Source organism: Rhyacophila brunnea, unplaced genomic scaffold, assembly GCF_057557595.1.
Source record: "Rhyacophila brunnea isolate RB1 unplaced genomic scaffold, BYU_Rbru_1.0 scaffold_15, whole genome shotgun sequence".
NCBI lineage: Eukaryota > Metazoa > Arthropoda > Insecta > Trichoptera > Rhyacophilidae > Rhyacophila > Rhyacophila brunnea.
Window position 1 is genome coordinate 24,228,023 of NW_028232806.1, and position 144,179 is coordinate 24,372,201.

Consider the following 144,179-nt stretch of genomic DNA (forward strand, 5'->3'; position numbering starts at 1 on the left):
AACTTCAACCTGGCTTGCCTGTTTATCAAGCCAACCGGATTCCGGCGTCTTGGAATGCCGCTAAATACAATCTACAGAGTGTATACGACGAAGCTACGGGATGCTAGTTTGACCTGGAACAAAGCAAGAAGACTGGCGAGCGACAGGGATTCTTGGAGGCGCCGCGTGGTGTCCATATGCTCCAGTTAAGGGGCGTATATGGCGAAATAAGAAAGAATAAGAATTTTATACTAAATAAAACACATAATGGCCGAACGGCTAACGTATCGACTTATAATGTTGTGGATCACAGGTTCGAATCCTGGGTCTCGCAAATACACAAAGATATTGTTTTTCATTGTGTGTTTGGAGTCAGAGTATGGACTTAATAGGTTGAGCAAATGCCTATCATACATCTCTCGTAAAAACAAAATTAAAAAAATTAACTGCCGAACAATCACCGTAAAGAGATTTTCACGTTCGCAATATAATATATACGTATATACTTTTTTTCGGTTACCCTTTCTTAGATCCCTCCAACGGCACTCTCTGCCACTGTTGTACAATTGATTAAACTGGGTCACCTTAGGGCTTAGGCTTACATGAATGGGGACATAGGATGGACGAGGCTACTTCAAATAAATTAATGAATTTATAAAAAAAATCTCAAATCATGAATATAAAACGTTATCGATATATTGGCGCGGGCCATTATTCGTTATTAAAAAAATCATACCTGAAATATTTCTCGCAAATGTTCAATTATTATTAGCGAGGGGGGTGATCATAATTGAAGTGATTTGTCATTCGAGGTGAGAGTGGGTGCGATTCGATCAGTTATCATTCAAAATGATTGCCAATATCAAACAAAATGTCTTCGTTAAAATTGACATCGACGCGAAAAAAAATAGGTAAAATGCTGCTGCCGTGATAAGTGGCCTAATATATTGCGATCGTAAATCAAACGAAATTTGACTTCAGTCGTCTAAAATAATAATAATGCAAAGAAATGAATTTCATTATTGCCAGTTTCTGCGTCTACTGCCTAGTTTTAATTTCGAATAATTCATCTCGACAGGATGGAATGTTTCGCGCTATTTTAAGAATCATTGCGAGCTGTTAAAAAAATCTTAGATCAACGACAAAAGATATAAGTTTACAAAAATATATTTTCTATTTTATACAAATAAAGTAGATCGCATTCACAACATTTTTTTCTATTAAATGACATAAGATTGTTTTTCTCTGACTGTAATATTGCCGTGCTAAGTAAAAAGACACGTGTCTGTTTAGAGATAGTGTCAAAGAATCCAAGGATTTTACATAAAATGAAGTTTAAATCTCGTACAAGTTCATTAAAACCAAAAACACTGTCCTTTTACTTAGCTGGGCAGAATAATAATCAATGGAAAATTCTCACACGTTTTGTTCTGACTTGGCCACCCGAAGAGCATTTTTTTTATTAAAGAAATTTCTTTCTCCTTGGTTGCTTTGGATCTTAGTGACATATTGCGCATCGAGGCTATAGCGTCTTTATCTTCTTCGTCTGTATAAATAACATTTGAAGTAAATATCGTCTCCATGTGTGACAAAAGGTGAAGGTTCGAAGCATTATTAATCTTGGCAGGAGCATTGTGTCTATGTGTATTTTCAGTTCGTGATTTTTTGCAGTAGCGAGCTGGGGCCTTATGTTGTAACTTGCGAGTTGAAGTCGCCTAGTCGACATGACGTCATATGACATCATTGTGACGTAGTACCGGAGTGATAATAGCCTTCGAGAAATTAACGCTACTCAAATACTGGCGTTATTCATTATCCCCATACACAAATAGGTGTTTCAGCATAATAATATCTATGGTGAGCCATGTGCTTGGGCAGTTTGCCTCGATGCGTGTATTGAGGTTACGTCACAATTACGTCATGTCGTCGGGTGACTTCATGTCACAAGTTATAACACAAGGCCCGTGGCGTTCTTAAATCTTTAGCTTTAGACCATATCTGTATTTTTCTCATTATCTCGAGCTGTAATGTGTCTGTCTAGTGTGTATTCTGGAATGTCTGAGATTAGTTACGTGCTAAATGTATCTATTGCCTAGGTGCCTGCCTAAAATTTACCTTCACTTTTCATACAAGTCTTTCAATAAAAAACAGTTAAGAAAGACCCTCTTCCAATTAATATTGTCCTTATGGGTCCAACATACAAAAAAAATATTAAAACCATTATTGATAACATCAAATAGCCCAGTTCTTACGGTGTATACCCCGTTTTCTATTATCTCCAAGTAAAACTCTTACTTGAACTCTGAAACCAAGTCTGGTTCTGATGTATATTCTAAAGCGACCTAGTTTAACTCTTAGGACGTTCAAACATTTTTTTTACCTCTACTACTAACCCTGGAAAGGCTCCCTCGCCGTCAGTCTATTGCCAGCCACAACCACTGTAGGAGGACCCAGGAAGATAATATATACTTATTTCATTCTGAGGTCCTTGGATAGAAGAGTTCATGAAAATTAGATATACATTCATCCACCATGTGTTTTTTACGTTGCTGAGTGGGACAAGCGAGAAGCTTATCTGCGAAAGAGGGTGATTACAATACTGATTCACAAACGCCGCGCAGGAAGATTATATTTAATACAAAAGAGGGAACATACCTACATAAAAACGACTTTTTTAAGTTATATAAGAATGATGCTACATAAAACAAAGAAGCAAAATATAAGTAATATAACTTATAAATTGACGTAATAACAATAGCAAAAGGTCTTTTAAAGAAGCTTTAAACAATATAATAAGGGTGTCAAGTTTTGGACAAGTATATCGTGTGTATTTATTGGTTAGAGAAAAGTATTTTTTTTTAATTAGATTACAAAATTTTAAAAATCTCCGCGTCACACTCATCCGTATTAATACTGTTTCCGTTATAAGACGACCCTACGAGGAGGCGTCGGTGGCATCGGTGGCGTCGGTAGCATCGAAGCGTCTCCTCGTCCCATAAAATATTTTTACGACGCCCGTACTTACACCGAGTTTAGTAGCTATAAACGGCCTCTCCCTGCGCTCACCTTCCACCAATAAACGAGTTGCATCAAGCGAAGGGATTTTTGATATCGGCTATAAAATGAGTAATTTTATCACCGTTACATTTGCAAACAAACGAAAAATGGCCACTTACAATATGTATTGTCAGAGTAGTGGTAGCATTGTTGACAAAATTTCCTTCTACATATAACCACTAGGCACGCAGACAAGTTGTGACCCTTAAACCTCCTTCCATAGAAACGAAAAAAAAATTATTTAGATGAAAGGAACATTACCTTTTATTCTTCGTCAAGACCTCATAACTAAGGATCATGAAACAGCTTTTTTAACGAATTGGCCTCACTTTTCTCGTCATTCTATGGTACATGCAAGATGCCGCAGATAACACAAACGGACAACACCATTTTAATAGTAACGCAGTCTTATGAACGCGACAGGACGCAGTAACTCGTAGTTGAACACTCGTAGTTATAAGACTCAAAGTGTGGAGTGTAAGTTCATATCACTTTGGTTATTCTGTAACCTAAGTAAACAGTTGAATCAAATGATTATTCACCATTAAATGGACAAAAGTATAAAAGACATCAACTTTATTCAATTCAACTTACAAGTTAATCAACTTTATTAAAATGTGGTTCCCACTTATTTATTGACTTCCAACTGTCATTTAATGACAAAATTTGCCACACAAAAATGCAGTATTAGATAGTTTTTTTTTTCTGTTTCTCCGTCTGACTCCAGACAACAGAACAGATTAATAAAATAGAAATACAAAAGCCAGTTGCCGTAGACCAAGATTTAATGATAATTTTTGTTTATGACTTAATGCAGGACAAGCCATTAAATCCAAGGCATACATAGCTCCCCGAAAGTCTCAAATATTACCAGTAATCATTTCCTGTTGTGTTGACGTGACAAACTGGCGTAAATATTGAAATACTTGTCCATATTCAAGAATCCTACTTTTTACAACCACACCCAGATTATAGAGCTAATTAAAATAACAAGTCATATTTTGTAAAATTGTAAGATTAACGATTTTAGAAAAGTAAGAGTCCGTTTATGCGTCGGACTATAGCGTCGTGGGTCCCAGGTTCGAATCCTAGGTCTGGCAAGTTCACATTGTTTTTCAATTTGTGTATGGACCTAATAGGTTGAGCTGAGTGGCTGACATCCATTTACAAACCTCCATGCTATGGAGGCCCATATGATCTTATTAGGATCGGACATGGTCGAAAAAAATATATTTATCAACGCCCAGTGACGCCTATTATGGCCGCGCGGCTTAAACGCCGGCCTAAAACGTCGTGGGCGGATCCCATGTTCGAATCCTGAGTCGGGGAAGTAAGTATGTACACATATTATTTTTCAATTATGGACCTAATAGGTTGAGCAAACAAATTCTGTAAATATAAAACCTCCACTCCGTGGAGGCCCATATGATTTAATTAGGATCGGACATGGTAAAAAAATTATCAACTACTTGCCTAATCATTTTTTTTAATTACAATTTATTCATACACTTTTTATCAAATTACATTATGCCGGGAATTCAACATTTTTAATACCGGGATTTCGAATTTCATAAATATACAGCACGTTCCCAAGATCCTCTTCCAATCTTTAGTGATCAGTAAAATATCGGGTACCAAAGAGATTAATAAAAGGTGTGTTTCATAGTATTTTCCTTTAGGTTTTATTCTGCAAGTATACGTTATTCATTTTGAAAAAATACAATTTTTTTTAGAAGGGATGTATTTTTTTTTTATTATTTTTTAAACGATTTCTGCGTACAATGTTTTCACATTTTGTTACATGTTTCACCGTGTAGATAATATGGTAAAAAATTCAAAATGGATATATCATAAATATGCATATGTAACATTTGTATTACAAGTTTATGGAAGTCTAGATTCGCTTAACTCGATTCATGTTTCCATTGCTCAATCTGAATGTTGGAAAAGCAGTGGCGTCGCGGCGTGTGTATGAAAAGGGGGCGTCGGTGTCGGCCAGGGGCGGCGCAGGAAGCGGGCGCGAGCAGAAGGACGTCGCCTTGTGAATGGGTGTCATTAGTTGGGTCGTCTACCCGATTTCCTTTTACCCCTTCCACTGCAAAATTTTCGCGTATTCAAACGCACACTTGTATGTTGTGATTTTATCCGTAAATCATTTCTTATCCCTACATTTTTTTTCGAACCTACACTTAATAGGAAATCGAAAATACCCTTAAAGTGACTACAACTTTTCTTCTTCTGCTCATCATTTACTTTATTTAATAAAATCCTCACTATTTAATGTCAATAATATAATTATTATTTTAAAATCATATTTCAATAATACGTTACCTTTGAAATTTAGTGCTGGACCCAAACACTTAGAATTTATCGAACAGAGCATAAGAAGGCCACACGGCAAAAACAGGCTCATCGCATTTTTTCATTTTTGAGATTTAAATGCCAATTTGTTCAACAGAGGAAATATTCAAGAGTGGTATCATTAAAACTACCAAAATCGATTAATCCATTGCTTAATAAATGAAGTTATAAGAAAGTGTAAGTCAAGGTAAAAATCAGCTCATTGTGTATGAAACTGCACAAAAACGTAGGATATGTTTAATTGCTCTGTTTCACGTTTATTATATTTCAGTGATAAATCAATATATAAATTCTTTTACTTAAGGGGGGACATGCTCGTCGAAGGTCAAAATTGAGTTTTTATTGTATATTCAAACCATGATCCTGGACACTCCTTAAACGTTGTAGATGATCTATTTATATAATTTTGAAGCCTTATTATCCTTTATAGTTATTTTAAACATTTGATGACTGCATGAAGTATTTTTGTTACATAAAATAGTATTCTTTTAAACCTCTCGCTCTAATGTTTTAGAATATAGTCATATTTCGGTACATAACTGTGCAGTGGTGTTAAGATTTTTTACATTTATTAATTTTTAAACGCATTTATAAAACCATTAGCATAATTTATTACGAGATAATTTTTGTAAATTATTCACGATAAAAAATTATATTGATAATCTCTGTGATCCCAAATTTGACAAGAATTAGGCATTTTATTATTCAAAAAATCGGCAAGATTAACACATTTCAAGACAATTCTAAAGATATTTATTATAAGCTATGTCTTTGACCATTCAAGTGTGATAAACATCTTATGAATAATGATTGCTTTATAATAATTATTGACCTAAGAATAAGGTAGTGTTTTTTTGAAATAAGCCATTTCTTTTGTCATTCCCTAGTGGTTAAGCTACAACATACGGCCGTAGTCATAAATTGACAAACTATAATTGAAGTAGGGAGTAAAATGATATTGACGCGCGTGTTTGAACATGTACCGTTTAAAAAAAAATAAAAAAAAATTCGGTTAGGTACATGTTCAAACACGCGCGTTAACATAATTTTACTCCCTACTTTAATTATAGTTTGTCATTTTATGGCTACGGCCGTATGTTGTAGCTTAACCACTAGGGAATGACAAAAGAAATGGCGTATTTCAAAAAAACACTACCTTATTCTTAGGTCAATAATTATTATAAAGCAATCATTATTCATAAGATTTTTATCACACTTGAATGGTCAAAGATATAGCTTATAATAAGTATCTTTAGATTTATCTTCAAATGTGTTAATCTTGCCGATTTTTTGAATAATAAAATGCCTAATTCTTGTCAAATTTGGGATCACAGAGATTATCAAAATATTTTTTTATCGTGAATAATTTACAAAAATTATCTCGTAATAAATTATACTTATGGTTTTATAAATGCGTTTAAAAATTAATAAATGTAAAAAATCTTAACACCACTGCACAGTTCTGTACCGAAATATGACTATATTCTAAAACATTAGAGCGAGAGGTTTAAAAGAATACTATTTTATGTAACAAAAATACTTCATACAGTCATCAAATGTTTAAAATAACTATAAAGGATAATAAGGCTTCAAAATTATATAAATAGATCATCTACAACGTTTAAGGAGTGTCCAGGATCATGGTTTGAATATACAATAAAAACTCAATTTTGACCTTCGACGAGCATGTCCCCCCTTATGATTTGATTTTTCTTTTTGCTCTACTATACAAAATTTATTAATATAATATGCTATCGAGTGTATTGTTATTAATAAGATAGGGTTTTTACTAATTAGGTTTTTACTGACACTTCAACTATTCATAATTTGTTTATTGTATTTTTTGTAACCTTTGACTTGATAGGTAGGTAATGGAGTTTTTACCTATTTTATTGTATTGATTTATTATATAAGCTAGAGTAAAGAGAGTTCGTTGCCAGTATGTGTTTACCTTTGATGATTTTACACGGCGCCTGAAGATGCCGAAAGGCGAAACCCGGGTCGCAAAAAACGACTTAAATAGAATAGTACAGAGCTTGAATCCATTAGAATTTAAATTCAAATTCCATCAAGTACCTTCAGTCGATAGTATTAATATTATTATTATAATTTTGTCGATGAGTCTGTTTTTTCCATGTACCCATAATAAACCAATCAGTCATACAGATGTTCAATATAAACAAAACATACATCGAAAATACCCCTAAAATGCATCCTGCATTTATTTTTGGATATTTCTTATTGACAGTGAGAATGGATAGAATTTATTTTCGATTGGACATTCTACGTCTTTTTCAACAGGAAGCGCGACTCTGAACATTTTTAATAACTCATCTAAGAGTAATTTATACCATTATTCTTTTGACCACTATACCCATATCGATCATTTATTTTACACCCCTTTTGCATCAATTTACTGAACACATTGCCAATTTCGAACTGATACCATCACGTCACTAATAACGTAATGCCGGTCAGGTTTAGTATTTTCCGCTTAACAGAGCATTGTCAATACTGATATGAAAAATACATTCTCATAACTATTACTACACAGGCCTTAAAATGGACCGGAACGTACCGGAGCGCCGTTCTGGTTCATAAAATCCCCAAAATTAACGCTCCGTCTCATGGAAAAAATAATTTGAACGTCTGAGCTAGATAGGCCATATAACAAAAAATCTAACACACTCATTTACATAAAATACATATAAAATTGGATAACTATGTTGAAATTTTCGTAAAATTATCAAGCGCCTCGGTTCGTAAAATTTTCCATTTCGATGCGCTGTTACAACCAACAACTATTTATTAAATACATGAAAACTAATTTAATACAATAAGGTAACAAAACTTTCTTTAAATTTCACAGTATGTTAAATTATATTATGTTTTATTTGAAATAATACAATGTATTTTTAAATTTTCAGTTGGCAACATTAAAATAATAGATAATTATTTACAAAAGAAAAACCAAATAAAGAATGATTTCAATGCAACCGAATGTATATATTTTGAAAATGTAACGTTTATTACATTCAAGGTTAAATGATGTATAGCCTTATATTGAGAAAAAAATAAAACTTTGTGACTGCGGAAAAATTTTGACGTGTATTTGAAGATGTAATGTATAACAAGATAACATTAAACCATATAGATAACATACTGTACATAATTCAGCATATGTGCAAAAAAAACGAATGGGAAAAAAATACAAAATTTGTTTAATAAAATGTGGCAAATTTTTTTCAAAGGCTTTTTTCAGCGAACATAAAACACACGTGGTAATCTTTTGTCAAAAAAAAAATATTGATAAATGTTTCTCTTTTCTTGGAATTGGAAGTACATCTAAAAGTCAGTGTCGACATTGAAAATGATTTGAGGATTCCTCGCACGTATGAAACCTGGGAGTATAATAGTATGCCATAGTGGTGGCAAACTTTTTTTACAGATCCTTTGAAAACCGAGCGTATTTCTTTTTTTCTTTTCATTTAGTGCCCACCAGGTACAGGGATGCCCTGAATAAATAAATCCTCTTCGACGTTCATGAATTCTAATTGCAAGAAATCACTCTCTACTGAAACTGTCAAAATGAAAGACAATTTGGGAAAACGGTTTCTACATAATATTACATTCGTACTATCATCAAATTATGTAAACTCATTCTCAGTGATTACTTTCTAGTTAATAATAAATATTCTCTCCCACCAATAAAACTATTCTAAATTTAAAAAGAATACCTGTGAAATTATAAAATGTAGTATTATAAACGATGATGTGGTGTCCGGCAAAGAGACACGATCTCACTCAAAATTTTAACTGCTACTCTGCAAGATAAATCTATTCCAATGGCTGGATTAGTTTTTGCCTCATTAAACATCAATCAGACACAAACGACCTCTAGCTTAAATTTAAATAATTAAAATCGCAAAGTAATATCTACAAAAAAAATTTTGGAAAAAATTAAGTATGTCCCTATACCAATGTCGAAGGATGACTTTTGGAAAGAGGTAGGCTGTGGAGATCAGAGAAAAATAACACACTTGTCAGATATATTTACGGGAAGTAAGAAGATAATACGATATTACTATTGATGATTATCAAAAAAAAATATTTTTAAAAACAATTTATATTTACGTGATTGAATGCCATAGATTTTTTTAGATTATCTAATTATTAATTATTTTGGACAAAGTCGACAAAAAAAAGACAAAAAAAATGTGTTTGGAGTCAGAGAATGGACCTATTAGGTAAAGCAAATGGTTGACCTGACATCCGTTTCTTGTAAAAAAATCTTTTAATACAAACCTCCACTATGTAAAGGCCCATTATGATCTACTTAGGATCGGACATGATTTTAAACAAAATCTTCTTACCCCACCATCCCCTGACGAATGTGTTCTTTTCTTTATCACGTGCTACCCGTATCAGATCGGTGAAGCTGCACTCGTACCAATAAGAGAGGTAAGGGGGGACATGCTCAGCGTACGTCAAAATGGAGCTTTTATTCTATTTTCAAAGCATGATCCTGGACATTCCTTAAACGTTGTAGATAATCTATTTACATAATTTTGAAGCCTTATTATCCTTTATATTTATTTTAAACATTTGATGACTCCATAAAGTATTTTTATTACATAAAATAGTATTCTTTTAAACCTCTCGCTCTAATGTTTTAGAATATAGTCATATTTCAGTACGTCCATGTGAAGTGGTGTTCAACATGTACCTAACCGAAACTTTTTTTTTTAAAACGGTACATGTTCAAACACGCGCGTTACTATGATCTTACTCCCTACTTATTAGGCCTAAAATGCCTAATTCTTGTTAAATTTGGGTTCACAGAGATTATCAATATAATTTTTTATTGTAAATATTTCACTATAATAATGTCCACATAAATTTTACTAATAGTTTTGTAAATGCTTTTAAAAATTAATAAATATAAAAAATCCTAACACCACTTCACATGGACGTACTGAAATATGACTATATTCTAAAAAATTAGAGCGAGAGTTCTAAAAGAATACTATTTTATGTATTAATAATACTTTATGCAGTCATCAAATGTTTAAAATAAATATAAAGGATAATAAGGCTTCAAAATTATGTAAATAGATTATCTACAACGTTGAAGGAATGTCCAGGATCATGCTTTGAAAATAGCATAAAAGCTCCATTTTGACGTACGCTGAGCATTTGGGCCGTTAAGTCACAAAATACGGCGTCTTCCTTTGCTACGTTTATCATTGATCGTTCTTTTAGTGATATCTTGAGGAATTCTGATGAATTTGTCCTCTTAATTTGTTATCACGCAGTTCGGTTCTTAAGACCCGATCGGTCTAATGAATTGTGAGGATGCGTCTATACAGCCACATCTCGAAAGATTCAACTCTCCGCCCATGTAATAAATAATATATCTAAAAAATATCTTAGTTACCACATAATTGCAGATACTTAACTTATTTCCAACTTAAGTATATTTGAATGATACATTCATGTGTAAGTAACTAACCAAACTTACCTAACATCTATCCACCTAAATTTGTTAATAAATTAATTGTATTAGTCAATAAACTCACCTTTTAATATCATTTTGCAAAATAACACTTCTCGTGCCAATTTAAAAGTGTTGGCATTACTAAAACCTGTCCTAGCCCAAAATGTAATACGAACATCGTAAAAAGTTTTTATGTTCAACCTCATATAAGATTGTTTTTCTCATATGAAAAGCTTGCTTCTAAGAGCTTACATTTAATTTAGAGGTTAAATGCTCGGGGAAACGTTTCCCGGGGGAATATTATTTTAATTAAAAAAATATATAGGTACATTAGATATCAAACGAAGTTCTCGAATTTTTTCCATTAGACGCTTACATGATTCAATTATTTAAACTACACGTTTACTTTTACGTTTTAAGAATGGATATGACTACTATACTGTAAAAAAACTTCTGAGATTTTTATAAACAGTTTCTTTTTTCAGTATTTTACACCTTTCACATATTTTTTTAAATTATCACTGCAGACAATTATTTAGCTTCTTTAATGTACTTTAAAAATAAGCAAAAATAGCAACACTTCCCGTACACCATATTTATATTATATCATATTTTGAAAAATAATGGTATACTCACTAATTTGCCATAATATAGGAAAGACTTTTATATTAATTCGCATAGATTTGATGCATGTACAATTTTAGATAGTTCATATAAGGCAATTGAGGCTTTTCATGTTTGGCGTATTGGTATTAGAAGGAATACATCAAATAATATTGTATACAGTTATAATGCAGGTGAGCATAGTGCCTGTCTACATGCATGGATTTACTGGCAGCAATAGTGCGTATTTTAAATAATCGTGACAATAACTGTTTACACATAAAAGTGCAGACTGTCTCTCCAATCTCATTCTTCAACAGTAAGCAAGACGCGATGTTGTCATTTTATAGTACTAATTGAAAGGTAGTGAAAATCGGTTAACCTCAAAATGAGTATAGTTCATTTTTTTCAGCAGTTTCGTTCTACTGCGCAGGCACAGATCGAAAAAATCCCTACTGTCGCATGAAAATTCAGAAGCTTCCAAACTTTTTTGGTTCATACATGCAAGCTTGCAACTGCAGGATAATACATATTTACCGATACATTTTCTTGTTATGGCCACGATAATACTTACTGTCAACAGTAAATCCATGCACGTGTAAATTGCGTCTTCATAAGAGTAGCGGAATAAATCAAACCTTCTTCTTTTGCCATATCCGCCCCTTAACTGGAGCATATGGACACCACGCAGTGCCTCCAAGAATCCCTGTCGCTTGCCAGTCTTCTTGCTTTGTTCCAGGTCAAACCAGCATCCCGTAGCTCCGCCGTATACAGTAGATTGTATTTAGCGGCCTTCCAGGACGCCGGAATCCGGTCGGCTTGAAGAACAGGCAAGCCAGGTTGAAGTTCTTTTCTGGCATCCGCAGCACGTGGCCGAGCCAGGTCCAACGTCGCCTCTTCACTTTCAGCGTGATGAGGGGCTGCTTGGTGCGTTCTCTGATCTCCTCGTTGCTCCTAAAGTCATACCACCGCACACCCAGTATTCGTCGCAAACATCTGTTTTCGAAGCTCAGTATACGGTTGCTCTGAGCCTTCGTAAGGTGCCATGATTCGCTACCGTAAAGCAGCACCGTCAGAATACAAGCGTCGAATAGGCGGCATTTGGTTTTGACCAAGTACAATCGCGAGTCCCAGACATTCCGCATCGAGTTGAATGTTGCTCCAGCCATTCCTATTCGGATAGCGAGCTCTTTCTGCAAAATGCCATCTCCCGTGATGTGTACCCCCAAGTACTTGAAGCTGTCGACGCTCTAGATGTTTTATCCGTCGCTAATCAGAGGGAAATTTGGATCAGGACAGGTGCTATTACATAAGACGTTGGTTTTCTTCGCGTTGATTTTCAAACTAACGCGAGAGGAGTTGTTATGCAACCTGTCGATTGTCTCTTGAATGCCCTCGATTGAGTTGTCGAATAGGACAGCGTCATCGGCATATTCCAGGTCGCATAGCTTCACCGTGGGGGTAACAGGTATGCCTCGGTCAGGTGGTATTGACTTCCGTAGCAAAGGTAGTCGGGTGGTATTTAGTCAAACCACATTGACTAAATTACACGTTTCCAGTCTACTAGTTTAGTTTAGTGATTCACAAACCGTGACCTTTAATACTATTTGCAACAATGTTATAAAAGGCCACAACCGACATATCCGAAAAAATTTTATTATATCGCAGTGGTATTAAAAACTGTAAACCACGATGCCCTAAGGCCCCGCTTCCAATACGCAGAGGCGCCTCATAAACTAATATAATACTAAATAGCTTTATAAAGGCACACTAATAGTGGTTCATAATCGTCTTCTTATCGTGCCATTTCTCTAACGGGGGTTGGTCATCATCAGGCGGATCTTTCCTGTATAATCTGCTATCAAAAACAGTTTGGTGTCATCTACTCCCATTGATCTTTGGAAGTAATCGGGTGATGGTGTGATGAAGAGATGAGTAAAGAACTGAAGTATTATTAACGTAAAGTATGATAATTAAGTAACGATTGCGTGTTTATTTAGCGGATTGACAGGTACAGTTTACATGGATACAGGAGCGATACAATATATTAATAATAATGAGATATTTATTCCGATGCGCGGTAATACAGAGTGACAGTTATACAATACAAATGAAAAGCGGAGTGAGATATTCGGCCTTTGACGTGACGATATGGAGTGACATTTTAATTCAATCTCGATAAACTATTTATTTACGATTTATGATTGAATACTGCTGACACTGAGTATCTCACTAATTTCCGTCAAACAAATGGGGTATTTATTGACGGCCTGAGAAATGCATAATAATCATAATTTTAATTATTTGATGTAAAAAAATTATTTGTAACTCATAACTAGATTCGTGTGATAGACAATCTTATTGTTTGCCGTCGACGTTTTTCACTAAGTAACTATTAACCGATACCGCTTACGGCTTGTGAAAAAAATTATATAAAAATAATTAAATGATATTAATTTGAGAAGAATTCTATATCACGGATTTTTGCTATCACAGCTTGTTCAGATCTGTCGTTGAATGAAAAGTTGTGAATGCTGTATTTTGTCCTTTCGTAATGTGGCCGAAGTATTATAGTTTTTTGGTTTTGATTCTATGGAGAATGTAGTTTATAATACTAATTATAAACAATTATAAAGCATATATCAAACTCAGTACAAGACTTTTGTGCTAAAACTTTTCTCACAAGTATGATTTTGAAACCTTTCTAATTTGTTTAATCAATAACACTTTGGAGCGAAAATGGTAATTTGGCTTTTTTTTAGTTAATCTATGCATGTTACGCTTACTTAGAAAAAGTGAAGATATGTATTTTAAGTATATAGATTTATATGTACCTATACATATAAGGACTTCAGTGTATTTTCTTATTTAGGTACCTAATATCATTAATAATATATACGTTTAGATAATTATTATGATAGATCACTAAACTTGTCTAATGTAAACGTGGTTTTCTTTCTTATTTGATTACAATCCTTGCAAAAAATTACCAATCCATTTTTGAAAATTTCCCTTGATCATTAATTTGTATGAAGCTTGAAAAACACGAAGCTTATCATAATATGTTATCGATAGGTATGTGTGTGTGTATTTTATAGGCAAACGGTATGAGTGTCAGTCGTTACATTTCCAATAAATACAGAGACCTGTTAAGAGATTGGCCTGGGACATGGAAACCGCCGCACCTGTGCTTTGCACACCTTATCAGGGTCTTCAACGGAAAACTTTTCAATGTGAATACGTTTTTGATATTCTAATCATTTTTTGCGCTCACTTGTCATACATTTACCGCTAAACGGTTTATAGTAAGCAGTGGCGCGTTTACTGACGCAGAGACTCGCTGGCTGATTTTGAGGCCTCCCCTACGATAAAAAATGAATAATCTTATTTTAATTTTTCAAATAAATACACGCATTATAACGATTTGTGATTATTACTTTCTTATTAATCACTTATTTTTATATAATTTAACAATTGTATGACTGTTTTGAGGCCACTTTTTCAAATTTTCTTAGGAATCAGATGCATTATTTGTGTCATAAAAAAACACAGCTGATTGAGAGGATACATGAATGAAACAAAAAAAAACATTCTATCAGGAAATCTTTCTTTTTGATAACAAACATCTGATGAATAAAATAAATGTTATGTTTATAATAATATTAAGTTTTTCTTTTATATATAACATTTGTTTTTTATCCATTCTTTAGAGGTTATATTAATATATACCATCGTAAATAAAATATCAAACATTCCCATAGAAAAATCAAAGAAATGAAAGCGATAATCGTCAAGTTTTTAATACCGTACATAGCTACGAGTATTTTATTTTTTGATACACATGATGTACAAACTTAAATTATTTTCAATAAGAATTTACGGTTGCGACCACCTGTACTAATTCGTTTTGCGCGTGCATTTGCAATTGCAATATTACAATTACAAAAATATGATTTTAAAAGTATAAACCGGCATTAAAAAACTAAGAAACCGTATTATATCGTGCATATTACGGTAGCGATTTTCCGATTATTTCGCAACTATTGGATTGCATTAAGCATTTATTTTGAACCGGTTATATTTTTATGAAGTCTGTCAAAAAAATAATTGCTTGAAGTTTCTCTACACAGGGTCTACGTTTATTCTACGCAAGGTTTACGTATGCTCTACGCAGGGTCTACCTTTACTATACGCAGTGTCTACGTTTCCTCTACGCAGTGTCTACGTTTCCTCTACGCAAGGTCTACGTATACTCTACGCAGGGTCTACGTATACCATATGCAATGTCTACGTATACTCTTCGCAGGGTCTGCGTTTACTCTAGGCAAGGTTTACGTATACTCTACGCAGGGTTTACGTTTACTCTACGCAAGGTCTACGTATGCTCTACGCAGGGTCTACATTTACTCTACGCAATGTTTACGTATGCTCTACGCATTGTCTACATTTACTCTACGCAAGGTCTACGTATACTCTACGCAGTGTCTACTTTTACTCTACGCAAGGTCTACATATACTCTACGCTTGGTCTACGTTTACTCTACACAAGGTCTACGTATACTCTACGCAGTGTCTACGTTTACTCTACGCAGATTGTAAGTAGACTCTACACAAGAGTGACAAACTTTTACCAATATTTACTATTGCTATTTACTTAATGTTGTATAAATTCACTAGTCCAGCGCGTGCGTGATACCTGTACTCATGTAGGGCTGTGAGATATGTCATCTTAACAAGCCTCAACTTTTTAGCTTTGAGAGTTGATGTGTCCGCCAAATCTTAATGGTACACTAGTATGACCGTACTATAAACAAGCGAGTTTACAAAACAACTCATAAAGTTGTATGCACCAATATAGTGGAAAGGGTCCCATTATGAGCATACGTATGACGTAGACCTTTTGGAATTTAGTTACTGTTTTCAGGCTTTATAATATGTATTAACAGTATATGTTTAAACGTAAAGCTTAATAAGACTCAACTTAGTAGCTTAATAATAATAAAAAAGGCAGGCAGAATTTAGTTAACTGTTCTTTCTTACAGAAAACTCTTCTTTAATTCTGATACATACTCCTATATAAATTTTTAATGATAGAGTTTATCAATATGAATCGTTTGACTACTAACTTGCTATAATAACACGGAGTAATTATTGGGCAACTGACGATAGTCGTGTCTTCAATAATGTTTTCGTAACGTAACTCCACACCATTGTTGCTAACGCGTTATCTTGAAATTATTGTGGTTTTAAATATCTTCCAGTTTTCTAAATAAAAATAATATACGTACTACAAAAGAAATAAAGAAAGTAGTTCTTTGTTAAAAACTACTTTAATATTTCGATGAAAGCATTTCTTCACAATTTTGATGTCTTATATACTGTCTTTTTATACCTAGAATTAATGTTATATATATTAATGAAAACGGTGGAAACCCTAGCCTGGGCGTAAGTGTCAGGTGCAAACTGTTTCTTCCATCGGTAGATACCACACTTGATCCACTCGCGTTTGTTTTATCGCAGGCGTACCTAAGATATATATCACACATTATTATATATACGTAATGTGATACTATAGAATACTTTGTAACGCGATGTGATAATGGTATATTGGTATATGTGTATACGTTTTTATTTTTTATTTTTTCTGAAAAATTCTCGTTTGCCTTTTTATGACCTATCAAAAAATGTGCCTAAAATATTGTCTCTCCATCTCAATATTACCACATGTAGCGTACACCTATATATGTATTATATTATTTGAAAGTATGGAGTTTCATATAAAAATGGAAAATTTAATTTTTCGTTGAAGGAAAAAAGCTACTTGTAAGTAGGTATATTCATACTTACTTCTCTTACCGCTTTTATTTTGGTATTTGTGCTTATACATACATTTTTTTGCATTACGCCCAAAGAAATACAAATAGTATTAATACTTTCGACCGAAGGTACTTGATGGAATTTGAATTTAAATTCTAATGGATTCAAGCTCTGTACTATTCCATTTAAGTCGTTTTTTGCGACCCGGGTTTCGCCTTTCGGCATCTTCAGGCGTCGTGTACACTCACCAAAGGCAAACACACACTGACAACGAACACCCTTAACTCTACCTTATATAGTAAAACAATACAATAAAGTAGGTAAAAACTCCATTACCTACCTATTTAGTCAGAAATTACAACAAAAAGTACAATAAACAAATTATGAATAGCCGAAGTGTCAGTAAAAAACCCAATTAGTAAAAACCCTATCTTATTAATAACAATACACTGGACAGCATATTATTATAATAAATCGTCAAACCTAATAATAGGTCAAAATTCTTTATAACAATAAAAAATACTACACTCAAGAGGTGTAAATCGTCAATTCTAAGAAAAATAATTAATCGAGTTAACTAATGAGATGTCTATAATAATACTACTTACAAGGTACCTACTTTTATTTTTATAACATTATTTTTTAACAAAAACAAAATTATACATATAAACTCGCTTAATATAGTATAATATATAACTCACCTAATATAATATATATATATATATATATATATTATACAATTATGCATACCTAAATCCTCATCCCTAGACTCTCATACTTAGTTAACTCGATTAATTATTTTTCTTAGAATTGACGATTTACACCTCTTGAGTGTAGTATTTTTTATTGTTATAAAGAATTTTGACCTATTATTAGGTTTGACGATTTATTATAATAATATGCTGTCCAGTGTATTGTTATTAATAAGATAGGGTTTTTACTAATTGGGTTTTTTACTGACACTTCAGCTATTCATAATTTGTTTATTGTACTTTTTGTTGTAATTTCTGACTAAATAGGTAGGTAATGGAGTTTTTACCTACTTTATTGTATTGTTTTACTATATAAGGTAGAGTTAAGGGTGTTCGTTGTCAGTGTGTGTTTGCCTTTGGTGAGTGTACACGACGCCTGAAGATGCCGAAAGGCGAAACCCGGGTCGCAAAAAACGACTTAAATGGAATATTACAGAGCTTGAATCCATTAGAATTTAAATACAAATAGATTTGGTTATTGACTCTCTATTTCGACTTCTATAAGGGTTATAATCCTAGTATCTTGCTCAATTTGTAAATCCCTAAATCTTGAGTCTGAATAAAGTGGTATTTTTGATACCGAATCACGTGATTTTCCACCTAAAATATGTGCGAACACATAATGAGGAATTGAAAATAGTAGGAAGTTTTTGGAGGGAAATTTGTCAATCAATGAATCAATTTCGAATGTTTATAATAATGACATTTCTGTAAAAACCAGAAATATATTTAACTTTTAAGCTCACAAAGTATTGACAAGACCTCAAAAACAGTTTGAAAAAATATTTTTAAAAAAATATGGTGCCACGTAGGACAAAATTAACTACTAGCCACCTTAATGAAACGTTTCTCAAATGTCGTTAATATTGGTGATATTTGGATTTCAAAGTACCTATATCAGATATACCAGTATCAGAATCTCTTTAAAAAATATATTCTCAAAGTACTTGCACAAAAAATATAATTAATAATAATGAAAATCAAAATGTAGTATGAGAAAATTATAGTTAACTTTCGTATAGTCGGTTGTTTTAATAAAATATTGTTCTGAACTTAAAATAATATTGTATAATACTTGTAATGTTTTATTCTATATCGTCAAAATATTTTTGTATGTGATGTAAACGACAGCTTACAGTCTGCTCTAACAAATTCTCGTTGATAGTTAATCTTGAAATATAAGTATACATTTTTTAGGATTGCAGTGTCAGACTATATATCTATATATTATAATATATTAAACTGTCCTACTAAATCATAAAAATGAACAAGTCACCAACTGTGAATTTTATTCCATTTCTTTTTAGAAAAAATCATAATATTACTGCAACTGCCTTTTTTTTGACCATGTCCGCTCCTCATTGGATCATATGGGCCTCCACAAAGTAGAGGATTGTATTAACAGATTTTGTTTTTTACGAGAAATGGATGTCAGCCACTTGCTCAACCCATTAGGTCCATACCCTGACTCACACATAAATTGAAAAACAATATGTGTACTTGCCAGATCCAGGATTCGAACCTGGGACCCATGGTGCATTGGACTATAATGCTTAAGCCGCGCGGCCACCGTGGCCTTTTGACTTTATTACTAAAATAATAGGCAAATTTTCATATATTTCATTAAATGTGAACTTACACTTAATCAATGATCGGACTCACTATGTTGTTGTCCTATAATATAACATTCCTGAGATTTTTTTTTTATATATAAAATTAACTCTGAATCTTTATTTACATATTACTAGTTGAGCTCCGACTTCAGCCACCGACCCTGAAACTCCAGACCAACTATTTGGTGTACGCGCATTTATACAATTTTTAAGTTCCATTATCTCGAAAAGCAGATCGACAACACCTATATTTTTACACATGTATTTGGAAACCGTTCATCTGAAATCACATAAAATATTAGTCAAGGTGAATAGCAGATGTTTCGAGCACTTATCATTACAAATTTTAATAGAATATAATAGTGTTCCACATTCAATTTATTAGTTACGAGTATACGTGAAATCTGTCAAAATTGAATGTAAACACATCACACAAAAACCTGAAACAAAATCCTACAATACACAACAATCTAGTTTTTTTCTAATAGGTATGTACGAATTATTTAATATTTAAGAATGTTAAATTATTCATATTGAAAATACATATATTTGAAATACTTAAAGTATGAGTCATATGTAGACCGATAGCTTAAAAGACAGAGCAATAACCGAACAGTAAAACGGCGTGACGTTCAACTCCAACTTGGTCACTTGGATTTTTTTCTAGGATTTCTTGAGGTACGTTTATTTCAAAATTATGTGTAGGTATCCAATTTTAGTTCGAGTACACCCTTAGTGAAAGCACTGTTGTACTACGAAGATGGTTGAAACAAATAATTACGTCATGATAAAAAGAACTTTTTATATAAAACGTGTTTAAATTTTCTGTTGAACCATATAAACTTGACTTGACTAGCTTAAACAATCAAAAAAAATTGTACTTGACATGTCATATTGATTTCCATAGTAACGCATGTATATATTAATAATTTAGTTGCTAAGACCCCAGACCCCTAGCAACCAATAATGGTGTCGAAATAACTTGTCATACAAAACAGAATTAACTGCAAATGAATTGAATTCTACTTAAAGATGGCTAAAAGTATTAAAAAAATGCATTGGCATCGTGTTCTGATATATTCTAAAAGTTTCAAATGTCTAGCTAGTCGGGAAGTTAGTTAAAAATCGATTACAAGATTTGTACCAGACAAAGAACTACCGGAAAAATAAGAATACGAGCTAAGAAAAACGTTGTAAAATAGAAGCAGGCTCGCATATAAATATCTCGATAACTGCATTCAAATGGTAGTGACAAAATAATAACAAAAATGTGGAGAAAACTAAATACCACTCACTCTTCTTAGTATTTTTAATTTTTATTTGAAGATTTTATATTGTAATTTTATTTAATTGCTTAATAAACTAAAAATACATAGTTCTTATACTTATTGTGTTTGGGGACCACTGCTCTAAAATTAGAATGTTCTAACTCTGAAACTTTCTGTCAGTGTGTACAGTAAAGTTATACTAAAGTCTTTTTTGTCGTTACTTGCTATAGCTAAAATTAAAATCTTATATTTATAATTTACGCAGGTAAGTATCCCGTAACACTGTCAGGTATTTCATTTTACTGAAAGCTTTATTATTCTAGGAAATTTTGCCTCATCACGATTTCAATTAGATAGGCAGGTATATCTAAATTAATCTCAACACAGCTATCTCGCTTCTTCATCATGATATTTCACTTTATTTGTACTAGCAAAATAAAATTCCATTAAAAATACTATTTTTTTCGTTTTATGTGTATTAGTGTATCATTTCCTAATTTTTAATAAGGAAAGTTTCTTTAACCGCGATAGAGTAAATTCACACAAAGAAAAGTAATGTTATACAAAATTTCGTCATGAAATATCAAATGGAATTTAACAAATACTATTATGTAGTATACAGAATAAAAACATTTTATAAAAGTTATTGATTTTTTTTATGTTTATGACTAGAAAAATAAAAAATTGTAGTTTTATAACTGGCAATACACACATACTAATATAGACACATCTAAGAATAGTTTATACTTATGTATCTATGTGTTATCAATATTGATTGCTACCAAAGATGTTGAAAATAACCTACGTCTATAATAATATAATAATATCTCCCTACAGCAGCAAATGTGATTGGTGTAATAATTTCTACTTGGTAATGAAAAATAAAATTGGTACTTATAGCGAAAATTTCGAGTTTGGTTTTAAAATTACACAATATTCATTGATTTAATTTAATAAAACACAAACTTTTTTAGTACTTTATTTTTTAAAAGTGGAATAAGTACTAAAAATGTGTTTTATTCAATTATAAGTTGTAGTTAAAATGAGTGACAGTACCTATTGGTGACCTTTTTTTAAATCTTGGATAAAATGTAAAAATATGTAAAATATATAAAAATATGTTGTTTCAAATGTCCGATTCAAATCTGATTAGTAATAAGACAAGTAATTTACTCATTATTGCGAGTACGAGTATTTAAATAAAGACATTTGTGTCGCTACATTTCAAAATCAACCAAGTCCACCTTTAGGTATTTTTGATTTTTTTGTGAATTGCTGAAGAACTACTGCTTTCTAACATTTCTGCATTATCGAAATGTGAAATTTATTAATTTTAAATAATCTATACTCGAAATAATATAAATTTTCACTCTTGTGACTGTGTATTTGAGAAAACAAAAACCTATTTTCTCCTATTCATCTATTATGGACTTGTAAGGTACATTTAAGGTAAAATTTTTACCAAACTGTACCAATACCTCAGTTAAAAAGTTGCTTTGCTTTTTCTAAATGTGTATGGTGTGAATCACATTCTATGCTCTTGTGTCTAGGCCCTAGATCAAAAAGCTTGTGATATTTGGTTTATAGTGCGCTGACAGATGTGTCCTTTTGCAGATATTAAAAAATGCAGATGAACCTTTTTGACGTCTAAAAGTAACTACCGATTTCAAATTTAGAATTTGTGTGTTTTTATTACGTATTAGTCCTGTCTTGTTCCCTTTTACACATAGTGTTTTTCTGAATAAATAACAATAAATATTGTTCTCGTTTTTTATTTCGATTTTCTCAATAATAACGATAACTAACAACGTGTATGATGTGTTTCATGGAAAATGATTCTGTGGGAATGAACATGAACGTGTTCTCATTAGTAAGTTAGTATAAGTATGTCTGCTTGTGAAGATAAGAAAGATTTTCCATGAAAATCTTTTATGTCCGCTTAGTTATATTAACTGTTTTTTTTAGTAGGGTCAGCATTTAATATCTGCACGTTCATTAAAAATAGCAACCACGTTTATTGGGCGATGAAACGAATATAAGTCCTGTTTATTACATCACTAACTTTGCTGTTACATGAGTTGCAAGGATGTTATTTTCTATTATTGCAATATTTTTTATGTTTACTTTATTAAAAGTAATTCTTCTTCTTCTTATATTTCGTGGTGATACAACAGACGCACACAGACAGCCGAACCATAGAGCGGTCGCGTACTTCCTCTTCAATTAATTAGTCTCGCAACATCAGCTGCTTTTTGATTCGTCGGTCTTCAATTTTATCAAATACTAATTAATGCGATATAATATATTACGCTATTTGCGACTTTGGCCTGTTAAGATATTTTAAGTCCCGCATACTATCTCGCCGAACTAAAAGCACTCTTTACAAGACACTTGTAGACACCTACGCATAGAAAACTTGGACATTAACTCTGCGAAATGAACGAGCCCTGAACATTTTTGAAAGAAACATTCTCCATCGTATATATGGACCGATCAGGGATGGCACCAATTGGAGAAGAAGATGTAATGCCAATGACTGCCGTATTCTGGGGGTACCGAATTGGAAAGCGGCCACACTGAATAGGGACAGATGGAGGGAGCTGTTGGAGGAGGCCAAGATCCACACCGGGTTGTCGCCCCTCTGATGATTTTATTAAGCTATTCTAATATTAATAAAATATAAGTCGATTTCTTTTATCGTGTTAACTGTCAATTCATGGTGGAAATGCATTGTATTATTTATTTTAATAAATACAATTTCATCGTACTAATTTCAACTGGGCCCGTTCCGCCCGCCTCAGAGGGACATCTTCAACTAGTAAAAAATATACAACATAAAAACATATTTGACATGTTAATCAATTTAAAAAGAGATAAAAACATTCACAAATAAAACGTGATCTGATTAGCTAGTTAAATGTATCTGTTTTATTTGTAAATGTTTTGCAACATAGCTGATTACAAATGAATGAATTTTTAAATTGTGTGATTTTAAGTTTAAAGGATTCTATAGTAATATTATGATTTACAAAGATATTATTTTCTAATATCAAAATGTAATCTTTAAGTGCATACTAAAATAGTACCCGCAACATAGCTAGTCACTTCGTGAACACGAACATCATTGTCGCTTTCCTTCCACGGATTGTTCGATATAACATTATTTATGGACCCAAAAATAGTGTATATATTATTTGAAAACACCTATAGTAATTTATTTTTCATAGATGCACTCATCATGAAAAAACGATAGATAACTCGTTTCAGCAAGTGACATGTTATAAAAATTTGACTGTAATCAGCGCTCTAAATGGAAAAATTTACGAACCGGAGCGGTCGACAGTTTTCTGAAGATATTCACATAGTTATCAAATTGTATGTGTTTTTTTATAAAAATAAGTGTATTAGATTTTTTATTATATGGTCTATCTAGCTCATTCGGTCAAATTATTTTTTCTACAAGACGGAGCGATAATTTTACCGATTTCACGGACAGGAACGGCGCTCCGGTGCGTTCCGGTCCATTTCGAACCCTGACTGTAATATAAAATATATCCGCGTTGTTGCAACTAGTGTTTACAATTTTCGGGCCCGACTTTATTGATTAACAATGTTGTATGTTGTATTTCCAAATTTCGAGATTGGCTTTTATAGACTTTTTTAACAATAAATCGTCGAAATTATAAGCCAAGAGAGACTAACGTATAGTTAATGTATGCCCCTTGTTCTGCCGCCGATTACATTACCGCGCCCTGTTTCCAAGTTCGATACTATAAATATATCGCATCCACAAATAATTTTCATATGCGAGCAGGGTTACCAGATGAAAAAATACGAACAGAGGACAGGTGACTTGAAACAAAGAGCATTAAGGTAAATTTATCTTTTGTTATGTATATTTGACTCATTTACTGTATATAAATAAATATATTTGAAACTGAATTTATACAGCTATTATGAAATGAAAAATAATTAACGAAATCATTTTGCGTACAGTGACTTTTGATTTTATGGATTCTGTTTGGAAAATACATATTGTTAACCTTCTATTTTCTACATAAATTATCTATTTTAGATTTAGGAACTATTTAATTAGATCTGGCGATCAACTGGTTGGTATGATGTATTGTGGAGTGGCAGTTCTGCAATATTTTAAGCATTTGCGTACAATTTATGCATATATTTTATGTCATAAAGAAAGTCACAAGCAATGTACCTATCATTTACAGAACCTTTCAAAGCGGTATAAGTAAATGCATAATTTATAGAATTTTATCTAATATTTCTGGGGGTGCTCGGCGTCTACAGTATTTATGAACCGCACACCACTGATATATTATAACGTTTATACCTACTAAACAAAATTATACCACATGCGACTTTTTTTCCAGTGCATGGCAACAAATTTATAATAAAATTGTAAGAAAATATCAGAATGAATATAATTATAATATAAGATATTTTGAAGTCAAAAATAATGACATTTTCTCCCGTTGAGTACCATTTCCGTATATGTGAGGCATGTAAGCAATCTTGACCAGTAAATCTCATACTATAGATCAGTGGTTTCCAAACTTTACGTTACTACGCCTCCCTTTTAAAACAATCTAATCTTGGCGCCTACCCCCCCCCCCCCCATTTATTTCAATAAATACATTTTTACACAAAGTGCTTTTTTCTACTAAATGGTCTCGATATATAGGTTTCATTGCATCTAATACAGAAAATTCCGTTTCGCATAAATATGATGTTACGGATGGTAGCAGTAACTACTTGCATTGCTTTTCTTGACTAGTATTATATTGTTATTCTTCAGTTTGATTCAACCAAAATTGAACAAAGGTTTTGTGTCCATATAGCCATTTTTTATTAGTCAGGAAATACACTACAAATAATTATAAAATAAAATTCTACGTGTGAATTATCATCTAGCACACACACCACACAATCAAATCAAAATAACACAGACACATTATTATAGAATGTTAATATTCTGCATCCGAAGACTTTTTTTACTAATAGCACGAATTTGTGGTGTGTATTTATCTCACTTAACTGGTCGACCCGCAATACCGCGCCCCCAAGCTGGAGCGCTGTCAGCCCCCTCTTGTGGGGCCGTGGGGGGCATGCACAATAGTATAGAAATGAGGTATAACAAAATTAGTCTCCATATCTTCGTACAGGTTTGCAAACAACCTAACATTTATAGGACTGTTTTTTATGTAGTTCATAACTAGCTGCCGTTTTATAAACTATGCAATTGCAAACTGCAAACCTGTGGCTATATTATAGTGTTAAACTTTTCGCGCCTCCCTGGGGAGGCGCATATCAGTTTGGAAATCGCTGCTATAGATACCTCAAATGTTTCTTACGTTGTTACCATTTCGATGCATGAACTTTTGATAATTATAAACTTTCCGTGGGCCTTCGGCATAAATGATAATTAAAAATGTCGCCGTTGAAATAGATTGAATTGTGAACCCGGCAAGCGAGATATTGTCATCAGCGCCATCCGCCCGTCAGCGTCAACGTCAAACAGCTGACGAACAGCAAGGAAAAATCCCGGCCCTGCACGAAAACCTCCACCTCGCGAATCTTATTTCTGCGGCGGCAATTAATCACCCCGCGACAAAAGCGCCCTTCGCGATTGCGTTCGCATGCTCTCGTCGACAAAATACTCGGTGCTCCTTCGCTGCGTTTCGATAGCAATATTGTTAGTGGTGTCTTTTTAATTTTGCAACAACCCGTACGTTATTTCATTTTACACATAAATTTGTCACCTCACAGATGTTGATTTTTCTATGGGTATGGAGCTTAAATTTAAGCAAAATAATTACAAGATAAAAAGAACTTGTTATATACAACGTTTTTAATTTTTCTGTTGAATCATATAAACTTGGTTCGACTTTAAACGATCAAAAAAATTTGGACTTGATAGAAATAGTGAATAATGAAAATAAATGTCATTTCATATTGATTTCCATAGAAACGCACGTATATAGTATTTAATAATTTAGTTGCTAGGACCCCTAGCAACTAATAATGTTATCGAAATAACTTTTCATACAAAACAGAATTAACTAAAAATGAAATTAATTCTACTTAAAGATGGCTAAAAGTATTAAAAAATGCATTGGCATCGTGTTCTGATATATTCTAAAAGTTTCAAATGTCTAGCTAGTCGGGAAGTTAGTTAAAAATCGATTGCAATATTTGTACCGGACAAACAACCACCGGACAAATAAGAATACGACCTAAGAAAAGCGTTTTAAAATGACATGTCTGCTGAATAAGTGACGTCGCATTGCAAGTTCATTAGAAAAAGCCCAGTCTACATTCAAGTTTTTTTCATAACTACGCTAGCGGTTAGAATTAGATGAACGCATCGCAGTGCATGCGTAACAAACTTATCTAAAGAACGGTCAAAAATGGAACTACGGACTATTATATGGACGCCATTTTGAATACATTATTCAAATGTCAGATTCTGTCCAGTTCCGAATCTTGATTGGGTAGTTTTCGACTGTGGCTCACCCATCCATTCTTTAGATAAGTTTGTAGATGTGTAAATTATAGACTTACAAACTTATCTGAAGAATCTTATGGGTGAGCCACTGTCGGAAACTACCCAATCAAGACTCGTAACTGGACAAAATCTGACATTCGTAGGACATTTTTAAAATGGCGCCCTATGGTAGTTCGTAGTTCCATTTTTGGCCATTCTACAGATAAGTTTGTAGGTCTGTACACATTGCCTTCCTCAAACTGGTTTCAAAATGGCTGATTTCGCCTCACCGATGGACTCCTTTTCAACATCACGTCAGTGTTGCCAACCGAATTATTCCGGGAAAAATGTATATTTTTCTTTAATTATACACCAAATAATAAAAAATACTATAATTTTAATGGATTCAAAACAAGAAATGTTCTGTGTACTATTCAATACTATGATTTTTTTTCATTTTTGTATTAAAATCGGCATTATTAAAATATCACAACATTGATTCCTGTGAAAATTTAAAAGCTATTTTAACGTACGTGAGTAAGTTGACGTGGTGCGTTACACACTTTTAACCTAAATAAAGTTTGTGCAAAACTACTCGGTGAATTGAAAGTTGAAGAGAAGTGGAAGATGAAGCGATCAAATATAGAAACATATAAAAAAGAACTTCACATTAAAATTTGTCTATTACTATGACATTCCACTATAATTTCATTTTCATTTTTTTTATAATATTGATTTATTTATGTATTTTATTATTTTTTGTATACAGGTAGATAGCTGTCTGAGTTATTATATTATAGGCCACTTTAATGTAAGTTTCAGATTATGTTTTGTCTAATATTGTATAGATTTTATATTTAATTTTTGAGAAATATTTAGATACCTATCTTTTAAAGAATTTGATATATGTTAATAATTGTATGACTGTTTGAACTGTTTTGAGGACCTTATTTAAATTTTCTAATAAATTGATTACATTATCTGTATCGACTAATATTTCCCCTGATCTTTTTCGATATTTCAATTTTCCGCATTGCAAACATTCGCAAAACGATTTAACAACGGGTTCGCGCGTACCAACTGGATGACACCACTGAATATTTTACCGGAGCAAGCATTACATCATAAGGTTTACAAAACAATAAGCAACCTACCTGCTTGTTTTTTTTTCATTGATTTTTCAACATCATTCTAAACCTGGCCTAAAGGACCAATCAATGTGGAATTATATATATACCTACCTACTTTACTTTCTTCTTGTTCTTTTGGTTATGCTCTTATCGGGGTTAGACATCATCATCATTACTCAGTGGAGGCCCGAGGTACTGACTTGTTTCGAGCCCCCTCATGGTTAAAAATAAAATAAAAACCATAAATTCCGACTACCAATTTACGTAGTAAAAAAAAATCTTTTTCTAGAATCACCTCCTTCTTATACTCGTAACTAAAAAATAACTATTATTGAACACTGTCATAAATATGTTATTGGCTCTTTTGATGTTAGTTGCAGAAATTTTGTTGTAGATAAGTACATAATACCTATACTCATTTACTGAGAAATAAATACTTACGACCTTTTTGAGATAATGGTTTAATTTAATATTTTTGACTGGTTGTTTTGGTTCAATTCTTCGTCCGAATCGACTGCATCATCTGCGTCAAATAAAATCACCGTCAATCCAATTGCTCTGAAGTTATTCATCTCTTCTTCTATCGGTTTATCTATCTATCTATTTTATAATGCTTTAATTATAAATGGCTTTCTGATTGGTGAATTTGCCTTTACATTGGATTCGTATTATGTTACCATTTGTCAATATCTCAAAAGCTTCAAGTTTATGAAATACTTACATTAATACTATCGATTGAAAGTTATACATGGAATTTGAATTTAAATTCTAGGTAATTGATTTTTTACTAGTCCATTTTAATTATTCTGAGGGATCTAGGTTTCAGCTTTCCGAAATATTCGACTGACTGAGAGTTACTTACTATCTACAAAATATACATTTTCTTCCACTTTCTACAATAAAGTAATCTACACAATTTGCTCCACTAATGAGATATAGAAAAAACAAACCTTGTCTAACCAAAATAATTGAGAATACTGATACTATTGAATTTTAATAATATCTAGGACCTAGGTAGTTTAATTTTCTTGATTAGAGCGAGAGGTTTAAAAGAATACTATTTTATGTAACAAAAATACTTTATGTAGTCATCAAATGTTTAAAATAAATATAAAGGATAATAAGGCTTCAAAATTATATAAATAAATTATCTACAACGTTTAAGGAGTGTCCAAGATCATGGTTTAAAAATACAATAAAAACTCAATTTTGACCTACGACGAGCATGTGGGCCGTTAATAGCGGGCCATTCAGCTACTGCGATTATGATGATGACACACAAAACTTTCCATTTGCTGAAAAGCCACAAGCCAGCGACTATTTTGACAGAACGTAGATCGTTTTTTTTACCGGGAGGTTGCTACTGCGCAGACGCAGTATGCCCACACGCCGGCGTGTAGCGTGTAAAGTTGACCGGCTTTCAACTTTTCTCGGTAGAGTGTTTACAATCTGCTTGTTAGCTTGTTCGATGATTACACTGGGCGACTTTACAGGCAGATTGTAAATTCGCCAACAAACAGCTCGTAAAGTAGCTTAATGTAATTGATGCATTACTGGGCAAGCTTTGCATGAAAAAATGTGCTCTATGCTTTGCATTTCACCGCACTCGCTGGTTTGGCCCTACCATGGTTTTCAGTCTGTTTAGGGCTTTCCATGTACAGTACCCGAGACTAGCGCCGGGTGGGAGATGCACTGCTGGCTTTACCCAATCTTCGATACCATCAGAGGCTAGGTTCGCCTCTCATGTGGATAGTCTATCTTCTTCTGGTGGGACGGACCGATATCATATTATGTTTTTGGCACATGCTCCACTAGAGATCAAATAGTGAAGAAAAATTCTTTTATTTGAATACATTAAATATTATTTTTTTATTACCAGAAAAATGAGGATAATATTTTAGTCTCAAATTAGATAAACAGGGATGATTATCATAAATTATGTTGGTACAATTTTTTTCTTACAATGTGATAAGTAAAAAAAGTTTTAAGTATTATCCTATTAAATAGAATAATGTTATTATAAAACGAGGCTCTGTTTTTCTAAGTTACATAAGCAAACATGTCTCGCAGTTACGGCGAAGAAATATTATATTATTATTATTTAAGTAGTAGTGGAAATATTTATTTAACAAAGTACCGACCCATGTAGCGAGAAACTTTTCGTATTTCCGTGTCGGCCTGTGAAAACATCGCAAAAGATATTTTCCCATCTTAAAGGATTATCGGAACATTATTTGTTCCACAAAACAAGAAAAATATCATAATTACGTATTGGTTGACATAAAAGTAGCCTTGCAGGAGGAATCTTTCCGTTAGACTTTTAGAAATTATAAAGAGTTATTGGTACTGTTCGGTTATGAAGAATACAACGGAAAACACATTTTTAAAATACCCGATATACTGGATTATTTGTTAGGTTAACCAAACCAAACCTAACCTAACTTAACCTAACCTAAACTTATCCAAATTAACAAATAATCCAGTATATCGGGTATTTTAAAAATGTGTTTTCCGCTGTATTCCTCATAATCGAACAGTACCGAGCTATTTCAGAAAATAGCATTTAATTAATTTTGAATTTTCTAGGCGTGAACTTTATGAATGAATCATAATTCAAACGTTTTATCTGTCTCACTGTCTGATACATCATGGAGAATGTACTTATAATATCGAGGCTAGTTTTTGATATGTTTGTATTATGATTTTTACAATGAGTTAGTTGTAATTTGTTACAATAAGTACTATGTTGTAACAGCACCTTTCTTGACTGTGCTAACTTTTAGAACGAAATAGACAGTTTTGACTATTTAGACGGCTAACTTATTGTAACAATTATAATACTTACCTCAATACAAACATTTATGATAAGCTACCCTCGATAACCGTCAATATCGCCCTATAAATAGCAGTATTGTGTATAGAATGGATATGCAGGAACCTTAATTTACCGGAAAAAAATATTTGTTAAAATGCCAACCGGATAGAAACGCGGGCGCAATTTTTTTTAAAGGAAAACCGCTCGGTCGGTCTCTAGACGAGGTAAATTTTGAGATGAACAACTAAAAATAGGGTAAGTAATATTTTTTCTTCACTATTACACATTATTATTTTTTTTAGCACGTAAGCATACAAAAATTCAGCATCGCTGCTATAGTCTCTATTTTTTAATACCTATTTAGTCAACTAACAAACTATTAAAAGACGAAAATTTAATAATAATAATTACAAGATAAAAAGAACTTTTTATATACAACGTTTTTAAATTTTCTGTTGAATCATATAAACTTGACTTGACTAGCTTAAGCGATCAAAAAAAATGTATTTGATAGAAATAATACTGAAATGTCATTTTGACACTCATATTGATTTTCCATAGTAACGCACGTATATATTAATAATTTCCAAGCAACTAATAATAGTGGATTGAATTACGGATTTCTTCCGAAATAACTTTTCATACAAAACAGAATTAACTGAAAATGAATTTAATTATACTTAAAGATGGCTAAAAGTATTAAAAGAATGCATTGGCATCGTGTTCTGATATATTCTAAAAGTTTCTAATGTCTAGCTAGTCGGGAAGTTAATTAAAAATCGATTGCAAGATTTGTACCAGACAAACAACCACCGGATATAAGAATACGACCTAATAAAAACGTTGTAAAAAATAAAAGTGTTTACCGCATTAATTATTTTATTTATCAGTCGCATAGGTGTTCAATTTTCTCATCATACGGTCGTAAAAAAATCATTACATAAACCCGTTTTCCTGTAAGTTGTATAACCACACAAGACATGGGTCTAGAGGGTACACTAAAAAGAAGATGAAGAAGAATAAACTACTGAGACTTTCGTTCTAACTATTTTGTTATTATTCATACGCCTTCATAATAACAAAAATTGTCTGCGACGCGAAATAAAAGTGAAAGGACTGTGTTAGTATTCCTCCCATTCGTTCCTTTTGTCCTAAACAAACAAACGGATAAAAGGATTCTCTGCTAACGAGAAGTATTTTTTGCCTTGACGTCAATCAACAAATCATGCGTGCCATTTTTTTATTTCTTCTTCTCTTTGATTGACTTAAGAAAAATAGTCTTGGAATAACACCGCAAGACTTGAAAGTCGCCACTTACGGATCAGCGAGTATAATTTCAACCCAATTGAAAACCGCGAATCAAACTCACGTCGTGTAAACTAAACTGGTCTACACACAATTGAGCCACCTAGAGTCATAACTCACATTATGCTATTTTGTCATTTTTTAGTTAAACTGATTGAGGCATTAATTTATATAAAGAAAAATAGTTGGCTATCAAAAGTCATAATAAACCGTATGAAAATCGTTGAGAAAGTTGACTGTTGGTGCCATAACTCAATGAATAATGAGAGTTCTATCATTAAGGCCTTTTCAACCAATCAGGGAGCTCTATTTCTCATTGTGTGTTGTGTGTGTGTGCAGCACAGAACATATAATAAATAGAATTCTAATATGCTATATTCAATACGCCGCATGTTGATGCAGTGTTTTGAATGTGTGGGTGTCCTACGAAAATGAAGCACGCATCATGCACGTGCAATAGTGTGTGTAATACACTAACATTAAATGAGCGTAAATGCATAAACCAAGAGCAGTTTTCAGTATTCGACGTAAAACGTATTCTTGACACGTGTGTAAGTTTAACCCGGATTCTTCCTTACTCGAGTCGGTTACTTGCTATCGCCTTACCCATTATGTATTTCAGTTCCCATTATTTCTGAGTTCCATGGTGTGCAGCCTTAGAAGTATTATATATTTTATAAATATAATGTAAATCGACTCACTCACTTTTAATATTCAAGGGAGTTCAATACTTGTCTTCTAATTACAAAAAACAGTGATTTGATGTTTTTTTGCGTTTATCTTAAAACTCGATTTTTGGAATATGTGAGTTATGACTCTAGGCAACTCAATTATTTGATCACCGCGTACCAATTGTGTAAAGCTACCCCTACACGACCAATATTACTGTCAGTTCCAGCACTTAATTTTTCGAAAATATTAACATAATATTATGTTTCTAATTTTATATATAATTTATAAAAATAACTGTGTTATATTTTTTGTTGCATGGCTTACCTAGCTCAGATGATTTTAATTTTTCCACAAAACTGAGAGATAATCTCGGGGATTTTATGAACCGGAACTGCGCTCCGGTGCGCTCCGTTCCATTTCAAGGCCTGGTCAGTTCCATAAAGTATTGACAGTGGATTGATCGAGTGATGAAATTAAAAGACGAATAAGACTAGACAGAAAAAATGGGATGTCCCCACCAAAGGCGGGCACGCATAGGTATATATATTTTTTCCCAAATATCAAAAAATGGCGAATGGAGATAACCGCATTGGCACCGGATCATTACACCAGTGAATTCTTGACTTCTTTGACAGGTTCTATGAGCTTGATCTCGTTACCCGTTCTACATATTGTGGCAGAGAAATGCAGAATGCAAACTACATCCTTTGTGAATGTCCCAAAATGTATACAGAAAAGGAAGAGCTGCCCAAAAGGCCAATTCTTGAATGAAGCAGTATTGTCGGTTGCACAACCTAAGCGCAAACCTAATACAACGAAGTATATTAAATGTCAACCGGTGGTGTCGGGTACAGTATGCAATTTAGTATACACGCTTTGCCGGTAGAGGCGCTAGTAACTATCCGTTTGACTTTGACATATTATTAAACGTCAAAAATTTGTACGTAGTGAGCAGGCTGTTATTCTATTTTTTCTATTACCGCTGAAAGTATTATTTTGAGTTTAAATTCTCACTTAAATATTTATTGTGATTTTGTAATACAGAAACACACATGTTTGTTTGCAAAATACAACGGAAATTCCGTGTTGTAATATTGTTATATTGTAGACGTAACTAGCCTGTTTAAAGATTAATTGGCTACGTACTTCAACAATGAATGATTTAATCATGCAACGTTAACAGTAAGTACTGATTAAATATGAAGTCATTACCAAAATGGATAAAAATGTTATTTAATTTCTATGACATTCACAAACGATCCGTTTTGGCATGTTTACTTTCTATCTTACTCTAACGCATGGACATGAGGTATAAGCATGCTGAATGCTTTCTCACTCGCACGTATTGATGTCGTTCGAAGCTCTACACACTCAATATCTCCTATAAAACTAAAAATTTTACATGCTTCAGTTAAGCGGTGTTTTTTAATTGCTTTGTTCGTGAATTGCCCTTCAAACCGGTTCGGCCAACTGTTGGATTCATCGGGCCGTCCGACCTGGTCGCTACAAAGGCCAATTTTGCTCACTTAGAAAATTTGCGGGGTCATACTACTGCCAACGTAAAAATCTCTTTACTTTTTTGCAGATTGTTTGGGTAACTGCTCCTTCGCATCTATTCTAAATACAAGACTACTTTCAGCCGCTAAAACAGCTATATAGGGTAGGAAAGTATCAAAATATTAGCACTTATTGTAACAATTACAATACGTTAGTTGTAATTGTTACAATAAGTGTTTGCTATGTTTATGCTTGTGCTTGCTATGTTTTAACCGCACCTCTCTTGGCTATGATAAATGTCGAAGCGAGATTGTCAGTTTTGACAGTTTAAACGGCTAACTTAGTGTAATTGTTACAATAAGTGTTAATATTTCGATACTTTCCTACCCTATTTAGCTGCCGTAGCGGGCCGAAAGCAGTCTTGTGTATTATAGAATAGATGCGCTGAGACAATATTCCCAGTCATAAAAAATAATTTTCATATCCAAACGTATGGTATCGTGACACACCCGATTAAGACCGGCTGTGGTTTGGTAGGGCCATTCACTTCATTAATGAACGTTAGATTAATAATTAGTTTTTAAAACATGTAGGTACCTATAATGTTTATATTATTTACTAAAAATATGTTAAGAGCATACTTCAGTGAAACGGCAAATAATTTTCAACTACAGGTCCGACGAAATTTCGGACTGGCTGCCAATCGGAGAACGAAAGTTGAGCTGTGAACACGTCAATTTGTTTTGTGATGGCGTCGGGGGAATTAATTCTTAAATCGTGTAAAGATGACTAAAAACCGTTACCCATTTACTTGAAAAAGAAAACATGTCAATGAATATATTATTATTATTACTAATAGAACAATAAACATAACATAAAATGGACGCATGTTGAATTTTTATGACAAATTATGTTTTGCTCTGCACGCGTCGTTTACTCAATCTTCGCGTCGCGTAGTCACGATCGTTTTAGACCGTGCCCCCGCTGAAGTATAGCCTTAACACTGATATTTCTGAAATATAAAATAATATATATCAGTCGATACTGATCGTGTAAATGCGACCAAACGTGAATGCCATTTTCATGAATACTTTCCGGATTTAGCGAAACATTGTTAATAATATTGACCGTGTACGGTCTGCTGTGGGGCAGGACTTCCCGGTGTCGACGATGTCTATATTAGAATCACTTATAACTTTAAAACAATGACTACATCAGTTTATAAACAAAGGAGTATTCTGATGATAAATATTAAGTTGGAATCGTTACGCATTTTATGCGCGTAACTTATTTAGATCTCAACAAATCCGGACATTTATATTGTACTCTGTAAACAATTCATACATTCAACAAACATATTTTCTTTCGCTAATTTCGCCCAGATCTGCACTCGCCGACAAACGTAGATCCTATGTTCATGAACTATTCAGCTCACTTCGCTATTGAATGACTGAAACTTTTTTTCAAAGAACGTGCTCCAGACTTTCAAAAGTTAAACTTGTTTTCTTCACGCTCGCCTAGTATATTAAATTTTCAAATAGATTAAATCTCGATGAGCAGTGACTTAAAGGTGTTTTGTTTGATTCGAAAAGTCAAGTCTCAAAGGAGTATGATACCTACGCGGTGAGATTTATTCGAGTCTATTAAAATGCATTTCGTTTAGATTGTTCTATAGTCAAAATATGTACTTACCTATTTATTATCAGTTTCAATTACCTCCTTCATATTTATGTGCGCCGGATACATAATATATACTCACACAGATGATGAAAATTAAAACTAAATTAATTCATGGTAGGGGTCCGTCCACATTATATGACGTCACATGATTTTGAAAACAGATTTTTTTTAAATATTTATCCCTGTCGACGATATACATAATATTGTTTACTTTGTCACGTCACATTTTCTTTGCCCCCCCCCTATATTGTGAAGTCATATACGGACGGCCCCTAATTACATAATAAAATTTACGTTTTATGTGTTACAGCAAAAAATACTAAATACTTTATCGACAAAACAATTCGGTCGGTAGTTCACAGTGACGTCCCGTGTGGGTAGACAGAACATGCGACGCATAGGGGCGGCACGTTATAAAAGGCGGCGAATGAAGGAACCAATACGAATATTACAAATTTAGAGAGTAATGGTGGTTTTCCATGAAGTCGCTGCATTAGAAATTATCAACGTCTTAATTTACAAATGATCGAAGCATAAAAGATCCTGACAACACAACTTTACTATCATTGTAATGTAAAAACCATTGTAATAGCTGTTTATCGCACAGGCAACATTTTACAAGTACCTAAAACCACCCCTTTTTGAGAGTATGTTACTTAGAAATTATCAAATTCTCAGTAGTGATGGTGTGTATGTCTTTTATAGGTGTAATTTCTAAAAAACGTATTATAAAATATTATATATTATTAGTACTTACCTACACAAACTTATTTTATAGTTTCAACGAAAATACTTTTTTTTTACAAATTATACCTACAAAGTTATAAGACATTTTTAATAACGCTACTGCCCAAATGAGGTCCCTAAACAAAATGCCATCCCAATTTTTATACAGCTTTTTACCATCCTTTCATGACTCCTATAATATCTAAGAAATGTGTTGTCTGGGTACATTACCTACTAACAAAATATATATCACTAAAACATTCAAAATTTAATTTTTAAAAGATAGATATAAATTAGGCACTTACCCAAATCACCAGAGTCTGAGGTTTTATTTGGTTGATATTCCTGACACATTTGGTTTGTACCATTTAGCAATACAACAGATTTATTATTTTCACACCATTTTTATATGCTATTGTTGTACAACATGTAAACAAAATAAGTTTCCTTATCATTTTATTCGATATACCTACACCTAATTTGAATCATAAATGCACTATTAATTAATAGTCTCAATACTCAACCATTAAAATAAAAACTATGTCTTCACATAAAGCTTCTTCTTCTTCGATGGCGCTACAGCTCAAGTCGAGCCCTGGTCTCCTCCACCGCCGTCCTCCAGCCGGAACGGTCTTCCGCACGTCTTTTCCAGTTCCTGATATTTAGCAGCATCACATAAATAACACGTTGTAATAGCAGAGCTATCCACAAATCACATAAAACACAATTATTATGGTGCCTATTTAATTTAGATTTTAGACGTATTTATTTAAGACATAACAAATCTAAATTCAAGACGTGCACAACATGAAATTTACATTATAACAAATATTACCCTCACAAGAAAGAAGAAGAGTATATATAAAATAATAATGATAATAAAAAAATTAAAATAAAAACAGGTAGGTATTCAATTTTATACAGAAAAAAAAATCGAATACAAAATACATAGCACGTCACCGAAAATGTTTACGTCTTTGGGGAGCGCATTGACTAGTCTTACACTTAACTTACTAATGGTGCCTGATCGGCTTGACAAGAGGAAACGGTTCCGACCCAGAATAAATCATGGCTGCGACCACAATTCAAATTCATTTGGACACTAGAATTGAAAACCATCCCTCGCGATAACAGGCAAAAGTGTTTCAAGAGCAGAAGAGACCTAGGAGAAGAGAGTGAAAAGTGTAAGCATGCCTTGTAGAAAGGCAGTCGAAAAATAATCATTTGACGAATTATCGAAAAGAAAAAGGTTGTCTCAAAATAAAGACATCGAAGAAACTTCTTCTGGACGCGTTCTAAAATAAGCTTATAGAATCAGATATAGGTACTCAACCAGTGAGCTGAATTTTTTAATGGAAAAATATTTTCGGTATTACTAAGTTTAGGTAGCTATTCGATAAACTAAATAATTCTCCCCGATTGTACGCTCTTCGATTAACTGCCGCCCCTACGCGACGCTCAATCTGCCTACCCCCACGGGACGTCACTAACTGCCGTATTTATTTCTTAGCCCTTCATAATAATAATATGTTGGTTTAGTTTCTTCTCTAATTGTTAATATTATGTAATTGTTTTTTATGTATTACTTAGGTAGGCACTTTACCCACACACACTATAAATAATATTAGGTACCTGTAGTAGGGTAAATTATGGTGGACTTCATTCCTTATTTTCCCACCTACCTCGAATCCGTATTTATTATTGTTGCAAGACCAAGGTGACCAGCAGTTACGGGTCATGAGTAAACCGTGATTGCAAGATACATTCAGTTACATCTAGACAGCGGACAAGCCTAGGCTTGTTAAAGCTAAGCCGTCGCTAACTGGCACTTGTGAATTGTTTGTAGACCGCTATGCATGTAGGGTGTTTCGTCCATCAAGTACCCTTTCGACGTTATAAGCAGTTACGCCAAGACAACGGGCGCGTGTAGGCTTGTTACAGCAATTGTTAACCACAGAGTGACTCAGACAAAACGCATCTGTTGACCTTTGTTGCGCTAAATCTGATACAGTTTGAGCAAACGCCGTGTCTATCATCCCTCCTGAACTTGTCATCATCATTCATCATCGAAAACATAGTGAAACTGTGAGTGACATTCCGAACCGTCAGTTTACCAGTGCGTGAACACCGAACCAGCTCCAGCGCCAGCCCTCTCAACACAAAAGGTCAATGCCTGGCATCCTGTTAACCCTTCCTACCCCACCCCACCTAGATCCATAATCCACATCCACAATCATCTTTAAATTACAGACCACTGCAAAAAGCGCAACCAACCTGTTAGTGGCAAAAACTCTTTACTAAGTGACTATTCAGCGCTTACCTTAAGCTGCAATTTCGATAAGATCCTACAAGCCGAGGAAAATAGTGTTGCCTTCGCCAATTTCTGGAGTGACACATTGTAGCTATTGAAGAACCAACACGACAAAGATTGACATAATAATATTTGATAGGATACTTCAATGTATTTGGTTGATTGTTTTTGTCACTATGAATTTGTTATAATAACGCTTGCTGTATTGAATATTCTTTAGTTGAAAATGTCACTCTTAGGCGGAAGAAACCTGTCCATATATTAAATAGAAGTTGAATAAGTACATTAAAAAAAATGTGCGTTTTATTAAATTAAATTAATATTACAATGCATTTACACCATGAATTTATAGTTAACACAATAAATGAGCTGTAAATCTGATGGTTATAAGTCAGAAGATAAGGTGGATGTGCATGACTTACCATTTAAACTGCCTTAGATTTTGGAGAGCCATTGTGCCGCATGAGATCTGTCGCAAGGGTTGGCATTTTTTCTTCAATTGGATGCTTTAACGTTAACCCATTGATTCCCAATGGTAGATACAACTTGAAACCTTTTTACTAATATTCTAAAGGTAAGCATGAAACCTGTATTTAAGTAATGAAAAACTGAACCTGATTAGGCTTAGATAGCGCACCATATTTATTAAATTATTTATTAAAATATCTGTATGAAGGAACAAATGTGTTCCTGAGTTTCAAAACCCCCTATAACACTTTTTTGAAATAATTAAGATATATATATCGTTGGATTCGTTATTAAAATCTCTACATGAAAATTTTATCGCCTCTTTCAAAAGCCGCTACGATTTACTGTCATTTATGAAACAAAATCAATGTGTCAAAACCCCCTATAACACTTTTTTGAAATAATTAAGATATATATATCGTTGGATTCGTTATTAAAATCTCTACATGAAAATTTTATCGCCTCTTTCAAAAGCCGCTACGATTTACTGTAATTTATGAAACAAAATCAATGTGTCTATCAAATTCCGCTATAACACTACTGAAACATTCAAAAACCTTTTAGTTCAAAAAGTTTTTGTTGATTTTTCAACATAATGAAAAAGTGTTATAGCGGGTTTTGAAACTCAGCGATACAAATATTGTGGGATTGAGTTGTATTCAAAACTGTTGTAATATATAGTAGGTACCTACTAATTGTTGTTTACTAATCTTACTGGCAGTGACATACCGTACTAATAGGCAGGTCATGCGTTGCATATGGCAAGACATTCTAAGAGACCAGCAAATACGAATAATAGATACAACTTTTAATGACGTTGAGATTAAAAAATTTTGCCTGCTAATATCCTGTAACTTGGCATTAACTAACCTGTAACAGTATGGCTGAGCGGCTTATTATGTCATGGATCCCAGGTTCAAATCCTGATTCTGGTAAATACACATATTGTTTTTATGAGTCAGAGTATGGACCTAATAGATTGAGCAAGTGGCTAACATCCGTTTCTCGTAAAAAGAAAATACTGTTAATACAAACCTCCACTCTGTAGAGGCCCATGGATCCTATTATGACCAGACATGGTCAAAAAAAAAATATCCTGTAAATGTTTGTCTTCTTCTTCTTCTTCGTCTTCGGCCATATTCGCCCCTTAGTTGGAGCATATGGACACCACGAGGCGCCTCTAAGAATCCCTGTCGCTCGCCCGTCTAATATTTTGCATCGTTCCAGGTCAAACCAGCATCCCATAGCTCCACCGTATACAATCTATAGATAGTATTTAGTGGCCTTCCATGACGCTGGAATCCAGTTGGCTTGAAGAACAGGCAAGCCAGGTTGAAATTCTCTACTGGTATCCGCAGCACGTGGCCGAGCCAGGTCCAACGTCGCCTCTTCACTCTCAGCGTGATGAGAGGCAAATGTTTGTAGAAGTTTTAATCATAATTTCAAAAATTTTCTATGCATATATCTATTTAAGATAGCAACACAGAAATTGCAGTAGGTAATGAATTTTGAGTATACGTCTTATGGTTGACTCTCTGCTTAGGTGTGACACTGCCTACCGCTTAAAATGATTTATTACTCTAATGTGTGTCATCGAAGTACAGGTAGGGTGGCAAACAAAAGAGGTTCGGAATCACTGCAACCACCTACAATCAATAGTTTTATCTAACATAATCATATAATTTGGTATAATGTTGTCACCTCCGAAAGGGGGGGGGGTGATGGATGAGAACTCTGGACCCCCCTGATGATGTAATGTCAAGGTGATATTACGGTGGTATCGTCTGCTTCTTCTTTCGGGGACATGTTTGTGTTGATTGACAACGCGGAAGTACAGGCGAAAACAGGGCGTTTATTGTTCGGAATATAAATACAGTAAAGTACAGCGTACAAAATATTTAAAAAAAAAAAAAAAAAAATTTTAAATGGCGGTGACGCCGGCGAGCGCGGCGCCACAGCCGACGTCACGCTCGAGAGTCCGAAAACCGAATAGGGATGAATAATCCCTTTTTGGAGAGCAGGTCAACTCTAGGCAAGAATAAAATAAAACAAATTCTGTCACTCAAAAATGACAAAAACACTCTGCATATTATGTACCTGGCTTATTTCTGAGAATTTCGCTCACAACAGAAATAGTCAGTCAGACCTTTTTTAGGTACCTGCTTTGAAAGGGACTGCATTTCTTTGCTAGGTAGGTACATATTTTGAAATATTTGAACTAGGTACAAATACATATTTTTTCAAAGTAATCTCAAATCAGATATTCTAGGTGCTAGGTACATTGTATGGCTGGGAACTTTGCTTTCAATATTTATGTAGGTAAGTGTACGAATTTAATACCTATTGGTCAAAATTGGATGAAGGCTAATGTAGGTAATAATATTAAAAAATGATATTAATAATTACTATTTGCTTACGGGCTAGAAATTTGCCTCGCAGTCGATCTGTTCATGTTTGCATGAATCAGCCCAATGATGATTCAGGCCTCATGGCCTTGGATCCTCTGAGGATGCCATGGTTTAGGCGGTATCAAGCGACCTCTCTGGGAAAGGCCCTGAACCGTAATTGGGCCGATTAAGATCGACCACGATACAAAGTTTTTAGCGTGTGTAACTGGACAATGCGGCGGCTTGATATGTGGGTGGTTGCAACTCCTGCGTTAAAGGATCGAAGCCCCTCCGAACCGTCGGTGGCCGGTCAAACTGGGAATACAGCACTTTGACGCCTCGCGGTCAGTGGTTCCACAGTTTTCCGGACCCACCGTAAGGATGCTGAGAGAGGAGGGCGTCGCGCCCAGCCTCTCTTAACGCCGGTCCGAAGATCGAACGACACTTCACCTAGATGCATACCACGCGACCACTTTTTGATTGCTTGCTTGCCATGCCTCCAGTTACACACACTGACAGGCAATTTTACATGAAAAAAAACTATGCTAACACGTAATTACACAGGCTAAAGTTTTTTTTACACAGGCTTAGGTTACTAGGTATAAACTGACGCTAAAATGTTGTATATTTAAACTGACTTTACACCACATTCAAACACAAACACTATTTGAAACTACCTAACCTATGACGCTATGCTACGGCTGGTTGAGGATGCTGCTAGGCTGCTCGCTTTGCTGCTGGAGGCTGCTTTTCTCTGCTGAAGAAGGCTGCTTGGCTCTTCCGAAGTGTGGTAGATGGCGCGCCGGTGGCGTCGACTACGCACTTTGGTGTCCCGTGTCTGGGCCAGGGCTGATTCCAAGGCTCGCAGACAGTTGGAGCCAGGAACTTCCTCGACGTATCCGTCCGTGGGCCAGGGTCGACTGATGATACAGCTGGTCGGGGAAACATCGAGAGTCCTTGGTTTTGAAATGGTCTGGCGTGCTGTTATTCGGCAGCATCCTCGTGCGTGATTACTGATGATGCGCGATGAGTCGGCCGGCGATAGTTTCCCAACTGCGGCGGATCCATGACAGGCGGCATCTTGAAGGCTTGATGATTCTGCTTGCTTGCAAGTTGAGCGCCACCAGAGGTCGAGCCTCTGGACGCTGTACTGTTTCACACAATTCCACACGCTGCTCTCTCTTCCGGTTGTCAATCAATCGCTTCTCAGGGCTTGGATTCGGGCGAAAAAAATTCCGCCTACCTCCTAATCGTAGACGATCACGATCAGAAAGCGTATGCCCCACGCCTTGGGGGCCATTGTCACCTCCGAAAGGGGGGGGGGGGGTGATGGATGGAGAACTCTGGACCCCCCTGATGATGTAATGTCATGTCAAGTCACGGTGGTATCGTCTGCTTCTTCTTTCGGGGACATGTTTGTGTTGATTGACAACGCGGAAGTACAGGCGAAAACAGGGCGTTTATTGTTCGGAATATAAATAGAGTAAAGTACAGCGTACAAAATATTTAAAAAAAAAAAAAAATTTAAAATGGCGGTGACGCCGGCGAGCGCGGCGCCACAGCCGACGTCACGCTCGAGAGTCCGAAAACCGAATGGGGATGAACAATCCCTTTTTGGAGAGCAGGTCAACTCTAGGCAAGAATAAAATAAAACAAATTCTGTCACTCAAAAATGACAAAAACACTCTGCATATTATGTACCTGGCTTATTTCTGAGAATTTCGCTCACAACAGAAATAGTCAGTCAGACCTTTTTTAGGTACCTGCTTTGAAAGGGACTGCATTTCTTTGCTAGGTAGGTACATATTTTGAAATATTTGAACTAGGTACAAATACATATTTTTTCAAAGTAATCTCAAATCAGATATTCTAGGTGCTAGGTACATTGTATGGCTGGGAACTTTGCTTTCAATATTTATGTAGGTAAGTGTACGAATTTAATACCTATTGGTCAAAATTGGATGAAGGCTAATGTAGGTAATAATATTAAAAAATGATATTAATAATTACTATTTGCTTACGGGCTAGAAATTTGCCTCGCAGTCGATCTGTTCATGTTTGCATGAATCAGCCCAATGATGATTCAGGCCTCATGGCCTTGGATCCTCTGAGGATGCCATGGTTTAGGCGGTATCAATGTCATTGTTTGTTTTTAAAACTGCTTTATGCAGACATATTAAATTTCATATGTGTTGAAAAACTCTGTTATAAGGCAGGTAAAAAATAAAAGAATAGTTTTCATTAAAAAATTGTATTACAATAATTATTCTTACATAAAACTAGTAGGTATACATTATTAATTAGAACATATAAGCATTGTATGAACTAATCCATCCAGTCATCTGGGTCCAATCAGGGAATGAATCAAGGAATTGCTTGAACTCAATTGTTCTAGCCATTTCGTGGTGGACATGATTTCCCCCCAAGCCCATGTCTAACATGGGACCTGATGTTAGAGCTTCAGTAGTTACCTGTAATGAGGAAATAATAAATCACCAAAATAGATCTTGGATATCAGTAAAACTGCCATTTTTTTATTATTAATTTATTACGAACAATGCCCTGCTTTTCCGTACAAGGTGGTCCAAAGTGGTAATTATATTTGTGCTTAAATTTTTAAAAATTTGTTTGACTACAGTTTTAGATGAAGTTATGTTTCTCCATTTAATTCTTTAATTTTCTTAATGGATAGAATTATATATTTTGTATAGTGTTCTTGTGTTATTTTGTTGTTTACTATTTTATGCTGAACTAATTGAGAAGGTAATAATTTTTATTTCATTTCAACATAATATTATGTAATACAGTCATGGAATGGCTATTTGATTGAAATTATCTTGATATGCAAGTAGCTTTCAAGTCGATAGTTCAACCCAACTATAAGATCGAGAAGAATTAACTATGAAATGATAGTAAGTGAGCACTGAATTTATTACTTGCAAAGAGTTACGTTGTACTGATGGAGATTGTTAGTATAACTTTTGAATTTGAATCTAAAATTATATTTAACTGAAGATGTTAAATTAACATGCTCTCTTGTCGGTAATTCAAGTGACAGGTGACAAGAAATAAATGATCTGACGTTTGAGTATTGATGTAGTATTGGCACCAAGCAGTTCAAACTCTTAGGCATAAAGCCCACTAAAGCACACGAGCGGGGTGCTCGCTCATTTTTGCAATTTGGGCGGTGAATCACCATCAATACAATAGAAGGTACACAGCGTATGACGAATATAACGCCACGCGCGCCTTATATTTCAACGCACACAGAATCGAGCGCGGCGTCTTTGACGTCATAGCGCGACAATAAAACAAAAATACCATGCGAAACCGAACAGCGAAAGGGGCGCAAGGGTCACTAATTTACTCGGCGGCGGGAGCGTCGTCAAACAGGCGCGCGCTTTTTAAGCATACACATATTTTAATTTATTCTACACCTTGCGCTTACATCACTTATTGTTATTACAAATAATAACTTACTATGCTAGCACAATGCATCATTGTGAAAATGAATTTAGAGCGGACAAATAAATTACTAAGCTTTATAACTTTGCAAAGAAACACGAGGCGAAATATGATCGACGCCGCTTTTTACATAGGTGAGAGGTAATGCGCGGCAAGAGGCGTGTGATTATGGTTATGTATATACGCTTCTCACGCCGACTGCGCCCGCTCGTCCGTCTTGGTGGGCTTTATGCCTTAAGCATCAAATATATTATGATGCACGCCGCGTACTATCACGTGACGTCACAGTAACTGCCGCTAAGTGAAAAAAGTGTGTAATATCATTTTTTGGTGTTTAAAATGTTATCAGACTGATGCACCCATCCCGTAGCACATTTTGAACCATTAAACAAACATTGTCAGTTAGCAAAATCTGCCGAATCACTAGAACATCAATGAGGTCACATCACGCGTACCGCACTGCATCAATACCCGCATGACTCAGTGAATGTTTTTTATCATTTTCTGCGTGCCTACTCATTTCACTCATGTCAAAATCGCGTGTTTTTAGCGGTTGTCACTATGTATGTATTTTCTATAAGAATGTTTATTATCCATGGTCTGCAGGTTGGGTTCTGTTCAAAATATTACCTATGGATGCAATATCGCAAGTAATTTTATTTTAACTATTAAAATTAATTGAAATTAGCATGAATAATGAATAATAATTCAAAATACTAATAATCATTAAACTTACAGAGATCGTGATTATTCAAAATATTCTGCAAAATGACGAAACTATAGACTAAATTTGTCGCTATGACAGCGTGACTGTACGCGACGTGCATCATAATGTAATTGAAGCATTAGCTGTATACTTGGTAGTGGCATTGACAGATGCCACTACAAAATTACCAATACATTTTAGTACATTCAAATATACTACAATATAATGACGTATTTCTAAAAACAGGACATACATAGTTCCTATCTTATTAATTTTGAGCAAATCAAGATTCAAGATTAAATCGAACTATATACATGCTAGAGTGGAATTAATGTGGAGTGGATAAGAATTTAAAAAAGTCGATTTTAACCCTTACCACAAAATAAAATTCTGGTGGCCATCTGCCGGAAAAGTAGTTTTAACATGGGTTATTACTTACGTTGAATGTGAGTTGTAGCCAATAATCTGTGGATGTGCTCAGACCTTGGACAATGTGCAGATAATATGTTGGCCGATCTTTGTACTTCCCTGACACGATAGGAGGAGACGGTATACTCCAGCTGACTAGCTCCACTCCGGCCCGTGGGGAAAACGTCAATGTCATTCGGTTAGCACCTACGCATCAAATATATAATTTAGCAGTACATATAAACTATAAGATCATTCGCTTTAAATTCAGTGTATGATAGTTTTGCTGGAGTGATAAGGGGAGGCCAAAGAAAATTGAGTTTTGGATATTTTATATTTAAATTTCCTTATTTCTACATTAAATTAACTAATTCAGCAGCGTTAATTCAACTTATCCCATTTCTCTTTTATGAATATACTTTTGTTCATTATGTTTAATAATTTCACATATTAACTATTTTCAATGTTTTCTGTCTTATCTCCCTTTTTCTTTCATATACAGATTTTATTATATCATGTCGACACTTACGCAATTAGCAAATAAACAATTAACATCTATAATTATGACGTATTTATATTTACGATAAGTTTATCATTGATAAATAAACATTCAATAGATATTTGAATTGTTATAAAATAAATATTGTTTTTTTTGTCATTGACCAAGTATACAATTTTATTTAATTCCAAAGCCTTTTTGTACTTATTTTTCAGATAATTTTTTCAGTTTCTCACTCTCTTAATTTGTCTCTGATATAAACCAGTATTTCACAAATTTGCAACATGCCCACACAGACATAGATTTTACTGACATACCCCACTTATGGCATAAATACCTACAGTCGAACTTGGTTATTACGAGGAAGATGGGACTGACTGAATTTGCTCGTTATAAGCATTACTCGTTATATCGTTATATAACATTTTTCGCGCCACATTCTATTTAAGCATAGAACATAAAAAATCTGAAAACCACAGTAAAAATCCCCAAAACAAGCATGGTATTCATAAACTACAAAAGAAGTTGTTTATTGTAATGAAGTGCTGAGCCGCCGGCGCTGGTAGTGTCATAAACGTAATCCGATCCCGGCGGCATCGGTCTAGTTAACTTCCCGGTCGGATTTTATTGATTAGGGTCGTAAATGTTGTTTTTAAACGATCAACACATTAACAGTTTTGCTCGGTATACCCGAGAAACAGCTCGTTATAAAAGTGAATAAATGTATGGAGAAAATCAGAAACTAAAAATGTCAACGAATGTTTCCTCATTACATCTGAGATCTCGCTATTTCCGTGATCGTAATAACCAAGTTCAGGTATATGAAGCGTCATGTAACTGTTACATAATAATATAATCCTAACATTTCAAATCTTTCATATACCACCGAGGCCACGTGTACCATATTTTGAGGAACACTGACACATCTATATATATAAAACAAAGTCAGGTTAGTTACACCATTTATAGCTCAAGAACTGCTGGACCAAGGCCTGAACAAAAACGATGCATGAGTGCGAGTGAGAAAGTATTCGGCACCCTTATAATCTCTGCGACACGCGCTAGAGTAAGATAAAAGGTCTACATATTTTTAAGTTGGTTTCCAAAAATATCGCCGGCAAATAGTGCTGAATTGCTTCACGTAGCGTGTTGTTCGTGTTGCTAAATTTGCTATTTTTTGTGTTAAACATAAAGTCAGTGGTAAATATTTTTAGTTAATTAAGTAGGAAAGGTGGTTCTGCATGTTGTATTAAAATATGGTAGCCGTACTTATAAGCAAGAAGATGGTATTACGTTTCATAGGTAAGTTGATACATGTTCGTGACAATTTATTTGTATATTATTATTTATTTTAATGTCAGTGACCTAGTGTTTCTTTAAAATAACTTAAATTATGGATATATTTACCTAATTGGTTGCATTTTGACCGCTTAAAAATACTATATAACGTAAAAAAACAGAAAATTATATTTTAATTCTGAGCGTCTAGTGCGAGCACTTTGGGCGAGCACTAGCGAAATGGTCTATGGTCTCGAACATTTATAGGCGAATGCGTTCGCTCGCCCACAAACCAAACGCACGGCACGTAGCTTCATTTAGCAATGCAACGGGTGGCGTCTATATGTATCTATAGTCTATGGGCTGGACCAATTTTTATGATCTTTGATTTGTTGGATTTGTCTCCGCCCCGAATAGCAGAATAACTATTAAAACATCGGGTAAATCACGGAAAAAATAAATTATGAAGAAAATTCATTTTCTCATATATTTTGTATGGAACGGCTTTTGACTGATATCGATGAATTCGAAAAGTAAGAAAATCACAAAAAATTTAAATCCGTACAATAAACAAGAAACAAATAAACAAAAGAAAGAATGATAGTCGAAATGTCTAACTGTCAATGGTGTAGTGTGCCCAACATTTTGTGCTTCATGTCAACAGCTCAATTTCCTTGAAAACAATACTCATTGGGATATGACAATCGCTGAAGTAATTGTTTCTGCATCTCCAAGTCAGATACACACAATATTTGCTATCATTATTTCGACATGCTTCCCATCGAATCCACCTGAACTGTGGAACAAGTACAAGGATGAGATATCAGAAGACATTTTACATCGAATTCGTATCAGTTCAGGGAATCCCGATCCCGATGTGAATGAGGAGATACATAACCAGGCTTTTCTTTTGATCGAATACATGTGTTACCTCATGTGCGACAGTTTGTTAGTCAAGTTAGGAATGCCAATGCCACATCATGGAATGAACGACGCATTCAATCGAGAATTGGAACGTGAACATGAATATGATCGAGATGCATTGAACCAATCAGTTTGAACGAATGTACCACTGTTGAACCCCCAACAGAAAGAAGTGTACGATATGTTAACGAAGGCAATTGATGATGGAAATGGTGGCTTATTTTTCCTCGACGCGCCCGGTGGAACTGGGAAGACATTCCTCATGTTATTGATTTTGGCTACTGTTCGTGCGAGATCCGAAAATGCTGTAGCAGTTGCTTCTTATGGGATAGCGGCCACGTTGCTAGAAGGTTGCCGAACGTCTCATTCAACGTTGAAATTGCCCTTAAACCTTCAAACGACTGAAAAACCGACATGCAACATTGCGAAACACTCAGCAATGGCCAAAGTTTTGTTAGCAAGTAAAATCATCACCTGGGATGAATGCACAATGGCGCACAAACGCGCATTGAAAGCACTCGATCGACCTATGAAAGATCTGTGCAATAACTCAAAAAGTTTTGGAGGCGCAATGATTCTACTATCTGGCGATTTCCGCCAAACACTACCAGTCATTCCAAGATCGACAGCTGCCGATGAAATAAATTCTTGCCTCAAATCATCGACTCTATAGCGCTATGTGAAGAAACTTCAGCTGACGACAAACATGCGAGTTGCATTGCTAAACGATCCATCTGCCGAAGATTTCTCCAAGCAATTGCTGACTATCGGTAACTGTTTGACCATGTCTGATCCTAATAGGATCATATGGGCCTCCACGAAGTGGAGGTTTGTATTAACAGATTTTATTTTTTCGAGAAATGGATGTCAGCCACTTTCTCAACCTATTAGGACCATTGACTCATGCACAAATTGTGAATTTTATTCCATTTTTTTTTAGAAAAAATCATAATATTACTGCAACTGCCTTTTTTTTGACCATGTCCGCTCCTCATTGGATCATATGGGCCTCCACAAAGTAGAGGATTGTATTAACAGATTTTGTTTTTTACGAGAAATGGATGTCAGCCACTTGCTCAACCCATTAGGTCCATACCCTGACTCACACATAAATTGAAAAACAATATGTGAACTTGCCAGACCCAGGATTCGAACCTGGGACCCTCGACACTATAGACCAGCGCTTAATCCACGCGGTCATCGTGGGTGTACAGTGTGTACAGTTCAATGTAATTAAAATACTTTTCATTTTGATTTGATTTTTGCACATTTATTGAACTTATCATTTTGAGTATTCATTTTAACTGAAAAAAACTGAATTTAATTTAGCTAATAAGTTAATACACGATAATTGATTCTGAGGTGGTACGAAATTCGCCGGGTCAGCTAGTAGGATATAAAATTGCTATTATCAACTATTACACTTATACGGTTTTATGTATAATATTGACTTACCTTTAGCTATAAATTCGAATGTGCATATTTGTCCTGTGCAAGATTTTCCTTTCGGTTGAACCAACTGTGTCTGCACGGGTAACATTGGAGGTGGTGCAGGGATCCAACTACTCTTCGGACTAAAAAAAAATCAACAATAATTGAGAGGATGAGAGGGCAATATAAGTATATTCATGGCAATGATGGAGCAATGTTGAACTTAATTCGAAATGTCTGGAACTAACAGCTATACTCGGTTAAAATCAAATGCCGACTGTTCAACACTTTCTTATGAAGTTTCTTTACTTTTTACAATCGCAAGTCTCGGCACTTCTAGTAGGCTCAGAGCAATCATAGCTTCAAAAACAGATGCTTGCAGTGATGGTGCTGCGGTGTGGATTTTAAAAGTAATAATGTGATAAGACTAGCAGACCATGCAGGCTCTTGTTACACATCAAAGATGACATTGCAACAATGGATCTGCCTCGATCACATACTACAGATGCCTCAAAGAGTCTCAACTTGGCCAGAAGCCATTGCTTCAAGCCAACCAGAATTTCGCATGCATCCTGAAAGGCTGTTAAATATCATCCTTAGGGTGCCTCTGAGGAGATGCAAGAAGACTGACCAGGATTCTTGTAGGTGACGTGCCGTAAAATTGCAAATTGTCACTACATAATACCATTTTGGGTAGCAAAAATCGATATACAAAATAATTGGGCAACTAATATAAATATGAAAGTGGCCAGTTCACATTGCAAGGGTTGCAAACTGAAGATGAATTGAGCATGTTACCACGGATACCATGCACTACTAAAAACCTCGTATCAGAACGGGATAGAAAAAATCATTCACGATAAAAAATAGAAATACCTGAGCGGCACCATCCTCGTCATGAAGAGTGGGAGTCCGCAGTAGAATTCTTCGTTGCAATCTTTCTCCAGTGAAGAGATATTACGCCCATTCAGAGGAATGGTCCGGGGACTGTTTCTGTCCAAGTTCAGAACAAAGTAACCTGTCTCCCGGCGCCTTTCGTTGAACAACTCATCGTAGAACCTCCTATCCGAGTGCTGAAATAAGATAATGTATTAGTCATTCGTATTAGGATTTCTAAAATACGTCCCTCACTGCATCCCCTGATGATTACCCCAGAGATGTTCACCTAGACTGCTACTTCCTGCGATTTGTCATAGTGTCTAGCTGTCGTAATGGCGACAAGGCCTAAAGACTATGAAATGAAAAAAAAAACTTATATAATGTCTCTCATGGTCAAAAAGTAAATGAAAATGTGTCAGTGTTGATGTTGTATCTATTTTGTCTCTTTCGTCTCTTACACACTTCAACTTATATTATGCCTCCGTGAATCTACTGTCTTAAAAATTTATACACAACACAATTCAAATATTTCTGTTGAAAAATCACAAAAATAAAATAAATCATTGTACTTAAATACTTTGGAACACCTACGAAACATTATATTATTATTAGAACATGTCCGATCCTAATAAGATCATATGGACCTCCATAGAGTGGAGGTTTTTGTATTAACTGATTTTTGGTTTTATGAGAAATGGATGTCAACCACTTACTCAACCTAATAGGTCAATACTCCAAACACAAATTGCATAACATTGTAAGCCGATGCGTAAGCTACTAGGCGATCATGTAATAAAATAGAAATCGATTAAACACCTTTGGATTTTATTTATTTTGGCACTAAACGGCCTCGGGGCCACCCTAAAGCCTGCTGGATTGACGAACAGTTTGCGGAAGTATGTGGCAGCGAAAAACTTTGAGACCTACAAGAATGGAATGAGTTAGAGAATTGATCCTGGATGATAGGAAGTCAGGGATGGGCAAACGTTTTTAAAAAATTTGCCTAAGAAACATACCTATTAGAAAATATATTTGGGCCATTGGATTCTGGCGATTGTACTTTACTAATTTAGTCACCATTACTGTACGTAATCATGATGACATTAACAAATAACTATGTGTCCAAGGTTTTATCAAATTTTGTTAATATCGGTAACGAACTTTTGTGATTTTGAATCACGGTATTAATAATTCAATCACGATCTCTCCAGTTTTACCATAGGTACCCACTTACAATATAATTATAAAATATTTTTTTAAAGTATGTTTCTGAGGTAATTCTAAATGTTCTTCACATTCTACTTCTAATGTTCAATAAGGAATGCTACATTCTAAAAACTAACGACAACTTACCATTATCCAATACCTTTGGGGTGCAGGATTATTAGGTCCCGCCCGGTACGGATGTCCAATGGATGTGCAGAGACTGATCGGAAGCATAACAATCGCGAAGGCAGCCAAAGCGGCAAGAAGCATGCCTGGTTTTCTCACCAGGCTCAAGAGAGGCATCTGGTACAAAAAGGAAATCTTCAAAAAACTGTTTGCATTTTTTCGGTTATTTTGACATAATACATTATCATAATCAGCACCTTTCTTTCATTTTACAATGGAATAAAGGCGCAGGACTACGCAAAACAAAAATATTCACTATATGTGTTGTTGTTTCTGAGTTTCTGAGTTTCAAAACCCGCTATAACACTTTTTCATTATGTTGAGAAAATCAACAAAAACTTTTTGAACTAAAAAGGTTTTTGAATGTTTCAGTAGTGTTATAGCGGGATTTGATAGACACATTGATTTTATTTCATAAACTAGCTGAAGTACCCGGCTTCGCACAGGGTCGCTTCGTGGTTATATTTATCTTAGATATTTGAAAAATAATAAAAAGTAATTATTTTTTTAATATGAAAATAATTCTAATAGGAGTAAAGGTCAAACATAAGAACACTAAATTAAAATCGAATCCAAAATATGAAAACGTTATTAATGTTATTAATATGTAGTAAAAAAAAATCAAAATTGGATGGAACAAACAAACAACAAACTTTGTATGTTATATAATAATAATTTAGAAACCTTTGTAGGTGTGCGCACACAACTGACAAAAGGTTCATCGCAATCGGATGAATGGTATAGGAACGCATACGAATAGTAGAAGAAGATGATTTTCTAATTTAGAAATCTTCGTGGGCATGCGCACGACAACTCACCAAAGTTTCATTGCAATTGGATGAATGGTATAAGAACGAATACAAATAGAAGAAGATAGAATAGAAGAAAAAGAAGAAGAAAATGGTTGTATCAATTCAGAAACCTTTGCGGGCGTGAACACAACACTTAATCAAATTTTCATTGCAATCGGATGAATGGTATAGGAACGCATACGAATAGAAGAAGAAGAAGATGGTTGTACTAATTCAGAACTCTTTGCGGGCGTGCTCACAACAACTGGTCAAAATTTCATCGCAATCGGATGAATGGTATAAGAACGCATACAAATAGAAGAAGATAGAATAGAAGAAAAAGAAAATAGTTGTAACAATTCAGAAACCTTTGCGGCGTGAGCACAACACTTCACAGTGATCAAAATTTCATTGCAATCGGATGAATGGTATAGGAACGCATACGAATAGAAGATAGAATAGAAGAAGAAGATGGTTGTACTAATTCAGAAACCTTCGCGGGTGTTGGCACAATTACTGACGAAAATTTTATTGCAATCGGATGAATGGAATAGAAACGCATACGAATAGAAGAAGAAGAAGAAGAAGATAGTTATACTTATTCAAAAACCATTGCGGCTGTTACCACAACAACTGACGAAGGTTTCATCGCAATCGGATGAATGGTATAGGGACCATACGAATAAAAGAAGATAGAATGAATAAGAAGAAGAAGAAGATGGTTGTACTAATTCAGAAACCTTCGCGGGTGTTGGCACAATTACTGACAAAAATTTTATTGCAATCGGATGAATGGTATAGGAACCATACGAATAAAATAAGATATAATGAAGAAGAAGAAGATGATGATTTTTCTAATTCAGAAACCTTCATGGGTGTGCATGCAATCACTTACCAAAATTTCATTGCAATCGGATGAATGGTATAGGAACGCATACGGGACAGACACACAGACAGACAGATATTCATTTTTATATATTAGTATAAATAGCCTATACTCTTCTCGCATACGAATAGAAGAATAAAGAATAGAAGAAGAAGAAGAAGAAGATGATGATTTTTCTAATTCATAAACCTTCATGGGTGTGCATACAACCACTTACCAAAATTTCATTGCAATCGGATGAATGGTATAGGAACCATACGAATAAAAGAAAATATAATGAAGAAGAAGAAGAAAATGATGATTTTTCTAATTCAGAAACCTTCATGGGTATGCATGCAACCACTTACCAAAATTTCATTGCAATCGGATGAATGGTATAGGAATGCATACGGGACAGACACACAGACAGACAGACATACAGACAGACATACATTCATTTTTATATATTAGTATAGCCTATACTCTTCTCGCAAGTGCAAGCAATAAGTTTACAAAGTTTTATCGCAATCGGATGAACGGTATGGCTGCGCATTAAATACGAACAAACAAACACACAAACACACAAATATTAATTTTTATATATTAGATAGATGACAGTTAATCGTATCGGCTTTTGAAAGAGGCGATAAAATTTTCATGTAGAGATTTTAATAACGAATCCAACGATATATAATATATCTTAATTATTTCAAAAAAGTGTTATAGCGGGTTTTGAAACTCAGCGACATATTTTTATAAGAGATAATATAAATTATTCACTATATGGGTAACATATATTTATATGGATAATAGAAATTAAATATTCACAACAACATAAATTATTGTTGATTTTTTAAATAGTGAATAGAGGTGGAAAAATTTTGTCAAACAAGAGATAAAAACAATCGACTTTCTTGAATATACAAATTATAACGGAGGTAGATTTATTCCATAGGATTAAATTTAATATGAATTTTAAATTTTGGATAAAAATATATATTTTATAATTAACACTACAACAGGCCATGACAGTAGTGTAATCAGTAATCCGTATAAGTGAATTAATAATCACAAACACCCAGGTTTTAAAAAAATCACATAAATATATTGTGACCTCACCGGAATCGAATCTGGAACCTCCGGGTGAAAGGCCAGCGCCTTACATACTGGACTATGTGTCGCTTGGTAAAACCTTGGTGACAATAGCACTATGAATTTAGATAACTTTACTATCGTTGAGTGTATAGAGAAATCTTCTACTAGACTTCTTCACCATGTCGGATCTTCAATGATTACAGGGTTCCGTCACTCCACAAGTTATCAAAGGTAGTTCAAATTTTCTCAGCTTGTAGGATCTCGTTAAACATGCATTAAAATAGGTGTTCCACGCATTGCGTTTCACGCATCATACTGTCTCAGTCATGGTAATTGATAAAGATGTATAAAATATTTGTTTACTTATATTATGATACTAGCCAATATTGTTTATTTTGATCATCTCCGGTCTAATAAGATCATATGGGCCTCCACATGGTTCCAACTCCACAGATTTTTATTAATAGATTTTTGTTTTTACGAGGCAAACAAATGGATGTTAAGCCACTTGAAAATATTATTTTACAAAAACGATATTTAATTTTCTTTCATATTTTCCAACAATCAAAACCATCTTTAGGGTGGTGCTGAAGATATACATAGATTAGAACCTGCACAATTTAAAAAGAATCACAAACGCTAAACATTATGAATTATGAAAAGATAGTGTATCATAATGACACAAATAATTTTCCTGCAAAGTGTATGGATCGTTAGGGCTCAGTAATCATATGCAAGCAAATTTATGTAAGTTTTTAATATCTCACTGCAAAACTGGTGACATACAGCACGAGCAGTGCGGTGACAACGGCAATGTAAACATCAGCATTCATGACGCCAGACCGGGCAGAGATCGGCACCACTAGCACATAAGCCATCAGCGCCAGTGAAAGGGAGTACAGAAGAGCAGGAATGTGGATGGCCAAATATACCCACACCCATTTGTGAACTGAAAACAATAACATAATATATTTATTAAAACAAATTTTTGACTAATTGTAAGAAGTATTAACGGCCCACATGCGCCACGTAGGTCAAAATGGAGATTTTATGGTATTTTCAGAGCATAAGCCTGGACATTCCTTAGACGTTGTAGATAATCTATTTATATAATTTTGAAGCCTTATTATCCTTTATATTTATTTTAAACATTTGATGACTGCATAAAGTATTTTTAGTACATAAAATAGTATTCTTTTAAACCTCTCGATCTAATGTTTTAGAATATAGTCATATTTCAGTACATCCATGTGCAGTGGTGTTAAGATTTTTTAGTTTTATTAATTTTTAAACGCATTTATAAAACCAACAGTAAAATTGTTGTTAACATTATATAGTGAAGTATTTACGATAAAAAATTATATTTATAATCTCTGTGATCCCAAATTTGACAAAAATTAGGAATTTTATTATTCAAAAAATGGGCACGATTATCACATTTGAAGATAATTCTAAAGATACTAATTATAAGTTATGTCTTTGACCATTCAAATGTAATAAAACATCCTACAAAAAATGATTTTTTTTTCGGTTCGGTTCATGTTCAAACACACGCGTTAACATGATCTTACTCCCTACTTCAGTTATCGTTTGTCAATTTATGGCTATGGCCGTATGTTGTAGCTTAACCACTGGGAAATGCCAATAGAAATGGTGTATTTCAAAAAAATACTACCTTATTCTTAGGTCAATAATTATTATAAAACAATCATAATATGCTACTATTTTATGTAATAAAAATACTTAATGCAGTCATCAAATGTTTAAAATAAATATACAGAATAATAAGGCTTCAAAATTACATAAATAGATTATCTACAACGTCTAAGGAATACCCAGGCTTATGCTCTGAAAATACCATAAAATCTCCATTTTGACCTACGTGGCGCATGTGAGCCTTTAATTGTAGAACTTGGAAGAAATTCAAAATAAAATTATGAATTATGAAATGTATAAAAAATTCGAATTATTGGTGTATTAATTTTAAGAATGTTTTACTTCATCAATGTGTCTTAATAATTCAATTCAACTCTTGGTGAAACTGTCATAAAATGTTGTGTTTTGGAAGCCATGATTGACAAAATATATCCATCCGTGTATGGCGCGAATATGTTTATAATTAGTTTAAAAACATCAATTCGCAGGGCAACTATTTATAAGGTTGGTTTTCTGTGGTAAATCAGGAATGTTTTTAAAATGTAGTTTGTTGAGAATTTACAAACATTTTACTAAAATTCAAAAACATCCAAAAATATATAATCTGATTTACCACAGAAAGACAAACGTACAAATAGCTGCCCTGAGAATTGATGTTTTTAGACTTATCAACATATTCATGCCATATATGGATATATAAACCAATGATGTTGCTAAATAATTTCAAATGTCATAACAGTGGCACGTGGCTTAAGAACCTCCGTGATTGGTACGAGTGCAGCTCCATTGAACTGTTCCAGGTAGCAGACGACAAAGATAGGATCGCCTTGATGGTGGCCGACCACCGCTAGGGGATGGCAAATAAGAATAACAGGAATAACGTATAAGTCATAATATACGGATATAGTCATAAATCAAAACTGGGTGCAATGTTCATCTTTCTTCCATGCGCATAGGTGATGCCATGCCAGGACAGTGACGTCACGCGGCTAACAAAAATGAATGACGAAGGGCAACATTTTGGTATTTTACCGGGGCCACATGTTGGGTAAAATTTGTTGCTTACAACACCAGTTGTTTTTTTTTTTTCAATAATAATGTCGCTTTCAAGCTGTATGCAGAGGTACATTAAATTACATGTGTTTTGTGAATACCAACAACTTGTGTGTATTTGTGTATATTTGATGTATTGCAATTAAAACGAGTTTAGTTATGCGCCCCAGCTAAAGCTCCTTTTATTTAAAGTCCAACTTTTTTGATATAAACAAAATGAACTTACCAGTTAAGTACAATGGAGTGAGATAAATAACGAGATTGGAGATGGCCGAACTCAAGACAAGTAGCAAGAGCACTGATGATGAGCGTGCACCGGCACAGGTCGTCACAAAGAACAGCACAGTCCACGGAATCTGAGAAGCTATCACATTCAATTGGGTCGACATTGATAGGGACAGTCCGCGCTGAAAAGATAAATGCCGCAAATATCGCATTATCAACGTTAATATTTCAAATTTAAATATGAGACTTTTTTAAATTGAAATTTAGCGAATTTTGTTTTGTTTTGGTACTTGCATCAACATGCCCATTATATTACACAAGCTGCATTTGAATTGAATCGGACATCTCCTCACATATCACACTGCCCTCATACTTGATCGTGCATTCCTTTCCTTGATGAGATTTCAGGCTTCCACAGCAAAGTTTTATTTCAAAAGTGTGTGAAGCTACCTTCACACTCTGGAGGTTGTGCATTACCATTTTCGCATAGGTTTTAACGACTTGCTGTTTTCTGCAGTGCACAAAATAGGTATAGGTTTTATTCATAGGTAAGACTGTTAGTTTATTATAAAATAAAACATTAAATTACCAGTGGCACCTATGAATAAAAACTATATCTGTTTTGTATGCACAGTTTCTCTGCTGCAGAGAACTGCATATTTTTAAATGAAATTTCATTCTCACATAAACACATAATGAATAATATTGTTTGCAGCTGAAAGCCAACACCATGCAGCAAAAATTTTGGCCCACATGACTAGTCCACATTATGAGTCAGAGAGAATGTATTCAAAAAGCTTCTACCTGATTGCTGCACCAGAATTTTTTTTTTTTTTTTGAGATTTCCCCTAGAGTTCCTGTGTAATGAATGCTGAAGCCAAGTCACAGTGAATAATAGTCTGCACTAGCTTCATTCAAGAAGGTAATAAAATTGATTTGTTATGATAACTTACTTTCTCCATGCGCCACTTATCCATAAGCATGGGGAAAACGCCATACGCAGCCAGCCCCGGACACCAATACAAAGGAAAGATGAGCCATACATTTGAATACCATGGCATGGCTAGTTTGGCGGTTCCGTCTACGATGAAGCCCATCAGAATTGTTGCCAGAAAGACGGCGAGCATTCCTGTCAAGCGCGCTCCTAGAGCATGACTTAACTCTGTCCAGGCAGTAGCTGAGGACATGGCAACGGTTCATATTAACATAAAGTGACGTTGTGGAAAATGATTTAAAGATCCTTAAAGGCGTGCTTCAATTGTGTAATTTTTATTTGTAAATTTGTTTATAACACTAATGCAGTGATCGCCAAGCGGTCGCTCGCGGCGGCATTTTCAGTAGCGCGCGTTGGATATTTTATCATGTTTATAAATTTGCCTTTTATTATTGGACTCCGAAATGAAATATTTCTCTAACTGACTCACAGATGACAGAAATAGATCCACAGATGTACATCTTGATAATTGCATTCGAATGGGAGTGACAAGGTACTTTTTGATGAAGGTAAAAATTGTGGAAGAAAGTGAATGCCATTCTTTTCACTAATTATTTTACTTTTACTTACATTTATTTCAAGATATTTTTCAATTATTATTTTGTTTATAAATAAATAATTAAAGTACGCATTTTATATTTTATTGGAAGTCCGATGTCCAAATTTATTTTGAGTAATATAATAATATTATCTATGGTACGATAAAGGACGATGATAAAAAATTATAAAGGAATATGTATAACTAGCTCACCAGACAATTTCAATTTCTGAAAGTAGCTCACATCCTTATTAAGTTTGGAGACCACTGCACTAATGCATACACCTCTGTTATGACATAGTCTGAATAGTCAAAAATGATAATTTACATTTTTTGTAAAAGGAAACTGCATTTAATGATTGTGTTAATCGTGAAGATTATTTACAGTGAATACAAAATGAAGCCTTCTTTTGTAAAAGAGAGTTATCACAATAGTTTTCGGTAAATCAGTTCGAATAACGCGACATAAAAATATGTCTACATACAATCAAATATCATTATTTAATCTCAACTACTCAGATACTAGAAGTGCAGCACGTATCATATGATTTTTGAACTGAAAAATGAAAATTTCGTGATAACACTACTTTTCAAGAATTGATTGTTAGTTTACAATAAATTAATAATTAAAACAATTCAGATTTTCAAATACAAAATTTACTTTGTTAAAAATCTAGCAGTGAAATCTGTTACAACACATTGCAGATAAAATGTATAAGCCTAACATAAAATAATTTACAAAAAGCATTAAAAGCACACCAAAAAAATTGTTAAAAACATACATTGATATACTACTGGATGAATCATATGCTTCTTAAAATGACGCCCGATTTTCAGCGACTTGGCTTTTGTTAAAACTTACTGAGTAAGCCCGATCTAGCTTGCATCTTACTCTAACTAATAGTCAGCGCATGACGACTTGCTCTGTCTGTTTTGCGTTGCAGTCACCCTTAGGTTCACTATTCCAAGAACGCAAATTTAGTTTTACAGCCAGGGCAATACGGGTGAAATTCGGGAATCCATGTTAACGGTCTTAACGCATTATTCCTACAAGGAAATATTATAAGACGATATTCGTAATATCTTTTGTGGTACATTTTTAAAATGACACTTGTATGGGAACTGCTCATCTAGTAGTATATCAATGAAAACATACCAGATCCTTTGTGAAAACAGGCACACATTATAACCAAATTTAATGTCAAATATTATGAATTATATTTCTAACATGATACAAACCTTCTCAGGTCATGTTTAGACATCCGATGAGAGTCCTTTACTGAAAAAGATTGGCGCACCACTGAAATATTTTATTTAAACCATATTTTAAAAGAATCTCCTCTAATATAGACAATTTGTTTGAGCATGAGATGTCTATTTTCAAAAACTAATAAGCCCTTGTGTGGTCCAAAACTAACAAAAAATATATACACCCCATCACAAGCATAAGAAATGTTTTAAAACTTTATGACATACAGAAATCAATAGTAATTATGGGCATATCAGTATTTCGAAATAGACGCCTCACATGAACTAAAATGGCATCGAAGCAGGGAACTCAGATATAATGGGAACTGAAATACTTAACGGGTATGGAGAAACAGGCAACCGATCTTGAGTGTTGAATAATATGGGATAAACTTAAACACGTGTTAAGAATACGCTTGTATTTCGTTCTAAATGGTGTCGTCTTATGCACTGACGCTCATTCAATATTCACTATTGGTTTATTTGAAGTTGCAACACACTATCGCATTTGTCTATGTATGGTACATTTTCGTAGGACACTTACATATTCAAAACTCTGAACGTAGTGTATTGGGCTATAGTCTATCAGAATTCTATTTATTAATCTGTTCTGTGCATCGAACAGATCAAAACAATTCGATTCGATTCGATAACAGAATTATTATGTATTATTACTGACGCTAGCGCTAGACGGGTGGTAACGTTTCCATTTATGAAGTCGTGAGTCTCTGACAAATTCAAATATTGTTTTTCAAGTTTTCGAGAGCAAATGGCTAACATCAATTTCTCATAAAAAAAAAAATTAAGAAACCTTCTCAGCAGTTGATCACATCATCAATGAAGAAGTTTTACGATGAACCATTGAGCCAAGAGAACTTATAGACACTATCAAATACAGAAAAGCTGATTCCTTCAGCCATATTTTCGCCAGTGAGAAATATAATTTACTCCAACTAATAATGCAGAATGATGAGAACGATCATCTCTAAGCCTTCAAGTCCTGTAGATCTATTCTTAACGGTTATCACTTTAGCATGTTTCCATTATTATCATTGTTCCAAATTAACATGGAAGATACACTAAACGGTTATCTGCGGCTATTTCTAATTCGTAATACGGCAAAAATTAAGGTTGGTAGACATGTACTACCTGCTGAAAAAATTGCAATGATATAACCACCCGGTACCCCACTGAACCTGAAATTGCACCCAAAACAATTACCTTACCTGTCTGCTACACCACATAATTCTGACATCATGACATCACCATGGTAATAGTTAACAATTTTTGATCACAAGGCACAATTAATGCATAGCAAATTCGGTCATTATTTCATTCCACTTTGTATGGGACATGATAAGAAGAACTCCATAATTATTAATTGAAGTGGTGTAAAACCAAAGCAAGATTGTGACACAAAGTACGCTACTAACTTATATTAATAAATTTATCCACTATAATGATGTCACAGTATCAAAATCATCAGGTGCAGATTCCTGCTAGTACGAGTGTATTGAATTACCTGGAAAGTGTTTATGGATGACAGTCTGGTCGCTGCCTGGATGATCAGAGACGATAACATACGCGGAATCCATCTCCATTGCCTCCTTGGCCGGTCTCTTCTTGCCGCTTCTGAATCTACTAATAAATGTGCCTACTGCGCTAATCTGCTTCTCGATGCAACTATAGCAAGTTAACCGTTTGCCAAAGTCATCTGTGTCTGGAAGCCAATCCCCTGGAAACCATTTTCTATATAGATTTGCCAACAAGAGATTCGGTGTGATTCACAAATTATTACATTTTCACAATCATTGTAAAAATAGAGACTAGCCTACCGTTACTTCTTATCCTTGAAATAGCAGCAGAGTTTACAATAGAAGATTTTCTACATAGATCGTCTAGTGAACACTTATATTGGTAAATTTGTAATACATAGTAATCAGAATTTTTTAAGAGTTTATCCCATACTATTTTCTGATCGAAAAACACAAGAGTGAGAGGAATTCATTGCATTAAAGTAATTCTAACCTCAAATTAATAAATGTAACGATTTTGAGCCAATTGTAGGATTTAAATTTTTTTTGTCCACCCTCTCTTCTACATGTTTAATCACAAAGTCTTTTACCTCCCGTCTAAATTATTACACTCAATAAAAATGATGGCAGTATTTCTCTCCGAATATTTAATTCTCAGAAAAAAATGAGTTGGACCTTTATGTGTTTTTGGTTTTGTGATGTCACATTTTTAAACTCCTGCCATCACATTAAATCGGGCCCCCGCATTATGGTGTGAAATCATATATGGATGACCCTTTATGAATAAAAAACCATGTCTAAGATATGACAGATTTATGTTTGGTTTTATGACTATAACAAATAATTTCGAATTATAAGAAGAATTTTGGATAAAAATGAACAAAACGAAAATTTCGAATTACGTGTGATTGTATATAATACTTGAACAGAAAATCGACTCGCAGAATTTTGACACTGAGTAGTCACAATCTGCTTCGATAAATGTCCTTATCTAAAAACTATTACACACTTATTACTGGGTGGTGCCGCTAAGTAGCACGCAGGGGTGTTTTAGCAATACCAACACTGCAAATACGTTGGTAAAATGCTAATGTCTAATATCTCTAAAAGCTGCATGTGTTTTTTTGTGATTATTCATACTAAAGTTCGTGTTGGCAAAACTATTTAATTTGTCCTAGGTGCACTAGTGCAGTAAATGTTACACCAAGAATGCTGTAAGTGACAGATTAGTAAGTTAATTGAAATTGCATGTTATAATAACAATATAAGTACAAAATAAATTAATATGGATGAAAAACTAGCTATCGTACTGACATAAAAGGTATACATACAAGTATTATGTGTTAATTGTTAAAACAGCTGTTTTACAAGCAAAAGAAAATTTTTTAAAAATAGCTTAAGGGATACTGTACCAATTATGAGGTAATAAATTAGTAAACAAGTTAAAACATGAAATTATGATATAATGAAGGATTAATTTAGCATGAAGAATGTTTTTTTACGATTCGGTTTGTTATTATGATTTTAAATGATTCTTTTTACATACCAACCTATAATAATGAAATAAAAAATAACACAACATTGTTATCCAAATCATCAAATTGTCGTAAGATGCTGACTTTGTGAATTTAAATGACTTCACAAACGTGATAGAACAATATTTCTAGTAGTGTGAATCCTTGTCATCAGTAATGAAAATGTTTTGTTTGATTTAAAAAACGAAAAATAAAGTATCCGGGCAGAATAACTATGCAAAAAATGTTTTAATTATTGATTTAAATGCATCGAGTGTGACTGGAGCTAATGTCAAATGAATTTTATTAGGAATGTTCAAAATTTTAAATCTCTATTTTGTTCAGCTTCGATTATATTACCTTCTTGATATTTCTCTGTGCCAAATACATTGACAATTACAGACAATGTAAATTAAAACGAAACAAATTAATGGAAAATGAAGAATAAAAATTGACATATTATATAAATGTTGACGTTTTATATGTCATCACATAAATCTTTAGAATTTCACTTCAACAGATGTATGAAAAACAAATGACACTATATTCTTTCATATTTGAAAGAAAAGACTCTTGTCTAGTTTAAAAGAATCATTTTCAAATTTGTATAGCTATCTTAACCTTCAAATTGGTGCTGTTTTCGATTTAAAAGAATTTTTCATTAATTCATGCATATATATGCAGCAAATTTGGACAAACTCATGATTTTGGTTTGAACAACAATGTGTATTTGAAATAAAATGCTCAAATTGGAAGTTAGTAATCTCACATTGCGACAGTCTCCCCATGAAGACGAATATACTGATGACGGACAGAAGGATGACGAAGACATTGAGAGCGATTCCCCCGCCGACGGAGTAGCTGACGAGGAACCAGCCCAAGAAGTCGTAGTACACCATTTGACCATCAGAATATTTCTAGAAAGATACAAGTATTCTATGATTTTTTTTAGTATTTCAAAGTGTCCATCAAAAAGAGATCTATACATTGTTTTACGGCCCAGATATCTTCCTAGAAAATTGGCTGTAAAGCAAAATGTAATGTATCATTTATTTTTCACAGGATGTGTCCTCTCAATGTTCTTAGTAGAAATAGCATTTTAGTTATTTTGAAATCACACTTCCATTACAAAAATAAAGGCAGTCTTCGTCAGATTAATTTGAAGTTGGTTGTTCAATACTTGTTCAAAATAAGAAAGCACTTTTCATAAATCCTTCCAGGTTAACTGTCGGCTGAGTAGTTCTTGTCAAGTGTCATTCATCGAATTTTATGATGCAGATGTTCATGACTTATTATTGTTCTGCATCTGGTCGAAATATTTCCATCTCCAATTGTTTATTTTCCCAATATTTTTTTATGCATAATATATACCCATTTATTTTGTCGTTATCGAATATATATTAAAAACTATTTGACCGTAAATCGAAATACGCCATATTTAGAAAAGATCATCATAGCGAATACGCGTATAATGAACGATCAGCCATATAGTGAGGTTGAAGTGTATTAAAAACTGTGAAATTATTATGTAGACAAAAATTTAATTGCATATCCCTTTACTGCATGATTTTTTTTTTTTGAAAATTTTTATTTTTTCTTGGTGTCAAAATGCCTTGTGAATGAAGGAAAAATAATAAAAAAATTATATTTCGAAAATTTCATTAAATTTTGTATGTTACTGCGTGGTGTCGCAGATTTACAACATTTGGAAATCTTACATTTCAGTATGACAAAACACAAAACCAAATGAAAACAATTATAAAAAACTAATGTACACCTTATATGATGTGTAGATTCTTTTATTCAACCAATTTCAATCTTCTGTATATTTTTTTTTATTTATTTACAAATGCGGATTTTCGCGTACATACGAATTTGTCAGCTGTCAAAGCAGAAATGCAGAGACTATAATGCAGAAATGCTTTATTTCTTGAAATGTCCAAACAAAATCGGTAAAGTAGGATGTTTATGGTAAAACAGTTTTCTAGGCATCAAAAAAGGGTATTATTTGATAATTTACACAGATGGCATTGGCTATATCGAAATAGTTTGAAATGTCGCAAATTTGCAACACCATGCAGTAAAGGGATATTATAACACTGTCTATACAAACCTCCATATTAGCAACTTCAGGCGCATGTCCTAGATTTCTCAGCAACGCGAAGATGTTATCACCAAGGTGCTGATGAGATCCAGTAGGAATGTATTTTTCCGAATCATATTTTGTGTGGTAAACATAGCCATTGTGACCAAAGGCAAAGTCCAAACCTATAAAGAGGCATTTGATTATTTTATTTCAATACATAACTCTTGAAAAAATCCCAGAAATAAATGTTTTTATATGGGGGATTTTTACACAAGCTATTATAACACAGGGGGTTATTGTCCTGTTACCATAAAAATGTATTATATTGAACATTACCTGGCATTTTTCCGAAATCTCTAAATATCCTGAAATCGGTATCGGATGGAATGGCACCGCTTTGAAACAATTCTTCCCCTATTATTTGAGCGTAAGGATGGGGAGCATGGCGTGCATAGTACTGAAAAAAAATTAATAATCAAACAATGCAGTTTTTTCTAGTAGTATTAAAAATATGAGATTGGAAAGATTTAATAAAAAATGATATTAAAAAATAAATAGAAGCTAACCATTGGTCAGTTGAACACAGTACAATTATACAACCAACATGTCATAGCTGCAATTTCATACCGCCGTATATGGTGTAAGTGGAGATCGTGGTGTAAATACATATGTGAAAAAATGGAGGGATATACAGTTCTACAGATCGCCATTAATACATCCGCAGCCATGATATAATGGTATTATTGCAACACTTTTATCATACAATATAATATTATATTATATCCTACTTGTGAGCAGTGGCGGCCGGTGATAATAAAATTAGGGAGTGCAGTTAAAGACATGCAGTTTCCTTTTTCGGCCTACTTCATGAGCGTTTGTGAGCTGTTATTATTCACGCCAGTCAAACACAGTATTGTCGTGAAATGTTGTCTGTGCTCGCTAGCTTGGATCGGGAGGGACAGTGTCCCAAATGAGGTAAATATTGCACGTTCGGAAATAAAAAAAGTACCACAACTGAGCTCACATTATCGGCAGCGTGCAAAAAAAATCATCGACAGGCGGCTCAGTTTCTCTCCTGCACCGTCCTACAAATACTATGAAAGACGTATCTATGCATGCATACAGGCTTACGGGAGGTAAAAAATATGCCAGAAATTACGCGCATTTTATGCGGTAGACGGACGACAAATTAAAGATATTTTACAATCATTAAGGCTAAGGCCACATAGGCAGGTGCCATGCTTGGTGGTTACGTGCTAGGTGACATATCCTAGCGAACGAACGCACACTATTCTATCGCAATGGCCACTGCACGCTTCACGCCTCGCTAAGTGATTATGAGTCACCTCGTGAGTCTCCCGGCGAACAAACGTGTTGGTTATTTTTATTGTGTCACCTAGTGATTTTTCCATTGTCTATGGATTTTGCAAGACGGCGGATGTTTCTTCAGTATGACAAACATCAAACACCGTATATTTTAAGGTTATGAATAATGACGCATGGGATGAATTGACATTATGCACCCAACAAGTTCAAAATTTGCGACTTTCAAAATTTTAAACTTAAAATCTCTGTGAGAAGTAGCTTTCTGGTTAGTTTTGAGAGTGACATATCGTTGTTGACTTGAGCGCTCCCAAATGTCAAATGAATTTGTACCTGTATTATCTATATATGTTACCTATTGTAACAATGAGTTTTTGTATACTAAATCCAAACTATTGACAGCTTCTTATCATTATTTTCGTGGTGGGACAAATATTCATTGCAGCATTTCCATTTTCGAATACAAACATAAGTTTTGTAATTTTATGATATTATATACAATAGAAGAAAAGAAGGGAATGAATGGAAATATAACTATAATTTACTTACCTACTTTCAGAAGCAACTTGTTTCTTCTGAAAAATAGAGTGATGAAGATTTGACTAAATTAACGTACTTTGAAAAGCCACGAATTCTGTGGTCCCGATTGGAACAGTATCGCGCGTCCTCCTAAACCAGCGGCTTCCAAATTCAAAACCAATCGAGCACTTTTTGCCCAACGATGAGACAAGAATAAATGGCTCCCCTAAAAAAGAAATCAAATACAAAATATTAAAGTACCTCAGTGATTCATGATTAACATTATTAAAATAAATATCTTATTCATTTCAGTGGTTTCAAACTATTATCACAGCATTTAAAAAAAAAATAGTGGCTAGTGGGACGGTGAGCCTGTTGCTCACCACACAGATTCTCAAATCTTTCAATCACACTAATTTCCTGTTTTACATAAGGAATATTTGGGTTTTATTACCGCATTCATACAAATGTTGAAATGGCGACCAAGGTCATTTTATTTTTTGACATTACATTTTTAAATTATTGTTTCATAATTTACATAATAATATTATGTTGTCGATCGTTAGGGTTTTGACAGTTCAGAATAACAGCAGTCGATAAGCATCGTATTTGGAAAATTGCTCATATGCAAAATGGACATTAACAATGATAATTTTAATGAAAAATTTGTGCGAAAAATACTTGTAATGGCGTTTCTTCAGCGCCGTTGAAGAGAAAAATAACATTGTGAGTCAATCTCGTTTCGGAGATGGAAAGAACTCGGATGAGCTCCAACATCACAGCACATGTTATGGCGTCATCGGAAGCACCTGAAAATATTCCATTTCAAATGTATTTATCAATATAGAAAAATAAATACTATAATAATAAAAGTGCAAAATTTTGTTGAGTATAATTTGTTTAAAGTTACTACTATATCAATGAAGCTTTGTGCCATATTACTCAGTTTTTGACTGATTTTGCATTGATGTAAAATCATACTGATTTGTTTTGTATGGGTTCATCCATAAATGACATATTTTATTATCATATTATCCACTCTCAGTTAATTTAATGCAATTTTTATGAAGATTTGTTTTAATTCATTCACTTAATTCCTGTTCCCCCTCACATGGGACCATAGACTACAGATGACAGACAACAAGAGATATATTATGTATATATTTTTTCAAGTTTCTCTAAAGCCCAATCAGCAAAATTTTGACACAACAAATGGTTATTCGTTGTAAGTTCTTATGTTAACTGCAATACGCCTTCAAATGCAAATCTTTATGAAGAATATTCTATGTAGCACCATAAAAAAGTCCAAGTTCTTGAGAATGATGTGTAATTGATTGTTCTGGATTTTCATCCACACTTTGATTCATAGCATCAATATTTTCAGCAGTACGTTTTTGATGAGTTGGATTTTAAACATCACAAACATTACGATTTGACTCGAATTTTCCAATTAAATTACAAAAATAAGCTCTGTAGGTCGATTATCTTGACCATATGTCATGTAATGGCCGAAACTTAGCTCGAATAGATTTGTATACGCTGTACAACTGTGTATCTCTCCATGATGATTTGCCAAACAATACTGAACAACAACGTCAATTTTTTTGGGAATCAGAAATAAAAAAAATGGCTGCGATAACATTTTAAAAATCTATAGTACTAATTTGAAAACTCTTTATTACGCCCAATTTAAATTATACATACCGTCGCTTGTAGGCACGGTGTCATAATGACAGTTTACCAGGATGCTGTTTGAGGAATTGCTCCCTTCCAACATTGCTACAACATTCTGGACATTGATGTAGATATTTGTGAGTGGGGGCTTAAACTCCAACTGGTAAGCTCCGCTGCCTTTTTGTAGCTGAAATGACAAGAGTATTAACCATTTTTCTCTCAGTCTTCCTCTTTCAGCCACTTAAGAGTCAATTAGACAGCTGACAAATCTTCTGAAGAAAGACTTCTTGACAGATCGGTGAATCAATCAACCGAAAATTATATTATATCTAGGTAGCTACATATCGAAGGTGCTAATCCAAAACGATGTTACGGATATTATGGCGAAAATTAGTTATTTATGGAGCTTTAGAATGTCATCATCAGCGTCCCAAATATGCATCAGCATGAATTATTTTGTGATGAAGTTGCAACTATGTTGCATTTTGTCACTTAAGACTCTTTGGCTTGACAACTCTATATGATACCTAATCATTTTTGGTAAATCTATTTATTTAATATACGTACCATAGATATTGGAGAAAACCTCCTTTTATTAGAGATCTAATGAGTCATAAAAGGACAACTAATTTTCATACAAACTTTCAAATAACTCATTTCTTTGCATACAACAATGTGACATAGATCAAAATGAAATTTCATTCAGCGGTTTTAATAGGTAAACTACAAAAGGCTCCATCTGGAAGAAGATTCGACAGCTTTACAATAAACAATTATTATTTACAAAAATATTTAGATTTCATTTTATTTATCTGCCATGCAATTTTTTATTTTAAGATTTAGACATATACTTTGGCAGACATGTAGAAAAAGGTTCACTATAATTACAATAATTCTTTATATAATCCAGTCACATTAGGTCAAAATAATTCACCTAAAAGGAAACTATGCACCTATAAAAAATTCGTGTGATGAGTATTTTTTAATGTTCTTCAACTTTTATGTGATATATTTCTCAATATTTTTAGTCGTTAATGAGATATGGCTGAAAAATTATAAATCGTCTGCCATTTTCCAAGATGGCGAATGTAGCACAGCATATTATAGTAGTGTTCATTTTTGGTATGTTATTACTGAGCACTGGCACTACGCATATATTACAGTCCCCCCTTTAGAAGAATTTTTTACATGTTAACCCCTATTATGACTGGACTAATAGTGGATATTTAGTAATATCTGCAGTGGCAATACATAGTAAGTTCTGTTGCCATTAAGCTTACCTCAAATAAAATTGATTGCGCAGGGTGCGCATTGATTTTAGCCTGCTGTAACTCTTCCATGATGATGCGCGGGGCGAATATCTCATTGGCCTCATCTCCAACAACTCTGGGGCCCAGATCCGTTATCTTACGGAGGCTCAGTCTCGATCTCTCTCCGCTGAACAAGTATGGCGTCTTTAACTAAAATTAGGAAAATTTTATATAACATCATGGAACCAATAATTAACAATTAATTATTCAAACAGTTCTTTCTGGTAATACTATACCTACCGCTTGACAATTCAAATTATAAAGAGAGCTCACTGAGTACAGCTATAAGTGCAATCTGGGGTTTTTACTAACTATCCAAGCAGAAATGGGTTAATAACTCAGAGTTGATATATGATATATAATGATGATTATGATATATAGAGAGCGCCTATTATTTGGCAAAATGAAGCCGTGTTTCTTGTATATAACGGACAATAGAACCTCGATTTTATTATTATCAACTTAACTATGAAACGTTATACCATCGTGTTGCTTCTCAGTACGGCTACAAAATTTAAACACAACATAGTTAACCATATGTTCTACTAAAATAACTAAAAATAATTACCACTTACTTTATATTTAACACAAAAACAATAAATATCGGCAACACACACTCGCAGTTTTTAAATGAATGTCAAATCCAGTCAAATCCATATTTACCGGCGATGTTTCCAAAAAATATTTAATTCAGCCGTAGAAATTCTATCTACTCTCAACACATAGTGCGGAGATATAAGCGTGCCGAATGCTTACTCACTCGCATTTATGGTTCGTTTTTGTTCAGGCGTTGGTTAACAATGAATTTATCACGACCTGGAAGGAACTGGCGAGTCCTATATGTGGGTGTAAATACATTAACTCTTACCATATCTGCTGCGGACGGGACGTGAGGCAGTGAATGATCCAACAAATGGATCCAGTAGTGGAGCAAGCATCCAAATAGAAGTAACAATATGGGCCACAACCAAGACATGGAGTGTATGCTGTGTCTGACTCTCCCTGGCGATTCTGCTTTAGACAGGAGCGGGGGAGATTGGCAAGTTGCATGAATGTCAGCAACGTTTACCCTCATGCTGGCATCATTTCTTGGATACTGACAGCGGTCTGGCTCTTCCGCCATATTTTTTTCCTGAAACATTTACTTATTTGTACTACAATAAATTAATCGAAAACAATAGACTCCGCATCTAAATTGGACATCGATGTGTTTAAAACAGTTAACAGTTTTATCTACCTTCATTCTCTCTTTAACCGACATGATAATATGAGGATACTAACAAGAAACTAACGTCAGGGAACAAACACTATTTTGATCTATAAGGACATTAATTTAAGTACCACCTATCCCTCCAGCGAACTAAAAGCACTTTTTACATGACACTTAAAACTGCGTATCTCTAGTTTACTGAAAATTTACATTTAAACATGTTTTAATTAATCAATATTATCTAAAAACAATAAAAAGAATAATAAATAATATTTCAATTTACCAATATAAAATACATTAACTAAAAATTATTAAAAATCTCTATTAAAAGTCACCTTCGAAAGAACTTATTAAACTACATTTGCGACCCTCTACATCCAATGCATAAGGCACTGGCTTCTCGTATGAAGGAGTCTGGGTTCCATTTTCGGTGACGTCACAATGCACCAGTGGCGAAGGGTGAAGGTAGACTGTTAAGATTCGACATAAATAATGCACACTAACCTTTGTCAGTCAAACGTATTTATTCTCATTGAACTAAGAATACAATTTGCAGATTGTGCTGGTTATTTTTTTAAATTTAATTAAACCATAATAGTTTATGTGTTCTATAGGCGATCTGACAAAAACAGTGCAAATTTTTTCAATCATACTTATTTTGTTTTAATTGAATTAAGAATACATATTATTACATATGGTGTAGGTTAATTTTTTTAAATTCGTTAAGCCCAAACCATAATCGATAAAAAATATTTTATAGATAAACGAACATTTTTTTGCTATTAGATTAGGCTTGAGATTAGGCAGGTTTAATTGAATTTTAAAAACTAACAAATACTACAATACAACACAACACATTGTAGTCTTAAGTTTAGTATGCACTATTTATGTCTGTTCTTAACAGCCTACCTCCAACTTTTGCCGCTGCTACTACACCACTATCTCACTACATCTAGATCAGCGGTTCTTAACCTGGGTTCGATCGAACCCCAGGGGTTCGGTTAGTCAGTCTCAGGGGTTCGGCGGAGGTCAAGACACACACCCGACTCATATGATTCGTGATGACATGCCCCGCTTGGCCAATTATGGCTGCAGGTGATCACGCAACATCGCTTGGCCTATCTGTGCTGAATACCTCGATGAAATCATTGAAATTCAGCAGAGCCAGGTTCAACAGTAACTCTTCAGAACAATAACGCTCTCAACGTTTTGGTGTCAACAAAAAATGGTAACATACCCTGTTATTGCTAAGAAAGCTCTGGAGATTTTCATACTGTTTGTTACAACATATCTTTGCGAGCAATCCTTTTCGAGGATGCTGGACATAAAAACGAAGAAAAGGAGCAGACTTTGTTGCGAAAATGACATGAGAGTGGCACTTGCCAAGGTGAAGCCGCGCATTTCTGAACTGGTCTCTGAAAGGCAACAGCAGAAGTCACAATGATTTGCAGTAAATATTCATTATTTTGTTTTTGTGTGAAAATCATGTTTTAATGGTTTCGTTCTTTGAACACAGTGATGTTGATGCGGTTCATTTCGTGCACCAGTAAAATATATACTTATGTTTTGAATTTGAAAAAAATCATATTTTATTTTTCCAATTAAGAAGGGTTTGGTGAATGCGCATATGAAACTGGTGGGGTCAGTACCTCCAACAAGGTTAAGAACCACTGATCTAGACTAATGTGATTGGGCCGCATAGTCTGTTATATTGTTAGAAAGTTGTCCAGTTGTCCCAGTGCCAAATCGTCCTAGACCCCCACAGAAAGCCAAACGTACAAATACTTGACCTGAGTATTTATATATTTAGACTTATCAACATATTCACGCCATACACGGATATGGTCTAATAGTATCACGATATTATACTTGGCATAAAAAAACATACTTACAATTATTAATATAATATAGGTAATGCTATTATTTATTCAATATTTTCATGCTAACTTTTTATATATTGTTTGACATGGCTTTTAAATAACTTTTGAACATTCTATCAATATTCGAAAAATATTTAGTTACTTTTATGGAAATATCTTTTAAAGCATAGTAAACTCCCGATTATCCATGCACGACACGTTGTATACAACGATATAATAGCTCTTACGAAAATTCGAACTGATATTAGAAAATCATTAAAAGATTCATGCAAACAAACCAATTCCACAGATTTTCTTAATAAATAATGAGTAAGTAGGTATTAAACATGTTAAAATAATTGTCTGCTTTAGAATGTATAATATTGTGTAGTATTTTAAAAAGAAAAAACCATAGTTCGGATTATCTGTGTTTTTCGTTTATCCGTGCCGCCTCTCCCCACTGTATTCATATTTTTTTTAATTATTAGGGGTTTTCAATGCGAAAAGACGACTCAAAGCCCGATGATTTGTTTTGCATTTCACTCATGTTTCCTCTTCAAACTTATGAACAAAATGTTAAGTTATGAAAATTTCTCTGTATAAACGACCGTTTCCAAAATATAATATTGTACTCAAAATAGAATTGTCTGTTTGAATGTTTTTTTGATAAGCCATATTTACTCAGAAATGTTTGGATTAGAGTAAATGTGATAAAAAAAGTTAAATGCTGTGGTTAAATGGCGCTAAATATACAAAATTGTAGTAAATAAGTATATCCATAAGTAAATAAATCTTTGATAACACTGATATCATAGTATAATATTATGGAAAGTCATTGAATTCAATTAAAAAGCCATCAGTTATGATAAGAAATACTCACTGACATTTCGTTAACACCTTATAAGAGATCTGCAAATATATTTTTTTAATTTACCTGTTAATGGATTAAGGCTATTTATTAGTCACGAAATCCACCGGCAACATGGACATAATAATAATATAGTTTCTTAATAAAAAATTTGATGTACTAAATTTCGAGTTATCAGTGTTTTTTTTTCAGTTTGGTGTCGAGACAAATATACATAGGAATGCTTTCTTTTTCGAGTGCAAACAAAGAGTTTGTAAGTCATCACCATCATCAGCTGTAATCGATTCACTGCTGGATGTAGGCCTCTCCTAGCTTCCTCCACCCTTCTCGGTACCTAGTTCTTCACTACCGAACTTTCTATGTTTGTCTATCCAGCAGGTTAGAGTTTGTAAATAATACAAACTAATTTCAAAGTGAATAAAAAAAAAACTATAATTAGGTAGCTGCTTTTAACACATTGTTAGCTAGTTAGCAGTGACCGGCAAGGAAGACCTACTTTTGGGTTTATATTCAGCACGCATCCCTATGCCACATGTCGGGTGAAAGCGATACCAACTGTTTGTTTCAAACTAAAATGTCACGTTCGAGCTGTGTGTGGAGATACCTACATGAAATTACAATAAAAACAAAACAATGAATCGGTTAGTCGATGGTGTGCGTGCGGATGGGGGCCGCACTAAACACCTGCCAGCCGATGAGCGCGTACTCGTAGGCATTTGTACGTATTCGTACGCATACAATCCACGAACCGAATCATTGTTTTGTTTTTAGTGTACATGTGTTTTGTGAATACAAACAAAATCACATCGACATATTCGACGTGTTTGAGTCAATACGATGTGTGACCCTAACTAAGAATTACTTACTGCTAAGGGTTACTGCTTATACACGAAATTAAGATGTTTAATGATCGTAAAAAAACATTAAGTACTGGATGGATGGATGACATAAACATACACTAATATCTCTAAAAACTTAGACTGTCAGACCATCATAAAACCAAAATTAAATTAATATATAACCTCCCTCTAAAAAATTCATATACTACAGCTATTTTTTTCAAAATGTACCTCCCTGTACATGTACCTACTTGATAACTGACAATAATATAGATAACATGAAAATGTATGTAGGTTAAATATTTTTCATAGCAAAAATTGTGTAAAATTAAGTAACTTACCGTTTTATCACTTAACAAAATTATTAGTACCTTTAGGGTACACTTCAAAAACTAAACCCTTCCGCACTAAACCTGGAATTACAATGGGTAGGTGAATTGCACCTTATAATATAATATTATTTAACATTTTTATCAAATGTGTGATAAGATCACCGCTATATGTCAATGACATTTCATATGGTCCTCAAGTGTGTCATATACATCACCCACTTGTGATTGCCAACTCCATAAAAATGCTTACAGATAGGGAAAAATGTAAATTTTGCCTGTTTAAATTAATACACTTCTTAAAATAATTATTATTCTACTTTGATTTAAATATTTTTCAGATTTGCCAGTCTTTATTGTTATGGACTTGAATGGTTTATTGACAAATAAGATTTACTAGGTTTACGTGCTTATGTTTAAGGCTATACCTCAGCTGAGGCATGGTCTAAAAAGATCGTGGCTAGGCGATGCACGGATTGCGGGTCGCGGGTGCAAATGACGCGAACCAAACGAAATATAATTTGTCATAAAAATTCAACATGCGTCCTTTTTATGTTATGTTTATTATTATATTCGTAATAATAATAGTATATTCATTAACATGTTTTCTTTTTCAAGTACATGCGGAACGTTTTTAAGTCATCTTTACACGATTTAAGAATATATTCATCCGACTCCATCACAAAAGAAATTGACGTGCGAACATGTCGACTATCCCTCTCCGAATGGGAACGCGCTTCAACGTGGCCGAAATTTCGTTCCACATAGTGTTGAAAATTATTTGCCTGTTCACTTGTGTACGCTCTTAAGGAGGGATAGTTTCTTTGATCGACCAAGTTGCTTGTTCAACCATACCTACTGTGGCACCCCCGTATGGACCCCATTTGGGGATGTCTCTGTGTTTTTGGAGAGGCCCGAATCGGTATCAAACTCAACAAATAATAAAGCGCTGATTACGAAAATAAATAATGTTGAATATCTGCTGGCAACAATGCCATAATTTTGACCGTTGGAGATATTGCAACGTCGCCTTGAAAAAAACCGTTGAAAGCGGAATACAAGAACCGGGAGAACGCTGCAAGCAGCTAAATCGCGAACACGCCGATTTCGTCCTCCGCAAAATTAAATTATAAAAAAATGTAACGATTATAATATTAACGTAAATAAACTCGCCATTTCTGATCACAATTCCGGTGTGTTAATTATCCACCTTCCATCCCGAATCCAGACGAAAAAACCATACTAAAAATAAAAGTGACAGTTTGAAATTCTCTTACCAAAATGGAGGGAAGTGATAAGTGGCCCCAGTCAACGTGGGACTACGCTTCTTGATTTTGATCGTCTGGAATCAAGAAGCAGGTGGAATTTCTTTCACCCGGACACACACCCTGAGATCCAAACACCGGAATAGGAAACGGCGAGGAAGAAACATCCAGAGGCTTGCCCTCTGGTGGCGCTCAACAAAGTATAATAAAAAGCAGTAGAAAGAGGATGCTGCCAAAGCCAAGCCAGTGAAGAAAAGAGCAGAAACACCCGGATTGCGAAGTCAGGGCTCCCGATGTACTCCCGACCAACTGCATCCGCCAGCGAACTTGGCCCACGGACGAGTATATCGGGCAAGACCCTGGCTCCAACGAGGGAAAACGGCATCAAATGCCCTGCATCATCAGCCGCTTGAGCCCTCTTCGTCAACAGCAGCGTGTCTGTGAGCCTTGCAATCAGCCCTGGCCCAGATGCACCATGATGAAGAGAGCTACAAAGCGGCCTTCTTCAGCTGAGCAAAGCAGCCTCCATCAGCGGATAGCAGCCAAGCAGCATCCTCAGCCATTAGCATCATAGATTAGTTAGTTTTAAGTGTTTTGTGTTTGGAAGCGATGTATAATAAGTTATTTCAGTGCTCGAAGTGGAAAATTTTACTTCGATCGGGCTTCGATCCTTTAACGTCTAGAGACGCAACCACCCCTTATCAAGCCGCCGCACTGTCCAGTTACACGCGCTATCGTAATCAGCCTTTAGTTGGCCCGACCCCCATTCGGGCCTTTCCGGAGAGGTGCGTTTGTGGCACCCCCGTATGGACCCCATTTGGGGATGTCTCTGTGTTTTTGGAGAGGCCCGAATCGGTATCAAACTCAACAAATAATAAAGCGCTGATTACGAAAATAAATAATGTTGAATATCTGCTGGCAACAATGCCATAATTTTGACCGTTGGAGATATTGCAACGTCGCCTTGAAAAAAACCGTTGAAAGCGGAATACAAGAACCGGGAGAACGCTGCAAGCAGCTAAATCGCGAACACACCGATTTCGTCCTCCGCAAAATTAAATTATAAAAAAATGTAACGATTATAATATTAACGTAAATAAACTCGCCGTTTCTGATCACAATTCCGGTGTGTTAATTATCCACCTTCCATCCCGAATCCAGACGAAAAAACCATACTAAAAATAAAAGTGACAGTTTGAAATTCTCTTACCAAAATGGAGGGAAGTGATACTACATAAACGACAAATTGGTACAAGTCTGTTGACTGGAAGCCAGGCGGGAACAGCGGCAATTTTCTTAGTCGATTTCAGGAAAAATTCATGAAATCACGAATGATAACCTAACCTAACATTACAAATAATCCAGTATATCGGCTGTTTTCAAAATTTGTTTGCCGCTGGCTTCCACTAAATAGACAAGTACCGATAAACTTAATGTATCCAAAAATGTTACAATTGTATTTTTGTACTTTTTTTTAAATATGTATATAAAATGCAGAAATGGGTCCGTGGGTTACAAACAAGAGTACTTGTGTGGGATTGGGAACCTTTGGACTGTTATACACAGTTTTATAATCAGGGAAATGTTCAAATTCAACCAATGTTGAGTGTGTTGCCGCGGTACCATCTACATCTCAAATATTTATTTTTTATCTTGTTGGATTATCTTGAATTAACTAGTATCAGATAAAATGAACGTTTAAGCGATGATTTTTAAATGAAGTACCTACACAAAACTTTTGCTTTATAAACAACTAAAGTTCCATTATAGCTTGCAATAGGTAAAATAATTTTAAATAAATTAGTTTTAATTCAAATGCAGACAATACAAAACTATTTATAAATGTACCTAAGATTGAAAAAATAATAAATCTTGTGTATAAAAAAATCTGAAGACCTGTGAATGTCAGTCATGGATACAAATAATTTAATTTTAATTATTAGCAAGTCGAGCTGGTGACCAGGTTCAAATACTTAGGTGCCACGGTTGCTACATCTACTGCATATTACAGTAGGGGCTCGGTAATCTGGCGTTCACCAATCCGGCACGTCCAATAGTCCGGCATTTTGCAACTCAGCTCTCCTGCTCTTTAATCCGGCAGGTTTCACATTAAACTGCCAGATTACAGAGCGGAGAGTCGTTCGCTCGGCAGTTCGGTGCCCGACCTTGACAGATTATTTATTACTTCCTATAGGAATCCAATACAGTACACTCTCAGTAATCTGCCGCTCGATTATCCGACAACTACTATAATCTGCCGTTATTTTTATTAGTTGAAAGCACAAAATCAAGCTCTATAATTCGGCGGTATTCGATTGTCAAATTCAGTAGTTGAGTAAGTTAAATTCAAATGAGACGGGTTTATTTTGGAAACTTCTCCTTCGTAAAACATACGTTTATCGCGAAAAAAGTAATGCACCAGGAAGTAAAGTGCCCAAGGACTGCATCACAATTATGCTGTACTCTAATGCAACCGGGACACACAAACTGAAGCTTTTGGTCATAGGGAAAGCCAGGAATCCTAAGCCATTCAAGAATATCTGCCTCACTGAACAACTGGTTGTATTCAAGTGATTTACTGTTTAATATTTAGTTAACAAACTTAGTTTATAAATATGTATAGTTTAGTAAACACTTGATTTTGATTATAAATAAAACCATAATTTGCTAGTACAAATTTCTCATAAAAAACTTTTAACTTTTACCATATTTTGTATGTATGCATTATAATCCGCCGCTTTTACTAATTGGACACTTGTCAGGTTTTTGGTTTGGCGGATTACTGAGAGACTACTGTAATCCGGCATTTCCTACAATCCAGCATAGGTGCAAAAATATGGGTGCCGGATTACCGAGCACCTACTTACTGTATTATATTTTATTACATTTTATGTTTTTTTTAATAAGATAAAAATATGTTTTCTCACCATGAATATGAGACTGTAGTGTCAATAGCATTATCCAAATGGTTAACTTCGGAATAATAATATTTATTTGTCCAAATACAGTTAGTAAACTTAGTGACCATAAAATACTGCATAGCGTTTCTTTGTCGTTGACAAACTGCCGCCACATGAATATATATATTATGTTTAACCAAATCTAAGTATGTATCACTAATGATAATTAATATTATTTATATACAATGTCCCAACATGTTATGTAGTTCAATTATTGCTACTTAATTTTATTCTCAGCCCATCAAATAAAAATAATAGTCATATTATTATTATGCCGACGCGATTGTATATTTTTTATATAGGTAACCTAAAAAAATGATTTACCTGAAAATTATCCAATCCGTCTATGTTTATTGAAGATTTACTCTTTTGGTAGTTCATTGTAAATAAAAATACAAAACGTACATTAAAAATGTCCCATTATTACACCGCTACGCTGTCTATTCTAATACTGTCAACTGTCACTGTCAGATTGTTTACTATTTAGATTGTTTGTTTATATATTTTTTTACTGTATTTTTTTATAATCACAGAGTTGCTACGTTGCCTAAATTGAATAAATAATATTACTAATTATTAATTAATTATTAGTTGTATTCTTAATTAATAAATTCATTGAATTTTTATTGTTAAAAATATATTTTATTAATTGGTATATAAATAACTCTTCCAATAAATTCTTAATTCAGTTCGTCTCTATCCAAAATAAAAATTCTTCTGACATTCAGCCATCAACTATCATTTTCATGATTAAATTGTCTATGTCTACATCGTATAATAGAATATTATCTATGCTATCTGTCAAAGTGACATTGGCGTGAAATTGTTTTGAAAATCATAATAATATTATTGTATGTTGACCAAAGATGTTGTAAGAAAGTCAAAGTAAAGATTTTGATGACAAAATGCATACCTGTAGATTGTGTCTATCCAAAGATGCAAAGCATAATATATTCAAAGAGGGTCCAGACGTCTCCGAAAAAATAATGTTACACTGCAAATTACTGGTTAGCTCGTCTTTCATTTTTATTTGGTACCTATACATGAAACATAATCATAGCTCGATAACAAATTAGATTTGAAAAAGAAAGATTTAAGGGTCGAATTGTAACTAATAGAGTAAAATCTTGTTATCATAACTCTTTAATTATGAAAGTGTTGGACATAGTTGTGCAGAAAGTAGCCAGTCCACAAAAAATAAAAAAAATAGATATGATATAGATCGTAGCCCCTATGTTAGAACTTGCGAGTGCAAGCTTCCCGGTCGAGATGACGTCATATGACATCATTTTGACGTACTACCGGAGTGATAATAGCATTCGAGAAAATAGCGAGTGGTCAGACAGCGGCGCTATTCATTGTCACCATACACATATAGGTGTATCATAATAAAATTTTCTATGGTTATTCTGTGCGCGGTCGGCATGCCTCGAGCGTGACGTCACAATTACGTCATCTCGTCTGGTGCCACACGAGACGAGAGTTAGGAAATCGCGGTGCAGATGCGAGAAGGTTTTCTCTATATTCTGCTGAAAATAGCCAAGCCGCAAAAAAATTATTCTTGAAATAAAATACTATTTACAATTTGACATTTTACATACATTTTTAACAATCATGTTGTTACTAAAGTGCCATTATCTCAGCTCGACATTATTGTGGACTGGCTACATTCTGCATAACTACATTCAATTTGAATCTATAACTTATTTTACAGTCTACAGTAGGGACACCTATGAATCCCAGGATTAGTAAACATAATCCCGAAACCTTTGTGATTGATTTTTTTATCAATCACAGTTAGGGCATGACACTTGTTTAGAAGTGCTACCAATTTTGATAAGAATATATGATTTTTTCATCGATTCTACTGATATTGGTATGTACCACTGTTTAATTGATGACAGGCAACTGAGAGACAGAGACTAGCGTGTCACATTTCCTCGGAGTTGCGGACGTCTTGAAACTGAGAGATTCCAGTCTTGCCGCCATTGAAATGCATTAGATAGATACTGAAGTTTCAGTTCTGTCGGATTTCAGTTGCTGCTTGGGAGGAGGGCTTAAGGTGACGCATCAGTGAAACGCCAAATAATGTTCAACTGTACGCGCGACGAAAATTTGTACTTGCTTCGCATTCATTGAGAGAACGTGGAGTCGGACGCACGTCACTTTGCTGCGTGATGGCGACGGGCCAATTAATTCTAAAATCGTGTAAAGATGACTAAAAACTTTACCCATTTACTTTAAAAAGCAAACATGTCAATGAATATATTATTATTGATACTAATAGAATAATAAACAGAACATAAAATGGACGTATGTTGGATTTATATGAGAAATAATATTTCGTTTGACAGGCGTCATTTTCACCCGCGACCCGCAATCCGCACATCGCCTAGCAACGATCTTTTTAGACCGTGCCTCAACTAATGCATGGCCTTAAGCATTACTATTCAAAATAACACTGAATAAAATTATGATACGAAGAATACCTTTTTCATACTTTCAAATTAACATGTTTTGTGCATTTTACTTGAATTTTTGAAGTTTTTATTTGAAACAATTGAATACGTGTATTAATTAAGGCGCTAAGTACCAAAAACAAAAAAACTGACATTTTTATAGAAAAGTGTTCTACATACTAACGCCAATAACTTCAACTATGGTCTAAGTGCCTCAAGCAAGTCAAAAAAATACAGCAAAATATTTAAACCTGTCGACGTTGTAAGTCCGTTGGCCTGTTTTATTTATAATGGTGTAAATAGCACTACAGTGGTCAACCTCATTCAATATAAAATGGCTGTCGATGGTGTGTTGACACTTGCAAGTTCTTAATACCTAAAATTATAGAAACTGCCGTGATTGCTTCACACTGTAAAACCACATTTTTCAAAATGTCTGCTTCATGAAATTTTACTGCAATGACTCAGTATTTTGTAACTACAGGCAATACTACTTTTTGGTACTTAGAGCCTTAATTAATACACGTATTCAATTGTATCCTTATGTTATTTTTTTGGTAGCAAAATGTACAAATATGTCAATTTAAGTGTAAATAGCATAGATGCATAATAATTATTATTCGTTGTGTCGCGAAAAAGTTTCAAAAGCACTATTATTATACATACTGTAATTTTACATGGAATATTGTCATTTTATCTTAAAAACTGCCTGTGGTTTTAGCAAAAATATACAAGATAGTCAAAAAATATTACAAATTTTCAAATTCTATAAAATTAAATAACGCTCTTCTGTATGAATTGTTGATTCAGTTTTAATTGCACTGTTTTCAGGTCTATAAAGATGATGGCTTACCACATTACGTGTGCAAAAAATGTTATAAAAAACTGAGAGGTATCGTGCAATTCGTACAGAAATGCGAGGAGACAGACAAAATTCTTCGAAAACAACTAAACTTACCCGAGGATGTGAAAAATGATCATAAAGATTTCAAATGTGAACCAAAATTGGAGCGAGACGATGACAAATTTTCTGATATCGATCGACTCAGCTATGAAGATTATGGAGAAGATGACGATGATAGACCCATCAAAGAATACTTGGAGGAGTCGGCAACGGTTCAAGATAACGGCTACAAAACAACACTACAAACTGACAATGAAGTAGTAATAAAACACCCGGGTAATAATCATCAAATCAAAAATAAAAAAATTAAAAATTCCATAAAGCATAGTAAGAAAGACTATATTAAATACGCCAGAGTGAAAATATATATCAATAAACCTGATAGACCAGAAACAACTAAGGCAATTGATGAAAATCGAAAGAACAGGGCCGATACAAGTCAATTATGTCCAGTGTGCGGAAAGTATTTTCCAAAAGCCAATTCTTTCCGTTCGCACATGAAAATACATGACGGCGAAAGCTTCAAATGTGAACAGTGTTCGAAATGTTTCTCCACCAAGGTCTTGCTGAGGAATCACGAGAAAAGACATTTGAATGTTCGGGGGTTTTTATGTAAAATCTGCGGAAAGACTTTCACTACCAACACAAGCTCTAAACGTCACATGGAAGTTGTGCATCAAAAGTTAAAATTGGTGCCGTGCGAGCTGTGCAATAAAACATTAAGTACACCTAGGGCTTTGAGGGTAATTTATTAAAAAAATATCCTTTATAATACTGTTTTGCATTGAAACACAATCACTGTTGATCTGTTAATTCATTTTTAATTACCACATTTAAATACCATGTTAATTATATCTCATGGCCAGGTATCGCAAACGTGCCAATCGTGGTGTCAGCACTAAATGAGTTAAAAGACAGACCCTTTTGTTTAAATTTTTTATTTTTTTTTTCAAACATGTCCAATCCTAATACGAACATATGGGCCTGCGGGCCAATGAAGATGAATAAAGACCACTATTATTATTTATGCACATTCATCTGTAATAGGTAATCACCATCAGAGTCTGAAACTTCTTCAGGTTTAATTATAATTTTTCTAAATTACATTTTTGTCTCATCGTTTTTCCATAAAATATTGTCTTCTGTGCCATTAAGGGTGCCGTGTGATGCAGCTTTTTTCTATTCCAAGTATTTCACTCCACTATTATTATTATTCCACTATTTAAGTATTCCACTAATTGAGTCTTGGATTTTCTTCCAAGCAGCTAACGATTCGAGCAAGTTTTGATGCTGGCGCGTTTTGATGACTGCTGCATTTTCGACAGCAATTGTAAAACTTTACCGATTCAATGATGTGCCCCGAATTTAGACACCTAAATAGAAAAAACCATGCGTCTTACAATCAATGCAATAGGATAGTTACCGTTTGATATGAAATAATGAAAAAACTATTAGTCCCACAAATTTCTTTATTGGCGTTAACTATCAATTCTTGGGAAGATATTATATTAATAAAAGTAAAATACAATACTCAGTGATATTGTGCTAAATAAAACAGTGTGAAGTCGCTGTTTTTTCTAAAATCCTATCCCTATAAATCAGCGTCCCCACGACTTTTCCTTAAGCACATTTTTCAATATTTCGATAGTCAAGTACATACTAAGACTTTCATAATAAAATGACAACGATCATATGTTGCGTAGTACTTCTTTGCCAGACTGGCACACGGATGGAACCTCTGACCTGTTTAAACAATCCCTACGTTGAACATCTGACTCGCAGCGTCGACTGATTGTAGTGTGTGCTTGCACCAAGTAAACAAGGCAACATTTGTTTTCCATAATCACTTTGAATTTGGACTAATTTTTTTTCTCGCATTTTTACTTCCCATATACCGTTTATAGATGTAAATTCATCCAGCAGTAGATCAACCCCAACTTTTGATGATAATGATGAATATGATTTTTTTATTAATTTTTGTACATATCGTCTTCTTTCAGGAACACATTAAAATACACACAGGAGTCAAAAATTATGAGTGTGACATTTGCAATAAACGGTTCACCTACAAAATCAGTCTTACCTTCCACACCCGAGTTCATACGGGAGAAAAACCATTCCCGTGCCGGTTTTGCGAGAGTAAGTTTGCCGTGCAGAAGACCCTCAAAGACCATGAGAGACTCCACACTGGGGAGAAACCTTATGTCTGTCCCGTCTGCAACAAAGGGTTCATGCAAGGCTCTAATATGAAGAGCCACTTCAGAAACAATCACAAAGGGATGGAGTTACCAAAGAAGAGAGTCGATAGATCTGATTAGATATTAATAAAAAACTTGTGACCTCCACACTCGGCAGAAGGAAAACTTATTTGCTTTGAGTGCAAGGATGGCAAATGGTTGTAAAATTTTTTGCTATAAGGCGGTTCTACATATGTGATGTCATGTCTTACGGGGGAGGAGGTCTGCCATAATTGAAGGCGTGAAGAAGTAGGGTTTGAAATGTGACTTAATTTAGATTGCGATTAAAAGATTTTGTAATGATATCCTCTCATCGGGTCAAAAAATAGCTAAAAATTATGATGTCATTTATGGTAAACCCTTAATGCATTAATTGAGTCAATTTTATTGTGAAATTTCCATCAATTCACTATCTGAAACAATTGGTTTATGATACATAACTAAAATATGATTTAACCCTTAGACTGCTACGCAACGATATATCGTTGTTTTTGATATTGGCCACAACGATCGTCGTTTTGCATTTGATGCCTGAAATGTTAAGTCAATTTTGGAACATACTACTGCTTCAGCGGTATGAAACATTTTTGATATATTTAGTTTTATTGTTGTGTAATATAACTTGATTTATATATGTTTTGTGACTGGGTAGGGTTAGAACTTATAACAATTGTATTTTTTTTCATCGCATCAGCATTTTTATAATAAAAGCATTAATTTCAAATACAAATTTCAGTTTACAATATAAACAAATTTCGTTTTTTATTTGTTTACAGTCATATTCTGGGTGGAATGACAATTTTTTATTTAATATTATACATTTGAAACAGTGGGAAAAGTATTTTAGAACAGTGTTTCCCTAAAAATACTAAAGATTATACTTACTTAATTAATACTAACTTACTTATTTCTAATTTACTAAAGTAAAATACACGGTTCGTGACTCCCTGAAGGGACCGTAGATTTTCTATTAAATTAAAGTGGATTTATACTATATAAAAACAATTTAATTTATAAAAAAATAATGAAATAAAAATCATTTGCTATATTTTCAATGTTCCGATAAGCAAACACCATGAAGACCTTTTTCACAACCAATTGTTTTCAATAGCTGTTAAAAATAAAAACTCGATAGTTCGTTTCGCTCGCACACGTGGTCGTCAGTATGATAGAGCGAGAAAGAGAATTTCAATTAATTTTAAAGGCAGACGAAGCGGGGAATATCTAATAGCCTCATTATCTATTCAAAACGATAAACTAATTACAAAACGTGTTTTCATAATATTCCGATTTCGCAGAATCAATTAGACTGGTAAGGTGTCTAAAAATAATACAATACTTTAATTTATCGACAATTATTGGTAGCAATCTTCGACCGGATTTTGCACAAGATCGTAGCAGCCAAAGGGTTAAATAAAATATTTTCAATTGAACCAAATATCTTGCGAATGCTGTGTCAACAGTTAATTGTTCTAGATCTCGTTTGGATACACCTAAATAATTATTCATTTTTAAATTAAATTTCATGTCGAAATACTCAACCAGTGCTTTTGCTCTTGCAAGGTAAAGTTGACATTAAAATCTCTACTTAATTGGTGTTTTATAACAATCTCTTTCAGGTGCAAATTTCACTCTAGTAACTCGTTTGACTGATGTTTTGTTATTACAACAATGTTAATTTAGAAATATCAGTGATGAAGATTCGATAATAAGTGATTATTTAATATATACTACCTAAACAGCAATTGATATTAAAAGTGCGAATTTAATGATTAATTATATTATATTCTATAATCGTAACTAATGTTTATAGGAATAAAGATGATTAGTTTTGGACAAAAATAATATTGAAAATAAACTACAAACATTCAATAAACTTTACTTAAACACTACTTGACATTATTATATACCACACTTCCGGGTATATAATAACAGCCTATTTCACTTTTTAATGTACAGTGGAATCCCGATCTACCGTTCTCGCATAAATCGTTTTCTCGCATGGATCGTTCATTTTCCCAAACACCCATTAGAACAATGTTAAATAATCCCGCATTAACCGTTCCCCCAGTGACATCCCGTGGGGGTAGGCAGATTGAGCGTTGCTTGGGGGCGGCAGTTACTCAAAGGGCGGCAAATCGAGGAGAATCATTTGGAATATATAAAAATAGCTACCTAAACTTGGTAATAACGAAAACACCTTTCCATTAAAAAATTTAGCTCACTGGTTTTGTCGGGTTCGCGACATCTAGTTTACTTCCGTTTCCCTTCTACGTCCATGGTGACTAGAAACGACACGTGCAGATTTGCGAATAATTACAATCTGATATTTTGCTAGTAATGTATCTATACAACACATTTCTTAGAATCTCAGATATTGGACTCATGAAAGGATGATAAAAATACTGTATAAAAAATGGGGCGGCATTTTGGCGCTGCCTAGGGGCGGCATGTTATCTAGGGACGTCACTGCATTCCCCCATTTATCGTTTTTCTCGATCTCTCGTCTAAATATTATGGTCCCGTCACAAATATTATCCCGATTGACCGTTTTTGTTGAATATTCTTCATTTCGCTTCGTAGTATTGTTTATGATACATACAGACCTTTCAGTCGCATTGCTTTGTTTGCTCAGGTCGTTCGGCGCTCAGGCTTGCCTCACATCTCGTATCACGAATTTTTATTTAAGTCGCAACTAAAATGCCCCCCATGAAGAAAACTAGAACTCTAGCTGAGAAACTGAAAATAATTCAAGACGTCGAAAGAAATCCAGGAGAAAAACGAGTTTTTTTTTTTTATCCCGCATTTACCGTTTTTTTAGGGTCTCTTGAAAACCGTAGAATCGGGGTTTCACTGTACTTTGTCAAATTATAATGTGCAATTTCTTTTTTAAAAATGCATATAAAAAGCTCATATTATATTATTATTTTGGGAAATGCTTACATTTCATAGGGTAATATTTACAATGATGGAACGATGTATGCTGTACTCCTGTTTTCAGTGAAATATGAAATAATTATAAATTATGTATAGGTATATTTCGATATTGTTTATTTCAAATACAATATTGTATGAGATTTTATTAAACATCAATTAAATTAAATCACACAATTTTATAAAAAAAAGTATCTATTGGTTTCAATCAACAATTTATAAACTCTTGTGGTAATGTGTCAATAGAAAATGGAAAGGTGTATAAAATGTAAATAGTTTGAATGATAGTAAAAGAAGTTTAATAATTGTAATGCACAATTATTAAACATGAAGTGCCAACTAATTCAATCAATAAAACATGAAATATTTAGTACTATTAATCTCACAGCTTATAAGATTCGGCTTTCTCCCAACTTAACCCTCTATAAAGAATGCTTTATAAATCATTTATCTACCTCAAATAAAATGTCATTTGTAAACTCGTTGAAATATTAAATTATAATTTTTGGGCGCCTTAAAGTGTGTGTATTTACAAATTAAATATAACAGTATAAAAATAAGAACACAGCTAATCGTTAAAAGTGTCATTTAATTACACACAAACAATTTACATTGAAATTTAAAAATGATACGGAAACATATTAAAATTCTAATACAAATTTGAGAAGCGTTCACTTGGTACAGTACATTAGAGTTTTTGTTGTAAGATGGTAATTATTACTTAGCTTTAAGTGTGATGGCTGGAATCTCATCTTGTCTTCTATCTTTCCGTCCGAAAGAAGAAGCGCCATTCTGCGTTGAAACTGTTTCTATTATGTTAACCGAGCATGTCCAATCTGAACTGAATCTAATCTTGGAGTGAAATCTTCTGGGCGGAAATAAGTTATTTGTTGACAAGACGCTTTCAAAAAGGCGGGAAGAAACCCCATTGGCTCATTTTTTAACCGTCATTGTTTTAGAAACAAGGTTGACACATACTTTTAACAAGGTTGTGCCAAATTTATTGTTAATTAAATTAATATTATTTATTTAATATCTGCGTTTGAAAAGTAGACATGTCACGTGAAACGTAACATGACAATACCCTCGTTCCGCAATAGATGAAAAAATCTGGAACTCCTCCCCAGGGTGTCCAATGTCAGTCGACAGTAGTCGCAGGCACCTCATGTGGAAGCAGTATCCAACAGATTGTTAGAATAATGTAGTGACTCAGCATAGTTTTGTCCATCAAAGGAAGGTAGTGTTGTCCTTCAAAAGAAGATCATTTTGTACATCGGAGAAGATTGTGTCGTACATCGGAGAAGATCGTGTCATCCTTCAGGTCTTCGCTTTTCATTCTTGTTTAGAACTAGCTAAGGTTTCACTTTCTTTCCTTCAATAGGAACTATCTACACTTGCACTGAACTTGAAATTATATTTATTCTTCTCGTCGTCGAAAAAGTTGTTTAAAAATTAAATATTATACTCTATGTACCATACCAATCGAAGAAAACAGATATACAATTATAATTAAAAATCACATATAAATCAGGTAATAAAAATGTACATGCAAGTACACACAAAATTTTTAAAATAGGGTAAAATTTAGAGAAAATTGTAAATATAGTTAATTATGCAGTTAAGAATTGTTTATTAAGAAAAGGTAGTTCTCTATGAACGCCAAAATTGAAAAAGAAACAATCTTAAACATTTTTCTTTTATAACAAAAGCGGAATACTTATTGTTAATCAGTCATTTTAGGTGATAACATATCGTAGTAAACATAATATTATATTATAATAAAGAATTGTGGAAAGTTACGGTAGTACTTTTGGAAAGTACGCCAACAAATTTGAACAAGAAATCCACAATCTTTTACTTAAATTACAGAAATTTATTTATATATAAATAGTGATAACAAGAATTCCATTATCATTAGTAATATTTGGTTGTTATAACAAAATTGTGGCGATTTATGGTAGTTCTATGAAAAGAACGCCTAAAAATTGAAAAAAGCGCCACAATCCTATCAAACAATACCTTTTTGAGTTATAATTATAATTACCACGATATTCCATTTAAATATTGGTAATAAAATCAAGAAATAATAGTTATTTAATACTATTTGAACATTGGTAATAAAATATAGAAATACTATTTAATACCATTTAAATATCATCATTTAAATACTGGTAATAAAATTCAATAGACAATAGTTGCTTCCATTTAAATATCATTCAAATAATGGTAACAAAATTAAGAGATATTTCCATACTATATCATCATAATAATGGAAATAAAGTTAAAAGATTTAGAGATTAAGTTGCTTCCATTTAGATATCATTCAAATAATGGAAATAAAGATAAAAGATTTAGAGATTAAGTTGCTTCCATTTAGATATCATTCAAATAATGGAAATAAAGATAAAAGATTTAGAGATTAAGTTGCTTCCATGCTATACCATTATAATATACATTATTATTGACAATAAGAACAAAAAAATTACAATAACTTTATACAATCCAAGTTATATTGGACGAAAAGAAAATTTTAATTTATAGAATTATACTATAAATTATTTTTAAAGAGACATTTAAGTTTTACGATCATTCTTGTTGCATTGTAATTTAATTTAATAAGGAGTGATTTTACTTTTAACCATATTAATTTACAGGTTAAATATCATCAAATTACAATTTGTAAGAAGAAAAATTATACAAAAATTAATTATTATGCACAATTAAGAGAAATCAATATGTTTATATTCATATTGATTAAGTATTTATTTGAAAACAACTGCGAATCAACGTGTAAAATATGACTATTCATTACGAATATACTTTTATTAGAGAAAAAAGCACGATAAAATTCAACAGGGTTAATTCAATAGAAATTCTGAGAAAGGTACCAAACATATGGGTCTGAGAAGATTAAGCAAGTACTAAACTGAAATTCCTTTCGCTCCAGGTCCCAGAAGGCAATTACAGGCTACAAAAAGAACACAATCCAGTACCAACTTGTAATTTATAAACATTTACACTTGTAAAATATTTAAAGAGAAAAAATATATTCGAAAATATGAAAAAAAAGGAACGCCCATATATTTAGTGATAGGAATAACTCGACTTAGGGTTTTCAACTCGACGGTATATACTAACTTACCATTTAGCAAGCTGTCCGTACATTTATAATTAATAGTTAACATAGCAACAAAATATTTAGATGAGTTTGTGGTCTTTTGTGTCATTTACCGGGATTAACGCAATGAATGGTTCAGTTACTCTCAATAGCATCGAACAACATTTCCTAAACGATTAGACATTCTACGACTAATAAAATTATCATGATATTCGCATGACACGACAAAACAAAACCTTCACCGAAGTTATTATACATACAAAAATTAATCAATAATAATGTTTCCAGTTTTAATTGGCTCGGACATCCCTAACTATGGCCCAGTCTTCATGACTACACTATTCTAACATACCATACAATTTTCCGTTACTTTCATACATCATCTACGGCTTTTATTCATCATCTTTTATTGCTCCACCGGTTAGTTAAGCCAAGATCAATCAAAACACAAAAACAATCTCAAAGTCTTTTATATTCCTCCTCTAGATTCAACTGCTTTAACTAAATAATTCAGCAAAGTTGCTGGATCGATCGGAAGGTATAATTAACAAAGAAATTAAAAAAAGAAAGCTATGAAAATATCATCTGAACCCACAAAAATAATCAAAAACATTACATTAAACGTCCGAAGTTAATTTGTAATTAAGTTTTTGAACTCCACCAGCGAAATTCGAAGCAACAAACACTTTGTCATGTTGTTACCTCTTTGCAAAGAACAAATTTAGTGACACAAAATAAGAAGCATTCAAGCCTCCACCATTGCCTTTTTACAATAAAAACATTTCGAGTAAGAACTTAATTTAGTGACCAATTCCCAGGCTTGTTTCCTATTCTGAGCTCGAAAAAATAGCATACCGTGAGATCACGCAATATATGCCCCATTGAGTAAAGAATCCCCTCTCTATGTTCGCAACTCAATGGTAAGAAATAGAATCGTTGCAACTAAATAAAATTTCGCGACTTCATAAGCTAACAAACAATCCATAGAAAAATACACGAAGGCGCTGGCCAACATAAGTTACACCAGTCTATCCGACATGCCGAGCTACAGAAGAGAAATTGTATAACCTCGTTCAATAAGGTTAAATAACTAGAAATTATCACCATGAACGAGAAAAAAGAGAAAAAAAATACCTTTGAATCTAGGTGACCGCGTCAAACTCTCTACTCTCAAAAAAAAAACTTTTAGCAGTATTAAAAAATATATATATTATAGAAATAATCCAAACAATATTAGGATTATAACAGTATTGTTAATACAAAACAAAAAATTGACAATCGTACTTGTCAGAATCCACGCAAAAAACCTCTCAACAACCACAACCAAGCAATTAAAACCGATACCTGTCAATATACTGAAATACATTATTTTATAAGTGTTTTTTTATACATTCATTAAGCAAAGTATACCATTTTTTAGGACAACAATTTGTATCAGGTTGCAATTCCATAGTCAAAGCGCTGGAAAGCTGCCGCCTTGAATTCCACAAGTAGACTGTACTTCATTCATAGTACTTCAGGATCGACATTATCAACCTTGAATAAAAAAAAACAAAAATATGTAGTTTAAAACAGTTTAAACAATTTACATAGAAGATTTATTTAATTAGAGTTAAACAATATTAAGAAGTTTCTATAATATATTGAATAAAGGTAATTGTTGCAAAGCGCAACGATTATTACAACAAGAATGATAGTTTTGTTTAATAGACAGACTTTTAGTCTTTGACATCAATACATACATAAAGAATTGTTAGTAATACAAAATTACTTGTATTAACAATGAATCTAAAAAAATAAGTGTCTATACAATGTATAGAGTTACCCTTTTTGTTGAATAGTAATGAATAAATAACTTTCTTATTAAAAAATAAAGTAAGGCACCCAAGAAAGTAAAGTGCCCTTGGTACGACGACACTTGCCGACAAATGGTGGAGGAGAGAAGAGCAGAAAGAGCGCTCTATCTGAAAAATACGCAGAGCGAAGAAGCACAGAAACGATATAGCGAGACGTGCAAAAATGTCCGAAAGCATCTGAGAAAGTGCAAACGAAGCTTCATCAAAAGTAATTTTGAGCAGATGGAAGAAGAAGCAAAACGAAATAAAACTCGATCATTCTTCTCGAAAGTGAGCTTTGAAAAAAGAGGCTTTCAACCTAGCACGCTACAAATCAAAGATCAACAGGGTCAGATAGTGGCAAACAAAGAGCAAGTGCTAAACGTATGGAAGTCCCATTTTGAAAACTTACTTCAACGCTCTGTACCAGATGAACCTTTGGAATCGCAAGAAATCGCGACAGCAGAACCTCTTATACCGCCACCAAATAAGGCAGAGTTGATGGGAGCACTGAGTTATTTAAAGAATAACAAATCGGCAGGAAACGATAATATTCCATCGGAGCTTCTCAAGCATGGAGGAGAAACCTTTCTTAGTGCCATGCTTGAGCTACTGCAACAAATATGGGAGGAAGAAAAGATTCCTGAAGAATGGAAAGAATCACTGGTCTGTCCTATCTTCAAGAAAGGGGACAAACTCAACTGTGCAAACTACCGTGGCATCTCTCTTCTTCCTACTGCATACAAAGTTCTGTCGAACATTATTCTCGAAAGAATTCTACCATATGCCGAAAACATTCTTGGTGACTACCAATGCGGCTTTAGACGAAACCGCAGTACTACCGATCAAATCTTTACACTGCGCCAAATCTTTGAAAAGAAATGGGAATACGCCCAAGATGTACACTGTCTCTTTGTAGATTTTAAAACCGCATATGACTCTATTGATAGAGAAGCTCTCTGGAATATATTGAAAGAATTTGAAATACCGTCAAAACTTATAAATATAATAAAAGTATGCATGGACGGATCCAGAAGTAGAATTCATATGCAAGGTAGTATATCAGAATCTTTTAAGGTGACAGCAGGACTAAAACAAGGCGACTCCTTATCACCAATGCTGTTCAACTTAGCTTTAGAGAAAGCCGTTAGAGAAGCTCTGAAAGCAAAAGGTGGAGTTACCCTGAATGGGTCCCATAAAATATTGGGCTACGCAGATGATTTGGTGGTGCTCGGAGAATCTGAAGAAGAAGTCAGAGATATTTTCACTCCTCTGGAGGACACAGCGAAAAGGTTGAACCTACGAGTAAATGTGGGAAAGACCAAGTATTTGAAAATGACAAGAGGCATTGAACCCTCTGGAAACATTGGAATAAGAAACTCCTCGTTCGAGAGAACCTCTCTCTTCAAGTACTTGGGCTCCAACATTACCTCTAAAAATGAAATGTCCCTAGAGCTCTCTGACCGACTGAGAAGTGGAAATGCAGCGTACTTCGCGCTGAGTCGTCTGTTCAGGTCCAAAATGCTGTCCATCAAAACGAAATTCCGGGTGTATAACGTGGTCATCAAGCCAATCGTCATGTATGGATGTGAAACGTGGGGTTTAACAGAAAAACAAGAAAAGGCGCTCCAAGTGTTTGAAAACAGAATCCTCCGGAGAATACTTGGACCCGTCAATGAGAACCACCGGTGGCGCATCCGCACAAACGCTGAGCTCTTCGACCGATACCAGCCTAGAATCACTAATATTCTGAGGTCAAGAAGGCTCAGATGGGCGGGCCACGTTGTACGATCTGAACGATCTAGAACTCTCTATAGGATTTACAAAGGCACACCAGCTGGCACTCGACCTCTTGGCCGCCCTCGACGGAGATGGGCGGACAACATTCAAAGGGATGCGGAAAGGCTGGGGATAGTCAACTGGGAAGAGAGAGCGCTGGACAGAGATGCCTGGAAAAACGTTGTGCAGTCGGCCATGGACCTGAACGGCCCCTAGCGCCAGTTTAATAATAATAAGTTCGTTTAATTTAAATAGTTTAAATCATTAATTAATGTATTCAATCATTAATTCTTTAGAGTTAAATTAACAATTAAATACTTTTTTTAATATCTTTTATGTGGAATTTTCCAAGTGGTTTTAAATTCATATCTCCCAGAATATACATTACAGGTGAAATCTTTTTAAGTATTATATTTCAGCAAAAGAAATTTATAGCATTTCAACGGTAAACAATGTCACCAGTATTATATTGAACAGATTTCTTTCTTAAATTTTAAATTTATTGTCTTTATTGAAATTATTAAATAATTGTTCTTGGAAAAGGTCCAATTAAATCTATAGAAAATATTCGCAAACAGAAAGTTTACAAATCAGTTTATAAAATAATAATATTAATATATAGATAGATATAATATTAGTAGATAAGGATATATTATATAATATTAATAGATATTTGGATAATTTTAATTGCAAGTCTTCCATGTGTATTGTCTTTTGGTGACAAAAACGCACAGGTCCGGGTTTATATAATATTAATACGATAGGTATTTGGATAATTTTGATTGCAAGTCTTCCATGTGTATTGTCTTGTGATGACAATAACGCACAGGTCCGTTTTCATATAATATTAATATTATGATACCTATTTTGATAATTTTATTTGCAAGTCTTCTATGTGTATTGCCTTTTAGTGACAATAACGCACAGGTCCGTTATAAGTGCCTGTTTTAGTGATTCAAATGCTAATTGTGCATCTGGTGACCATTTAAAATTAGAAATACCACCTTTTATACCAGTTAGTTTAGTTAAAGGTGCAGAAATAGTAGAAAAGTTATTTATAAATCTTCGATAATAACTACATAAACCAACAAATGATTTAATATCTTTCGAAGACTTGGGTATTGGAAAATTCTTAACACAATCTAATTTAATAGGATCGCACTGCAAACCTTTTTCATTTACAATGTAACCCAAAAATTTTAATTCTGATTTACAAAATTCGGATTTCTTAAAATTAATTGTTAAACCAGAATTTTTTAATTTAGTATACACTCTAAAGTAAAACCAAATCATTTATTGTACTGAATATATGTACAATATTATAAAATATAGCTGTGAAACTCTTCGTTTCACAACAGCTTGGACAAACCTATTCAAAAATATTGAATAAAATTGGTTCGTACACAAAAAATTAAAATATTTCGCTGGTTGTCAATTATTAAGTATGTATATAAGCTGAACATTACAATTTATTTATACTCCTACATTAATAAAATTTGTTGAAATTGTTTAAATTACCAATGGACGTTAAATGAATTTCAATATAGAATTAAAATCACAACGCTTAAAAATTACAAATGTGAATTATAAGAAAACATAGATTGTAAAACTATCAATAATTAAACAAACAAAAATTATTCTGCTTGGTAATTTTATTAATTTATTTTAAATATGAGTAAGTACTTTTAATGTTGAGAAGAAGAAGAAAAAAAATTATTATAGCATTACTAAAAGTTCAATAAAAACAATTCCAATCAATTCTATTTCAATTTACTTAGCTTTTTCAGTTATTTTTCATCCAGTTGTGCTGAGAAATGTAGATTTTCTCTTCAAGATCGAAGATCCAATCAGTGCAGAGAAGTGAAGAAGTGAAGAAGTGAAGAAGTGAAGTGAAGTAAAGAAGTAGTTGTAGTATCGATGTCGATGATCTCGTTGTCTCATCAATCACAATACGAACAGTTGAAAAACCCTGAAAACAGTATTTGGCATAGCGTTTTTCAGTGATTTGTAAGAAATAACGAGTTTTAAATCATTAATTTCAAAACACTAAAACAATATAAATTTACAAAAAAAAATTATTAAGAAGTTAACTTTAAATAATTTGAATTTGTTTAGATAGGCATTTTTTTTTTAAAAAAAACATATAAATACTCCATTATCTTGAAACAAGATTATAAATCATTCCCATATCCTGAAAAAAATAACCAAACATTTATGATATGAAAAGAAATCAATCCACAAAAATAAAAAATATTATTTCTCAAACACTCACTTATTTGTGTGTTTGGGATAGCAACAAGACATTCTATGTACTTGTCGGATTCGGCCGGGTTTATTATTTACTATTTATTATATACTAGCTCACTAACCACATAGCATACAGCGAATAAGTACGTACAAATTGCAAGATTCTAATTTCGAATTTAATTATCATAGGATAATTTAGAAGGAGACAACAAAATTTATGATTTCTCTTTCTAAAATGTTTTATAATTTATGTAGGTATATAGGTATTATGGAACAAAATTTGGCAACATTGTAAATTGGTAATTTTCCATTGAAATAATGGCATTTTAACAAATTTTATGGTTTGCAAATGGCGGAATTAATTTCTCTTTTATGAAAATATTTTAACAAAATTAATAATGAATTTTTATATATCAACTGATTTGAAATTGAAAAAAAATATGACTTTATTTAACCGGATTACTATGAAATTATATCTGTTTGATCACTTCCCCAAAACACAAAGATAAGATTTAATGGTTTTTCTTCATTTATATCTTTTTCCAAACAAAAAAACTTGGAAGACAAATCGAGTAGGTACAACTAACAACAAAAACTAAAAACAAGCGGGAATTCATGTAAGTAGGTATATAAATGCTTCTACAATTATCTCAAGAATATCGTTTGCATAATATAATTTTGTTTACAAGAAATATACACATGCGTGATTTGAAGTCAATGCATTATTTCGACACGGGTATTGAAAACAACAAAACAAAATACGTTTTGAAACAAAGATCAATCTCTTTGGTTTGAAACAATTTGAAACACAACGTTTTATTGTGTGGCGCGTTTTATTTCACACGACAAAAAATGCGTAAATATTAACGAAGTCGTCAACAAAAAATTTATTACATTCAAGTCTCGGCGTTTTTTTATCGCGTGAGAAGAATGGCTAGGTAATAATAAGAATGAACAGAAAGAACTTTACTATAGTCCATAATATTATTGAATATTATGAAATATAATATAGATTTATTTAATTATAGTACTCACCGTGAAATTTCTTGAATAAAACAACAAAATTGACTATGCAAATTGTAGTGTTTTGTAAGAAGGCACAAACTGAACTGGATTCATAACCAAAATGGCGTATGCTTTTATAATTATAATATTACTAATCATAGTAATTTTAGTTCAGAAAATGGCTACCTCTTTATTAACGGAAATAGCTTTAAAATTTTAATGGCAGCTATGAACATTACCATAAATTTAGTAATTATATCATATTTAATAATAATACTAAAATAGTTGAAAATTAACTTATTCTTATCGAATTTGACAAATTTGAATCAATTTAACAACCAGCTAACATTTAAATCGATTTACTTCATACTTTTCATGTTTTAATGAAAAGTATGTAGCAAAACAAACTTCATAATAAGTTTTTATAAAGTAGGTAGGTTTAAATTTGATTTGATTGAATTGAATGTCAAAAAACGTAAAAGAAATACGAATCACATAAAATTCATGCAATAGGTAATATACAATAATAAGCAAATTGTCAACATAAATGAAATATAGCATGGAATATAATATAAAATATAATACAATATAATAGGTAATAATTAATTCAAAAGTATTGTACCAAGTAACACATCTCAAAGTTTAAAAGTCGAAACAAATTTACAGTGACATTTTATGAAATGAAAAAAACCTTCCTTATACAAGATTATTATAACAGAAACACGTTTTTAGTAAATTTTATACTTAAAAGTGCCCCACGTTGGGCGCCAATTGTCATAATAGAAAATGGAAAGGTGTATAAAATGTAAATAGTTTGAATGATAGTAAAAGAAGTTTAATAATTGTAATGCACAATTATTAAACATGAAGTGCCAACTAATTCAATCAATAAAACATGAAATATTTAGTACTATTAATCTCACAGCTTATAAGATTCGGCTTTCTGCCAACTTAACCCTCTATAAAGAATGCTTTATAAATCATTTATCTACCTCAAATAAAATGTCATTTGTAAACTCGTTGAAATATTAAATTATAATTTTTGGGCGCCTTAAAGTGTGTGTATTTACAAATGAAATATAACAGTATAAAAATAAGAACACAGCTAATCGTTAAAAGTGTCATTTAATTACACACAAACAATTTACATTGAAATTTAAAAATGATACGGAAACATATTAAAATTCTAATACAAATTTGAGAAGCGTTCACTTGGTACAGTACATTAGAGTTTTTGTTGTAAGATGGTAATTATTACTTAGCTTTAAGTGTGATGGCTGGAATCTCATCTTGTCTTCTATCTTTCCGTCCGAAAGAAGAAGCGCCATTCTGCGTTGAAACTGTTTCTATTATGTTAACCGAGCACGTCTAATCTGAACTGAATCTAATCTTGGAGTGAAATCTTCTGGGCGGAAATAAGTTGTTTGTTGACAAGACGCTTTCAAAAAGGCGGGAAGAAACCCCATTGGCTCATTTTTTAACCGTCATTGTTTTAGAAACAAGGTTGACACATACTTTTAATTGTGCTAAATTTATTGTTAATTAAATTAATATTATTTATTTAATATCTGCGTTTGAAAAGTAGACATGTCACGTGAAACGTAACATGACAAATGTTTACCTTTTATTTCCCTATATTCAACAATATTTACTATTATTAAAACCTCAATATTTCTGTTACTTTTCTAGGAAATAGAATATATATATTGTAGATTGCATCTGTACTGTATAAAGATTTAGAGAAAATGCAGAACCATAAGTAGAAGTGTAACTAGAAAAGATAAGTGTCTAACTTACGATGCCAACACCAGAGACCCAGTTTGAATGAGGAGAGCATTTTATTGTTATTGCCTTAGTGGAGGGAGAAAAAATATGCGAAGTGTTTATTGGTATTGTTACAAATTTTTACGCTTTATGAGGCCGTATGAGGCCGTGATCAACAGGTCACACACACAAATTTCGTGAGTTATCTCGTCCGAATTTAAACTCAAATTACTAGCCAATGTCGAGTAAATTGCATAATCTTAAAAATTAAACACCGTGATATCTGTTTGAATAATAAAAAATTAACTAAAGTAAAGATGAAATTTCGGTTTTTTGAAGGATAATAAATCTAAAGGACATTTTGGTATAAGAAGAACTTCTTCGACCATGTTCGTCACATAGTTGCATATGGATACCACATGGCGTGTCTATGAGTTTTTGTCGCTCATCAGTCTTCTCGCATCTTCCCAGAGCATCCCGTAGCTCCGCCGTATACTCTCATACAGGACGCCGGAACCTGGGTAATATGTAGAATAGGCAAGTTAGGTTGAAATTCTCATGAGACATCCACAGCAAGCATGTTTTTCGCCAATGATAAAAATTCTGGTCAAAGTCGAGAAATTTTATAGCTCTTTCCCAATTTTTTGTCGAAATTGCTTATTTTACTGGGTGCTACGTCGACTGGAACGTCGGTGATTGAGGTTTTACATGGTACCGTGGGGGTAGGCAGGTCATGCAGTGCATAAAGGTGGTTAGTATAATATAAAGGGCAGCAAATGAAGGAAGAAAACAAATATTACAACTTTTGAGAACAGTAGTGGTTTTCCATGAAGCAGACGATGATGTGACTACATTCAGTGACATCATGTGGGGGGTAGGCAGATTGAGCGTCGCTTGGGGGCGGCAGGCACTTGAAGGGTGGCAAATCTTCATTTAAATTCTTTTGAAAATTTCTCACCCACCCTTGCACCTGTCAGATGGACATTCCGAAAAAATGAACCTTCTCGGAATCAGCTCGTTGAGATGTCAAAAGATAAAGGGATTACGTTTACAGATATCAAGAAAATTACGAGTTCGCGGAATTATGATCGATTTGAAAATCGTTTCCGGCTATTTTTTTTTGTACACTGACTTATACGGTACATTCTTAGTATAATCTTACATATTAATAAATCGCATACTGGTAAGTTACAATTTTACTATTCCTAATACTTTTAGTATCTAATTATTTGCTTCCGCTCATTCCATACACACCAGCAAAATCCCGCTAAATAACCAAGTGATACGATCATAGGTTTTTTCTACTCCGCTAATTGACTTAGGAGGTCAAGAGTCGCTTTTTAGGCCTACAAAACCTTATTCCGACTTCCCATTTAAGATGGGAAGTCCATGGGCATGTCAATATCCTTTTATTTGTATGTTTTTTTGTGCCGTAACGTTAAATATGAATGTTCATTATTGGTCTTTCTAATGGAGGTTAATCCAATTAATAAACGGTGTGTTTATTCTCTAGATTAGTCATAATTTATTTATTTATTATTACAGCCTGTAATGATTACAACATATAGTTGAAATGTCGATATATATGTATTTAAATGTTTTAGGAAGCTTATAGCTAGTATTTGAACACATTTTTTGAACACTACGGTACCAATTCATTAACTAGCATTTTTAATCTAATGAATGGACCAAAGAATTTATTAATGTATTATGGTTGAAAAGTAGACCTTAACTTTTTTTATCTAAGATTACTTCACAAAAAGGAATATTTACAGTACAATAACAGTTTTTTGATGTGGCGGCAGATAAATGAGCAACTTTAATGTTTAAAAAAAAATCAAAATTTTCCTATTTTTTAAGAAAAATCATTTTCAATGCCATAAAATTAGTATTAACATAGCTATACACAATTTATTTTGCTTACATATTAATTGTTATAATTGTAAAATAATAAATGCTTAAAATGTTTAATATGCTTAGTTCATTTACTGGTTTTTTTCAGGTTCATTCTTTAGATTCTGTGTTCAATTACTGGGCTTTTCTGTGTTAATTTCTATATTATTTTTTTATTAAACAGAGATGTGTTGCACATTATAATTATCTATTAAATTCATTTAAATCTACACAGATTATAGATGAGCAAAATATTTTTTAAAAGAACCTATAAGAATACCTTACTTTTTTAGAAATTTCCAATTGTCCAAAGTCCTTAAGTGTGCATTCACTGGGCGGCTTACCCTACATTAGGTCAGTGCTTTATTCTTTTTTGTTTGAGATTATTTACTGTGTATTATTTGTTCCCTAAACACTTGCGATTTATTTTTTATATTTAAATAAAACTATTTGAGTTTTGAAGTAAATTTGACAAAACTCATGGTAATTTATTTTGAAATGGGGAATATATATTCGCACAATTAAATAGTCTGTTTTCACAAAGCGCTGAAAACAATTAAAAATATGTTAGTCACTTTGGAAATGGATGATATTCACAAATCTATCTATCTAATCTAAATCTATCTAATATGTAACAAATAAATCGTAAATGAAGACAAACACTAATAAAAATAGGTTAAATGATTTTAAACAATATTTTGGCAAAACATAAGTATGTATTAGGTATGTACCTATTTTCAGATTCAAATAATACTATAATTACCTATTTAAAAGTGACATTAATTTATACTTAGGTAATTGTGCCGCAGATGCCGTCATGAGCTTTTATGATTTTTTTTACGAACAGTTTATTCCATGTAGACAATTATAATAAATACCCTTTTCTGTCGGCGCATCGGTTTTTCGATCCAATAATTGTTAATTTAAAATTTGAAATTTTCATACATTTTGATGCATCATTATCACAAACTAAGATTATATTAGGTTAGGTTAGGTTAGTGACATCTCCCGCCATTTACAAAAGTGGAAAGATGCAGTCACTTTGTTTCTTTGTATGGTTTTTCGTCTGGATTCGGGACTTGGAGGTGGACAATTAACGCACCGGAATTGTGGTGGAAACGACGAGATTTATTTACGTTAATATATACTAATGGTTACATTTTTATAATTTACTTTATGCGTAGCGCGAGTTAATAATGTTTACTGTCTGGCAGTCTGCCGCGTTCTGTCCGCCATTTAAAAACGGCCGCTTACGAAGCGATACAATGCGGCGTTGCCAATATAAAATTTTGCCGGCAACCGTGTACAACGTTGCCGGTTTATTATTACTTATTTTCGTAATCAACCCTTACTATTTGTAGGCTTGATACCGATTCGGGCATCTCCAGATTCACAGAGACATCCCCAAATGCGGACCATTTGGGAGTGTAACATTCGGTTAGGTTAGGTTAGGTTAGTGACACGACCACGAAATGCGTGCCTTCAGCCAGCATTTCTTGCGACGATTTTTTGACGTCACAATTATTTCGATCCGCTCGTAAATATCGATTCCGTGTTGAATCACGCGGCGTACCTCGAGACAAAGCTAAAAGAAACATCTGATAAGTCCCGTAGTTTAGTCTGAGCGACTTACAGCCACTCAGAGTGAACTATGGATGATTTCTTTCAGGCAGACCAAATGGTCTTATAAGAAAAATGTGAGTAATTAAATGGTCTAGAATTTAAGGTAAAAAATAAACAATAACATGTAAACGACTTATGCGATATCATTAGCTAAATGCTGTAAACAAGAGTTAATTCATAACTAATCCTTTTTTGTATTAAGTACATAAAATCGAATTTTGCTTACGTAAAAGGATTTGAAATTTCGCTCGCGATGTATTTGACGTAGAGATATGATATCAAATAATGTCGTAATTAAAATCTAATGATTAGATATTGTAAGTACCGGCTGCACGCACCAAATGTAAATGATAAATTAATATTATTGATCGTAATAAAGTACGTATGAACGTACGTAGTACGAAATAGTACGAACTCCGCCTATAGTAATAGGGAACGACTCTACCTACGCTATGGCCGGTCCCAAGCCCAGATAAAGGAGGAGGGTTTGTCGTAGGGCTAATCACCCGACACGGTAAAAAAAAAAACCTGATTACGAACACCAAAACAACTGCCTTGGACCCCGGACTCCCCATAAACCAACGACCCAAGCAAAGAATTAAGGACAAACGATTATATGTACAATGTGGCAGATGGAACGTACGCACTATGTTGCAGCCGGGCAAGATGGAGGAGGTTGCAATTGAATTGCATAAGTATAAAATGAGCGTGTCTGCATTGCAGGAAATAAGATGGGAGGGCGCAAGTTTCATAAACAAGAGAAACTACACTTTGTATTACAGTGGATCTGCAGGTACGCAGGGTCGCTATGGAACTGGGTTCTTAATCAGCTCTGACATCTGCAGGGCAGTACTAGGATTTGAGCCAATTAGTGAGAGATTATGTAAAATTAAACTGAAAGGTACACTTTTCAAAATTACGTTCATCAACGTTTATGCCCCAACTGACGATCTGCAGACCCAGAGATCTGCAGAGAGCCTGCGAAAAAGTCTCCCCGCATGATGCTCTAATTATCTTGGGAGACTTCAATGCAAAAATTGGAAAAGAGGAAGCATTTAAAGAAGTAGCTGGGTAGCACAGTTTGCATGAAACGACAAGCGATAATGGTGAACGTCTATGCTTTTTAGCGGCTGCAAATAATTTAATAATTAGTAGTACATGGTTTAAACATAAAAATATCCACAAAGGAACCTGGAAGTAATCCATGCAACCAAATAGATCACATTCTTATATCGAAAAGAAGAGCGACAACAGTGGAGGATGTGCGCGTCTGCAGAGGAGCCAATTACGATTCTGATCACTTCCTGGTGAGAGCAAAATTAAAACAAAAAATCTCCTTAATAATGAAAAAATAAGGCCAGAGAAGAACTAAATGGAAAGCTGAAAAATTGAGGGATGATGAACTTTTGGATACATACCAGTAATCTATAGAAACAAACTTAAAAATGACTTTAATATCCGATAATGTGAATGTGGACTGGGAAAATACAAAACACTGTGTTATCACGAGTGCCACAGAAATTCTAGGGGAAAACAAAGCAAAAATAGATGCAGGATGGTTTGATGATGATTGCAGGCAAGCACTTTTTGAAAAAAATGAAGCAAGGAAGAAATGCCTACGACGAGAAACGCGCCAAAATTACGAAACTTATAAAGAAAAGAGGAAAACTGCGACAAAGCTCTGTCGAGAGAAAAAGCGGATGATGCTCAAGAGAATACTCCAAGACATGGAGTGTCAAAGAAGAAACAATGATCCCAGAAAATTTTACAAGACTCTTCGAAATGTAACGAAATCCTATCAACCCAGATTAAACTCCTGTAAGGAAAGGACGAATGCTGATCGAAAAGGAGGACATTATGGAAAGATGGGAAGGCTATTTCACAACACTTTTAAATCAGGCTTATAGTAATGATCATGAGGAAACGGAAGAAATATTGTACCACACTGTTGAGGATTTTATTGATGAGCCTACTCTGCCTGAAGTAAGAAGAGCATTAAGAACGCTGAAAAACAATAAAGCACAGGAACCGACAGGATAACAGCCAAGCTGATAAAGAGTGGTGACCCAACACTGGAAGAAAATATCCACAAGATATTTCTCAATATTTGGGAAAAAGAAATTCTACCTGAGGAATGGAAGATGGGTATAATCGTGCCTATTCTGAAAAAGGGAGAGAAAATAATGTGCGATAACTACAGAGGGATCACAATTCTAAGCACAGCTTATAAATTTTTCTGATCTATACTGTATAGCAGGTTAATGATCTATGGTGAGGAAATCCTGGGAGAATACCAATGCGGCTTCCGACCAAATAGATCCACCATAGATCACATCCATCTCATGAGGCAAACTATGGAGAAAGCGCACGAATACAACCTTACACTCCACCACCTGTTTATTGATTTTAAACAAGCTTTCGACAGCGTGAATAGGGATAAGATGCTGCAAAGCCTAAAAATACTGGGAATTCCCTTAAAACTACTAAGGTAATAAAGACCACACTGACGGATACTCAAGCAGTTGTCACTGTGCAACATGAGCAAACTGAAAGCTTCAAAATCGAATCAGGTGTGAGACAAGGGGATACGCTATTCACTATGGTAACCTTGTGGTGGAATCCATAGCTCGTGAAACCAACATAAGAGGATGGGTAGATAACAGTACAACGCAGATGTGCGCTTATGCTGTCGACATAGTAATTACAAGCAGATCCAAACAGAGGATGATCGACCATGGTGGCACTATGAAAATAAAAGCATAAAACGCTGGGCTGCAAATAAACCAGTCAAAAACTAAGTATATGGTCAGCAACACGCGATCAGGTACCGCTGCAGAGTCTAGACATAGGACAGCATGCATATGAAGGGGTGGACAAGTTCACGTATCTCTGATCCAGCCTAAATACCCAAAATAAGACAGCAGAGGAGATAAAAATCCACCTTATCTCCGAGAATAAATGCTGGCATGCCTGCAAGCGACTAGTGGGGTCGAAAATTCTAGGCCGAAGAAGTAAACTTCTAATTTATAAAACAATTATAAGACCAGTGGTCACTTATGGCTGTGAGACTTGGTTCTTAACTCACAATGAGGAAAACAAATTAGCTGTCTTCGAGCGCAAAATACTCCGAAAAATCTTTGGACCCACGTTGGAAAATGGGAACTACAGAATAAAAATGAACCACGAGTTGGTAGAGCTCATTGGACAGCAAACAATCATAAGATACTGTAAGTCCCAAAGACTACGATGGGCGGGACATGTGGAGAGAATGCCTGAAGTTAGAGCGGGAAGGATCATTACGAAGTGGCTACCCCAACGGAAGAGACCCAGAGGCCGTCCAAGAAGGAGATGGGCTGATGCCGTAGAAGTGGACTGGCTTCATATAGGAAGACCCGGTAACTGGAGAAGTGTGGCGAGAGACCGGAGTGAGTGGAGAGCGGTTGTGGAGGAAGCCAAATCCCACCCCGGGATGTAGCGCCGTGGAAGAAGAAGAAGAAGAAAGTACGTATGAATTCAGTGCGTACTTATGTAAAAAGTAGATAATAAAATTACGAAAATTGCAAATCTAATAATGTAAGTCTGGAGGCACTATTATTTTGTTAATTTACAAATAATAATTATTTCTTAGATCTGTCAACTAAGCCCTACAGATCAGTTTCAATTTGTAAAAAGGTTCCCGAAAACAGGTGATCTTCGAATCTTGTAAACCCGTACTTATTATTTAGATCTAAAACTTTATCTTGACCTTATAGTGCCTCATACATGTATTTGTATAAATTTAAGTCGTACTTCTTCCTTGAAGGAGCGAAAACGACACGAAAGGTACTGACTATAAAGGAAAACGCGAGATTGAACTTTGACTCATTCTTACTATCGTAATATGCCGGCACGGTCGATTCCGATATATTATAATATGCTAATATTATGCACTATTTTCTCGCCAATAGGCAACAATCCCACCACAGGCCTAAGAGGACATCATGTGGTGGCTCCAGGTGATAGGCTCCTCAGAGTTGACACACGGAACGACATTCAATCACTTCCTGACGACAGACGCAGCCGACACAGGCTAGAGAGCCCAACTGAATGAACACGACCTATCAGGTACGTGGGAACAAGACCAGTTAGCATGGCATGGCATTCCAACAGGAAGGAAATGTTTGCAATTCAATCTCGGGTACAATTAATCATAGGATCAGATCTGCTTCTGCAGACAGACAACAAAACAGTGGTGGCATACATCAACAACGACGGCGGCACAAAATCTGTCACTCTCCTAAACCTATGCCGACAGATACTAGTATTTACCAATCGAGCCAACATCACGTTTACTGCACAATACTTCCGCAGAAATTACAACTGCGTGGCAGATCATCTCTCCCGCAGACAACTCATTCCCGAATGGCACCTCATCAACACCGCAACCACCCCCATGTTTCAAAAATGGGGTGTTCCCGAGGTGGATTTATTCGCAAGCGAAACAGCACATGTCGTTGCAACGTATGTGTCACGAGATGTTACAGACAGTGGCGCGCTGTTTCACGACGCCTTCAGCCGAGTACAGGACTTGCGTGGATATTTCCCCCTCCAAACTTACTTTCACGAGTCCTAGCGCACCTGAACTCAGCGAAAGGGAAGTACTTACTAGTGGCACCGAGTTGGAAACAATGCTTTTGGGGAGTGGACTTACGAAAAAGGGCGATAGTACCTCCTTATACAATGCCTCACCTACATACGACACTAGTAGGTATGAAGACCAACCGTCCGCCTCCAAGGACCCAGGACCTGTCCCTTTAACTATGGATAATTTCGGGTGGGGTGAAATAACATCAAATTGAATGGTGGAAGAAAGGGCACTCCTTACTTCCAGATGGCGGCCTTCGACTCTAAAAACTTACAAACCAGCTTGGAACAAATGGAAGACAAAGACATGGTGTAACATGAACCTAATGGATCATAATAGCCCTCAACCAATGGTATTGGCCAGATACCTGGGTTACTTGCACAACATGGAGGGTTTGTCGTACAACACCATCCTGGTGCATAAGTCAGCCATAGCCACATTTTGCAAACCGATTATCATTGTAGATATCAGCATCAACGTGGTAGTACAACACAATATGTTACAGGCAATTTCGATACATAAAACGAAACCCGTCAAACCACCGATTTGGGATCCAGGACGAGTGGTAGATCATCTTAGGAAAACAACACCGGTGGAGTACAACCTATTCGAAACGTCTCGTAGGACAGCTACCTACTCGGCTGCTTCTCGCATCGGGACGAAGGGTTCATGACCTCACACTACTCAGTAATAGTAGACAATGGATTAGTGGATAAAGGTGACCACGTAATTATTGTATGGCCAATGTTTGGCGCAAAGACAGATACCGCCAAGCATCGTCAATCGGAATGGAAGCTAAGCGCTTCCACGTGTCAAAACATCGACCCAGTATTCTGGTTACGGAAACTCGTCTGCATGTTAAACCCAAGGAGAGAGGAAGTTGGTGATATTTCGGAATTATTTATATTTTCAAGAGGACCACCAAAACCAGCCACCAGGACAGTTATAGGGAATTGGATAAGGTCAGTACTGTTGGAAGCAGGGGTACAAGATCCACCAGGCAGTGTCCGCTCAGTGGTGGCTTCCTTAAACTGTAAATATACCCAATAGATGATATCTTAAAGAGAGGTAACTGGCGTAGTGAGTCGACATTTCACGACAACTACCAGAGAACGATGGACACACCACCATCAGAAGGGGAAAAGAACTCATTAACTTCTCTATTCAACCATATACATTGAAAGTCACGATGGTCTACACCTCGTCAATGAATCATTGTCACATACAGGAATTTGGCATACCCAATACCACCAGGTGATAACAAACAGATATCTCAAGGACTTCAAAGTCAAATTCGAATAATGAAAGGAGTTTTACCTACCAATAAAACTCTTATTATTCATGTTGACTTTGAAGTCCAGGTAACTTCTACCTGGTTCCTTGAGTCATATCATAATGAACAAAGGGATCCCAAACTCCATACATAAAAATCGGACGCGCGGGTATGACCAGTAAATAAAAACGGGGGAATTACCAACGACAAGAGAAAGGAAAATAAATTAGTAGAATATAACCTCACGCGAAGAAGAAAGAGCAAACCCTATCTCAAGGACTTAAAGTCAACATGAATAATAAGAGTTTTATTGGTAGGTAAAACTCCTTTCATTATGTATCGGTGTAAACAATTTTACCAATGTGTGTAGTTGTCAAAATTGAGTGAACTTATATTTACAATGAGTGAAGTATGATTTTTGTTTTGTGAAACAAACTATTTATGTGATTTCATGTATTTATTTGTGAAATCATTTAAGGTTCGTTTCTTTCAACCTGAACGAAACAAATCAAATTAAACCATAGACAATATACATACAAATTGTAGTTGACCGGAAATGGTTTGAGTTTTGACGTTTGGTTCAGTGTATCATTGAAAATCAAACCGTTCTCGGACCATCAGAAATGGTTTGACATGAAACGTCAAACCAATTCGGACGATCCATAGACTAATGGCAATCTGTCAAAGTGTTGATAAGCATTATTCGGCATTTATATATCGTGAGGTGTTCATATTAATATGTTAGAAATTTACACCATAGAAGTTCACTTGAATTATGTATATTGTAGAATAATAATTAATACCTATTATTCATAAGTAACCATACGATAACAAGACGCCGCTTTTGGTCTTATTATCTCAAAATCCAGCCATATTTTCTATGCAAAGAGTTCGATTTAATATCATTACTATAATTATTATGTCAGACAAAGAATTTATTTTCATTTTATTTATATTTTGTAACGGAGATTCTAAACTACAAACTGTGTTAAATCAACCGGAATGATCTTTATTATTTAACTAAATAATCTAATAACCTAACGAATTTAATATTTGTTCGATTGTCGTCTAAATCACAATATCATACTGTCGACATGAACAAGTGGTCAATTATGAAAAGCTCTAATCAAAAGTAATTTTTAAAAACTCGTCATACCTATAAATCTTATAAATTAACTAAATGGCTACCTATTTATGAAGCATTCTTTATATGTTGTGTATTTAAAATGAATGAATACGACAGTTTGTTAAATTTGTATTATTGTAGACCACGATAGGAGGTTAGAATTTCGTAACAAGTTGACGTTTCAATAAATATGTTTCTGTTTTAGAGACTAATATATTATGAATTAATTTTAAGTACTAGCAACACTAATTAGTTGTCAGAAAAGCGTTTCCGTGGACATTCTACCAAACGGTTCCAAATCAAATAAATCCAACGTGCCATTTGATTCGTTCAGTTCAGGTTCAATGATACGAACTTTATATATATATTTTGATTATTGCAATATGCGATTAATTCCCACCCTTTTAATAAAATTATGTTATCGTATTTATTAAAATATTTGTAATAGGAAAACTATTTTTAATAGTATAGCAACATTGTGCGTAGTTGTCAGATCAATTAGTCTATGGTCAGATTTTTTATTCGCTGTCACAATATACCTACCATACCACTCCACCGATATAATTATTTCGATAGTTCGATGTTATGTTTTGATTAAGTGTGAACTTTGACCAATATGCTTTCTTTCTTTAAGAAGTTTTCATTAGACGTGCCAGAAAAAAACTCTGGCGCGATATCAAAAGCTAAGATGGAAAAGGCGAGCACGATCGCCGAGCTCGGTTATAAGGACACAAACGATTTAAAGGAAACTATTTACGGTAAGTTGGATCAAACAAATTTAGTTTCATATGAAATCTCCATTTAAAATAATACCTACTTTAATATAACAATGGATTACCTGGCCGTTATTTTTTTTTGCTTGTACTTGTTATTTATTCAAGTCGTAGTGTAATAATAATATATAAAATCAGGTTAGAGTTTATCTATGCGTTTGACGTTTCTGCAGTTGATATAAACAATAGTTGATTTTTCTATTCATGAATATAAATTAGGTTATGTTTGAGGAAGGAATTGTACTTATAATGAAATAAATTATATTGAAATTGTGTAGGTTATCAGAAATGTCAAAATTGTAAATGCGAAAATTCAATATAAAATACGTGAAGACTTTGAACTGTTTAAAAATTGGCCATGAGATTTTACAACTTTCGTTTTAGACCAAACCAAACCTAACCTAATCGAACCTACCCCAACCTAATATTACCTCATAATATAATCTTAGTTTGTGATAATGGTGCATCAAAATGTATGGAAATTTAAAATAACGATTATTGGATCGAAAAGCCGATGCGCCAAACAGAAAAAGGTATTTATTATAATTGTCTACATGGAATAAACTGTTTTCGTAAAAAAAAAATTATAAAAGCTCATGGCCACCTCTGCGGCACAATTACCAAAATTCTTTCCAATATATTTAATAGAACTTATTATACTACATTTTTATCATAAAAATATTCATTAAATATTATAATATAATAATAAGATGTGACCCTTTAACGAACACACATTTAGATATGTTATTAGATACGTATTGATTAATTAAAACATATACTTAATATAAATTGTATTAAATTGCAAGCTTCGTATTCTTCTGCTAGATCCCCTAGCAGACAGAGCATTCTTAAAGTTCGAATGTATACTGCCACCTATCAAATTATCAAATATAATGACATTTATTGGTATCTTATATATTATTAACGAAGGATTATAATTATAATTATATAAAGGAAGGCTAATAATTATCACTAGGATAGCACAATATTGCTAATCGAAAGGTCTATAGATCGATGCCACCCACTACATTTTCCATTTATTTCAGTTTTCTGTCACCCATCAGCTGAATTCAATCTCCTAATTGTAAAAAAGTTTCACGACATACAGCTACTGTACCCTTCCAACTACTTTAAAACCTGTATTAAGTAATGCCAATCTTTGAATTCTTATAGATTTTCTTCGAACGATACGAGATCCTGAAAAACCAGCCACTCTCGAGGATCTAAATGTCGTTTACATAGATGGAGTGTTCGTGAAGGATCCCACCGCAGATAATGTCCAAGTCATCCGAGTGGAATTTAACCCTACTGTACCCCACTGTTCGCTGGCCACGTTGATTGGACTTTGTATACGAGTGAAAATCGAAAGATCCATACCGCACCTCTTAAAGTTAGACATTTATATTAAAAAAGGTGCCCACACGACTGAAGAAGACAGTAAGAAACACACTATTGTATAATTATTATTAATTTACAATCTATTATATATGCTCAGCGTACGTCAAAATGAAGTTTTATGCTATTTTCAGAGCATAACCCTGGACATTCCTTAAACGTTGTAGATAATCTATTTATATAATTTTGAAGCCTTATTATCCTTCTCCTAAAACATTAGAGCGAGAGGTTTAAAAGAATACTATTTTATGTAATAAAAATACTTTATGCAGTCATCAAATGTTTAAAATAAATATAAAGGATAATAAGGCTTCAAAATTATATAAATAGATTATCCACAACGTTTAAGGAATGTCCAGGGTTATGCTCTGAAAATAGCATAAAACTTCATTTTGACGTACACTGAGCATGTCCCCCCTTAAGGTTTGTAACAAAGATTTTTTTTTAATTTTATGATATTCGAGTGACAGCTGTTTTGTGTTATAAATCCATCCCCGGACAGTGCTACGAGTACTGAGTACTGTCAAGCCATAAGCGATTTGACCAGCGACTTCTTTACTGTCATGTATATTTTCAAAACACCAATTATTATCTTTTTAGTGTGAAAATGTTCAGAAAAACCCCAGGAATCAGGATATTGATGATTTAATGAACTTCACAAATTTGTATGTCTTTCATATTGATTCATTTTATTCCAAAAATAGTTGGCTACAGGTATCTACCTTCCTCTTCTTTGGCCATGTTTGCCCTTTAACTGAAGAATGTGGATACCACACGGTACCTCCAAGAATCCCTGTTGCTTGCTTGTCGTCTCGCGTCGTTCCAGGTCATACCAGCATTCCATATCTCCCCCATATACACTCTATAGATAGTATTTAGTGGCCTTCCAGGATGTAGGAATCCAGTTGGCTTCATGAACAGGCAAGCCAGATTGAGGTTCTCTTCTGGGATCCGCAGCACATGGCTGAGCCAGTTCCAACGTTGTATCTTCACTCTCAGCGTGATCAGAGGCTGCTTGGTTGGTTCTCTTATCTACTCGGTACTCCTAAACCTGTACCGCTATACCACCGCACACCCAGTATTTGTCGCAAACATTTGTTCTTGAAACTCAGTATATGGTTGCTCTGAACCTTCGTAAGGTACCATGATTCGCTACTGTAAGGCAGCACTGTCAGAATACAAACGTCGAATAGACGGCATTTGGTTTTAACTGAGTACAGTTGTGAGTCCCAGACATTTTGCATTGAGTTAAATGTTGCTGCGCCATTCTCATTCGGATAGTGAGCTCTCTTTACAAAATGACATTTTCCGTGATGTGTACCACTGGGTATATGAAGCTGTCGACGCTCTCGATGGCCCTAGTAAAATGTTGACGATCCGCAAATCATCTCAGAAAAAGAGGTTTAGTTAAAACCAGGGCTTTTTTTGTCATGTCACTCGGTGGAACGTTTCAAAAGCAATTAAGACAAAGCAGTGTTCTTTCTTACCATAGTACAAGTTAATTTTCCTGAATCATTTCATATGAAAAGACATGTCTTGAAAAACTATTGCGTTTGATATTTCCATTAAATTCTATTACCATTTCATCAAGTGAAGGTGAACGCGAATTTTCGCAAATGAATCTAATTATTACCCCAATAAGAGCTTCGTTGAAGACTTCGGACCACCTTTGACACTTTTTGATACTTCAAAATACGTTGATCGGTGGTTACTCAGTGGAAGACATTCGGCCATAAACTCTTAACACTAAGAAAAGGAATTGGACTGAACTTTGGAAATCACCATGGCCCCCACAAAGGGGGGGGCTGACAGGGCTCTAGCCTGGGGGATCGACCAGATAAGCAAGATAAACGCACATCACGAATTTGCTTTCATCGTAAAAAACATCACCTGCGGGGCTAATTTCCTTCAGACGTATTAACATTTTTAAATTGTGGTTGAAGTAATTGCATTTTTTGGTTGTTTGTTGATACACTGAATACCATTAATTTTATCTCGAACACCATTTAAAAAACGATACTATAGAGCGTCACACTGCCTTTAACCTTAGTGATAGGTAGGGGGTCCGCTTCAGGATGTGGAGGCCATGGAAATCACTATAATATACTTTTATTCAAGTATATGATGTTTTTACAATTTTATTTTTTACAACTTTTATGTTCGTTATTTATTTATATTTGTTTGTTTGTTTAATTTTTTATGCACTTCATGGCATAGGAAAAGTTACTTTAAATGATATTTGAATATAATTTTCTTTAGTAGGTAAGAAGTGAGTTCCGGGCACCTTTGTTTGTTTAAAAAAAGCCCTGGTAAAACCATCTACATATTTCGCTCCTTGTTTACAAAAATGTGACAAGAGTGATCGCATTACCTCATTGGGCAAGTTGAAATAAACGAATACATTGCAAAAAGTCCAGAGATGACCTTAATGTGGATGTCAACCTCACTTGACCAGTTCTATGCCTTCAGCAAGTTTTCTCGCTCTATGAGGCAGTGATCGACAGGCCGCACATAAAAATTTAGCAGGTTATCTTGTCCGACTTTAGCCTCAAATTACTAGCCACTATCGATTGATTTGCATAATCTAAAAAATTAAACACACAGTGGCATCTGTTTGAATAATTATGAAATACTAAGCCACAAATTATCAGTATTACAGCGATTGTAGTAAGAGCTTCGCTCTACATTCAACATATTGTGTCATTAAAAATTTGCGGTCTGTCAGATACTGCCATAGTAATATCGTGAGGCATAGAAAAGGTTTTTAAATCCCTAGTGAAATAAATAATAATAAAAATATCAAAATACAGTAGACTCCCGATTATTTGGGTTAATGGTTGGGAGTGGCAGCACGAATTAACGAAAAACACGGTTAATCCAAACTATAGGTTTTTCTTTTTAAAATACTACATATTATTATTATACATCTATAAAGCAGACATTTATTTTATTTGATAATCAAATCTGTGATTTTGGTTTGTTTGCAGGAATCTTTCTAATATCATTTCGAATTTTCCAAAGTGAGGTTCATGTTTGAAAGCGAGCGATTTTAAAAAAAATTAAATTTATACACGGATAATTTGCAAACCGGATAACCCTCTCACGGATAGTCAGTAGTTTACTGTAAATAAAAATTACCCCACTGTTGTGCACATACAAGGAGTGAAGCAGATCGATTTTACACGGTACACTCTCGATTTCTGACACCATAACAGATCGTCAACATTCAGTGTTTTAATTTTTAGAATTCGTTATATTCGATCATTCCGAGGATGGGTTTATAGCCTAAAACAGTTGTCATCGTAGATAACTCAAATATTGTAGGATTTAGAAAATAAACTTTGTTTCATTATTATAATGTAGTTATGTCATATAAACACCAGTTCAATTAGTAATTAATTAAAGAACAGTTAATCGTATTGCATTTGCAGTATAAGTAATTACTAGCACTACGATCAGAAATTACGAGTACATGCCGCAGCCTGACTATAGATGGCGTTATAGCAAATGCAGTTACAATAACCTACACTTAAATGTAAATTTATGTTTAATATACTCACCGAAATTTTTGTTTTTTTGCAGTAAATAAACAAATAAACGACAAAGAAAGAATAGCCGCTGCAATGGAGAACCCAAATCTAAGAGAACTCGTTGAAAAGTGTATAAAGGAAGAAGAGTGATGTGTTCAACGGTTGACGAATGGACAGAATTTTTTATGGAGTTATATTATAGGCTGATGGTTTATGTAGACTAGTACTGGACATATGTTTTTATACAGTGGCACTTATATTGTAATAAAGAAAAATTTGTTAAAAGTTTGTAATATTATTAATTAATAAATTAATGACTAGTTATTAAAATGTGATTTTATTACAATAAAATTAGTCTACGACTATTTCTTTCAGGCCCACGGTGGCCGCGCGGCATAAGCGTTGGACTATCATGCCGTGGGTCCCAGGTTCGAATCCTGGGTCTGGCAAGTACACATATTGTTTTTCAATGTGTGTGTGAGTCAGGGTATGGACCTAATAGGTTGAGCAAGTGGCTGACATCCATTTCTCGTAAAAACAAAATCTGTTAATACAAACCTCTACTCTGTGGAGGCCCATATGATCCTATTAGGATCGGACATGGTCGAAGATTTCTTTCACAGAAATATTGATGAGTTGTTGCACAGCTGATAATTTATGTCCAGGTTAACCAGTTATTACGCACAACGTCCATCGGATATGTAATAATTGATTTCTGACAAGATGGGGGCAGAGGATTTGCAGAAAATGTGACATCACAAACTTTTAATTTTCTTAATATGCTGAAATCAAAAACACTTTATGATGTTTTTTAATAGATGGGAGCAGTGTTCCCTCTAAGCTGTGCGCGCACACACAATTCGCCGAGCAGGCGCACATGCATTACAATAGAGTGCACAAAAGTTACACCATATTTAGGATGTAAGGGCGTCAGGATTAGAGATGGGAAAACTGGTCGATTTTGAAGACTAAGTATACTTACTACCAGTATAAAAAAATACTTAGTATATAAACTTGTTCCAAAATACTTACTAGTATTTGGAATACTATATAGATCGTTTGGCGTGGGTATGCGACAAAAGTTTCATACTCAACTGTGAAACTCAAACCAACTCTATATTATTAGTATTTTAAAATACGTATCGGCTCAGGGAACACAGACAGCGTATCGGCTTCAATATATTGTTGTTTTTATTTAATAAAACGCAATTTTTTTGTAGTACTTATTCCACTTTTAATCAATAGATTAGGACCGGTTTTGTCCACCTCAGTGGGACATTTTCAACTGAATACATTTTTTTAAAACAATATTTATCAAACAAAATCCAAAGTGATAGAAATAATATAACAATAGGTACATAAATAATTATCCGTCCAATAATACCTTCCAAATAACAGATTAATTTAAAACTAATGAGGTTGGACATTAATATTTCATACTACGTCAGGGGCATTAAACAAATTATTTAAAATATTAACAAACCACAAAATATGAAACAATCTACACTTACAATAACATTAATATCAACAAATAATTATGATTAGTCAAAATTTACAATAAAAATTTATAAAAAATAAAATAAACAATATTGTCAATTGAAGTGAGATCGAATACAAATAAATACAACCAAAATATGAGTCAAAATTAAATAAAAATTAAAATAATAAATAATGTACAATATATAAAGTTATGTTATAACAATCCCAAATATTAAATAGGGTATAATAATGGAGAAGATACAAAATATAATTGATCATTTAACAAATTAGAATTGGGCAAAAATGTATACCTATTAATTTCTAGGATTTCCTGTTTATCCAATTTTATAGATTTCTCATTCAAATGCAGGATTTTAAAATTTTTACTGATATTGTCAGTGTTTTGTAAAAAGGGCGAATTAACCAAAATGCTACTTTACAGGAGGAGGATTTTTAACTTTTGACATTTATTTGTTTTTTACCTGTAGATAATTATAAATATCTAACAAGTTTATAATAAAGCTTAGAAATAATACTGTCATTATAATAGGTATTATTATATAATATTTTAAAAGGCCTAATATGTCACATTTGCTTTTTATTTCATAATTTTAATTAATTTAATTTTAGTCTATTATCGTTTTTAAGTACTTTCCTGTGGAGATAAAAATTCGCCGTTTTTACACAACAAAGCTAGTGGGGTACATTTTGTATTTTCATTAAAATCTCGATTTCGCCAAAATGGTTGATTCGCCCTTTTTACAAAACACCGACGATATTAAAAGAGTGATTATTTAAACTTAAATGATTTCCAAAAGATGAAGATTCGTTACCATTTTTGGCACAGGCTAAATGTTCTTTGATCCTAGTGTTAAAAGAACGTCCCGTTTGTCCAACATATTTGGCATCACAAGAGTCACAACTTAATGGATAAATTCCACTTTGGTTAAGTTTATCTAATCTATCTTTAGTATTCACCAGTATTGAATTCAAATTTTGTGTGTTGTAAAATGTTACATTGAAAAGTTCTTTTTCTTGAAATATTCTCAGACACTCTTCCTAGGAAACATAATGTAACCCAGCGTTTTTTAACACTGACTACATCTATCACCAAGCCAGAGGTCACATTTAATAAAGCTAATTTTTTAGATTTGTTGGCCAGAATGCGATCAATCAAACGTGAGTCATAACCGTTATTAAAAGCGATTTGTTTAATCGTCTTTAACTCCAAAGCCAGTGCTCGAAATGGAATATTTTATGAACCGGAGCGTTCAATAATTATACGAAAATATTAACATAGTTATCTAATTGCATGTGTATTTTATAAAAATAAGTGTGTTAGATTTTTACAGTATATGGAAAATCTAGCTGAGACGGTCAAATTAATATATCCACGAGACCGAGCGATAATTTTGGGGATTTTTTGAACCGGAACGGCGCTCCGGTGCGCTGCGGTCCATTTCGAGCCCTGTCCAAAGCAAAACTATTTTCGGACATAGGAATCATTAATAAACGATGTATAAAAGCATAGAAAACTGATAATTTATGTGAGATATGGTGCCTAGAAGAGTTATTAATAATGTTATCACTGAAGGTATCCTTTCTAAAAATGCTAAATGTATGTTTGTTATTTGTAACATTGACTGTTAAATCCAAGAAGTTAATTGTACTGTTCCCTAGTTCCATTGTGAATTGAATTGACGTATTAATACTATTTATGTCTTGTAAAAAATTATCCAATTGTCTTTCCGTGCCTGACCACAAAGCTAAGATATCATCTACATATCTATACCAGTAAATGATATTCCTAAATGAATTTAAATTGCTAATCTTAGATTCGACTATATCCATGAAGAAATCTGCCAAAATAGGAGATAAGGGACTACCCATTGCAAATCATTAATTTGTTGATATATGCTTCCATTAAATTTAAAGAAATTCTGGTCTATGCAACAATCAATCACAGATTTTATGTCTTTTGTCAACAATTGATTAAGATTCTTCATGTCTATAAAGTCCAAGATTGCTGATTTTAAATCCATTATTGGGACACTAGTGAATAAACTCACAACATCAAATGACATGAGTTTTGCATTCACAGGTACCACAATATTTTTGATTTTATCAACTAAATCTAAAGAATTCTTTATTGTAAATTTTGGTATAAAATCTAATTAATTTATGTTTGAACAAGTTATTACCTAATTTTGTTAATTTGTATGAAGGCGCTGAATTAAAAGAAACGACTGGTCTTAGTGGTAAATTTACTTTATGGATTTTTGGTAAACCATACAATCTGGGGCACTGCGGATTCATTTGTTTGTATGCTCTTTTCAACCTTTCAGTTGGTAGGCATGCATTACAATCATTTATTAGGCGTGCATTATAATCGTTAAAAATACGCTGAGCTCCGCTTGTCGAAAAGTCCCAATTATTATAAAATTTTAAATTTATGAGTTGTTTTTCTGTTAGGTTACAGTATTATTGTTAACAAAAATGAATAACAGTGATTTTTTTAAATTTTAAACATGTTTTGAGCGGTATATAACAAGCCTAAGCCTGTGCGTCATCTCACCACTGTGCTGCGACTTAAAATTTATGACCTATTATTATTCATACATTCAAACGCAATAGACTAATAAATTAAAATATACCTATATTCAAGTGCTATTTCATTTGTCCGCATTTAATGTCAATAGTGTTGAAAGTCTACCAACTGGCGAGTGCACAGAACAGCGACTCGCGATGATATCATCACAAGTTTTTTGGAATAAGTTTATTGGGCCACAAATACTTGGTATGGGTAGTGACGTTACCCCAGTCCCGGTATAACCTCAAAGGCACTATAACTTCAACCGGTCCTGAGGCCCTTAGGCCGGATTGAGAACCTTCGCTTAAGCTAGCTCAGCCTTAAGTGGGAGGAGGTAGTCACCTAAAGTTCTGTTCGACACTATTAAACACACCGTAACAATATTATTTAATTTAATTGTTCAAAAGAATCGCCACCTAGTAATAGGTTGACGTCAGGATCGTTAATTATTTTATTAACCTCTGATTTAATTTTATTTCGTAACTATATATGTAAAATGTCAAAAACAGCTGACCGGCTGTCACTCGATTCTTATGTCAGATTATTTTCCGTGAAAAACATCGCTATTCATCGATATTTCAAAAATAATAAAACTCCTTGATAACACAGTTCTAAATATTTATTAAATTTCCTTTTGATGGATAAATTTATTATAGTTAATATTTATTAACAATTTAACATTTATTTTAAATAATTATTTAATTATTTTATAAACTTATTTAATTAACTTATTATATAAAAAGAACTAATTGAGCGTAGTTATGCACAAAGCAGCCGAGCCACACAAACCTCAAACAGAGATAGAAGCACTTTTATGTAAATTGTGTATCTTTAAATCAGCAAAGCCTCTGTATACTGTGTATACTTTTTGAATGATAGATATTATATATATATATATATATGATTTTGTATAACTTTTGAAGAGATAAAAGCATATAATCTATGAAATTTTAGTGTTTTAGCAGTCCACGTGTTTTGAGTAAAATGATTTTTTTTAGAATGTGCATTCTGCAGAATGCCGCCATCTCTTATTTTTGTAAGAAAAGTCTTTATTTTTGATTATTTTCTTTAAAAATAGCCTTCTAAGTTACTAAATTATTATGGGAATTTCAAAATTCTGAAAATAATTCGAAAAACTTGTAAATTATACATCAATATTTAGCTGCCTGGCACTATTTTTTATATGGAAAATCTGTATATTATATTATATTTAATAAAATGAAAAACATATAATGTAATTGAGAAAATAATGTTTATTAATTGAATGTAGAAAAACACACCTTACAGTCACGATTTTAAAAATTTACATAAGTACATAATATTATCATTTGGTTGCTTTTTGCTGAACGAATATTGCATATTTTTAGAACGCATTTATATGACATTTTTGTATGACAGCAGCTTGGTTGCTTTATGCAAATCGAAAATGTCATATTCTGCGATTTGCAAAATCTTTAAAAGGCATTTATATGAGATGTTTGTATGACAGCAACTTGGCTGATTTGTGCAGAACGTAAAACAAACCGTGTGAGATTATGGAAATCACAATAACTCATTTTTTTCAAAATTGTGGCTTGGCTGCTTTGTGCATAACTACGCTCAATTATAATTATTTTTATATTTATTTAATGTATAGTTGCACACTTATATACTAATGAGCCGCCGCCTATAAAGTTTGGGAAACCATGTTCCGTTTATAAAAGATCGCGAGTGTACCTATGACGAGGTACTGATACCGCCTAAACCATGGCATCCTCAGAGGATCCAAGGCCATGAGGCCTGAATCATCATTGGGCTGATTCATGCAAACATGAACAGATCGACTGTGAGGCAAATTTCTAGCCCGTAAGCTTAGATGTATGAAAATTTATAGTCACCCTTTTGCAAGTTCTACAAAATTTAATGAAATCATTCTAGCCCTTAATGTATGTAAAATCCTGCATTTTCTTTATACCTACATTAATTCTAGAAGCAAGCAAAGTAAAACCTAGCGTCATTATAAATTTTATACTTATTCAATTTTAAACATACAAGCAAGCTGTAATTTAGTGCAGTAATGTTAATCCCAGCAAATGCAGTCCCTTTCAAAGCATGTACCTGGAAAAGGTCTGGTTGAATATTTCTGTGGTTAGCAAAAATTCTCAGAAATATGACACCCAATGTACCTACCAGCCAGGTACATAGGGTGTAAAGGCTGTCCTTTTGTCATTTTTCAGTGACAGAATTTATAGGTAATATTTTTAATTCTTGCCTGAGTTAAACTCCAAAAAGGTTGATTCATTCGGTTTTTGGTCTCTGCGGACGTCGGCTGTGGCGCCGCGCTCTCGGCGTCACCGCCATTTTAAATTTATTTATTTTTTTAAAAAATATTTTTGAATATTTCCTACGCTGTAGTACTTTGTACCTAACTGTATTCCGAACAATAAATCGCCATTTTCGCCAATATTTCTGCGTTGTCAATCAACATAAGCATGTCCCCGAAAGAAGCCAGCAGACGATATCACCGTGACTTGACATCTTACATCATCATCAGGGGGGTCCAGCGCATCATCCTACCCCCCCCTCCCCTTTCGGAGATGACAGTACTAATGACGATTTCGTTTGTTTACGAATATCTACTGCTGACGCGTTTCGACTACGTCACTCACGATGATGACGCGGCGTAATTTCTCGTAAAATATCCCGAGGATATTTTTAAAATTACAAGAATTTATTCTGTGGCAGCGACACAGCTTTGGACAACTTAACTCTATTATAGGGAATCGACGACTGACTTTGTATGGAAAAACGTGTTCCATTATACCCTTTAGAAGGGAATTTCCCGAAAATTGACGTCAGACGCAAATTTCCCCCACTCTAAATTTATGTTTTCATCGAATATTTAGAGAATCGTCCATAGTTTCGATTAAGAAATTATGTCTACGCGTAAGGGTTCAAATACTTGTCATTGAAATATGGATTTTATTAACATAAAATACAGAAAAGGGTCGGAAAAGGTCTTACATGACTTTTCGGGGCATGTTCACACGCGAAAAGTGGACCAATGGGGCAGTTTTTATACCTCCTCCATGAGACCAAGAGCCAGACTCTTGGACCAATTACAGAAAAGCAGTTTATTTCTCGGCTTTTCCGGAAAATTATGAATATTTGATTAGGTAAAAATAAGTGGCCTATAGATGTCTATAGGTGGGACAAGTTTCGTAACAATCGCAAAAGCCCCTCTGGTACTTTTGACACAGATTGGTTAAATATCTTCTGATTCATTTATCAGGATCGCGATTATGGAAAATGAAAAATTATCCGTTCAAAACGGTGGGTATTGCTAATACGAATGATAAAATCAACTGCTCGGATATGTCAGTGTAAACGGAATGAGGTAAAATTTAATTCAGTCGTTTCTTTTATACTCGGTACTTTCGCGCCGATTCTACTCAGCTGAGAGGTAGGTACGATCAAAATTTATATAATTATATTTATGAGGTACTTTAACCTAGAGATATGACTTTAGATCCAAGTAAGATTCCTACGACAAGTATTGATTTATAAGGTTTGAAATTTACCTGTTTAAGGTAACTTTTTACAATTTGAAAATTATCTGTCGGGCTTAATTGACAGATCTAAGAAATAATTTTTATTTGTAAATTAGCAAAATAATTGTATCCTCGGACTTACATTGTCAGAATTTCTATTATTGAAATTTTTTTATCTACCTGTTACAAAAGTAGGTACTTAAACTCGTACGTACTTTATTATAATTGATAACATTAATTTATTATTTAAATTAAGTGTGTGCAATCAATACTTACTATGTACAATCATTAGATTTTAATTACGACGTTACCTGATATCATAATTTATTTATTTAAGATATTTTATAATACTCAACGGGAAATACATCGCGACAAATTTCAAATCCTTTCACGTAAATAAAAATTGATTTTATGTAATTCAAAATTGGATTAAATATGAATGGGCATTTTGTTTACAATATTTAGCAAATGATATCACATAAGTCGTTTACATTTTATTATTTATTTTTAACCTTAATTCTAGACATTTTAATTACTTACATTTATCTTACAAGACCGTTCGGTCTTCCTGATAGAAACTCATCCATAGTTCACTCTGAGTGGCTGTAAGTCGCTCAGACTGTACTGTGGGACTCACTACATAATCATTATAGCTTTGTTTAGAGGTAGGCCGCGTAATTTCATACAAAAATCGACATTTACGATTGGACTGAAAAGTTGTGACGTCACAAATTTATCGCAAGATATGCCGGCTGAAGGAGTGCATTTTGTGGCCATTGAGTTTCATCCGAAACTTGAGTACACAAACTGGTGACAGTATTTCCGACTCACCTCTAGTCAGGATGAGTTCCTAACACTGAGTTACACTGGCAACACCGGCTACGTAGCGAAATTAAGCCTACTGACATTTCAATTGTGTCGCTGAATTTCAAAACCCGCTATAACACCTTTTTGAAATAATTGAGATATATATATCAATGGATTTGTTATTAAAATCTCTACATGAAAATTTTATTGTCTCTTTCAAAGTCCACTACGATTGACTGTGATTTATGAAAGAAAATCAATGTGTCAATCAATTCACGCTATAACACTACGTGTTACATTCAAAATCCCCTATAACACAACTGACCAATAAGAAGCGAGAATCAGACGAAATGCAATATGGCCTGGCCGCCAGTAAATTTATGTTGTGAATTGCGGTAGGAGTGCTGTTTTGTTGATGTGATATTCTTACAAAATCTCCAGTTAACAAAGCTAGCAAGAGGTTGAGCCAACCAAAATCTTGGAAAGTCAACGAAATACGCCGTAAATGGTAAGTTAAATTAGACATAAATGTGTTAAAAAACCGCAGGTCATCATCTGAATTTCCAGTAGCGTGTAACTCAATTATGAACTGGTTAAAACTATTCTTTTCTCTAATATATTTTTATAATTTATAATAAGTTTATTTTTTTGTATAAAACTCTATAAAAACCTGTTGATGGGTAAACGTTATCACCTTATCACTTATCACATTTTCAGCAATGGCAGCGTTATGTTATTTAGAATATTTTCAGTATGATTTTGTGAAGAAAACAGTTTGTTTGTCAGGCACGCCACTGTTTTAAAGAAAATATGGTAATAAACACTGGTTCGCTGAGCGACAGTGGCGCATTCTGCTAAAACACGACCTTCTCTCGTGAGTGTAGACAGCTGTCAAAGTGCCTGCACGATTCTTCACCTGGTGACAAAGTCCGTGCAATATCTGTTAACTATCTGTATAATCTGCTAATTATTTTACAGCAGATGTCGAATTCGAAACCGATATCAACAAGCGGTGCAAAGCGCAAGAGAACGGCGGCAATTTTTAAGCCTGAATGGCTTAAAGAAATTGTAGAAACGGAAACGCCGAAGTCTCGAAGTAAAATGCGCGTTCAACTGCGTGAAATATTAAATTATGAAGATAACGGACTAGTTTGTTTGTACTGCCGAGATGCAAAAACCACCGGAGAGTTTTCAACTGGCAAGTTTTGGGATGGTGTGTGGAAACTTGATAACTCATATTAAAAGTGTTATAAAAAAATTTTAAGGGAGGATTGGTTAACATGTTTCTTGAGGCCCCGCTGAAAAGGAGAAAAAGAAAACTATTAATGAACGGAAGCGTTCGAAGATCGCAGAGAAAACTGATATCGGTAGGCCAATTCTGTTATACTATATATCATAAAACGGGGTGAATAGGAACGTTTTTAAATTCAATTTAAACCCTTTGCTGTATGACTGAAAAGCTAAATTCACTCGCCAAAACTTGTGTCTGTGATTCAGCAATATTGTTTGGTGAATGGGTACACTCAACATTCACTCGCCATCGATATTTTCCCAAAATTATAGTCTGTTCCTATTCACCAGCAAAACAGGGCCAAAGGGAACGGGAAGTCAAAAAGCCAAAATTTTATTAAAACATGATAAAATAAAGAAATATTTATTTAGAAAACAGAAACTGTATTATTTCTTTAATCAGTGGATTAGCTAGAACAAAATTATATACCTATTTAATTGTGTTGAGTTCATTCTTCGACATAACCACGTTCGACAAAGTTTTTCAGACATGCGAATCGCAACAAACTTTTTCACGTCTGATGAATAACAGACGGTCAAGTTTCCTGTCCTATCGAAGTTTCCAAAAAGCAGAAAAATAAATTATCTGTCAAATAACATACATTAGAATGCAAACGATAGCATTTTGGCAATTGCACCACTCTGAATCTTTTTACCGGGAACTGTTCCTATTCCTATTCACCCCGTTTTACGGTATGTATTACATTAAAATAGAATTGACTATTTCAATAAATAAATTAATTGACATTAGGTATATAGTGTGGTTAATTATTGTCATTTTTAAAAATCAACCATTTCGTTTAGTAGGTCTAAATACCGTTATGTGCCGCACAAAAATTTTAACAAGTTACACAGCCAATGTCTTTTGCACACATAACCTTCGGAAAATTAGAGGGAACATTGGATGGGAGGCAAGTTAAAAATGAGACATAATAATGACAGGGAGGTAAATGATTATGATGGTGCGAGGAGGTCAAAAAATACAGTAAACTGTGTGAATACATTTATAACCTCTATGTCAATATATTCAAATCTTTGAAATTTGATTCTATGCACTGATTTTTAACTAATTAACATGTTTGTTATTTTTCCTGATCAAAAATAACATGGATATCACTCTGAATACAAAGCGATTACAGTATAGCCTCGTTTTTACGTGCCCGGAATTCACGTTTTCCCGGCAATTGCGTGTAATTTTTTCAGTCCCGATGTATTTCAGTACATTTAATACCCGCATTTACGTTTTTCTTTCCCGCGATTTACGTCGGAAATATTCAAAATATGCGAGTTACGTGCACTTGACAATGATTGGGTCGTCTCATTCGAACGGCGTAAGGTGTTTGGAGGGAAAACTCCGTGTCTTTAGAACGGCACATGGTGATTGGTCTTTACATAACAAAAAAACAAAAATGCAACAAGCTAATATACATGATTTTTTTAATAAAAAATAAATTTTTTTTTTAATTGAATGTTGTTTTTTAATAAAACATTATTTTTTTAGAAACATGTTCTTTTTTTCAATACCCCCCTTTTACATATAATCCTCCAATTAGATTTTTTTTCTTCAGTCCCTTAAAAAACGTAAAATAGGGGTTATACTGTCTCTAAATTGGTAATTTAACACCCGATGCGCATGTGCCAAGCCACATTTTTTTTATTATGTCACTGACATTTGGTTAACCCTTTACTGCATAGTGTCGCAAATTTGCGACATTTCAAACTATTTCGATATAGTCAATGCCATCTGTGTAAATTATCAAATACTATCCTTTTTCGATGCCTAGAAAACTGTTTTACCATAAACATCCTACTTTACCGATTTTGTTTCGACATTTCAAGAAATAAAGCATTTCTGCATTATAGTCTCTGCATTTCTGCTTTGACAGCTGACAAATTCGTATGTACGCGAAAATCCGCATTTGTAAATAAATAAAAAAAAATATACAGAAGATTGAAATTGGTTGAATAAAAATATCTACACATCAAATAAGGTGTGTACATTAGTTTTTTATAATTGTTTTCATTTGGTTTTGTATTTTGACATACTGAAATTTAAGATTTCCAAATGTCGTAAATCTGCGACACCACGCAGTAACATACAAAATTTAATGAAATTTTCGAAAAATATTTTTTTTATTATTTTTCCTTCATTCACAAGGCATTTTGACAAGAAGAAAAAATAAAAATTTTCAAAAAAAAAAAAATGATGCAGTAAAGGGTTAACTTAAGAACTAGAATTATGTACATGGGCTATATTTCAGTTACAAGTTAAACTGTTGTATTAAATTATATTCTATATCGTACAAAGCTAGATTGCCTTCGCAATTGTTGAAAATTGTTTCACGTAATCAATATTCCACAGCTAGCAGGCGTGTACTACGACAACTCTGACTTAACATGTGATGACACTAGTGACAATGTGAAATTAATATACCACATAAGCGAAGATAGTTTTGACAGAAAATATGACATATTTTTAGTGATGCCGAGCAAGAGAAAGCGATGCAATATGCTTCATTTAATAGCAGTCGGAAATAATACTGGTAACACCAATTAAATTTAGCCCATGTGCAGTAGAAGAAATCGCAATCTGCACAATTTCATAAGTTTTTCCACTATAGTATTAATTTTCTAAATTGCCACATCTCAAGATGTAATTTTTGTTCTGTATCTTGCCAACGATGGCCGCGTGGCTTAAGCACTGGTCTATAGTGTCGAGGGTCCCAGGTTCGAATCCTGGGTCTGGCAAGTACACATATTGTTTTTCAATTTGTGCATGAGTTAGAGTATGGACCTAATAGGTTGAGCAAGTGGCTGACATCCATTTCTCGTAAAAATAAAATCTGTTAATACAAACGTCCACTCTGTGGAGGCCCATATGATCCTATTAGGATCGGACATGGTCGAAAGAAGAAAAGAATCTTGCTCTAAGCAGATAGCGTGGCTGTCCCGACCCACGTTACAAACCAAACTGTTATGCCTGGGAGTTCATACCCTGTTTAGTATGTTTTTTATAGATTTTTATCTTAAGTGATGTTAGAATAGCCCTGCCCTGATGATGGTCATTGTTTCAATAGCAAATAGGATACGTAATGTTTTCAGAATAAAAAAACGTTGTTTTCCTTATTTTTTATTAGAGATCTGAACATAAAATGAAATTAAATATATGTACAGTTCACATTACAACTAACTAAATTAGAGGTAAAGTTAATAGGTACACACGGTTTGCTAAAATTCTGCAGAATTCAAGAAAAAAATTAATATACACCGTAACAATAATATTACAATAATTTTCATACAAAATTCTCTTTTCTCATTATTTAATACACCGAATGCTGTATAGTTATTTATTATACAAAAAATTAAATATCTAAAATGATTAGAATAATCACATGAAATTTATAAACGTCACCATTTTTTTTTATACATAGCGCCATTGGTAAGTCTGCCTTTGAAAGCCAAGAGAAGATATTATACTATTACAATGCTTCTTTATATTACTATTTCTTTCAAATAGATAAAGAATAATATAAAAAATAATATCTATCGACATATAATAGGTATCCATAAAAGGAATAAAGACAACATTTTACATATTATCAGTATGTACTATTAATTTTGTTGAAATTAATAATAAACTTTTTTTTAATTTGTTCGTTATAAGTTTAATTATACAAAGTTTCCGTAATATTAATTCAACAGGCAACACTTTACCAAAGACATAAAATTTGAATTTAGAATTGAAAATTCAAAAGAGCTGATTGACACTGGAAAACCATAAACTTGTGATATATTACTATCTTCCTTTTAATGGATACTTTTTGTAAGATAATTGAACTATCTTCTGGTAATTGGAGGAGAAAAGGCGGTTAAAAGCGGAATTATATTTATATAGCATTAATGGATAAATATATAAATTGCATACCCCAAAAAGCTTCTGTGCTTCACTTCTACAGTACATAAAAAATCTAACTATGTGGAAATATTATTAATAAATTCAAAAATGGGTAAATAAGTATCAATATACATATCATTAGGAATAAAAAGTATTTTATGAGCCATAAAATAACAGTACAATATTTATTATCGGGGATAACTATTGACTACTCATATAAAAACATTTATCTAATAGACAGCACTTGTACAAAAAAAAAAACTCTATATTTTTAAGTGTGAGGACTTCGCTGTTAAAAGACAGCAACACCAAATTGTATATTATTAAAAAAAAAAAAAAAAAAAATATCCTATGGCATATTGTATTATTATTTGCTGTTTTCAAGACAACTAGTGTCATTCATTGTTCATAAACAATAATGTGCAATTGTTTGTACTATAAAATATTGACAAATAATTTATATAGGTATATATATTTCTTCATATCAATTAACAGCGAGTCTCTTATAAAATTGACTATTGCATCATGTTAAAAGCGAATAAAAAAAAAATATCTTAAAATAGACAAAAAATTTCAACGTTAACCGACCGCGTTTCGCAAAATTCACTGCACTTGGCAACACAGACTATCAAAAATTTATCAGTCAGTAATTAATTTTAACTAAAAATCGTCTTTATTTTAATATAAATATAAATAACATGTCTTGAGTTTTTTTGGAATAAAATGTCATAGATAATAAACTTGTAATGTTTACATTTCTTAATTAAAAAAGAAAAGGGATATTTGTTACGAATATAATATTTTAACAAACCAGTTTGATTCAAGCGTCAATTATAATGTTTGACTTTGCAATAAGACTAAAAAATAATCAATATTTTCATACTGCGAATACACAGTACTCCATATGAAAACCAGGTGACACTAAGGCACTCCATTTCATTATTTTTTCAAATCCATAAAAAAAGATCAGTCCAATAAACCTGTATATTGAAAAGCTATCTGTCTCATTATTCTAAAAAAAACCACTTGCTCAAGAGTACTCAAAAACATAAGTTTTAATTCAAACTATTACACTGGTTTCTTTACACCCAAATTACACGACCAGGCCTCAATCCCTACCATAAAAATGGTAAGTCACCAAGGTATAAGGAAAATAGATGAGATACAGTAAAACCTCGTTAGTAAGAACACTGATAATTCGAAATTTTCGCGAAAAAAAAGTTCCCTGAACATTATTTTCATATAAAACCATACCTTTCATTCTATTTTCATAATTCGTAATGATTTCAGAGTCCTGGCATATAAAAATATTCAATAAATCGTAATAAAGTACACTATTTCATGAGCCAGTCATTGAAAATTTTGACAAGATTATTCTTAAAACATCAAAAATTACTTATTTTATGAAGGTAATAAAAATAATCCTTACATTTTATGACCGAATTTGGTAGACACATCTATAATCGGAAACGAAATTAATGAAAATCATTTTTTTTTTTTCAAAATTTTAATATTTCTCCACCATACACTTCATAATTCATAATTCGAATTTTTTTTTGATTTTCGGTCCCATGGGATTCTTATCAACAAGGTTTTACTGTATATCTTAAAACGATCAGACCCAAAATATTTTATTTGATAACTAAATGGATACATAAATAACCAGTATGTAGTGACATTTTAAGTAAAAAGATACAAATCGGCGGTAAAATATTCTTGGTCCAAGTATAACTTGAAACTCAACGTATGTTGAGAGTCAATCACAGCAAGTATACAGACAATCTGATTGAAAACAGAATCATTGTTTGTAATCCATGTTTATGATCGATGATTATCCGCGGCGGTTGGTCGTGTACTTTGAGCATTGTAGTATTACATATTAAATCGTCTCTGTTCTGTCAAAACACACTAACTGGAGAATACAAGTTTTGAGTAATTTGACTTTGAAGTTGTTAAAAAGTTTGAAATAATGGTCTATCATGTGAGTTTATTAAGTAATCGTAAAAAGGATGACTAAAATAAAGACTGTTTATTTATTAAGAAGGTTTCCAGATGGTAAAGTTTGAAATAAGGAACATTTTGGTACTAACTCATACAATATGTCATTTTTTCGAATTAGTGTCTTCTGCCAGAACAGTGACGAAATTAAAAAAAAAACCAGATTTATTGATTTACGAATATAAAGAAATAGGTTAAAGTGAATAAAATGTTGAATACATATTGATATAAATAAGTAGGTGAAAAATCCTGTTTTTTTATTATTTTTAAATAGGACGAGGACACTGGTTTTATTTGAATGGTTTGGAAAACCAGCTGGTATATTTTTTTATATTAATTTTAACGCGAGCTCATGCAAGCATGGTAAAATAAACATTTTTGGTAGTAGCCAATTGAGACGAAAAATATAAATCATGCTACGCGGGATCCAGTGAAATACAGCTGGTGATTTTGGATAGAAATTATATAATATTATGCAGTGGTATGGTATGTACTGATGCAGTGCTTATATGGAGAATGGCGTCACGTAAATCTAACATTTGGGATCACCGCTAGCGGGAACTGTGCTCCTTGCTGCACTCGTGTTATTTGGAACAGCTGGAAAAAAATATACAATTTTAATTATATGCACTAATTTTGACAACCGTATATATTTTCGAAAATATAAAATTAAGGCTATACCTCAGTTGAGGCATGGTCTAAAAAGATCGTGGCTAGGCGATGCGCGGATTGTGAAAATGACGCGTGCCGAACGAAATATAATCTGTCATATAAATCCAATATGCGTCCATTTAATGTTCTGTTTATTGTTCTATTAGTAACAATAATAAATATATTCATCGACATGTTTTCTTTTTCAAGTAAATGGGTAACGTTTTTCAGTCATCTTTACATGATTTAAGAATTAATACCCCCGCGCCATCACGAAACAAATTGACGTATTCACAGCTCGACGTTCGCTCTCCAATTGCCAGCGAGTCTAAAATTTCGTCACACCTATAGTTACCGTCTTAAGTCTTTTGTAAATGAGACCATTGACTCTTCAATAATTAGATAGCCATTTTCAAAAACCAATAAGTTCACTTATATCTGCAACCAAATTATGGTCAAAATCAAATAAAAAATATGTACATAATATTTATATTCCATATTATAAATGTAGTTTCACACAATATGTAATAATTTCCAAAACAAAAAAATTCATATACCTAATTTGAAAACACATTACAGAAATATATAACAATTAGAAAGAATCTTTTCGAAAAAATAAGATACCCAGCAGGCGCACCCATGTGATCTTGACCATTAAGCTATAAGTGCCCTATCTAATTGCGACAAAGTTGGTGGTTTTTACAATATTTTCTGAAGCAGTATTATTGGCAGTCGGCTTTTGTATTTCAAATCAAAGTATTAATTAATATGTACCTTAATTACTAACCGGTGTCAGGATCTCTCCAAAATTTTGTTATAACGTACTTGCACTTGTCAACAATTTTAATAAACCATTTCATTTATTCAATGAATGTTACATACTTAAATCTTCTGAATATATTCAATAAAAGAAATACACAGTTTATTAAAATAATTTATAATTTAATAAATTACAGAAACCAATAATTAATAAAAACGATAAAAACAAATGCCGATACATCCAACTATTTGTAGCAATTAAGAGTTGATCGGTTAATAAAAAAGAGAATATTATTTTAATTTGAAAATATTATTGAAAAATGAAACAAGAGTTTAAATCTGGAAAAAGAACTACTTTTTTATTTCTTTCGCAATACTTGTATTGCAGTTTTCATCTATATGTATCAGGACATTTTATTGCACAAAAATTAAAAACTCGACACACTTCGAAAATACACAATACAAAATACTAACTGCCAACCGGTAAAAACATAACATATAAGTTGACGTTTGACATTCCTTGTTACATTTCATTACATCATGATCGGTCATGGGACCTTCCTGCTTTTAGACCTGTAAGAGAATGGTGTTGAGAAATCATTTTTCAATGTCGTGTGCCAATTCCTGTTTTACCCGTGTATCCTTCATATTATCCATCCATCGCCATTTAAAACACTAATTCATTAAGGTGTTTCGATAAACATTAACGTTAACCGTTCCAAAGATGGGTTTATAGGCCGAAACAACTGTCAACATAAATAACTCAATTAAAGTAGATTTAACGAAAATAACTTTGTTTCGAAACCATTTGCCCACAACATGAGATTGATATAGAGAAAAATAATTACCTTTGGAATCGACAATGGCAGGTTTGACTTTGACGGGTGATCCGGAACTAGTTGTGTCAGGCGTGGTGGTGCCGCTTTGTTCTTGTGACAGGACCCCGCTCACTCCTCCGGCAGCTGGAGTACCGCCTTCCACCGGTTCTTCTTCCCCATTTGCAGATTTGTTTCCTACACCATTCTGCAGGGAAATACAAATTGACATGTCATTCCAATGTAATCCATACAAGAGACTGAAAGACTGTAGTTTATTCAACCTTAGCTGGGACAAAACCAGGTATTTTAGACAGAAAAACTCGCAGGATACAGCATGGTGTACCTCAAAACATTGTTCCAACGCATACAGAAAGCAGACACTATCCATGTTAGAAGCAAAGTGGTAAAATGTTTGCTTTTATCTCAGAAAGTAAATCAACAAGATCCTTTTTTTATATTTTTATCCGGAAACTGTTGGCAAAGAATCAGATCAATAGGACCAATAACAAAAAGGATAAGTGAATGGTGATGCCACCTAAGAAATCTGAGCAACCCGTGCCCATGTAGCCCTGTCACTTTTAACAGTGCTCTGCGATATTAGACATTGCATTTCCGTTGAGTGGTTGGTCACAGCGCTTGAACAATTGACACTCATTGAACCACCCCATCCTGGGAGTTTTGCGCCCTAGAATTATCCAAAATTTCTGGTTATGTCTCAAATCATGATCAATTTACCGACTTCAGTGCTAATTAAGTTAGCCTTTCAAACATAGCAACAGTGACATATCCCATAAGCATCAATCAAATGTCGAGTGAGAAGTAATGTGAAGATTTCTGATTGTAGATACAGTTGTCAGATGTAACAAAGCGGAATCTAGAATGCTATATAAATTTCTTTGCTGTAGAGAAAATGCAGAGAAATTGCAAGATTATTTCACAGCCATGGCTTCAAAGATACGCGCTTTACCAACCACCAACATAACACAAGCAACAATCGTAAGAGTAGTATAAAGCATAATATTATTAGTTCTAATTGTGTAACTCTCCACAGCATGTCTGTTTTTTCCCGATATGTAGTTAACTTGACGAGGTCCGTCATTACTCATTACAGTATGTTTTGAAATGAAGAAACATACCTTAACATTCTTTATTCTAGGAGCTCTCGGTTTGGGTCCTTTGGACTCTTTGGCAGGATCATAATGGCAGTCCAAAATCTCTATCAACTCAGTCGATTGTTCCTTTGTCAATGGCAAATCCTTCAGCTCCTTTACCAAACCTATAAAATACACAAATATATCATTGTTTTTGTTTGTTTTATACAACATTGTTACAACAGAGAAATTTGAATTAGCTACATACATGTAATGAAAAGAGTACAAGTAACTGTATACAATATTATCATGATAAAAACATAATTAATTATTTACCCTCAGATTTATCAGCTTCCCACAAATCTTTCAACTGCTGATAATTGAATCCGCCCTCAGCGAGGATCCGGCGGAGTGTGGCCGCTCGCAGTCTTTCTTCGCGAGACGTTCGGATCAGGAGGGGTCCAAATACAGGCCTAAAACATCAACATAACACATTTCAATGTGAAAAACTGATAGTGAGCTCGAGTGTTTCTGTAATTATTTCACTGCTACCATCACAGTACTGGTTCCCATGCATAAACACAAATACATACATCAACTCGCTGTAAACAAAACAATATTCGAATTATGCAAAAGTCCTCATAGCACCATGGCTTATGTCTCTTCTGAACATTTTTAATAATGCGACATTCAGAGGATTTCACTTGATACCGATGATGTACCGTAATGCTTTGTTAATTTCTTGTGATGTATACACTGCTGATTATTTATCGAATATGAAGATTAGTAAACATAAAAGCTCCCCCAGACAGACGCAATACTGGATTTGTGATTATAGGGGCGGTATCGCTGTTCATCGACATAACTATCCACAGCAGAATGACACTCAGTATATTCAGGAAACTTGACCTGTTCCAAGTGCTCTGTGATACGAATGGTGAACTATGAGCAAATAATATGAGCCGAGTGGAGATTTGTATATAAAAGAAAATGCCCTTTTCTACTTGTAAAGGATACGTATTTATTTAAATTTAAATATTTATATACATGTAAAATTCTGATGACATCTTAAGTATTTGCTGAGATTCATAACCTTATACATCAAGGGCGACTGTCAACATTAGAACTTCTACCTCAAAAGATGTCCGAGTTCAGTAGATCAAAGTACCGAAGCAATCTACCAACTGCGATAATGTCACACTTCTCAGTATGCCACGCTTTGTTGGAGCTTACATTTACAACAATGGATTATATCTTCCTGAATTTAGTATCGTGTTCATTTGAATCAAGTACCCAATCGGTCTACAGACTGCAATAACATCGCACTCCTCGATATACCACAGTTATGTGTGAGTTTTCATTTATCGCAATGTAATCAGATATCGTCCTGAATTGTCTTCCATAAAGTATAGTATCTGTCAACAGGGGGCCCTAATCTTGGTAATGGAAATTGTAGTATTTAGGAATGAGATAATAACCTGAAGGTGTTCTGTCGGTCAAGTAGACTTTTGAGTTGGATGAGGTCGGCGAGTTCTTTTTCTGTGGACCGAGCATACCCTCGAACCATTTCACACATACTCTTTTGGGTCGCATCTGACACTGCTTCAGGTTTTACTACCAAATCTTGCTGTTCTCCTAAAAAAAAAATTATTATAGTGGACCATTTACAGCGAATGGACAGAAAAATTACAGCATTTATTGCTGGGCGCCTCACCAACTCTTTCTCATTTCCTGCCCAAACTATCGAACCTTGCACTAATTGTGGTTCATTCAAAGGCAACTTAATTTGTAGCATATTATATCTCATAATTCTGCTGTTTATTGCCAAGGCTACACTTACATATTTCTACTACCTTTGATTATAGTGGAACTATTTAACCAATGAATATTTTCAGATCCAACGCAGACACAACGCACAGGACCGAGAGAAGTGGAATCGGCTTGGAGAGGCCTTCGTCCAGCAGCGGATAGATTCAGGCTGATGATGATGTGCAGATGCGATTTCTTCTTGTTCGCAGGACATGGGCATGATTATTGCTATGGTTGCTATTGTCGACTTTACTCACATTAACCCTCTCTTTCTCCCGCTCCAATTGAGTCTTGTTTCAAACCAAAACTATTTAATCTCATGGTAATGTGGTAATTTAGATGAACGATCACAAGAAATTCCACAACAAAAGAATAACACAAGCATATTACATGGTATAACAAAATATCTCATTCTCTTCATGCTTAGAATATTAATTTATCAATGGCTATCAATTCAATCACACTAAACAAAACCAGGAACTGCTGAGTGTTGGAATAGACGAATTTTAAAAGTATCCATCCGGATACAGACCAAACTCTTAGAATGGATCTTAATCCAATAGAATCTTCTACACTGTAGTACGACAACATCTTTTTGGCTATGTGTTAAAACTATGAACTAACATGCTCCTCCCATTTTTAACCGCACTTCCAGTATAAACAAACAAACTCCTCCCACTTAGTCGCCAACAGCGCTTCCTTCGCGTAGCCAAGAAGATGTTGCAATAGAGTACAAGCTAGTCTAGCAATAAATACATCTCTGAGTTCAGGTATCAATTACACTCCTTTCACTCTCACAGAGAGAATTGTCTTCTCCATCTATATTCATGAAAGTATAGAAAATGAAAGGTAGTGTGATCCCTGTGGTTATAAATGAATCAAACATTCCTAAATAATAAATTTAACAACACAGAAGCACATAAATATAGTCAGTAATTTAAAATTATATCCAATTGATTTTGGGTTAAATTAATGTTTACCTTGGGAGAGATGCTGCGCAACTTTGTAGGCGGCGGACGCCCTATCGACAGCACTGTCGAGATCGCACTCGGTATCGAGCAGGACTTTGGTCATCACCCTCAAGCCAAAAGACTTGACAGTCGCTCGGCATTTGTCTGTGGCTAATGCCTGTCCGTCCGCGAACCCTGCGACCACTTTCTGGAACCTGTCTGTCAACTGGTACCTACACAAGATGTACGAATATATTAATTAAAATTGTAAAATTCTACGACATATTTATCATAATCGTCAATTATTGTTACATAACTACTAAGTACGCTAATAATTTGTTATCCGCCGTAACTAAGTCATCAGAGATTCGCAATACGGTAGGGACTTAAATCAAAGAAAATCCTACAGGCATGCAGAACTAACGAGCACACAGCTGAAATGCAAGAGCAAAAAGAAATATTATTTAAACATATAAGGTAGACAAAAGTGAGCATACTCACTTTCGCAAGGCCTCCAAAAGCATCGGGGAGGTAACTTTTCTTGGTTCATGGAAAATGAGGATGACTCCGTCCGATGACTCGCCTTTCTGAGCTTCCAACCATTCCAGGAATTCTGTCAGTGCTGATATTTCTGATTTTGTTTTCAGTACCTGAAAACAATTCTCATATAAACATTCATGATTCTGAATCGTATATGGCAAAAGAAATCATATATTTCCTCAAGTGTTTTTAGTTGAAATTGCATTATATGAATGTCAAAATCACATTTTAATTACAAAAATAAATGTGACTTTCATCAGGATCAATTTGAAAAAGAATATTCATTCCCTGTCCGAAATGAAAAAGCACATTTGACAAATACACTGAAGTTAACTTTGCGCTGAGTCATTTGTCGAATTTTATGATGCAGGTATTCATTGACCTGTTATTGTTCTGATCCCTGGCATTATGGAATCATAATCTTGTTCCAACTGCATTTTTTCTTGTCTAGCTCACTTTCCCATTGACACATCGTAATATTATGTGTATAAATTTACTGGCACCAATAATGTATAAATTAAACTATTGTTATAATAGTAGCAGTTTACACGTAATGGTACTGACTGTCTCGCTAATCTCATTCTTCAAGCGTAAGCGAGATGGGTTTTTGTCACTGTATGGTGCTATTTCACTGATGTGAAAATTGGTAAATGATCAAAATGTTCTACAGTGTAGTTTTTTTTTCAGCAGGTTTACCACTATCGTTTTACTGCGCAGGTACAGATATCGCACAAGTTCCATCCGTCGCGTGAAAATTCAGAAGCTGCTGAACTTTTTTGATCCATGGGTATAATCTAGGGGCGGCATGGTATATGAAAGTATGGTGAAGCTGGCAAATATGGCGAAAAAGTATGGTGAAACAGGTTGGTAATCAATTTGCGGTAAAATTTCCTCGTTAACATTATATTATATGGGTACGTTATAATGACAAAAGTAAATCCTCCGTGATGCCCTGCATTTTTTTTATCGCGTCACCATTTCTCGTTAGTTATCGGCTGTTGTCGGCATGCTTCATTCAGTTCTGTGAGGAAGCCAAATCGTTGCCTATCTCTACTTTTAATACATCTATGGGTATAATCTTGCAACTTCTACTTACTGTCAGCAGTAAATCCAATTTTGTCAAATAAATATTAGTTTACATACCTCTCAAAATTTACACTATACACATATCATAAAAATTGAATAGCTGGCATAAAAAATACAGAATATGTTATCACAAAGTGACATCATTTCCTATACTGAGAATATGTATGGTATTTATCAATTTTGATATCTTGCTGTTTGACTTATCAGAAGGCATACTGAAACATCATTTGATCAATGATAAAAAAAACTATTTATCCAATTCATTTTCACACTCATAACAGGATATTATATACATACAATCAGCTAATATAAAAAGCTAATTATCAGTTTCGCTCTTAAACAAAGTGGAAGCTGTTATGATAAAAAAAAAATGAATGATGGCAATGGTTGTAAACTATTCTATTAGACTCTTGCAAAGCTATTCTATATGCAAGGCGGCTATCGACGGTAGTTTATCATATTTATGTATTGAGGTATTATAATTGTTACAATAAGTTAGCAGTCTAAGTTGCCTATTTGCCAGACCCAAGATTCAAACCTGGGACCCACGACATTATAAGCCGACGCGTCAGCCACTTGGCCATCGTGGACAGAAGACTGAATATATAATATAAATACTAATTAATTGCTAACATTATTACGATACTGATCATTGAAGAAACAAACCTTATTTGATGAATTATCCTTAAGCATTCTATAGCGTCCGATGGTGACCACTCTGATGTTGTGCCGCCGCCGCGCGCCAGGATTTAAATTACCATGAGGCATAATGTATTGCGAGAATTGTAATGTTGGAGTGTATGCTCCTATTTGGCAGATCTGCAATGAACAATGCACAGTAATTATTAATGGTGATCTCCCTATACTAATAGTAACGGGATGGCTCTTGGTTGATCGCACGATAGGAACTAAGTTGTGAAAATATAAAAAGCATGTACATTTCATACGATCTCGGCATTAACTATTCATATTTTAATTTCTTATTATATTTATATCGATATTACGTAAAAGTTGTTTTCAAATTATCCACGAGGAGCCGTGACCTTTCCGTATTTGCATCAATCACAGCCTGCCATAGGAATGGGAAGAAAGCAAAGATGTGTATCGCCAAGCTTTAAACAGAGGCGTATGTAGTTCCCTTTGACAGTTCCTCCCCAGTTTGACAATGAGTGGCCAAAAGAATATCAAAATCTTATCATCGTCATGACAAATGGGAAAATGAGTATTTCTTTGTAATAATGAAAGTCGTATTGTCTAATTTGTAAAGCATCGGTATCATCAGCCAAATATAATACATTTGTTTAAGTAGAAGAATAACAATGGTAGAGTGTGGTACATTACAGTTAGAGTTGGATTTCGGGAATTTCCCGACAGGAATTCTCGAGATTTTCCATCCCGAATCTAGAGAATTGAAATTTTTAGCATTTCGGGAAATTCCAGATCTCGAGAATCTTTTCCCGGGATTCGGGATTTCTTTATTATCAAATATTAATTGAAATAACGATTTTCTATATGAAAAAAGTTGACAGGAAACGCAAAACGTTCTAAGACTGATCGGGGCATTCAACACAATTACGCCAACGTCGACTCAAAATGAGCGCAATTTTCAAAGTCATACGCAGCGATTGACAGTCTGTGATTTTTGAAATTCTATTTTAATAAGTAATGTTTTGAATTATATTTGTTTGTCTTCTTACGTAAATAAAAAAAATCATATTTTTTAAATTCCCCGATATTTCGAGAATTCTTTTCTGGAAATCCCGAATCTCGAGATTAAGATTTTCTCGGGAAATACCCAACTCTAATCACAGTATACTTGAAGTCAGACATGCCTGCTCTATATAATTACCGCCACCGAGGATCGCTAGAACAATGTTCAAATAGTAAAACTACATTGATTGATTAGTGCCTAAATGTTGTATGTCTAGGTTTCTATTGAAAGACGATTCAATGAATTTCAGTATAAACAGGACATACTATAATATGTGTGCACAAACCTATCAATATAACAATAATTATTTGATAATGAACATTGACACGCAGTGTTATTTGATTATTTAAACTTCCCAATGAAGTGACCGAAAATATAAAAATTATTACCATCAACTGAATTTATGGAAATTAAATTATTAGCTGATGACATTTTTATACTATTTTACAGTAATCAGTAATACAAAATCCAGTCAGATGTGCATCATAATAATAATCCATTGGCATTGCAAGTGATTAATCAGCAAATTCAACCGAACTACTTCACATTACAATCTATTTGTGTAGATTACAATATGATATGATGTACAAACAATGATTAATATGTGTCTTATAAAGTTATTTTAGAGATGAGTTTATTTATTAGCATAAAATGAAACAAGAGATAACATTTAACTTTTGAGCCCCTCAATGAATATACAATATATAATATAGGTATATAAAATAGATAAAATGTACCTACATAATCAGTCAACCATGAAGATTAAAAACCTCACTATCAAATGACCAGATCATGCTTGAATATATTATGAAAGTGTACACCGTAATGTAATTAAATGAAATCAAATAATCTAAACTGATAAAAATTCACAAAAATCTTTACATATTATTGAATTCGAAGAAAAGCACTTTAATAGTATCACATTCACCCTGGAAAATATGCATATTTTCATATCGGTTTAAACAAAGAACCACGTATTTTAACTGTTTCTTCAGCTTCAAATAATAATGATGTACAACACTGTCAATTTCGTCTTGATGAATAATGAAAATGTCAACGGGGTTCCTACATGGTTTACGTGTGAAATTTTTCACTTCAATTAAATACATATTTTAAGAAAGGTGCGGATACTAAATGATTTGAAAACAAAAAATAAATAAATACACTGTTCTCAATCGATGCATGTCAATGAAATATTTTCAATCCGTTACTAAAGTTGCAGGCATTTTGTTTCCGAATAAAATCATATTATTATCAGTAATAGCAAGAACACAAACACAAGAGTGGTCAATCGTGATAAGAAATAACTATAAAAACACTGTTATTTTCAAACAAGGCTCTCATTGCAAACAGTTGTTTTTCTGATTGATGTTGACATTATTTTGTGAAGACGATTAAACACATTTTATATCAAAATCACCAACAAATATGGATTAATCTGTGATAATTTTGTTAGGAGTCAGGTTGGATATGAA

General features: G+C 33.9%; 4 protein-coding genes across 6 annotated transcripts in view; 2 read left to right on the top strand and 2 right to left on the bottom strand.

Annotated features, from left to right (window-relative positions):
- Positions 1-44,682: 44,682 nt before the first annotated feature.
- Positions 44,683-81,696, bottom strand: LOC147075066 (endoplasmic reticulum metallopeptidase 1-like). 2 transcript variants are annotated; one of them, XM_085943138.1, is made up of 17 exons: positions 81,506-81,696; positions 72,720-72,983; positions 71,822-72,001; positions 70,572-70,728; positions 69,549-69,676; positions 68,965-69,093; positions 67,362-67,482; positions 67,053-67,207; positions 65,709-65,856; positions 60,064-60,287; positions 59,112-59,292; positions 56,944-57,125; positions 53,387-53,542; positions 52,031-52,227; positions 51,179-51,297; positions 47,054-47,229; positions 44,683-44,914 (listed from the first exon to the last, which is right to left on the bottom strand). In XM_085943138.1, exons 1-17 carry the CDS (start codon positions 81,560-81,562, stop codon positions 44,744-44,746), a joined length of 2,745 nt encoding a protein of 914 aa, XP_085799264.1. In that variant the 5' UTR covers positions 81,563-81,696; the 3' UTR covers positions 44,683-44,743. The 2 variants fall into 2 exon arrangements, with proteins under 2 accessions (XP_085799264.1, XP_085799265.1); XM_085943139.1 differs by lacking the exon at positions 81,506-81,696 and adding an exon at positions 76,969-77,089.
- Positions 81,697-81,965: 269 nt separating this feature from the next.
- Positions 81,966-90,058, top strand: LOC147075067 (uncharacterized). 2 transcript variants are annotated; one of them, XM_085943080.1, is made up of 3 exons: positions 81,966-82,188; positions 84,472-85,287; positions 86,545-90,058. In XM_085943080.1, the coding sequence occupies exons 1-3, from the start codon at positions 82,087-82,089 to the stop codon at positions 86,860-86,862; spliced, it is 1,236 nt and encodes a 411-aa protein (XP_085799206.1). In that variant the 5' UTR covers positions 81,966-82,086; the 3' UTR covers positions 86,863-90,058. The 2 variants fall into 2 exon arrangements, with proteins under 2 accessions (XP_085799206.1, XP_085799208.1); XM_085943082.1 differs by having other exon boundaries at positions 81,988-82,188; positions 84,472-84,820; positions 86,545-86,672.
- Positions 90,059-112,484: 22,426 nt separating this feature from the next.
- Positions 112,485-118,030, top strand: galla-1 (cytosolic iron-sulfur assembly component galla-1). The gene is made up of 3 exons (XM_085942897.1): positions 112,485-112,760; positions 113,949-114,212; positions 117,753-118,030. Exons 1-3 carry the CDS (start codon positions 112,619-112,621, stop codon positions 117,848-117,850), a joined length of 504 nt encoding a protein of 167 aa, XP_085799023.1. The 5' UTR covers positions 112,485-112,618; the 3' UTR covers positions 117,851-118,030.
- Positions 118,031-131,664: 13,634 nt separating this feature from the next.
- Positions 131,665-144,179, bottom strand: part of exu (maternal protein exuperantia) — a 15,348-nt gene continuing 2,833 nt past the window's right edge. Inside the window, exons 3-10 of the mRNA XM_085943092.1 lie at positions 141,660-141,812; positions 139,869-140,017; positions 139,398-139,600; positions 138,087-138,243; positions 136,945-137,081; positions 136,654-136,793; positions 135,548-135,722; positions 131,665-133,886 (exon numbers count right to left, since the gene is read on the bottom strand). Of these exons, the coding sequence (XP_085799218.1) occupies positions 133,822-133,886; positions 135,548-135,722; positions 136,654-136,793; positions 136,945-137,081; positions 138,087-138,243; positions 139,398-139,600; positions 139,869-140,017; positions 141,660-141,812 (1,179 nt within the window). The 3' untranslated portion in view covers positions 131,665-133,821. The remainder of the gene's footprint in view (positions 133,887-135,547; positions 135,723-136,653; positions 136,794-136,944; positions 137,082-138,086; positions 138,244-139,397; positions 139,601-139,868; positions 140,018-141,659; positions 141,813-144,179) is intronic.

What these genes read in the sequence shown, in the direction of transcription:
- LOC147075066 (XM_085943138.1), bottom strand. Translation starts at nt 81,562, where the DNA reads ATGAACTACCAAAAGAGTAAATCTTCAATAAACATAGACGGATTGGAT. An exon ending in CTGAAGAAACGCCATTACAA is followed by an intron (nt 69,094 to 69,548) that starts GTATTTTTCGCA and finishes TTTCTTTTTTAG; the next exon opens with GGGAGCCATTTATTCTTGTC. An exon ending in AGAATTCGTGGCTTTTCAAA is followed by an intron (nt 67,483 to 68,964) that starts GTACGTTAATTT and finishes ATTTTTTTTCAG; the next exon opens with TACTATGCACGCCATGCTCC.
- LOC147075067 (XM_085943080.1), top strand. Translation starts at nt 82,087, where the DNA reads ATGCATACCTGTAGATTGTGTCTATCCAAAGATGCAAAGCATAATATA. An exon ending in TGTTACACTGCAAATTACTG is followed by an intron (nt 82,189 to 84,471) that starts GTTAGCTCGTCT and finishes CACTGTTTTCAG; the next exon opens with GTCTATAAAGATGATGGCTT. An exon ending in GTACACCTAGGGCTTTGAGG is followed by an intron (nt 85,288 to 86,544) that starts GTAATTTATTAA and finishes GTCTTCTTTCAG; the next exon opens with GAACACATTAAAATACACAC.
- galla-1 (XM_085942897.1), top strand. Translation starts at nt 112,619, where the DNA reads ATGCTTTCTTTCTTTAAGAAGTTTTCATTAGACGTGCCAGAAAAAAAC. An exon ending in TTTAAAGGAAACTATTTACG is followed by an intron (nt 112,761 to 113,948) that starts GTAAGTTGGATC and finishes GAATTCTTATAG; the next exon opens with ATTTTCTTCGAACGATACGA. An exon ending in CCACACGACTGAAGAAGACA is followed by an intron (nt 114,213 to 117,752) that starts GTAAGAAACACA and finishes GTTTTTTTGCAG; the next exon opens with TAAATAAACAAATAAACGAC.